The 121,896-nt window shown below is 42.0% G+C and overlaps 2 protein-coding genes across 5 annotated transcripts; one reads left to right on the top strand and one right to left on the bottom strand.

The window, feature by feature from the left end:
• Positions 1 to 803: 803 nt before the first annotated feature.
• Positions 804 to 75,842, top strand: ENPP2 (ectonucleotide pyrophosphatase/phosphodiesterase 2). Of its 4 annotated transcripts, XM_051609775.1 has the most exons (27): positions 14,698 to 14,793; positions 15,094 to 15,196; positions 21,003 to 21,158; positions 23,222 to 23,347; positions 25,339 to 25,399; positions 26,634 to 26,731; positions 27,611 to 27,690; positions 28,903 to 29,022; positions 37,997 to 38,052; positions 40,278 to 40,343; positions 44,268 to 44,340; positions 47,253 to 47,262; positions 48,989 to 49,146; positions 52,805 to 52,916; positions 54,258 to 54,383; positions 56,698 to 56,729; positions 57,539 to 57,666; positions 59,760 to 59,847; positions 59,998 to 60,085; positions 61,005 to 61,177; positions 61,450 to 61,498; positions 63,097 to 63,233; positions 63,729 to 63,864; positions 65,064 to 65,141; positions 67,691 to 67,823; positions 68,443 to 68,599; positions 75,225 to 75,842. In XM_051609775.1, the coding sequence occupies exons 1-27, from the start codon at positions 14,761 to 14,763 to the stop codon at positions 75,393 to 75,395; spliced, it is 2,748 nt and encodes a 915-aa protein (XP_051465735.1). In that variant the 5' UTR covers positions 14,698 to 14,760; the 3' UTR covers positions 75,396 to 75,842. The 4 variants fall into 4 exon arrangements, with proteins under 4 accessions (XP_051465734.1, XP_051465731.1, XP_051465735.1 ...); XM_051609774.1 differs by lacking the exons at positions 14,698 to 14,793; positions 47,253 to 47,262; positions 48,989 to 49,146 and adding exons at positions 804 to 843; positions 3,055 to 3,167; XM_051609771.1 differs by lacking the exons at positions 47,253 to 47,262; positions 48,989 to 49,146 and having other exon boundaries at positions 14,532 to 14,793.
• A 37,744-nt stretch (positions 75,843 to 113,586) lies between these two features.
• On the bottom strand, positions 113,587 to 119,734 carry CCN3 (cellular communication network factor 3). Its single transcript, XM_051610303.1, has 4 exons — positions 119,257 to 119,734; positions 118,692 to 118,943; positions 116,680 to 116,888; positions 113,587 to 114,692 (listed from the first exon to the last, which is right to left on the bottom strand). The coding sequence occupies exons 1-4, from the start codon at positions 119,732 to 119,734 to the stop codon at positions 114,396 to 114,398; spliced, it is 1,236 nt and encodes a 411-aa protein (XP_051466263.1). The 3' UTR covers positions 113,587 to 114,395.
• Between the last annotated feature and the right edge of the window lie 2,162 nt (positions 119,735 to 121,896).

The following is a 121,896-nucleotide window of genomic DNA, read 5'->3' as shown; positions in this document are numbered from 1 at the left end:
TCTGGATTTCATGTACGCTCTATATTGAGAGCTCCTGTTTAACACACAGTCAAGTAGGAAGCCTTCAAAATACTCATAAATCACATGAACAATAACAAAATAATTATAATAAGTAAATAAATGAATAGACCGTCCAATCCATTAAAATTCCAAGGGCTTTGCTTTTCTTATCTGCAGGCATAAATTTAAACCTATGTGCACTCCAGCAAAGCTGGCCTGTCTCGTAGGCTGTCTTGAGACATGGGACTGGAAGGTGGGGTGCTCTGGTTTTGTAATTAATTGCTAAAAGCATAAAAAAAGCACTCCAGTTAGCAGATTCTGGTAAAGGACTCTGAACGTGAAGAAAATAATCCTATCACTGCTCTAATAATTGATTAGAAAGAGGCCAGCAGCACCTTGTTATCTGCACATGACCTCTCCTCAGGCATTTGTGGCCAAAAAAAAAAAAAAAAATAATTAAAAGGAAAAAAGGACAGATTAAGCAAGTGCCTCAGACCACTGCATTTGAAAGCAGATCTTCAGGATAGGGACGCTTTCCATAGAGTCATTTCAGGGAAAGGTCACATGTGTGCATATAAAATCATTCCTGAAAGCAGTCTCTTTGTCCCTCAGCTATCTCCCAATGGAGCCATTGTCCTGCTGGGGCAGCTGGCACCCTGACTTCAGCTGTGTGGCTTTGGGATTCCAAGCCCAGGGTGGCCGGGCAGCCCCTTGGAGCCAGCCTGGGGCCAAGAGAGCCCACGACCTCTCCAGGCAAGTGCAACTGCTGGGACTTGCTGCCCTGGCCAGGGTGAAGTGAAGTTTCCACATCAAACCTCAGTTATGGAGAAAAAAGACCCGCTGGTACGGTAGGCTCATCTTCCTTCCCCTTCCCCCTCCCCTGTGTTTCTCTGGCTTGTTGAAGTAGTATTAAATAAATATAATTACAAGCAAAATCAGCCTATGAAGTAGTACGAACGTGTTTTTGCCAAATACAACTTGGGTTGGGATTTGGCAAGTTGGAAGTCCTTTCAGTGTGCATCTACAGCAATGCTGGAAGTGCTCTGATTCATAAGTAAAGTAGAAAGCATTACTTAATGCACAGAGAAGAAAATGCACTTTTAAAACAACAGTAGAGCCATAATTTGTTTTTCCTTCTGAAGTTGTTTTCTCTTAACCTTTTAAATCTAAGTTGCCTTTCAGCAATGTCAAATTGGCATCTAGCACAGACACAAGCAAAGTATTTTATCTTTTGTTTGTATTTACCTCCTATGATATTAAAATTATGCAAATACATAATTGTGAGTTTAAAATTCCCACATCATTTGGCTTTCGATTCACATTAATATTTCCAGTGTCTGGAGCTTCAATTGGCAAAATCCTGGGCTTAAAGGCAGTCTGTCTACATAAGATTCCTATTACAGGCATCTCTACCTAAGCCTTTTTCTCCAGAGGAAATATATGGATTTCTTTAATCAAGGCAGTAACACTTCAATGTCCTGTAATTTTTTTCATAACTCCCTGTGCCACAAATGTAAAGTGCTTATTAGAGAGACAGGTTGATAAGGAATTAATAAAATTGTGATGCCTCATAGTTCCCCTCTGTATTGTTGGGCTCATAATGGTTTTGATTATTCTGATTTTGAAGTATAGTTCATCGGGTCCCTCTTTTGAGTCTCCTTTGCTTCTGATTTGCTTAGATTTTAATTGTGATTTACTTCTAATTACTACTGATCTATGTAAGCTTCCTGTCAGCCTGTGCCAGTGCTGTGCAGGATGCTCCTTATTGCCACCACACAAATGCTGAGCTCTGCAAGGCAAAGTGGGATGCTGACTTGTTGGATTAAAAATAAAAAAAAAAAAAAGGAAATAAGGCATTTCTGTTGTGAAGCAGGTTTGAAAGACTGTGTTACTGGAGCAGTGTTGAAGCTCTGTCTGCAGGTTACACAAACATGTGGTGGGGGGGGAGGGCTGAGGGCTGGCAGAGAGCACTGGCTGTGCTGGATAGAGACAGGTAGTGGGGAGCTGCCTGTACTGAAAAGAAAGAAGAGGCTGACTCTGCCCCAACATTGGTTGCCCGCAGGTCACCTGCTGAGCTGTTCAAGGATGGCTACAGAATTACTTAGATTAAGAAAAGGCTTCTCATGAAGTCCATGGCTATAGAAATGTTTCCTCCCAGCAGGCTGGCCTGTATAGGATGATAGGAAAACAAAACAGTGCTCCATTTATGTAGTAAAATTATCTTGTCTTATTTCAGAGGATGTAATATGATGGTTAAACTATGAGTTTAAAGTCACTATGGCAGGGAGGTTCCCAATTATTCATAAGGAAAGCCAGTTGAGTTTGAATGCCAGATAGCTAAAAATATATTGATATCATTCTTGAAAGCTGTAGCTGTTGATAACAGTGCTGGCATAGTCGTCCGTACCCAAGGATGCCAAGTGTAATCCTTTGACATCAGTTGAACTGGAAGTGGAGGTAATGAGTTTTTCTGAGAGAGGAATGAAAGGTGGTGGCCTGAGCCTGCTCCTGGCAGCACTGGGCCCAGCACCACCTCATCCAAATTCCCATGTGCTGGTGTAAGGGCTCATTTGTGGCGATTCACCAAATTAGTGGGTCACAAAGAAATGGAGCAAAACCTGTTCTTGCTGATACATCAGTAACACAAACTGCTTATTGTGTGCTTGCAAAGATGGAGGCATCCTTGACCTCTGCTGCACCTTGCTGGACGTGGGCTTTTGAACCTCCCAGCACTGCTCTCCCCATGCTGCCCATGCCAACCCAGCTGGGTTGCACAATCCCTTGGGCTCATCACCAACTGAAATGACGACTATGTTTGCAGGGTGTTAGACCAAATGATCTCACAGGCACTCATTGTCTCAAAACCCATGAAACTGTGTGCACTCCACGCATTCAAGTACAGGAGGACAGGGTCACTGTCACTTCAGTAAACAAAGAAATGTAAATATAGAAGTAAATACATATGGGCCCTATCGGCACTGGAGAAATATTTTGCTGTTGTGTACTGTTTAAATTCCATGAGACATATTCATGGTATATGGTCTTTTGTTCTAGGAGGCTTCATATTTCAAAGTATCAAAGTGAGGAATTTCTAGAGAAGTTACACTTGCTAGTGCTGTACATGGAAAACTGGATTAGAAGAGATTTAAAACTCAAAATAGTAACAGGTATGCCGAGCTCCCATCTCCTCACCCTGTTTGAGCTAAACAGAGCTTTTCTCCTAATGCCGATGGATCTTCCTTACATGCATGACTGAGAGAGAAATTGTGTCCCCAGATGCCTCCTCTTCCAAAAAAAAATGTCCAGCCATCCTCTTTTGATTTCTGTGGGAGAGTTCATGCCATCCTTGCACCCTTTTTATTGTGGTGTACCTCAGAAATTTTATCCATCAGCTTTCTCCTTTGTTTATCTAATTTCACAATATCTTGTAGAGGTTTTTAAAGGGAAGCTGTGGTGGGATGAGCTGGGCTGGCTGCCAAACACCCACCCAGCTGCTCTCTCACTCCCCTTCAACAGGACAGAGGGAAAACACGAGATAGAAAAAGCTCATGGGTTGAGATAAAGACAGGGAGATCACTTACCAATGGCCACCATGGGTAAAATATATTTGACTTGGGGAAAAGATATTTAATTCATTGCCAGATAAAATAGTGAGAAGCCAAAACAAAAATTAAAACAACACTTTCCACCCTCCCTGCCCCCTTCACAGGCTGAACTTCACTCTTTCATTCCTGACTCCTCCACCTTCTTCCCACCAACCCAGACAGCATGGCGGGTAGTTGTGATCAGTCCATAACAGCCCCTCTCCCTGCCCCAGTGTCAGCCCTTCCATAAGCCACAGACCTTCAGGATAAGCCCACTCCACTAAGGTCTCTTCCACTGGCTGCTGGAGAATCTCTGCTCCAGCACCTGGAGCTCCTCCTCCCTTCCTTCTTCAGGATTATGGTGTTTGCAGGGCTGTTTCTCAGCACTTTTCCCTCACTCCTCACTACCTGCACACTGCTTTTTACCTATCCTTCAATATGTTTTCTGGCACAGAACAGCCCCGGTCTCTCCTCACAGAGGCAGCCCCACAGCCCCTCCCCAGCACCTGGGCACAGACACCCAATACAGAAGCCTTAAATCTTGACCTCATGCCTACAAATACAATGCACTATTTTACATATTTCTGGACTCTTAGTCTATGATCTTCTGTTTCAATGGAATTCCTAGGTATTTAAAGATTTCAACCTGGGAGTCATCTCTTGTTTTGTTCTCACTTGCCTCTTCATTATTTTTCCCTCCCATGTCATCTGGTGTAGAAATCTGCACATCTTGAGGAATATGGCCAGAGTTGTTCCTTCCGTTCTTCTCCTGAAACCCTCCCTCCCATGGCAGCTACCTCCCATCCCCATTACTGCAATTTCCCATTTTATTCTCTTCACAGCTCTTTTTTTCTCACTGCTTGTTGTTAAATAGCATGTTCAGCAGAGGTGCTTCCTCTCATCCTTGTGGTGCTCAAAGAACTTGGGATATATTATCTGGCCTGGGTAATACTGCTTTGTTCATACAGGCTTTTTGATCTAATGCCAAATTTCAAGCCTCTGGCTTTTTATTGGCCTGTGTCGAACTGCAGGTAGCTGTAGGGACAAGGCAGGGCCACACCTGCACTTAGCCAGGACTAATCCATGAGGAGATGTTCCCAAACAGGTTCATATACTTGTATTTACACAAAAAACATCCCACCAGGTCATTCTTTTGCCCAACATGGATAATTTGCAAGGGGTAAATGCATGGACTTGAAGAAAGGATTATTTCACTGCTGTGTCCATGCAAAAGTTGTCACAGTCGGTGTGGACGGGACATCCCTGAATATGTTCCACAGGGAATCACTCCAGGTTTTACAGACTGCCCTGTGCAAACCTGGGACAGGATCCGAACACTTCCCTCAGCACTTTGCAAACAGCATAACAAAGCAGAGGGAAGGAATACAACCTAGGGTACTCCATCCCACTTGAGTCTAGTGGTTCTCCAGAATTGCCCCAAACTGCCCTATTTAAGTAGAGTCCTTGAGAAGAGGAGATTTTGGTTCATCAGGAAGCACCAGTACTCTTGACATCCAGCTGTAAAAAGGGCAAAGATAGTACAATTATTTTAAAGATGGAAGTTACAACAGAATATCTACAGATATGGATAGCTGTAGAAGTTATTTACAGAGTATTTGTTCACCTATTGCTGGATATTTCCCCTTGCAGAAGAAGAACCTTTTCAGTCTTATTAGCTGTGTGTGCCTGGTGCCACTGGTGCACGCAATGGCTTGAAATTGTTTTCTGGCCATAGCAGGAGAACAGGGAATGGACCAAGAGCTGGTGGGGTTTACTGAAAATGGAATAGGGTGGGGATGATGAACCAGTGTTGTGGAAGCAGCAGAGGGTCTGGGGGATCAGTCCTGCACCAAATTCAGTGTCAGGGCTACTGAAACTGGGACAGAGAAACTCTGATTACAGTTGCAGGGACTGTAACAAATTGCCACCCCACTGGTTCCTCCAGTCCACAGTTTGGTATGTCAGTCTGCTGACTGGAATGGTGAGAAGAGGCAAAGGCAGCCTCATCCTCCAGCTGGGGTCTGGTACCTGCAGCAGGTGACCATGGTGGGATATGGAAAATGAGGACAATGGCTACTCTTTGTAGCCTCAGTGTTGTTGGATCTGTTGTGTCCTTCAAAGGCATTTGATTGCAGCACTTTGGGGAAGGGGCAGCTCTAGACAGGGAAAGCATGCTCAATTAAATAGCTCCAGCTGCTTTGCAGGCTTTCTGTGGGCACCCAAAAACATCTGTCCCTGCCCTGAGAAATTTCAACAAATGTAACTTCAGGCTGACTTTAGTCTTGGCTGCTGTGAAAAAGATTTACTCGGCGGCTGAGGGAGGGAGCCTTGTGTGAAGGCTGAGCAAAGCAGAGCTGCTTTTATTTTACAGCAGTAAGCAGTCATTACACAAAAAACTGTTTCTTTCTGAAAATCTTGTATTGCTAGATGAAAAAAAAAGATTAATTAAACAAAAGAAAACTCAGTAGAATTATTTGCTTTCAAATATTGAAGAAATTCATTAATATTTAAGTGACCAGAATTTCCCTACTGTCTATTTGTTTAATCAATTAAAAAAATATTATTCTTTCTTTCTTTTCAAAGTTTTATGCCAAAAAAGTATTTACATTTTTTAAAAAACCCTGATAATCCTTATGCAAACCCAGGCTAGCACAGAGCTGCATATTTTTATTTCCATCACTTTCCTTAGTTTTTTTATACTGCATTCCTGCAGAGCTTGAAATTAGTTCAGTTACTAATATATGATATGGGTTTAAAAAAAACCAAAACAAACAGCAATAGATCACATTGTTGTGTTGTTGAAATGTCACTTATACTTTTCTCACATGGAGAAAACAGGGAGTACTATTCCAACAGGATGTTTTCCTCTTTGTACTTACATTTGTCATCTTTGCACTCAGCTACGATCAGAAAAAAAAAAAAAAGCTGGCATTCAACTAAAGTGGTGGTGACACTGTTCCACTTAGGAAAATTTGTGATGCTTGGAAAGTGGCCCATCTGTCTGAAATGACCTAAAAAGTAATATGCAATTGTTTTAGGCTTTTGTGCTTTGCCATTAAAACAGGCAGCAGCAGATGCATGCTAAGAAATGCGGCGAGTTGAGCTTATGCTGTGGTGACACTGCAGCCCTGGGAGCAGCAAGTGGAGGGGGAAGAAAAGAGCTTGTTTGTGCTCTGCCCCCCACTTCCCTGGCCATGGGATGCTGCTTGTTCCCAGTACCCAGCTTGGGGTTCAGGAGCAGAAGCAGTTTGCAGCTCGCTGAACCTCTCAGACGTGGTTCTTCCAGAGCTAAGGACCAGGAAACTCATCCAACTGCAAAACCTTTGAAAGGAAGGGAATTTTTTGACCTGTTTTGACTCACACTGTGGACCTAGGAATGGTTGGTTGTTTGGGGTGAGAAGGGTGGAAGTCATGGCAAGGAGTAACCAGTCTACCTGGGCTGCTGGTAGATGCGTGATATGTGTAATCTACTTGCTGGTTGTATTTCTATTCTGAAGGAAAAGAGCAGAAAATCCAGTTATTTCCGAGGTATTCAAATACCTTGCCCATCCCAATGGCTGTAATGTGTCTTTCGACTTTGAGATACCCCCCCAAAAAGGGTTGCAGACAGGACTAAGTCTGTGACAGGGTCAGCAGTGTCCTCACTGCAAGCATTTTTCTTTGGGCAGAAGCTTGTGCAGTTTGTACTGCATCCTCCTCTGCTTAAGTGCTATGGGGCCACTCAGTGAATCAGATCAGGCAGTTTAGGCAGCTTGTAACAATTGCTATTTTTCTTTTGCAGAGGACATATGAAAAAGATGTCCTGATTTCTTCAGGATTATTTTAAAATGGAGGATTTCCCTCTCTTTATGTGGGACTGCTTGCATTCAGTTGTGCAGTCTTGCAGTCCCTATGCAACTAAAATAGCTCCACATTTGAATCAGGTTTGTGTTCATGTGAAGTAGGTTCAAGCCCAGAAAGGCCCTCAGCTTTTTTTTGTTATGTTGTTTTGTTTTGTTTTTAACTACAACACTGCTACAGCCTGTCCAATGTTGATGCAGTCCTTTACTGTGCCAAAAAAGCTTTCATAGGTACAGACACCTCTAGGTCACCATAGCAGCAGCCAGTTCTTCAGTCCTGAGATGCCTGCCTCCTTGCACATAGAAACAGGAGGAAAATGTGCCCCCCTGAAGGCACATCCCTGTTTGCTGTAAGGAAATCCCATTTCCAGCCTGATCCCAGAAGAACTATCAGTGCTGCAGAGCATGGATGTCCACAGCCTGAACTGCAGGCAAGCTGAGAACAATATTCCTAGTGACATATCTCTTTAAACTGCAATCAAATAGGGTTTTGCTATTTAGAAAATGCCAGGGTTTTTTAGATTAATGAGAAGAAAAATATTAATTAAAATACTTCTTTGTTTGATCCAAGTGCCAAAAACATTAAAACAAGATTTAAACCAACCAAAGAGAAACTCTTATTTGGCAAAGAAAACAAACTCAAAGTAAACAAAACAGTATTAATTATATCCACATTTCACTTGTAGGGAAGAGATTAGCACTTGGAAATTTTTTAATCATAACCAAGCCTTGAGCTTGAAAAGTGTGCCAAAAGAGAGTTTGGGCTCAGGGTAAATGTGATGAAGTAGGAGAGATATGTTGCAGAATTGCTGCAGAAGTCCCCACAGGAAATTTTATAAACCCAGGAAATGGAAAGCTAATATTCTACTGAGAAAGGTTCAAACATGGTAAAGGATATTCATCCATGCAAAGAAACTAGGAACGTTATTTGAAGTCTTAGAAAACCTGCTTTATTGTGTCTTTAAGTAGCTTTCACATCTTTGCTCTATTTTTTTGGTTTTGAGAGTGTTTTGTCTTGCCTTGTTTTCTCTTTTAGCTTTAACTAATTGTTTCTAAAGGGCTATGGTTTTCATGGGACAGGATAGGTTGCATCACTTGTAAAATTCAAATAAATTGACAGTGATTCTGTGTGACACACACAATGTAACATGCAAGGCCTTTGAGACCTCTAGACTACTGTCAGGGGTAGGTGGGTGATTTTCACACCACTGAAGTCTACAGCTCTTTCAAAAAGATGTTATAAAGTCATTGATGTGGACCTGTGATACCTGTCACCGTGTCAAACAGTGGAAAGCAAGGATGAGGACCTGAAGACATACTTGTCCTTGCATGGCAAGTATGGCTGCATTAACAACACATATGGGCTCTTTGGCTCCATGTTTCACTCTTTCATCCCCTCAATGAAGAAGTGATTTTTCATCTTGAAACAGTTTTCATTCTAAAGCGTGCTAGACTTTTAAGATATGATTATTTTAAGACATACAGTTCCGAACTCAGTGGATTTTAGCGAAGTACCAGTGCTGCTTCATAATATTAATAATATTGTCCAGAAACTGAACTGGGAAAATGATAGTTTCTTTGAAGATGATGAAGGGTTTACATGTTGGACTAGTGCTAATGCTGTTACTGTCGTATGTATTGGGAGTCTTTGCCCAGGTGCTGGGGAGGGGCTGTGGGGCTGCCTCTGTGAGGAGAGACCAGGGCTGTTCTATGCCAGACACAGCCGGTTCCAGCTGGTTCCAAACGGTTCCAGCCAGATCCAACAGACCCACCACGGGGCACAGCTGAGCCCCAGAGCCAAGGTGGTGGCACCTCAGAAGACATATTGAAGAATGGGTAAAAAGCAGTGTGCAGGTAGTGAGGAGTGAGGGAAAAGTGCTGAGAAACAGCCCTGCAGCAAACACCATGATCCCAAAGAAGGAAGGGAGGAGGAGCTCCAGGTGCTGGATCAGAGATTCTCCAGCAGCCAGTGGAAGACACCTTAGTGGAGTGGGCTTATCCTGAAGGTCTGGGAAAGGTGTAATACCCTGTGTTGGAGAAGCTAGTCTCTTAGCTGTAGTACTGCTGGGAGAAGAGAGGCAGGTATTCAGGCACACAAAGCTTTACTCAGATCAGTGAAAATGTTCTCCTTTTTCCAGCTAACCTAGCTGCTCTGACAAAAGTGATGACCTTGCTTATAAATCCTGCTTTGCTTGTATGTGGACACAAATGGTGATCACGTGTGTAGGATGTGCTTGTGCTGAGGCTCCTCCACAGCCCCCTGCCTAGAAGTGTTCAAGGCCAGGTTTGATGGGGTTTTGAGCAACCTGCTCTAGTGGAAGGTGTTCCTGCTCATGCTGGGGGTGGGGTGTGGAACTAAGTCATCTTTAAAGTTCCTTACAACCCAAACCATTCTATGATTTTATGATCATGACAACTTCAGGAGCTGCAGTGCTCTCACCAATTTGACACCCCTCATTTATCACCAAAGCTTCAGTATCTGACATGGAAAAGTTTATTCCTGTACTGCATGATGTCTTTTTTTTAACCAGGCTAACCACCTGGATTCCAGTCCTCATCTCAGTGAGTATACGGATGTTTTACATGTGTAAAGCAGACACTGGGACTCTGAGCCTCCCTTGGCTGGTAGTCCCTCTTCTCTCTCTGGGTAGGCAGAGCATGTAGGCTCCGTTTCAGACAAGTGAACCTGAAGGTGCACCTGATGCAACTGTATTTTGTGCAGGACATGGTTTGGTAGCCATCTTGGAGAGCACTTACAGGAGGGTGAGGTGAGAAGCAATGCGACGTGCTTTGCTTGTCGTTCTTCGTGAGGTTTAGGCTGGATCTGGGTGCTCACCTCCCAGCCCTGTGAACCCTGCAGGTGTTACGTGCTCAGCAACGTTTGTGGGCCTACAGGTGCCTGAGGCATTTGGTGCCTCAGGGGGTAGGGCTGCAGCAAACTGCAATTTTGAAGACTTTGTCCATGATTGTCCCTGAGGGTCTGGCAGCCCTTTGTAGATATTTCTGGCCAAGAAAGACATCCTCAGCACACTCCTCTCAGTGCACCAGCCACTGTACTTTGCATACCTTTCCTCTGAAGCTGTGATGAGCAGACAGATCATTGGTGCCTGTTCTTCAAGCCTCAGGGTGCTGTGGGTGGTGTATTGAGGCACTGTGGTGAGGAGAGTGTACTTTTCATGAGCACAGCCTGGTTTGTGGGTCTTTCCAGTCTCATGGAGTAGCAGTGGGCATGGTGATGCAGCTCCTCAGTAGTTGGTCCTGTGCTCCCTGCCAGGGAAATTGCCTCCTTGACAAAATGCAGCTTTTAAATGTGTAAGAATAAATGATACTTGTAGAAGCTGCTGCAACTCTCATAACACGTGCTAAAACCCAAGGAAGGGACAGTCTGACCCTTGTCTATACTAATAGCTCCTTATTCTCTATACCCTGCCTGCCCCTTTAATGCATCTGTGCAAACATTTGTGTCCTCTCTTAACCTTTATGATCAGTTCATAATTTTTTTTTTCCAAGCCAGCTTGCCAGCCATTTGAAATCTCTGACTTGCTGGAGTGTTTTGCCTCCATCAGGTAAAGAGGACTTCTCAGTGACCCTATTTTGCAGTCTTCAGTGTTACTCTTAGAAGCTGAGCAGATATAGGTCCCTCATCCTTCAGCAACTCTTGTTCATTTTTTCTTGCATACCCAGGCTGTGCAATCATGTTTCTGAGTTCTGGTATGTGGCTGTAGCCTGGATCCTGGGCTGAACTCTGCTGAGGGACTGCTCATCACAGTTCATTGCCCTCCTGCACTGGCTCTTACTCTTCTCTCCTCTCTTTTTATCATCAGACTGCTGACTCTGGCTGGCTTTGCTGTTCTTGCTCTCACACACTTACCTTCCCTTCCTTCTCTGTCTTTTTTATCAGTTACTGCTCTGGTTGAGTGCCAAAGATATTTGGTTTTGATCTAGAAAGTCCTATAAAAATATGACTTAAGGTCCATTATACACAGGAAGCAGCTCTTCTTCTTAGTTGTGCCTCTTTGGTTTTGCTAAAAAGTCTCAGTGTTTTTTCAGCAAGGTACCCACATCTTCCCATGTTCACTTTGGCTGCTGGAAGTTATTTGGTTTCACAGTACTTATATCTGAGAAGGCTTGATGTGGACACTTCTTGAATTTCTATAATTTATCAAAAGGTTTTGTTCTTTGAAATTGCTTTTTTATGTACCTGACTGATTTTTGTGGCCACAACTATATGTGAAAGCTGTGTTTTTTAGGGCAAGAGGTCTAGGACACCTTGGAGAAGTCCTTCAATTTTCTCACATTCATGCTGCTGTCACACATATGGAAGCTCTGACCCTGCCCCCCCTGATGTGGCTGCATCCAGCAGTGCAAAGCAGAGATGAGTACTAAAGACCTAATTTCTTCAGAGCCCACTCCATCCCCAACATCCGACTTAGTCAATATACTCGATGGCTCTGCATTTTCTTTTCTCATTTAAAAAAACTGCTCAAGAAAAAAACAGGTTTATATAAGACTGTAAATACAGCCCTTCTTACGTTAACTCCATACACTAGCGGAACAGAAATCCTTGTACCTGTGGAAAAGCTACAGCATGAACTTCTCATAGAAAGTGTCACCTAGTGGCTGGTTGGAAGTTTTGCATCAGGAGTTACAACAATCGAAATAATCATACAAGCCACAAGACCCAAAAGCCAATTCTTATGCACAATAACTGATGAAGAGATACTTAATATTCTGTTGATCTTGTTAAAAATCTTTTTTAATGTGTTTCATTTAAGCACTAGAACTTGCTCTAAACCACTGCAGTGGCCAGCAATACATTATTTTAGCTCTAGTCTTTCCTATTCTCATGAGTAAAATGGCAATTAATTGCTAAAAGGTTACTTGCTAGTGATCCCAGCAGTGGAATTTGGCTTGAACAAAATCATTAGAGTTTCTTTGTGCTAATAAGTTCCTTGTGCATCTGTGACATGGCTTCAGGCAGAACCCTTGTGACAAAAAGATGATGGTGCTTCTGAATATATGGTCAGTTCAGAGCTACTGGAAAATGTGTCTTACATAACACATATGAAAAAGATTAGCAGTTTCAGAGTCATCATCATCTATAGTTCTAAAAGATATTACAAAGGGAGTTAATTAATATAATGTACTTGTAGCATGGATCAGGAAACCCAAAATGAGTTCCGTTCATGTGAAACTGTGTAGTTTACAAGCTTCAGAGGTTACATTAATGGAAAAATGAATTATATCTTTTCAAATCAGTAGAAGTCAGCCATGATGCTGTATTTTTTGGTTTTGTTTCTTGCTTTATTTTTCTGGGTGGTCATTTTTAACTTTTGTAGGAACTTTCTGTCAGAAGAACCAAGCACCAGAGTGTTAGGAAGATACAGGAACAGCAAAGGCTCAGCATCTCTCAAAATGAGCCTGGGCACTCAAAATTGGCCATCAGATTTGAAAATTCAGTTGTGTTTTGCCTGGGTCACTTGGTGACTTGAGGGAACCAAGCTGAAGGACAGCTGCTGATTCCCATGTTTTGCTCATGAAATCATGAACTTCATCAGCTGGGATACACAGGGAACACTGTTGAACCATTTTATTAGTGACACCTTTGGTTTCCCTTCTGCTGCTGTCACATATTGCTGCACTTACTTAGTGCTTGGGAGTGAAGTTGTTTAACCACAGGATATACCAGAGGCTAAGTGGAATAGCTTTATAGGAGCAGCTAATAAACATTTTGGTGATTACTTTTTTTCTAGACCTCTATGCATAGGTTGTTGTTGTGGTTTGTTGTTGGTTTTTTTGTTAGAAAAATATTGCCTATTGTATCCCATTTCTGTTTCAGCTAAGCTAGTGATTAAGTGAACATTAGAACATGGGGTTTGTATTTTTGCAGTCCTGGTCTGTGCAAGGAGAGGAAAACAATGTCCTGGCATAGCTAAGATGTACATCTTTTCAGGCTAATTACATTTCCCCGAGGCTTACAGTGCAAAGATGCAGCTGCACAATAGAGCCACTTTTGGTTCAGAAATTGCATTAAAAAAGGATCAGCTCCTAGCAAAGGCTGGCCGGCTGATAAGGTGTGGGTTGCAAAGAGGAAGATTTTTAGCTCTGTCCTGTAAAGCTACACGGTGGGAAGGAGAGAGATTGCAGCAGGTAAAAGGTACCTCTAAACACAGCTCAAAATTATACATGTTTAATATATCGCAAGAAAACTGTACTGTGCTTCTGAATGCCAGTACAGAACATGGGACAGGTCCCAAGAGAAGCTCTCCCCGAGGACTCACAAACCTTGACTCTGTCCCTTTAAATGTAATTGTTAGTAAACACTTTAATGAAAGAAGCTTTCATCAGGGAAAAAAAAGTGGCAAAGTACACTGGTAAATAATTTGCCTTGGCAAATAAAATTGTATCTACTGATTTGAACCCTAATTCTGCTCAGTCTTACAATTCGATTTGTAAATAGAAGCGCTTATCCAAACAGCCGAGCTTTCTGTTATTGTTAATGAGAATGGAAAAATGTGGGGCAGAGGGAACATGTCAGTTCCTTTCTGGAAGTCTGCGGTTTCCAGCTATTCAGATAAAACTGCTTGCCTTTCCATCGATCCGAGCCTGCACCGCCACAGCAGCACAGGCATTAAACAACAACCCCCTGTTCTGAAGGGGTTTTTGGGAGAGGGGGGCGGGGGGAACTCCACTCTGCAACGCAGTTAGAAACTCCAGGAGCACCCTTGGAGAATGAGATGGGTGCTTGAGCTCCCAAAACCCACCCGGCCGTCGCAAGGTCATGAGCTGCGAGGCCCCCCGTGCACCGAGCCCGCTGCCCTGCCAGGCTGGGTGACATTTGATGGTGGCACCGGGGTATTTTCACTCCGCAGTCCTGAGTGAGGTTCCCTCCCGCTTCTTCTCCGAGCCAGATGGAGACGCATTTGGTTTCTCTTTTAACCATGTTACTTTTGCGAGGAGAATAAAATGAGCAGGAGCAGCGATTGGCCGCAGCAACATCAGAAAGCCCCGCTTTGCCAGAGGAAACCACATAAAAGCGTGTGTGTGTGTGTGTGTGTGTGTGTGTGTGTGTGTGTGTGTGTGTGTGTGTGTGTGTGTGTGTGTGTTTGGGGGAGGGCACAGAGAGGGATGATGCCTGGAGCTTCTTGCACTCAGAGCTGCGATTTGTGAGTGAAACATGATGAAATCACCCCCTGGACAAATCACACGAGACTGTCAACCTCACCAGGTGGGATTACTTGTAGCTAATAGCCCGAACTCCCAGAGCAACCAGAGCTCCGCACTCACTATAAAGAAAAGGCGACGGTGCTGCCCCGGCTTTTCAAGAATTCTCTAGTATGGCTCAGAAGGGCTGCGTCCACTCGCACCAGGTAGGGGAGGAGAGAAGCATGTTTGCTTTTAGAGGAGGAGCAGCCCGTCTCTCCTGAATAAGTTCCTACAAAAAGGAGCGTTTCAGCTTCAGAAAGAGATGTTTTATTCATAAACCCCTTCTGGTTTGTGTTACTCTCCAACGGTGACGCTGTCAGCTGCAGCTCCAGTGATGGGAACTGGAGAGCTGGGGAGCTTGAATGTACAGAGGACCATCTCTGCCCCTTTAATTGTAATGTTCCTACCTCAAAAGTCCTGGTTTTTTTGCGCAGTTTGCTTACTTTGCTGTTTTACTTTTGCAGGTTATATCTTTATTTGTTTTTGCCTTTGGAGTAAATGTCTGCATGGGATTTACAACAAATCGATTTAGGAGATCTGAAGAATGGGATGAGGGCCCAGTTTCAGGTACAGTAACGGACATAAATCATACATCACGATACCTTTATGTTATATTCTGTGGCTAAAAACCAGTCCTACTGTGAAACAGTAGTTTGCTTGTTCCTTTTCCCTCTAGGATATAGAGAAGAATAAATAACTCACTGAGCCCGAGTCAGTTGACCTTTGGGACTCACCTATAGGTCTCCTATTTACTTAAACTTTTGCTCTGTGTGCATGTGACTATGGAAAATCTAGCTTATTTTAGGACTGAGCACTGACAGTCTCTAAGAGACCAGTCTCATCAGCTCCTGCATAACATTTGCTATGTTTTGTGCTCCTCAGTTTCCTTCTAGAGCTAAGAGATACTCCCCGATGGGTTTAAGGGTACTGGTTTCATTTTGGTAGCGATTGAAGTGGTTTCTAGAAACTTGATTAATGGTTTCAAGAGGGGCTGGTGAGAAAAGCTTTTGGGATTTCTGCGGCTCCTGAGGTCATGCTGGTTTGTGAACAGTAGACGGCAGACATCTGACAGCAGAGAGGGCTGGGGAGAGGAGAGCAGGTGTTCCGGTCCTGCCTGGGCACAGACATGCTGCCCCCGAGTCCTCTGCTCTTCTTTCACCTCGTACTTTTATCGTTGGAGGAAAGCAAGAACATGTCACAGAAGGGACTGTTGTTTGTGTTCTGGGGCAGTACAGGGTTTTGTGAGCTCAAGCATAGCCCAACTAGAAAAATATATAACATTGAAAATTAGTGTGTATATATACACACACACACATATATATGTATTTATTTTAAGTAGACTTGACTTGTGTCTCTGTTCCTTCCTTTGGCAGGAGAAAGGAAACCTTTGGTCATTGACTTAGAGCTAGTTAATATAACTGAAGTGAAAGGGTTTAATTCGCAATGTCTGTAGTTGTAGCTTGAGAAATTTAATTACAAAACTGTCCACCATGGTCAGAGTTTGTTGTGTTCCTCTTAATGTATATGTGTCCTTCTCTCCCCCGTCTTTCACAAGAATTGGTGTCTAATCACAGCCACAATCAGGGCTGCTGATGACTGAGCAGAGGCATTTTCAATAATCAAAAAGATAGCAGCTGTGGCTTTTGATCTTTATATAACAGTAAAAAAATTACCTGGAAAAAAAAAATTCTATTTTTATATATCTACATTAACTGTAGAGTAGTTGCAAAGTGTGTAACAGTGATGTGAAGGATTTGCATTCATGTCCTCAACACCTGACTGCCAGTTGCTTTGCATTCTCTGGTGACTATGTAGGCTCCAGAGCAGAGCTGCTCAACTGATTTTTACTGAAGTCCCAAAGGTCTGATGTTGAGGACCCATTGCAGCTCATCAGTGCCAACCTTGCTGAGCCAACCAGCACTGTTCAACGCCACCAGGGCTGGGATCACTAGCTGAGGGCTGCTCCAAATAGCAGGAGGTTCAGCAGCATTCCAGGGAAGTGGGAAGAAATACAGGGTCTCTTGAAACAGGACGGGAGATCGGGAACTTTGGAGTCTACTGAGAATTTGCTTAGAGGTAGGATTGGACCAGCACCTGGAATTGAAGCAGATTGGTTGTTTCTATTGCAGTAACAACAAACAAACAAACAAAAAAGGATGTGATAGCAAATAATAGAATATTATAGTCACAGCTTTCTAAAGGAGAAAGTGAAAACTTACATGGGCAAGGTGCTTTTTTTAAAACTAAAATTTCTGTGATCAAAGAACCTGTTTAGGCTCTCCCAATTGTATGACTTTCAGTTGTACTTGATCAGAAGTCTAATGCAATGAAATATCCAGAATAAAAGATTAGTATAAATTCTTTTTCAACTTCACTCTGCCTTTGCTTATATATTTCTAAGTTTCTTGGGGTTTAGAGTTAATTATTTTGGATTGACAAAACACTCCTGTTACCAGTGATTATAGCATAGACCAATTTGTTACTTCTCTGAAGTTATGCCATGACTGAAAGCAAATTTCAATTTTCATGTAGCATAGAACTCTACAAGTCAAAAAAAACATGGGTTTGTTTCCTGGTCCCTTACAAATGCATGTCAGAGAAGTACCATAAAGCCTAATCCTCCCCTTTTTCTCTTTTTACAGTGTACAGATATGTAAGCCTTTATACATTTGAGATGTTTAATATTTTTACCTAACAAATTATTTAAGAGAATTTTTTTTTTACTTAAGATTTCTAAAAGACATCAGAGAAACAAGGTTCCCATTGTCTTACCACTTTGTCCTTGTAAGTTATTTGTATTATGAGCTTTCTAGACATCTTTGTAAGCACTTCCAGGGCAAATGGCCTCAGTAGTCTCTTGAAACCTGTTCCTCAGTTGTAATAGGATGATAGGTTAAATTTTGGAAGGAGAAACAGAGTTATTCCTATTCCTTCTCACTGGATTTTTAACTGTGTCATTGAAAATGGACTGAATTTTTCTTGTATTGGAACAGTTAGGATGTATTTTTTACTTTGACTTTTCATTGAAATGTTACTTATTGCAATGACATTCTGCAGAAATGAAATGCGAGTTCATAATTGAACATTATGTAGCAGAACTGGTGCTCTGGATGTTTTGTATAGGTATTTTGTTGATCCATGTAGGTTTGATCTGTAGGATCAAAAATGGCAAATTTTTACTAGTTGGTCCTTTCTGTAATGACTGTGAATGCACATCTGTAATGTCTAAGTCCTATGGATTAAATACTACTGTCAGTAAACAGAGTGGATTTTTAAAAGAACTTAATCAGAGCAAGTAGTTTGATGTGGCACTCTCCAAGATTGATATAATGCCTTTACAATGGAAATGTAAAAACCTCCATGAACTGAATTAGAAAGACACTGTTGCCCTATGTAGCTTTTCTCTGTAATTTATGACATGAGACAATCCTTAGATCATTGTTTTAAGCTTAGTTGGCCAAAATAAAAATAAAAAATGCATGGAAAAGGATATGAAGAGTTTTATGTATTACATAAGGAGGAGAGGATCTTCATGTTGAGGTTCCTTTGCTTGCTGCACAATCTAATTGCAGGAGCTGTGATGGGAGGCAAGGAATTTTGAGATGGATTTTGAAATGGTGTAAGTTTGTTCTGTACAGGGGTTTCTGTTACTTTGAAAATGCTCACCAGGGATGGAGCTTCTGATATATTTTCAAACTATTGTGCATGCACCAATACCCATGTCAAGGCATTGTGCACGACCTGAAAATCATAGTCTGGCTGCAAAGGCAAGGTCATGTGTGATGAACAAAGAAACGATCTTAATGTATTCAGAGAGCAGAAAAATGAAACCAAGTACTCTTTTATGTTGCTATATGGAAAGTGTCTTACACTGACTCAGGAGGTGTGACTTCAATTTGGGATAATTTTTCACATCAGTAATAATGCAGTTGTCAACAGATGTGAAAAATAACAGACAAGGTAGATGTGTGAAATTTTTCTTATGAGAAATGGAAACCCTACTTGCAGTTACAGAACATGGAGCTGGAGGGAATCTTGAACAGCTATGCAGAGTTTCTCTATAACCTCAGACCTGGTCAGTTATTACTGAATTGCTGCTGGCAGATCTTGATCTAACCTCTTCTTCAAAATCTCCAGGATCATAGATTGCACAGCCTCTGTGGGCAATTTATTCCAACGGTTTCCTGACAAATGAGCTGCTCTTTACGACAGAAAGACATTCTTGAGCTGCACTGGGCTTTGTCCCTTATGTAATCTGCAGTCAAATTTACACCTTTTCTTTCCTAAATGCCTTCTGACAGTGTGTTGTTTGACATTCTGAAATTATCTCGCTCCCATTCCTTTGAAATGAAGAGGGCAATGCCAGTGTAAGGGATATATAGTGTGTGCTGGTACTAACAACATTGATGTGCAGCTTACTGGATTTGTGGTTATCTATTACCTAGCTTCCAAAAAGGAAATCAGAGGTTAAATAACATGGAAATATTCTTTAGCAACAGATTTTTCAGAAGCATTTGGCAGGAAGCAGCTGTCATTAAGAATAAGGAACATGACTTCATAGAACTGAAGATCTAAGTATTAGCATGTTTTGAAATAATTCTCGTGTGATTAATTTCTGACATAGTTTTGTGGCCTTTTGTCAGCAAAGAAAATGCTGATGTGTGTGTTGCCAGCATAAATATACAACCTTTGGCTCCTTGGAACTCCGGATGGCCAAAATATTGATGGTTCACTAAAGGCATGCTAGTAGGGTATGTACCTATGGAATGAGACTTCACTCTGCATATGATGTTACTTGCTCTGCTCATTACTGACCTGACTGAAAAAAAACCAACAAAACAAAACACAAAAGCAGAGAAAGACATAGTTGTCTACTACTACCTTCTCCAGCAGTCATGTGAATGTGCCTTGCCACTGCCATGATCCATGACTGCAGCCATGGTAGGTTTGGTTTTCTTGCCCATTATATTGCTGCAGGGTTGACTGGCTGCCAGGTTTGTGGTTTATGCTGGTGTCCCACCAGTGCTAGTGCCACCCCAAGGGAGTTGGTGGAGCAGTAGTCCCAGGATGGGAGTTCATGAGACATCAGCTACTGCAGTGTCACCTCCAAACTTCCCCTTCATCTTTATTTCCATTCATTCTCATGCTGTTGGGATAATGCCATCTTGTTTAGGAAGAGATTTTCCCTAGTTTTATATGGAAACTAAACTTTCAGCTATTTAAAAGAGAAGGGGGAAAAATACGCAGGATCAGAGCAACTGTTTCTCAAAAGAGCCATTGCATCTGTCCTCTTAAAATCATACTACTAATCATGGTGTGGTTTGCTGAAACCAAAATGAAACCATGGTCTAAAAGAAGACAAACCTCAAGACAATTTCAAAGACTTAATTTTAATAGGTCTCTCAAGAAATAAAAGGCATTGTGAAATTTTTCTTGGAACACCTCAGTTTTTAAAGATTAACATATATTTAGTATTTTATTCCATAAAATACCATTAACCCTGGAGAGTAGCACAACATTTTTCTGCTCCTATGTAGTATTATCTTATAGAAAAAAAGTATAAAATTTATGAAGTGTATAAAATAGTAACCTTAGAGAAAAGATCAGTGAAGTACCTATCATCTTGGACAGTAAAGGCCCCTTACTAATAGATTATTGAAGTCTAATACATTATTCATGGTTTTCAGACTGGCAGTCCTGCATTATGTTATACACATCAAATATATTGATTACTTACAGACTTTTGTATTTTATTATTTTTTTATAATTAAAAGCTCTGTAGGAGCCCACCAAAAAGTCTTACTTTGTCTCTACAATAATTTGTAGAGCATCTTATAGGGTTCTTTCACACTTGACATTGATTTGGCACCTTCCACTATAGCAAACCAAGTCCTGCTGACTGCATGTGGGTTAATTACAGTCCTTTCCTATGCAAACTGCCCAGCCAGCCATGAAAATGTCACTTGGTTTCTGAAAACAAAGGTCTGCTTCTGAGGAATAGCTTCAGCTCCTGGAATGGGGCCTTGAAGACTTCAATACATTTCTGCTAATGATCTCTTGATTGTTACAGAGGTAAACCCAAGGCTGTTTCTATGCAGGACATTATCACAGCATGCTGCTTCTTCCTCCTTTGTTTTTTTCCCCTCACTTTTTTCCCCTCCCCCCTCTCCAAAAAAAGCAACCTTTTTGGAATTTGTTCTTTTTATTTTTCCTCTTTATCTCTTCAAGCAACCCTTCTACTCTCTCCGCTCCTTTCCTTTCCCCATAGCAGGCAGCCAAGGTTTTGCTCATCCAAGTGGCTCAGGGCTGAGCCACCCATCCATCCCACCACTTCTGGCCTCACGGATGTTGCCCTGTTTCTTGTTCCACACAGTCCTGTCAGATTCCCCCTGGATCAGTACCTCTGGCTCCTGCAAAAACAGATGCTTTGAACTTCAAGAGGCAGAGCCTCCTGGCTGCCGTTGTGACAACCTGTGCAAGAGCTACAACAGCTGCTGCTTCGACTTTGATGAGTTATGCTTAAAGACAGGTACGATGGGTCTCCTGTCCTGTGCTGCTTGTCCTTGGCTTGTGCCAGCAGTGGGAACCTGCCACGATGTACCAGCACTCCCTGCCATAACATGCATCTCCTCTGCTCCTCACCTTGCTAGGCAGGCTCAGCTCAGCTTAAAATGCAGCCCACGTTTCCTTTAAGGAGCACTAGGGATGTGCGCCTATTGCTCCTCACTGCTGGCTGGGCACCAGCCATGGTTTTCAGGGCAGGAAAAGCCGGGGTGCTCTTCATACTACATGAAAAGTAGATCTTCAGATACTCAAAAGCAAGTCAACATTCAGGCACCAGTCTGACTTCCAGGTTACAATGAAAAGAACTATAGTAAAGGCTGAAAGTGTCATTCTGTGTCAGCCATCCTTTTTTCTCCCAAGTGGCAATATTGGAGCAATTCATGCTTCCTTGTAGGCTGTGCAGTACAGTTACTCATGAAGGTTCCCCTGAAGCTGGGGGTGTTGAAGCTGTGCAGGTCCTCTCAGGGCAAGCTGCAGGTGACAGGCTGAGCTTGGTGTCCAGACTCTGATTTCCAGATGTCAGGTTGCATATAACACACTGGTAAAAATGTTTGACTTAGATTCACTGGACCCTGGAGAAGGGAAAAATAGCACTGGGTTCATATTCTTTCAGTTTTTTTCATGAGTAGTAGGCAAGGAAAACTTCAAAAAGGGCCATGAGTTATGTTTTACTTCCTAACATAGTGCATTTGAATTACAAATTGTATCCATCTCCTTGGCTGCTTGCACAATGGGCAGAGTTGACACAGGTGCCTTCTACTTTTGTCATTAAACATTTTCTTGCATTATCAAAGAATTACACTTATTAAGCAGCCAGAAGAGAAGTCTAATGATTAAAAATACAATTGCCCATGGATGTGCCATGCTTGAAAGTCCTGACTTCCTCAGTTCTGTTTATGGTTATATCATTTTAATAGCTTGGTACCAAAATATTGTGAGCTAATCCAGTATGAAAAACTACTTTGGTTCCAGGCCAGAAAATTCTGAATTATAGGCTGATGCTGTTTTGCCCCTGGTGTAAATTACTGCAGATAGAGTGACTCTTTTTGAAGACTTTCAGTACAATGCAAGATGTTTGCTGCCAAAGGGCAGATTTCTAGTTCCTCAGTGTCCTGTCCACAGGGCAACATGTCCACATGTGTATGGATAGTCCTTGCATAGCCCTTGGAACTTTTGTGTAAATTGTCATATAGTCCCTTAATAAATGCTGCTTTTATTGAGGCAATTATCGCATGTAAAATCTCTAAATATTATTTATACTGAAAATACCTAAATGGAGGAGAAAAGGGGGTAAAAGACATTGCTCTGATATGGTGTGTCTTTCTGATATTAGTGGTTGTGCCAGTACATGGAAACCATATGCTTACATCCTTAGGCCCTATTTCAAAGTCTAGCAAAGTACTGCCCTTGAGAGAGCACCCTACTTTAATCAGACCCGTAGATCCTAAATTATTCTCAAGATGAGAAGAGCATGAGTGTTTTACAGCAGCCGTGTCAGGCTTTTCCTTGAAGAGCAGCTCCTGTTCTTATGACTTTGCAGCTGGTGCTGAATCTCCCTCTATGGGTGAGGAACTGGTGGGAGTAAAGCATCAGTTTGTATTTAAATGTGCCCTGTTCAACTTTCTATTATTTCCCTTGGGTTGAACTGGGGACTCAAATATTTGGGAGGAAAAAAATTGATTACCTGAGAAACATCAGAATTCTTAGTTTGTGCTCCGGACCCTACTATTTATTTTTCTTTTCTCCTTTCCAGAATTTTTCTGGCATTCGGGTTGTACAAAGCCTGGAGTACAGTACCTGAGGGTAGCACTTGTATGTGGGTGGAAAATCCCTCCTGCACCTGCAGGACACGAGGGTCTTTTGTTTCTGGCTGACATGCCTACTTCAGAGATTCTGAAATCACTAAAATGGGGCCATAAACTTTTACATCCAACTTTAACAACTAGAGTGTTGTCCTTATGGCTTGAGTGAGTACTTTTTGTTTTGATTATAATCTCTCATTCTTGCTTAACCTTGTGAATATTTTAGCTCGGGGCTGGGAATGTACCAAAGACCGATGTGGAGAAACCAGGAATGATGACAATGCTTGTCACTGCTCTGAAGACTGCTTAAGTAGAGGAGATTGTTGTACTAATTACCAAGTCATTTGTAAAGGTACGACTTTGGTCTTTCTACCTCTTATCTTTCCGAACCTGATACCAGACAGCCCTGTGGGTGTAGAATTTTCTTCTAAAGAAGGAACCCTCTCCTTGCTTAGTTCTGATTTTTGGGAGGAGAGGGGAAGAATGTGGATTACACTTGCAATCTTTTGGGCACTAGCAGAGGTGAATACTTGTAATGTGTCGACAGTAGAAAGAGTTTACCTTATAGAGAAGGTGTGAGTGCATGAAGAAGCATTAAAAGCAAAACATAAAAGTGTTCAGATGCATGTCTGCATCACAGGGAAAGCAGGGATATCTGATGTTCTCCAAAAGAATGGAGCATTCCTAGATATGTTATCTCCACCTCAAAGACCTCACTCCACCCCCACCACAAAAGCTGCTGCTCAAACTACTTGGCCTAACACCTGTAGGATTTGTTTTTTTGTGGGAGAGGGTTTGTGAGAACGCAAGGGCTGTATTTCTCAGGTGGGTGGCACAGGCTTCAGATGACATGTTGGGTTCAGCATGACTGTGCCACCTTCTAGACACACTGTGGCAACAGTATGGCCTGCATTGATGTGGGTGGATAGGCTGTGAAAGCTTAATTTTCATCCTCTAACCCAATCTCTTGGAGCATGTCCTGCCTTGTATAATATGCCTCCCATTCAGAGCAGGTCTTTTGACCCTTGGTAAAGAGCTTTACAGGTTCTTATGTTGGTATCTCAGCTAGTTCTTCATTGTTTGCATTCATTAACTTTACTGATGGAAGGGTTACAGTTTGAAATTTTTTGTTCCACATCATTTTGGCCAACCTCATATATTCAGAAAATGTTAATAGTCTAGATCTATACTCTGACTTACTTTCTTCTTTACTTGAACTGGAAATTCAAATGAAGTAACTTCCAGCAAGTTCCCATAGATTGTTCTTCCACTTCCCAAACAAACCCAAGGCTGTGGCCACTTAAATACTAGTATAATTTTCATTTTGTGCCTTTTTTTGTAAGCTCCCTCATACAAGGGTCAAGACAGAGGAATTTACATGTCTCCAGCCTCAATGTACATAATCTTTGTTTAATTGGCTAATAATGAATGATCTCAACGACCCTGGCACTCTGATGGGAGTAAGTCTGATGTGAGAACAGTGTTTCCTCTTTGTTCATGCCTTTGCCTATCTGAGGATAGTGTGTTGGATTACTTTTTTTGCCTTGGAAATTGTCCCTTCACCTCCTGTCATGGTCAGCTGGAATTGCTGCAGAACAAATTTCCTGCAGATCTTTTCTATGGCGCTTTTTGTTTTGTCCTTTTAATTGAACTATAGTTCCTTTAATAGTGCCAGGTTCAGGAAGCAAGCCTCATTAGCTAATAACTTGTTTTTCAATTGACCTGTGAAAGTGCAAGTCATGAACCACTCTATAGTCAGGATTCAGCAGTGAAAACCTTAAGAAAATAGTCCATTAAATAAAGTAATTTTAAGTAATCTAGCTCTGAAAGCGTATTAATACTTTCTTTTTAGCGGTGTCTGAGTCTCACCTGATCAGCTTTCTAAACCAGCTGGAAACTATTTAGGGTTGTTTTTCTTCCCCAGAATGAATTTTGTCTTGTGTCTTTGGCCAGCTGAATCGGCTCATGGAGGGGGGGTGGGAATTCACAGCCAGAAGCTGCAGTACCTGCTTTTTGACAGATCAAAAATAAAAAAATCAAAATAGATGCCCGCTGGGCCTAAGGCGTTACCGCTGTCTCCTGTGGTCAAGAGGACACTTTTAACTCCAGTTTTAAGAGCTGCTCCTAAGAGTGGAAGTTTGAATGTTCTTCTTGGATAGAATGTAACTGGACCATGTGTTTGGCTTTGTGAAAAGACCTGCTCATTACTCAGAGGAACTATGGCAAGACAGTCCATTAACTGGAGCTAGGCTACTTTTTTTTTTTTGACATTTCCTGTGAAACCTGTAGCTGTGTCCACAGATTTTTTTTTTTGTTGCAACTCCAATGTGACTTTTCTGGTAGGAGAAACCCACTGGGTGGATGATGACTGTGAAGAGATAAAGACTCCTGAATGTCCAGCAGGGTAAGTGTTTTGCATGCAACTGCAAAGTCAAATGTAGCAGCAATGGCAGCAAGGCCAATGGCCCCTGGGCTCTGCCCAGGACCTCTGATCACCACTTTTCTGCACTGGCCCTGTCATGCAGACTGCATGGCTGTGGGCTGGATGCTTTCCTGAGCTTCACCATTTGTACAGTGATGCTGATAATGTTGTAATGCATTTCCCTTTGAGCAGCCAGATGAGTAGTAGCGTATGGTATGTGGGCTTGAATTCCTCTTGGTCTTTGATCACCTGCTGATGGGTTTGCCTGCTTTACTTCCCTGAATAGTGAAAGCAATCAAACTCCCTTGAAATCAGTAGAAAGGTTTAGGTCTTTCTGATTTCAGTAAAATTCAGGCTGAGCCAAAAGTGAACACTTCTGAGGCCTTTTTTTTAAATTGAATTTTGTACTTTTAGTGTTCTCTTCCTAAATGAAAGGATTTCTAAATCAATGGGATACAAGGTGGACTTAGGGAGGTATTTGAACACATGAATAACATTGAGAAAGGAAGTATTTTTTAAACCAGTTGGCTCACTATTATGCTTAAAGGTAATAATAATCTGCTTAGGTGCTGTGTTGCATTGCAGCTCAGTCTGTGCTATTAGAAGGGTAGTTTGGAGGAGACAGGAGCTCCTGCTTCTCCTGGTGACAGTGATGGCTGCTTACCCCCACAGCAGGAGACTAACATTAAAAGCCCAAGTGTTTGTCCAGGACACACCTCTGCCTGCTTGGCAGAGTAGCAGTAACAAATATAATAAAATAACATTAAATACTGTCATATTAGTATGTGAGAATGAGCTCTGTCTCACAGAACTCACTCAAAATGCCACATGGGGTTTTTTTGTGAGAAGATCAGCTGTCATGAGATGTGGTTTTAATCTATAGATTGTATGCTAGGCTGGGTACTCATGCATAATGTTTTTCTTCCATTTCCTATGAGCACTTGCCTTTTTGGGCTATGTGCTTTTAGCTGCTCAAGGAAGATGTCTTCTATGTCAGAGCTCAGTCCTTTCACTGACTGAGCGAACACTGGGTGTCACTAAGCATGAAGATTACAAGTTTGTGCTGATCTGTTAAGTAAGCAAAAAAATGCAGATCTATAGCATATGCAGTAACTGTACTTTAGATTGTCTGGAGCGTCAGTGAGCAAGTGGAAACTAAAAAAAATAATAAAATATTTTGAAATGCTGCCTTATACTGCTGCTGTTTTGTTTTTAGCTTTGTTCGTCCTCCTTTGATCATCTTCTCTGTTGATGGCTTCCGTGCATCATATATGAAGAAAGGGAACAAGGTCATGCCCAATATTGAAAAACTGAGTGAGTACATCTGTTTTCTTCCAGTAAGTGAAAGACAGTCTCTTGCAGCCCAGTGTTTTCGTTGTTCATTGAACAAAAGAAGTCAGTGTGGAACTGGTGGATAGAAAGGCTGCACCAAGAGCAGGGCCTCTCTGACTGTGAAAGGTCTAACGAAGATTTAGGCTTTTTCCATTAAAATGAAATGGCAGAAGTCCCCCTTGGTTTAGATGGTATCTCAACTGGTGGCTTGAAAGCAGCCTGGCTTAAGCAGTGCGCAGCAATCAGAGTGGGGAGAGAGCTGCTGCTTTGGGGAACACAGCTCAGAATTGGTAACCCCTTATCACAGCCCCAGTGATGATCAGCCCTGCACTTGCCTCTGGGGGGGGAGGCAGCCACCCGGGTTAGTGGAGCCCTGACTGCAAAGCCTCTCTGAGCTTCTCAGTCCAGCATGGTAATTTGTGTGTGTGCCCAGACCCTTGAAACGTGTTTGCTTGGTTTGTGTAGCCATCTGGGGAGCTGTGGCCAAAGCCCATTGTGAAACTACAGCTTTAGTATAAGTCGCTTGAAATTAGCCTACTTTTTTTCTCATCTTGTTTTACTTAGCAAGGTACTTCCAATGACTGTGAACTCAGGAAGGAGGTTAACTCTTACAGGAAGACAGTCTTTTATAATGTAGCTGGTTCTGTAGACCTCTGGCTGCTTAATTCTGTTGTTTGTTTTGAAGTACAAAGAGTGAGTGGATTTTTACTACTGTTTTGCAGAAGAATGTTCATTTAAATTGGTTAAAATTTAACCAGTTGCTGCAGCATTCTTAGTCACAGCAAATAACTTCCTCTACTTTTGTTTTTCATGTCTGAGAACTTCACTTCCTAATGTTTGCATTCGCTATTGATTTTTCAGGATCCTGTGGAACACATTCTCCTTACATGAGACCTGTCTACCCTACGAAAACCTTCCCCAACTTGTACACCCTTGCTACTGTAAGTCCCCGGGAAGGACTTTTTGATGATAAAATGTTGCATTGCAATAGAAACATGGGTTGTGGGAAAGAAGATTATTTTTTTAAATAAAACTGCTTCACTGTCCATTAATTTTGGCTTTTAGTTAAGTATTTTCTTCAGTATTTTGAAGTTCTGAGATAAAGTGTATTCTGAGATAATGTGTATCACACACTGTGTTACAGCTGTTTTCTGTGTTTTCTTATGCCTTCTGCTTCTACAGTTATTTGTACTGCTGTGTAATTACAGGTCACAGTTTTTTTCTAGGGGGGAAAAAAACACCCCAGAAATGCTACCCTGAATACAACCAGCAGTTGTTCCTTCATTGGAGTAGCTGAAGTCAGTGGGGCTGACTCAGCAGCCAACTTAAAATTTACAGCCACTGAGTGTGCCTGGGTGCTGTGTTGGCCCTGCAGTAAAATGAACCATCACTTCTGCACTCCAGTGGCATGGCTGGTTGGCCATGTTGTCCCCACCCTGGGAAGCAAATGCTCCTGTGTGACAGTGATCCTAAAGCTGGGCTAGGGGACTTCCTACCTGCAGCTGCATTTTTTCCTCCTTCCTTTTTTTCCAGTAGCCTCTGCACAAACCTTGAATGGGAAGAGAAAGGAGGGGATGGCAAAATGAACAGCTGGGGATGGGAGAGGACCAAGTGAGAGGAAGAACAGCAGAAACCTCTTAAGTTGCCTTTACTGCTGGACAAATTGTAATATAAAGCCATGGCTTTGAGTGACTTGCCTAGTTTGTTTCTTGGAAATAACTTTTACCTCACAGAGGATCTTAGTAAGATAAAACATTATAAAATGGAAATTCTAAGTGTTACTCTTGCAACTAAAGAACAAATTACTGTTTCCAGAAAGGGAATTCATGAAGAGGAACTGAAAGTTCAAATTGATCTTCATAAATTTTTGCTTACTTTCGTTGGCCTCAAACTAAATTTTAACCAGTGTGAAAATACTTTGAAGTATCAAGTAGCAGGAGTTTTTGTGCTTTCTAGCACATTTCAGTCATCTCCTACTCCTTTCATTGCTACAGCCAGTTTTAAATGTGCTTATCTTAAAGTTAGAACCTTTTCTGTTTTGCAGTTACAAAGATACCTATTTAAGCAAAAAAACAGTGGTATTTGCAGATAGTTATGAAGAACTAGATTTGTATGCATTAGGGTTTTACTAATTAATCTACTTCTGCACAAAGGGACTCTATCCTGAATCACATGGAATCGTTGGCAATTCGATGTATGACCCAGTGTTTGATGCCAGCTTCAGTCTTCGAGGGCGAGAGAAATTCAATCACAGATGGTGGGGAGGTCAACCAGTAAGTTTCAGATTCCCTTCTCCCTCCCCCCATGCCTCCCCCTCTCTCCTCCCTCCCCCTCCCCCTCCCCCTGTGCTGTGGAACACAGCCAATAATAATAATTAAAAAAATACATCTGTGAACAATTTGTACCTAATCTCCCCCCTGCCCCAGCTGGCCCTGTGTCTATCAATGTAATGTAATGTTTTGAGTTGGCTTTTGCTTTCAGAATAATAAAGCCATTGATTATGGAAAGGTGCTTGCATTGATAAGTATAAATTAGATATGGCTAGGAAAAAAGCCTCACTTCAGGCAGCACTTTAACACAAATGACTATATTATTGTCAAGGTGGCATAATGATTCCTTTTCATTATGGGTTTCTTGGGTTTTCATCCTACTAATGTTCTTGTGGCAGTTCTGGTATTAATGTCCTGTCAGCGTATCGTGGCACTTCATAATTATAATTTGTTAAGTCCACAAGCAATTGCTCTGACTTACTGCACAGACTGAAAAAGTTTGCAAATTAATTTCTGCCTCACACATAGCAGCAGTAGCTGAACTAGGTCCTCTCTCTTAGTGTTGGTTGCCCTAGCTCTAAATCCTTATTCTGGGCAAGGAAATGGCCTCCTTCAATATGTTCTGCTTTAATGCAGCTAAGAAGCCCCCCTTGCTTATGTTGTACTTTCCCCTTTTAGTGTGTGCTATGGTGGCTTGCTTTGCCAACAAAAAGGTGTCTATATTAAACTAGTAAGTTTTATATGCAAGCAGTCAAGGTGCACACACATTGCATTGCAGTGATTGCTTAGGGAACTATAGTTTAAAAGCTCCCTGACTGGTTAATCCCACACAAGACTGGGGTGATAGAGATGGGGACATGGGAAGGGGTTTGGGTACACCATAATCTGTCAGTACAGTTTGCTAAAGCAATCAGTGTCATCCCCTAAACCTCTTAAAAGAGAGATATCCCAAGAGGCTAAAGGAAGTTACTCAGATGGTTTTAGGGTTAGGAAGTATGTGTGTTACTTGTCTACATGTGGTTTTAGTCTGCAACAAATGCAAGACAAGATAATTTAGAGCTGCAGGCAGATGTGTGACAGGCAGATGTGTGGCTGTGGCTGAGCCAGAATGAGGTATGTGTGCTTTTGTGAAATTCGTCAGCATAACAATGAGTGTAGTCACTACCTGGGTTAGCTTTTAACATGGATTATGTGGAGAGAAGAAGATGAGGAACATGCCTAGCTATTTTCCTCTTACATGCAAGCAAAGAAGCAGGATCAAAATTAGGGACAATGAAGGGGCAGCAGTGGATAACCTCTTCATCTCAGCTACAGCCAGAGAGACACAGCTAAGAAACCATGTCTGCTGCAGTCAGGCATTGAGCTCAGACAATAATCGTGGCTCAACTGCTGTGTGACAACTTGTTAATCAGCTGTAATCTAGTTATGCCTTACAAATATCATTGTGCATCTTATCTTAATCACAACTAGGTAGGAGTTAAGGGGGAACGTACAAATGTCTCCATTTTTAAACTGTTACATTTGTATAGTACAATGTACGTCTACAAAGACTTCATCACCTGCTGTGCTGAGTGGGGAATATTGGCAATTCTCACACCCATCCATTAGAAACAACTGTGCTACTCCAGAGAGCGAAAGTTTTTGGGATTGTAAACAAGGGTCATGAAAAATGTCAGCTGAGAAGAGATCAAGAAAGTTACACAACCGTGGATGACCATACCCTGGATGGAATCTTCAGAGGGCTGGGGGGGAGTGTTTTATACACAACTATGGACACTAAAATAAACCAGCTGATCTGAAGAAGTCTTAAAAAGGAAAAACACAAAAATAGTGTAATAAACTGCAAATGTTTGGAGAGCTGGAAGCAAATGCATAAAGGAAGGGCTATAATTCAGTCCCCACACACTTAATGTGAGGGAAACACTTAAGTTCTGCAAACCTGATAGAGTTGCCATAGTGGCTGGGTAAGGAGGTGGTAGATCTCTTGCAGAAATATGTATAAATTATACTCTCTTTACAAGTAGAAGAATTGCACACTTGGTAAGAGAACTGAAGCTTCTGATAAGAGAAAAAAAATAATCTCCATTTATGTACAGATTAGATGTGGTCCCTTTCTGATGCATTTTATAATTTTATCTAATATTGCATTCCTATAGACTGTAAAAAATAGCTGGGTATTGAAAGACAAGATAATAAAATTAAGGGAGGAGGAAGGGAAGTCTGGTCTGTCGTATCACAGAAATTTTGTCTGTTATATCACGTGTTCATCTGGTCCTTTTTAGATTTTGAGTCTCAAACTGGAGTACTCAACTTTGGAGTGGTACTTGATTTGCACAGAATTGGGAATTAATATTGTTCTGCCCAGGAAGGCAGAAAAAGTGTCTGAGACTCCTAGCCTCTTATTATGGCTAAAACTGTTTAGAAGAGAATATAATTTAATGTTGATAATTCTGAAATATATTTTTGCTCCTGGAAACTGGTCTAATGTGGAGGTTTTTGAGGTTTTTTTGTTCAATTACTTGTTCTAATACTCAGCATCTTGCTGGGAAAAGGCCAGATTACCATGGACATCAGCAGGATTTGGCAGATGAGTAGCTTAATGTTTCTACACCAGGAATCATGAGGGATTAATTTTAAGAGCATTAGGAAAAGAAGAAAGGGGTAGAGGGTAGCTTGGAAGTGTTTTCAGGTGCCTTAGCTAGTTGTGGGACTTCTTGAAATCCAGTCTTCTGATTTTGTATACAACCTTGATTTATTACATAAGCTAAAAAACACCTTGTTTTCAAAACAAAAGTGTTTGACAGAAAACAGCCACAAAATCAGTCCTTGTGTTGCTACAGCATCTCACAGAAATGGTGAGCATCAGGGCCCATGCTCCCAAAGGGGGGCAACTAAGTTTACTTACATTTTTCATAGCACTGACACTCTGTTTTGATCCCAAGTAACTTCAAGCACTAAATTAGGGCCCAGATTCCTTTGGCTTCTGTTAAGCAGTAGTTTTCCATTTATTGATTTAATGTAGTGAGCTTAAGCTTACACTACACACAATACCTTGCTTTTTTTGGTGATCTCTTGTGATCCTTAGTAATAATCCATTGGCCTCACCAAGGTCAGAAGATGACAGGTATAAAACTCCTGGTCTGTGGTTAATGGGGAGAGAGGGGCTCCTTCAGAAGGTAACCCAGCTTGGATCAGAGTTTTGCACCAAAGATGCCTCTCTCTTCAAAAATACCTAAATTATGAGAGGATTGAAAGTTGTTTAGGGCACCATGTATGAAGCTTTACTTTCACTATTAACCTTTTAGAAACAAGTCCTCAAGAAGTGCCCAGCTTGAGATGCTGAGATAATCTTTAAAAAGAGCCATGACATTCCTAGATAAGTGACAGCATATTGTGAAGTTCTTTGCAGTCTACAGATGATGACTGTAGACACTGGGCATCATCAGCACACATCTTAACAGAATATTCCTCTTTTAGTCTAAATTTCACATTCTGTATCAACATTTTGCTTTTCTGTTTATTGGGATTTTGTTGATTTTTACTATCTAACAATTACAGAAATAACTTCTTGTTTCAATTTGCTTGCCTAGTAACCCTGAGCATTGAAAGGATAGTTACATCTGGGGAGTCCAGGCTCTGCAGAAAGTTGTCCTCTGCCTTTTTGTCTGGAACACATTTTGCAACCTCTTTGTTGATTGGTGGGGGAAGCAGGAGGTGGCATGTCTATAATTGTCTTTTTATCAGTGACTTTATTTTTTTCCTAGCTTGAGCCATGAACAAGTAACAGGACTATTTGAGTCTGTTTAATTATTCAATAGGCTTCTCATGCCAAAATCTCTGTCTGGGCAAGAAGGCAATGCTTAGTTGTGAAGGCTGTGAGATCACCTGTATCCTGTTAAAGAGTAAGGAGTGTGAAAGGTATATTTCATGTTTTACCTTGTTGTCAGGAAAAATTGCACATGGTGCAGAAGTGTAACATTTGACACCACCCTGGTGTTAAATCTGCATACTTGCACCAATCTTGTACCTGTTTCTTTACCTGAGAAATGCTGTGGTGTCCCCTCTCCCACCTTTACCTGGGTGTGGAAGGGATTTCCCATTCAAGCACTATCAGCTCTTTGCTGCAGTGCCTGTGATTATTCTGCTCCTGTCATTAATGTCCTTCCCTGGCTGGCAAGTGGGAGCATGTTTACACAACTTGGGCCATGGGCTGGACTTCAGAGTCATCCCTCCCATCAGCCCTGACCTCAGATGTGCTGCTGCCTGTCCTTTCAGAGTGCAACAAATATAGGGCAGCCTTTGCAAAGTACTGGGCTCTTATTTACTCATGGAAGATTAAAAGCAGGGAGGTGCTCCACTTTCTGTGCCGATTTTCAAAGACAATTCAACTGCTATCTTGAGCAACTCTGTATGTGCTATCTGTGTGCAAATGAGTCTAAGTCAGAAGAAGGGAGAACTTGGAACTTCCATGTTCTAGATGGCATTGCCACCTAACTATTGCTTAGCCTATTTTTATCCAGAAATAAGAGGAAAACTGTAGTAATTCAACACAGAGGACATTAAAATTACTGTAATTCTACTTAATGGATATGTTTCATACGCATCTAGAAAATAATGTATATTATTTCTTTTGCCAGTGCACTAGTGTTAAATCTATGGGTCCAGAGTTTAACAGGTCTTTCTGCACTGGGGAAGTTAGATATTGTCTAAATCCTATGGTGTGGTCTGAAGACAGAGTGGTCAATCTTCAGTTTTTATTTTATATTTAAATACTTATTTCTCTCCTCTCTACTTAAGCAAACTAATTCAGAAATACGGCCTTTATACAGCTTGTCCCATATGCAAACCAGGGTTGCCCAGCTAACATAGGTAAACAGTTGACTGTAAAATTCTAACATGTTAACAGTTAAAACCAATGTATTTACATATGGCAAATAAATTACATAAGCTCACAAATGGTACTGACCTTGCAACACCTAACACAGCATACTTAATGATAAGTGACCTGAACAGATGTGACCAGCCGTGGAGTGTATATAACACATTGCGTTTACATGCTCAGTACTGGAACATCTAGGATTAATTAACTTTAGGACTGCGACTCTAACCAACAGAGAGGAAATGGAACAATAACCCTTATTTCCTTCTTAATTTCAGTTGTTTTGGATGGCCTAGGTTTAGAGGGCATCAGCTACCTTTCTTTCTCTCCTACATTGACTGACAGTGTAGTCTCCTGTTAGCCTGTGAGAGGCATGACTTGAAGGACAGTGAATTTAATTTAAAGACAATGAGAGGTGTTCACTGGTGATTAGGCTGCAGCAACAGCTTGCTTTTCTGCTCAGTTACTATCCATAGCTGAGGGTAGTGAGGAAACTTACGTGCCCTTATCAGCTGCTCCAGTCTGTTGTCTAATTTTACCTAGCCACTAAACGAAGGGCACTTCTGACAGAGATGGTAGAGACTGCTACCACTAGATTCATCAGCAATAACTCACAATTCTGACAGACACTGGAAATTTGGTTTAAAGCTTGTTCAATGCACATAGAAATTCTTCCACCTAGATGACTGCTGCTTCTCTTCATAATGCATTTGCAGAGACATCTTTAAGTGTTATGACTAGCAGCTTTAGGTATGATGTTGAATGATGTTGAATTTTCTTATTTTGGTTTTAAATAGAGGCACTTTTTTTTCTTTCACCTAAAAAAGAGAGGAGGGGGAGGTCCAGTAGTATTCCATTTTAACCTTGAGTTGAACCAAGCTCTGCCTTGGCAAAGTCAGGATGAAGTCATTCAGACTCAGGTCTCAGATGTTGTGGTCAGATACAGGCCTTTTCATTTGCTGGTCTGTGACTTCAACACATCATTGTCTCAGCTGTTGAGCTTATTTCAAGTGCAGCAGACACAAGTCCTCTTCCAAAAAGTTAATGCCAATGTAAATGGCTGCATTCCTGAGGTGAAATACTTGGGAGCAGGGAAGGGTGTGTTTTTTCCCAGTCCGAGTGCTTTGGACTGCTCTGCCCTTACTGCTCACTTTGGAGTTCAAAGGTAGCAGCAATCTCCACTTGTGTGCATTACTCCCTTTTCAGAAAGGTGTTAATGCTGTTTTCATATGGCACTCATGAAGAACAATCTATTCTCAACAGGGATAAAAAATAGCTACTACCTTCTTGCAAGCATTCCGGGTATCTTGGCAACGTACACAGGGGCTACGTGTTCAACTGCCAAGATGACTACTGTTTTACTTGCTTAGCCAGAGGGAGGGTGTCTTTTGGCACATTTTTAAAATCCCTGCCTAAAACAGACTGGGTCACGGGTGTTTTCAGCAGTGCAAACAGTCAGGACAGCATAGGACAGCTTCAGCTGGGGGTGGAACTTGGCTGGGTTGATTTGGCCAACCAGACAGGCTGGACCGCTTGAATTTGTGGAGGCCAAAGCTCTAAAGAGTCAAACTAGAGTTAACAGATGGTAAAATCCAAATACTGAATTCCCTGGACTTGGTTTTTTGGTACCTTCCCAAAGATATCTGCAAAATAGTTTGAACTTTACAAGAACACAATCACTTTCAAAGAAAAATAAATCTGCTTCAGGTCTGCAGGGACAATGGTATTTTCCAAATACAGCAAGACCAAAGAGCATAACAGCAGTGGAGCTGAGACTCCTTATGCTGAATTTGTATTTAAGCTCTTTTATCTGCTATGATGGGGTTCTGCTCTTGGAATAAACCTGCAATGCAAAGAAAAGATGTATTTTCTTTTGAGTGTGGGCCCTTTTTCACCTGGGAAGCTCATTAACCACTAGTAAATATGGACTAGCTCCTGCCTCAGTTAGACACAAGGTCCAGGCTGAAGTTACATATTTATATGTATATGAACTAATATACTTTATAGGACATAAATGAGCTTGTGGGAGTATCCTTGCATTGCAGTCACACTTCTGAGTGCAGCAAACAGGCTCAATGGATTGTAGGCACAGTTCCTCATCTCTTCTGTTCACCTGTATCCTTCTGTCCCATCCTGTCAGGACTAATTTTTTGTGAGCATTTGAAAACAACATTTCTGTTATTCAACAATTCAAAAACTAATTTCAATTTAAATTCAAAGCAATTTTTTTTTCCTTTTTTGGAGAAGTTACTTTGCAGCCACATCATCTTGTGGTCATTGTCACCATGCAAACCCCAGTGCTCTTGGAAGGCTGGGGGAGGTGTCTGTGGAACTCTCTATTGAGTGGCAGCTTGAACGTAGTTTAGTATGAACCAACCATGAAATCAGGCTCTTGAGGAGAAGCACCTGAAAACAGAGAAGGGTGGGCTGCAAATCTGTGGCCATTCTGCTCCAGCTCTTGCTGCATTTATTTAGTAAACCACCATTTCTATAGGGGTACCATGGTTGTGTTCTTCCCTGGAAAAGAGGGTACACTCCCAAAAAGTTAGACTACAATGAAAACAAATGTTCTTTTATAGCTGTGATTTTAAAATCTCTGGATTGAGTCCAGAAAGATTTGGAAGAGTAATAGATGAGAGATAAGCCAAGGGGTGTGTTCAGGGCACTGAAAAAGCAAAGATGGCAATTTTCCCATGAATAACAAACAATGTTGAATTTTAATTACTGTTAACTATAGCCTCAATGTGCAAATGGTCTTTCATCAGACTGTGTGAAATTTATTTCAATCAAGACTGATGCACAAAGACATGACATTTAAATAATGCATGCCAAGATAACAGTTTATAAGTGCCTACTGGAGCAAGGTAGAGAAGACTTGAATTGATTTTTAAAAAGTTTATTTAAAGTAAACTAAAGATTTTGCAGATATTAAATAAGGGATCTGTGATTTGGCTTAATGGCTTGTGAAATGGATAAATAGCAGTATGCGTAAATGATTGGAAGAAATAATATAGCTGTATATATAATGCTGGCCTTTAAGGCATTACTACTATTGAAGTGAGTTTTGAGAAAATTTTGATAGTTCCTTGCAAGAGACATTTACTTCTATAGGGCTATGAGGTCACATTTTTGCTTTCCTTGATTGTGGACCTTTCTAACATTGGATCATTCTCATTCCTCTACCTTGTATAGATATTCATAGACTAGAAAAGGGGAAAGGAAGAGAGAACAAGAGGAGGAAATGGCCTTCATTAAAGAAAAATCAAACAAACTAAGGCTACTCTTCATCAAAAAGGAATAAATAGAGAGGAAACGTCATGAAAGTCCTACAGAAATGGGAAAAGAAAGGTTTAATAATCTGTTTTCCAAGTATGAAACCAGTACCCTAACCCCAGTGAAACTGGCAGGTTTAAACCAAACAAAAGAAAACCACACCCATGCAGTGGAACTTACTGCTACAAGCTAATTTTTTGCCTGAAAAATATATGGAGTTTGAAGGACTGCAAAAAAGATTTGAAAAATTCATGGGGATTGTTTCCATCATTTCCATCAATCAGCACTTTGAGTCAGCTCAATAAATTCTTAAACATCTGTAGAGGAAGGGGGTCCCCCTTTGCTTTCTTCATACCCCTGCTCACTGCCCATGCCCTTTTTTGTGTACTCTTCCTAACAAGTTTTCTGTTGATGACTACCAATGGTGGGATGTGGGGAAAGAGGGACATTTATGCAGACACTGTGTTCTTTTCTAACTGAGTGTCCTCCCAAATTTGAACACTAAAAGGCTCAGGTGAGTAATGGCTATTAAAAAAAAATTAAATGGAATAACTGCAGAAATTCCTGGCCTTGAATCTTCCTGCTTTGCATTAAAAGCAACACAAAGATTTAGGGATGAAAATTATGGCACAGTCTGATCCACTACTAGAGAATTTGCACAGGTTTGTCACTCCACATGTTCTAATTAGGGACACAGGCTGAAGACTGCAATTTTCACTTCCAGGCTCAGGGTAGAAAAATGTGTCTTGAAAATATTTTCTTTTGATTTCAGAGGGTCATTAAAGAACTGAACACATTCTAATCCTCTTATATTTTCCTCATTAGATTTGGATTACTGCAGCCAAGCAAGGAGTGAAAGCTGGCACGTTCTTCTGGTCTGTGTAAGTGCCCTCTGTTTTCTGGAGATTTGTAACTAATAATTCAGAATTAATTTGATGGAAGTGTTTATTGAGTAATTTTCCTAACTCCAAGCATTTGGAAGGTTGGAGATGATAACTATAACCCTGTCTTGTTTCAGTTGTGCAGTGTTTCTGATAACTAAAGCTACAGTTTGCTGTTTTAAGCTTATACACAGATTTTTAGCAGCTCTCTGAAGAAAAAATGTGTGACTATGTAAAAAAATATTTTATTTCATTTCATGGTGTGTTGTTTTGCTTCCTTAGTATTGCTAACAATGTTTCCTGGTCCTCTGAATGTTTGTGGAAGACTCTTTTATTGCCCTCTTAGGTCATCTGACATCAAAAACCTAACTGACTCAAAAGCCTAGCTGACCCATTCATTTTACAGTCCAGTCTGACCTTGGAGCAAGACATTGAATTTCACTTTCCTAAAAGACTGCCATAAGGATCTTTGCTGCTTATTATTTTGTTTAATGGTTCCAAATTATTTTCCCTTGTCCCAGCTAAGACATATTTTCCTAACTGAAAATGGATTAATTTTGTTAATTTCTGAGTTCTGAGGAATTCATGTGACTTAATCTATTCAATTTTAGTGGCAGGATTGCAGGAGCAAAGAATATAGGCAAACTGTCAAGACTGAAGTTCTAAGGGGGGTTGTGTATTTTTATTTAATTCCATTAGGAATAATGCTCTTTGCTACTCTAAATATCATAGAGCATATGGAGGGAATAATAAAATGTACCATGTACTAAGCTTATGATAGGTTTAGGCTTTCAAGATGGTTATCTGACAGACCTCCAGTCTGGTCCTCTACAAAACACAGAAACAAATGTGATTCCTAAGCCCTACAACTGCTTAGTCACTATAAACAGGCTGGTCAATGCCTGCTTGAAGATTAAAAAGTTTTGGATGGTAACTGAGGATATGCCATATGAATGGCAGCAGTAAGGAAGTGAAACAGCCACTGTATGTATGAATGAAATGTATATGTCTTAAAGCTGTATTATTTAATTTGGCTAGGTTTTTTTGGGAGAATTTTCAGGCAAACTGTTAGGAAAACAGGAGTGTCATAAACATCTTAGTCACAAATGACTTATTAGAAATATTGGATTTTTTCCACATTGCACAATTGATAAAAATTTCAAAACTGGGCAAGTTTTAAAATGCCAAGATTATTATTCTGCTTTATGATAATGCCTTGTTTGTAAATTTTAGCATGAATTCTTTTTCTAGTATTTGCTGTACAACTGAAGGTTCTCTGTGTAGTTGAAGACTTTGAGGACCACTGTTGTTTTACAAGATGTTAAAGACTAACTTATTTCAAAATGGCTGTTGGCATCTCTACTTCTCTGTCAGACATTTCCAAAGAGAGCTGAATTAAATTCAGCATGGTGAATCCAATTAGCACGGTGAATCCAAGACAGTTGTATTTGATTGCTGCCTTGGGATCCTGCTATTGATCTAATGGGATCTGGATTGACTGTGCTATTGTATTAAAATAGCTGCATTGTCAGCGACCTGGAAATCTTTCCTAAGATGAGATATTTGGAAGTTTAACAGCTGTTTATAAGGTTAGTCATTCTCATAGCATGAACTTGGCTTCAGCAGCCAAGTGGGAAGTCCCAGGATACAAACAGAGAAATAGGATAAGTCTGTTCTGCAGAGTGAGAAGCTGTCAGAGTTGTGCAAGCCACTGTGCTGAAGGCCTGGTGTTTCAGTTGGCTCTGCTTAGATTTACACCAGCCTAGCCCTTAGTTTGGTTACTATTTAGTCAATGGGAAGTTTTCCAGTGTCTTCAAGACTACCAGAGCAGGATGGATTTTTAAACCTGTACTGATGTGAGCAATTTAATGTTTTCTACTCACGCCAGTCATCCAATGGCAACACACAAAAAAAAAAACAACAAACAAAAAAAGTTCATCTGGATATTTACTGTTTAGAAAAGTTAGATCTACTGCCTTGAGTTCTGACTCCAGTTACAAACTTTAAATAATCTTTCTTTTGGATTATGTGGACATCCAGGAGATCTGAAGTGATTCTGTTTGCAAAGTAAGAATCAGTATCAAGCAAGAAAGAAGATACAGCATTATAAAAGCAAATGATGTTGTTATAATTGATATTGTGTTAAAATCAGTTCATGGCAAGGCTTTGTTGATGTTTTCTGTATTCTATGATAACAAGATATATTTGTGTGTTTTGTGGTCCAGTGTCATCCCCCACGAGCGCAGAATATTAACAATACTGCAGTGGCTAACGCTTCCAGACAATGAAAGGTAATTCACTTATTGTCATCTCCTGTGGGATAACTGCTAGTTTGTCTTTTCCCTAAAAGTAACTGGAAGAGCAAGGGGAAATTGAAGACTAAAAACTGTTTTTGTCTTTTAAATGCTGTCACTTGTTTAAGGATATGTTGTTGGTTTGTGTTTGTGTGTTTTTGGTTTTTTTTTTTTCCTCAGCTTTTAACCATCAGCATTTGATTCTTCTCAATGAATGTATGGTATGAATTTCTCTCTTATCAAGAAGCATTTGTTTGCAAGGATTAACTTGGATTATTCTTATCCTACTGAGTCTAATGTGGTTTAACAACCTTAACAGCAACATCCCAGACCCTGCGGACTGGGAAAATGTTAAGATTTTAATTATTAATATTTTTTAGTACGCAAGTTCCCACATGTTTACACAGGGGAGCTGTTTTGGTTATCTTTCCTAAAAAACTTAGAAAGAGTATATGTCCTCAGATGGTACTCTGTGTGCCTCCTTGCATGTAGAATCATAGAATCATTAAGGTTGGAAGGGACCTTAAACATCATCAAGTTCCAGTCCCCCTGCCATGAGCAGGGAACTCCACCACTAGATCAGGTTGCACAAAACCTCATCCAACCTGGCCTTAAAAACCTTCAGGGACGGGGCATCAACAACATCCCTGGGCAACCCATTCCAGTTCCTCACCACCCTTATAGTGAAGAATTTCTTCCTAAAATCTAACCTAAATCTCCCCTGTCTCAGTTTAAAACCATTACCCCTTGTCCTATCGCTATTTTCTCTGATGAAAAGCCCCTCCCCAGCTTTCCTGTAGGACCCCTTCAAGTACTGGAAGGTGCTCTAAGGTCTCCCTGGAGCCTTCTCTTCTCTAGGCTGAACAGTCCCAACTCTCTCAGCCTGTCCTCATAGCAGAGGTGCTCCAGGCCTTTGATCATCTTGGTGGCCCTTCTCTGGACCCTCTCCAACAGGTCTGTATCTTTCTTGTCCTGAGGGCACCAGAACTGTACAGAGTATTCCAGGTGGGGTCTCACCAGAGCAGAGTAGAGGGGCAGAATTCCCTCCCTGGCCCTGCTGGCCACACTTCTTTTGATGCAGCCCAGGACACAATTGGCTCAGCACACACTAGTGACTCATGTTGAGCTTCTCATCTTCTACCACCCCCGAGTCCTTCTCCTCAGGACTGCTCTCCAGCCATTCTTCCCCCAGCCTATATTTGTGCCTGGGGTTGCGCTGACCCAGGTCCAGGACCCTGCACTTGGCCTTGTTGAACTTCATGAGGTTGGCACTGGCCCACCTCTCCAGCCTGTCAAGGTCCCTCTGGATGGCATCCCTTCCCTCTAGGGTGTCAACCACACCACACAGCTTGATACCATCAGAAAACTTGCTGAGGATACACCCAATCTCACTTTCCATGTCTCCAGCAAAGATGTTCAGCAACACTGGTCCCAGTATTGACCCCTGAGGGACACCACTCGTCACCTGCCTCCATTTGGACATTGAGCCATTGACCACAATTTTCTGGGTGCAGCCATCCAGCCAATCTCTTATCCACCTAGTAGTCTATCTGTCGAATCCATGCCTTCTCAGTTTGGAGACCAGGATGTCATGTGGGACAGTGTCAAATGCTTTGCACAAACCCAGGTGGATAACATCAGCTGCTCTGCCACCATCCACCATCTCTGTAGCCTTGCTGTAGAAGGCCACCACCAGATTGGTCAGGCATGATTTGCCCTTAGTGAAGCCGTGTTGGCTGTCACCAATCACCTCTTTATTTTCCATGTGCCTTAGCAAACTTTCCAGGAGGATCTGCTCCATGACCTTGCCAGGCACAGAGGTGAGACTGACCAGCCTGTAGTCCCTGGGTCTTCCTTTTTGCACTTTACAAAAATAGGGGCTGTGTTCCCTTTTTTCCAATCAGTGGGAACCTCACCAGACTGCCATGACCTCTCAAATATGATGGACAGAGGCTTAGTAATTTCATCTGCCAGGTCCCTCAGGACCCATGGGTGAATCCCACCATGATGTCACCTTGGCCTTTCTTCCCCTTAATTTTAACCCATAAACTCTCCATTGGCTCCTCATCCATCCCCAGGGAGAGCTCCATGCACTCCAGCTGGTCTTTGACATAGAGGGCAACACCCCCACCCCGTCTCCCCTGTCTGTCCTTCCTAAAGAGTTTATAACCCTCCATTCCGATGCTCCAGTCATAGGAGCCATCCCACCAGATCTCGGTGATGCCAATGACAACATAGACCTGCAGGCTCACCCTCATCTCTAATTCCTCCTGTTTATTCCCCATGCTGTGTGCATTTGTATAAAGGCATTTAAGCTGGGTCTCCGGTAAGATTGCCTGACTAGCTGACCTGACCACCACCCCACCCCATGGTTCATCTCTAGTAAGCCTGGCTTTATCCCCCACCCCCTTCCAACCTAGTTTAAAGCCCTATCAATGAGTCCAGCTAATTCCTGCCCTAGTACCCTTTTTCCCCTGTGGGACAGGGTCTTCCCATCCATTGTCAGCAGGCCCGGTGTCCTGTAAACCAAACCATGATAAAAAAACTGAAGTCCTGCTGGTAGCACCAGTTTTGGAGCCAGGCATTGATCTGTGAGTTCTTCATGTTAACCCACTCATCATTCCCCAAGACTGGAGGGACAGAGGAGAACACAACTTGTGCACCTGAGCCCTTGAGCAGTCGTCCCAATGCCCTAAAATCTTTATTACTCTCAAACCTCTTTTCTCCACCTCATCACTACCTACCTGAAAGATCAAAAGAGGATACTAGTCAGATGGCCATATCAGACCAGGAAGTCTCCTGGCTATATCCCTTACTCTGGCTCCAGGGAGGTAGCATACTTCCCTGTGAGAAGGGTCTGGCCAGCACATGGGACCTTCATTTCCCCTCAGAATGGTATCACCTGTCACTATCACCTTCCTCTTGCTCTTCTTGGAAGCAATCCTAATCTGAGGAGCTGGTTGCTTTGGCAACTTCTTACCATCAGTCCTGTTGCATCGAGCTGGCTGCTTCGGCAGCTCCCTGGACAAGGCTTCTTCAGCATCATTGTTTGACTGGTCCCCTATCTCCAGAGCCCTGTATCTGTTCGGTAAGGGCACCTGGAAATGTGGGGAGGATTCAGTGAGAACTCTTCTGCTATTCCTAGCAGGGACCTGCTTCCATTCCCCCTCTGCTTCCATTCATCCTCTCCTAGTTCCCTTCCTTCCTTCTGGTCATCAGAGGGCTGGGGACCTTCTACCTTTTGTGAAGCTACCACCTGCTGCTGCCTTTTCCCTAAGGATGGCAGGGTGCAGCTCCACCAATCTATTTCCCTTTCACATTCCACTATGCTCCTTAACCTCTCCACTTCCTGCTTAAGCTCAGCAACCAGGCTGAGCAAATCATGTACCTGGTAGCAGCGCACACAGATGTTGTCTCTACTGTCATCCTGTGAGAGTGACAGTCTCAGACACTCCACGCAGCCCATCACCCGGACAGCTGCCTGCCCCTGAGGCAGATCAGCCTGGCTTCCAACACTGCTTTTGATCGAGGCTTTCGAATGAGTGGAGACCATCTTCCACTCTGCCCTGCCTGCTGAGCCCTCCCCAGTGCCTCTTCTCACTCGCCCAGGGGCCCGGCGGCTGAGCCGGGGCGGTTGCTGTGGAGGCAGAGCTGCCGCGGCCTCCGCTCGCCCTCCGCGCCGTCTGAGGGAGCCTCCAGGTACGGCCGCGCTTGAATGTATTCTCGTGTTCTTGGATTTAATTAAACTGTAGAACAATGAATTGCTTAATCATACCATGGAAACATATGACAGCAAATCGGTTCTTTTTCCACAAACCCAACTCTCATTGAAAGGTTGACTTGATTTGACTTGACCTAACAGGTCTGGTTTTGTTGTTGTTGAAGAAAAGCTGTTCTGAACAAGACCTTTCTTTCTTTCAGGCCTTATGTTTATGCTTTCTACTCTGAACAACCAGATGTTGCTGGCCACAGATACGGTCCTTTCAACTCAGAGGTTGGTATAGATTTTCTTCTGCAGAAAAAGCATGTGTCTCAAATGCATTTTTTGAGTAGTTGCCACTGCTCAGGAGTAACATTTTAAGCATTTCTTTTCATCCATTTCTGAATAGTTATTCCCCTCTGCCAGAGAAAGCAAAGTTACTGTCTTCAGGATTTATCAGTGAGATTCACTTTTGAGAGAAGGAACTGCCTGTGCCTTCCAGGAGGTTATTTCTTTGTCTGATACGATAATGCAAATGGAGAGATTTATCTGGCAAAGACAGGAATATATTTGGTTCCAATGGCACAGTTTAACATACCTCAAACTACTTATCCTTCTTAGAAACATTAAAAATATAAAATGCAGAAAATACTGAGGAAAAATGCAAAACAGAAAAAGCCTTCTTCAAAGCTGGCAGTCTGCAGTAGTCAAAGTAATGATTCCAGTCTGTTGTGAACTGTAGAAAGCTGCTATTTCCAGTTTCATATAGGCCCTGCAGGGGTTCAGAAAGCTTTGCCAGTGCTGTTCCCTCGGGACTGGACTGTGGAGTTTGGAAAAAGTTTTGAAGCACTGCAAAGTATTTAAATGCAAAACACTGCAGTAGTTTAACCCCTTGTTTGGGCTTTGGGAAGCTGTCTGGGACTGATGAGTACTGATTCCCTGCCAGCACTGTCCAGGTGAGAAGAGCTAAGGACTATGCATTTGTCTAGGATTTGTGGGAAGGGAAAGTGAATTCTGCACCCTACTATAGTTGGGTGGCTTTGATGATCATCTCCAATGATCTCTGGCATCTGGCAAAGGCCTCCTGATTTCAGTGCAAGTGTATGCCTACAGACTGCCACCATAAGACTTTATGAGTTCTTATATGTGCCTTTTAAAGAGTAAACAAATGTTTGCAAATCTTTGAAAACTGAGGAGCTTATTGGATACCTACCCTTTGGAAAGTAATAGAAATCTCCTCAGGCAGGGAGGTACGCAGCAGTAGTTTCTTTCTTATGTAATATACATCTAATAGCTGTTCTCTACTGGAGAAGAGGGCAAATAAAACCAATGTTAATCTTTTTTTATATATGCTTGAGTTATTTGGGCTGTTTAAGTAAGTTTGCAGTGGTTATGAACTTGTGGGTAGCATTCTTGTTGGAGCAGTTTAAGCCATGGTCCCAGAGCAGCAGGTGTGAAGAATTATTCCAAATCAGGACTGAAACACCATATTGGATAAAAAGAAGTAGTCCTTTTTCTGGATAAGATGTAGTTAAAATCTGCCAACACTTGCTGAATTGATAGGTGTTGATATATTTCTGTGTTGTCATTTGGCTCAGAACAGGAGAGATGTCTGGCTCAGTCAAGCAAAGTATTGGTAATGAGAGCTCTCTGATTCAATGATCTAGCACTCAATGATACTTTATAGTTCCTCTTTTGAAGTGTTACAAGTATTGTGTGCGGCTTATGACTAACAACTCTAATTTTGTTTATCTGTAGACAACCACTTCCTTCTGAACAGAGTTGTGGGGCTCTTTCCATGGACTTACAGGAAAATATAATGAAGATGATGACATTGGATTTGATCTTTATATTGTAGTCTTTAACAAACCAGTTTAGCATTCAATGTGATAATCTAATGTCAGGTTAATTATAAGTATCTAAAAAGTGAAGTGTAGTTGTATTATCATAATAAAAGCAAAAAGCCCTCAAAGGAGCTTTTGTCTGGGAGTTCCTCTGGGTGGTTATCTGAAGGTTGACATCTAATTGCAAGGGAAAGCTTAAGTTCTTAGTAAGTGTGAATTAATACCTTATGACAGTTTTACAAATAAATAGATTTATACCACTTGTGTTAAACACAAGAAGAGTATTAAACTGATTTTTAGCAAATTGAGAACAGACGAGTTAGCAGATGAGCATGTATGGCTTTGCAGTTCAAACAGTGGCCATAACTTTGTGCATGGAAATCTAAATAAATGAATACAGCTGTGTAAGTTTACAGATGCTGAGATTTTCTAGGGGCCTGGTTTCAAGATAGAAAAACTAGGAAGTATTTTATATTGTTTCTCTTGACACTGTGTTCAATATATTTTTAGGAGCTATGAAATTTACATAAGTTAGCTGGGAAGAAAGTCCTCAAAGGGATCCCTTTCAGCTGCTTCCTCAATACCAAGAACACATCCCTGTGAAAGCAATCTTTTGTTGCATGCAGTTAGACAGTTGAAGTACTTCTGACCGCTTCATTTTTCTTCATTCAGAGGCAGATCATCCAAACAATAATGTTTGAAAACAAGCTCTTAACAATTCTTTGTTAAATATCTGGGCTTCTTATTTCTTCTTTTTAACAGTGAAGATTCCATGCTGAGTTTTTCTTGCTGCATTTAGTAGCTTGAGGAATACACCTTGAAAATCCCCAGATCCTACAAATGTCCATTAGAGTAAAGTGGGTGTTTACCAGAGCTTCTTATACCAAATAGTGTTCTAAAAGCATTTTAAATGTGTTACTTTTAAGATCTAATGGCATCCGTGACTGATGATTTTCAGCTTCCAGATGTCAACACTCAGAGCTTGACAGGACATGCACAACTATGTGCAGAGTGTCTTAAAAGCTAGAAATAAAGGGACTTAGATGCATTTGAACTTTATTAGTGAATTGCTAGTCTAGTGTTGCTGATATGAAGGGAATACAGATTATGGCCAGTGTCCACTAGCGTAACTGTGCATGTCCTTTAACCTTATGAATTTCACTGTAAATGAGTCGGTTGTCTAAATTTTGGAGGGTTTTTTTCGGGGTGGGTTTGTTTTTTTTTGGTGGGAGATGATTACACTTCTTAGAAAGTGATGTACTGGGTTTCACTACATTTCTAGGAGTAGTTCTGAGAGTTATGAATATGTGCTTGCTCTTGATTTATTCTGCATTTTTTTTCTTTCCCTCTGTGCTTCTGCAGTTGAACTCTGGTAGGTTGGTCCCTCCAGGTCAAGAAGCAGAGCTTTGGCTGGCTAGTTACCCTTGTGATGTTACAGTCCCCTTCTGTAAGTGGGGAGGGATTTGTTTCCCTCCTCCATAACTCTGTTCTGACTCTTCTCAAGCAAGACTAAGATTTGGCTGGTTAATAAGAACTTGGCTTTTTTTTTTTTTCCCCCCCTCCTAGCTAACTTTTTTTTAAATAAAATATTTTAGAAATATACTACCATAAGAGCTCTAAAACACATCCAAGTGTGGCATTGCTAAGCCGTTTCTGCTGCTCCTCTAACATGCTGTCTTGAGACGGCCATTTTCAGTGTTCAGACCGGGGTCTCCTGCGCTCGCGTGTTCCTGGCATTGTGGAGCTCTGTCTGAGCCAATTCAGAGACAGTAAAATGAGAATCCTTCCTTTCCTTGCTGCTCCTCTCATCAGGACTGCACAAAGCTTGAAGCGTTTTAAAAACAGAAAACTCTGATGCTGCTTTATTAAAATGCCTTTCTGGAGAGAGACGAATGAGACTGGACTAGAATCTCCTTTCCAGCTGCTTGCCTTGGAAGCAATGAAACAGCATGGCAGATGGTAACATCCCCTTCCTCCCCTTCCCTGTTTACATAGCTCTGTAATGGAACAACTGCGAGAAGCTGCCTAAGTACATAGAAGTCAAATATCTCCATAAATCTCCAACTGTTCTCAGTCCACCCGGCATGCTCCGTTATACACAGTGGTTTTAGTTACTGTCTCCCAGTAGGCAAAATCTGTCACTGCTTCACATGCAATCCCAAGCAGTGCCAAGACCCTGCAACTTGTGCTAATGTCAGGGAGTGGTGCAACTTAAAATTATGGACAAGTTGATTAATGGGATAATAGTTTTTTTCAGTTATGTTTTAACATCTTTTTCCCTTCTGTAAGTCTGTCCCTGTGCATTGATGAAGGATAACGTTACCCAGTAAAATGCCACACTGAAAGAGCTAGGCAATTAAATTCTCAAGTTGCCCATAAAGCTGGTAATAAGGCAGGTGGCGGTGCAGCTTTCCAGTGCATTGTCACTATTATGCCCTCCCTAGCTGACTTGGAAGGATAGAAGCTCCAAGCTGAGTGTCACCACTGTAGCTTAATCCTGCAGTCCCCAGGTAATAGCTAGTGGGGTTCTGGTGATTTCAGTGGGGTGTGTGGCCTGACACATGATGGTGGCACATGCTAGTGATCCTGGTGAGGGTACCAGCTTTCACTGATTCTCAGCCAAAAATTGTATGTTGGAAACCTTGTAGAAAGCCATTTGAACTGTACAGGCTCTACTACTCATACCTGAACCATAGTCCAAGTGAGACGTTGCATTTCCACACGCAGCATACCCCAGACGCTCATTAAATTGTATACAATGAATTTTACTTAAAGTAAGTTAACTTAAATTTTGATTATATTAATGGATGCATTAAAAAGCCCAAATAACTATATATTTTCAAAACCAGAAGCCCCATCTAGCTTCTGAAACACCAAATGCATTTGCTTTCATGCTGCCCGCTCTTGTAACTGCTATTCTGCTTTCAGTAAAATTTGGTGCATTCCTCCTTAAAGAGAGACAGATCCTAAATTGTCCAAAAGCCTAAATTTTTCAAAAGGCCACAGTATGTATGTTTCAGAATTAGCTGGCACAGGTAGCTTTACTATCTGATGTGAGTCAAGACAGGCTTTTTTTCTGAGACATCTCTCCCCGCCAGTACAGGAGAGTAGTTATGGCTCCCCTCTTACTCCGCCTAAGAGACCTAAGAGAAAGCTTCCTCCTAAGAGGAGACAGGAAAGACCAGTTGCAGCTCCAAAGAAAAGAAGAAAAGTACATAGAGTGGATCAATATGCTGCGGAAGCTCGTCGGAAGAAAGTAAGTTTGCATATGTTCCAAAATTTATGATGGAAGTGCCACTTTTTAGGCACTACTCTAGCTTTAGTTTTTTTCAACTTGGGAGTTCAGTCCATGCTTCAGCTTGGGATTTTGCAGACAAAACTTCTATAAGTGTCCTGAAAGACCCAAAAGGAAGCAGCCAAACCAGACCAAGTCTTCTGGGAGCTATGTTTTTCTTGTTTCAGACTCTGTTTGCATTAGGGCAAGTCACCTTTATAATCGCTCTCTGTTTTTAAATCCAGCCATCAGCTGGAGGCAATGTCAGATAAATCTCTGGGAAGACTTTAGCAGTGTTGCTAACCCTTCTGAGCTATTACAAATTCTGCAATATATTGTAACCTTCTTAACTCCCTATCTCTCGGGAGCCTGCTGGTTTTTTGAGATTCTGTGTCTAGTCATCATAGTTGTAGAGAAGTCTTGAAAGTGTGACTCATAAAATCTAAAAGGGAGTGAACTTTTAAAAGTTGTTTAAAAAAATTTTAAAGCCAGTTGGTGATTTTGGAGAGTGGAGGATTCATGATTATGTATTTCTGAATGCTCCATTTGCAAAGAAATTACTCATAAGTCTCTTTTCACAAGGAAAAGGTCAAATAGAAATTGCTTTACAAGGAAAAGGTGGAAGTGGAGGGAAAGGATGTTCCTTAGTGTACTAAGGTGGTAACCACTAAGTGGTTATAGACCACTTCAATATTATTTTCATTTCAGGAATTAAACTATAAAAAAGCTCTTCAAATAACCTAAATATTTCTCCTTCAGGCTTTAAACAAAAGCCTTTACACTCCATTGGATCTTACAAGAGGCTATAAACAGTCCTCTTCATATCTTTTAAGTAAGGGTGCTTTTTAATTTTCTGCATGATTCAACTTAGAACAGTTGATTTTGAGACTGATTCTTTAAGTGAAAATACATGGCAGGCAGGGAAACACACAAAATGATCAGAGATAAGAAAACTAGAATTTTCCAGAGAACTTTTAATGCAGATTAATCCAAGAGGAGACTGGATAACTGCTATGGATGATATTACTATTATTAATTTGCCATTCCAGGTTATGCCATCTGGCATGAGGTATAGTAGACAGCCTTTACTGTTCCTACTGATGTGAGCATATGTGACTTTTTTCCCCTTTCTTTATCTGGATGAAAGATCGTCCAAACTTATCCCTAAAGAGTTGTTCCTGATAAGTCAACTGGTAAAATTTATCACTATTGTTTCAGAAAAAACCCATCCTAATATTACATGACAGCTCCCATCATATCTGCAAGTTAATCTTTCGGTGTTATTTGAGAGCAATGGAATATAGTACAGGCTGGATCCTACCAACTGTCCTGATTGAGCCAGGATAAAACCAATTTTATTTCTAGTAATTAAAAACAAGGGATACAGTGGAATTCTTTCTTCCTTCTAATGTAAAATTCAGGAGAGGATCCAATTATGGTCTGTATGTCTCGTTTCCCATACCCAGATCTTTTATAGTAGTATCAAGCCTTGATTGCTCCACCATCTTAGACATCCATATATCTTAAAAGATAAAATTTTGTACAGCCTTCTGTACAGTCTTGATATCAACATATTAGGTGAAGAAAGGTATATGCAAGAGCTTTATTGGTTTACTAGTAACTCTTGGGAAGTTGCATTTGGGAAAGAACACGACCTGCAATAGCAGTATGTCCACACAGAAAAACCTGGCCTGAAAATGCCACCTACAGCCAGCCTTAGGCTGCAGAGACCATTTGGGGAAAAACTTGAGCATTGTGTAAAATAACAAAGAAAGCCAAATTTAAAAACTGAAGAGAGTATATGCAATGAGATGAAGAATTACTGGTGAGAGCCTTTCTAAAAGCAGCTTTGAACATAGTGTCCAGTACTGCAAACTGCAAAGTTGAAGGGTTGTTTTTTTGTTGTTGTGGGGTTTTTTTCTGTGTGAATTTTTTATTTCCTTTAAAACTGGGATTCTTCATTTATATATTGATTTTCTTACAGTTTCAGAAATGTCTCTGCAGGTGTACAGATAAAATTGATAATGAGGCTAGCTAGACAAAATTACCATCACTCGAATCCTTGAAATCTCTGGGAGTGTTGTTGCCCCCCCACCCCCCCCCCCACCCCCTTTTTTTTTTTTTTTTTAAAGAAGCCTCAAGCCTGCTGACAAAAGTAAACATGAATGGGAAATCCATCTGGATTTCCAGCTTCCTTGAATAAGCTTTGGATTATGAGTAAAAGTTGTATTTCCATATATGATTGATATTGTACAAATAGAATTTCATAAAAATGGAATTCTAGTTTGTTGAAGAAATTCTTTGTATTCAAGAGTGGAAAAAGGCTGAAACAGCCAGTTTTCTTGTAGCCATTTCCCCCTTTTTTTCTAAACTCAAAATATTGCAAAGTTTTAACTAAACTGGCTATTTAGGATTCCTGGAATTAAAATATTTCTAAATTTCACCCTTTGCCTGAACCCCTTCCATATGTTGCAGGAAACATTATTGCTGTTCCCCACAGTGATTCCATCTCTCCTTAGCTGCTTCCCTGTGTGTTTAAAGTGCCACTTGGGAGATGACATTTCCTGTCTTATCTTACAGTCAATCACTCTTGTTTCACATTCATCCCTTAATGGCTCTGGCAGAGGGAGAATTTCTGAACCATCTCTTTCTGGGTCACACTAACATGGTGTTTATTTTTTCTTCTCAGAAAATTCTGCCAAAATTTAGGGGTTTTTCTCATCCAAAATTTGTTAGCATTCTGTTTGTTGCTGGGAGGATATTTTGTTGTGGATACTTGAACCAGCCAAATCAAACAGACAAACAAGGAGGAAGCTGGCATATAGTGACAAGAAATGTTTTATTCTCAAAATCAAAACAAGATCTGAGTCCTCTGCCTAAAATCTTACTTTAAAATGTTTCTCTTCTCTGTGTCGTCTGGTAAAAAATGCTCGTTTTCTTATAGCCAAATACACAATCGTGTGACCATTTCTTGGTGTTTTCTGCTTTGTTTCTTAAAGAAAAGGAAACTTAAATGAAGAAATAACAGTGTTGTATCCATGTCTTCAGGGCCTGCTGACAATTTTTCCAAAATTTGAGATGTCATTTGAGATGTTGGAAACTCTTGGCTTTGAAGCTGAAGAACACTCCCTCCGAGTCCCATGTGCTTCTCAAGTCACCTGCATGTTGTCATTCTAGTATCAGATCTACTTTGAAATTAATTTCACTAAGAGACTTGGTGTGAATACCAAGTCCAAAGCTTCATTTCATATTCATGACTAAACCATTCACATAAAATAGCCTTTTAAAAGTACTTCTGTTTATCTATAAGAAACAAACTGAACCCCAAACTCACATGTGTTTTTCTAGTATCTATACTTCATTTTACTAAATGCTCATGTGTCCATGGGAGGCCTAGGATCAGCCATAAAGATCATCTGCTGCCTTATGTCAGCATCTCAGCAGGCTTTCTGATGATGAAACATGGATATAGGAAGGGAAATGGTGTGATAATTGTAGGTGTAACAGCTCAGCCAAGGCTTTGTCTCTTGACCTGGATGGTTATCCTGTTGGAGCTTTGCCAAAGGACCTCCATTTGTAGAAGGAGAGAGAACATTGCAATGACAGAATTAACTGTTTTTCTTTCTGCGTATTTATGCAGATGATGGTGAATCCCCTGAGAGAGATTGACAAGACAGTAGGACAACTAATGGATGGACTGAAACAGCTGAAACTACATCGATGTGTCAATGTCATCTTTGTTGGTGATCATGGTAAAATAAACAATATTCTTTATCAGTATGTAAATGCTTGAGCGATGTAGCTGTACATACAACAGGTAGCTTACATGAAAGTTTCATTGAAGATATTTTAGTGCTGATTTTTTTTTCTGATAGTTTAAATCCCCACACCCAGCCAGTTGGTGAATATTGGCTGCTCAGCCCACCTGTTAATTGTCACTGGAGGCCATTTCTCTTTCATAACAGTAATCTGAGTATTTACATCTCCACTTATATTTTTTCAAAGTTTGGCATTTTTGGTATCACATCCATGTACAGCTCTTCTTGCATGTCTTGGAAGTCTAAAGTATTCTTTTTGGTAGTTTTTATGGAAGCAAACAATTTAGTAGCAATGTTCTCTTTTTCATGAGGAGCAGGACTTTAGAGCAAGACATTTTCATGGCAATTAATTGGTGAAGCTGTCTTATTAGGAGAAAGGTCAGAATACCTGTAAAGGACTGTGTCCAGCTTGGAAGGATTATGCCATCAAAATAATGGAGAAAAAAGGAAAGGGATAAAAGGATATTTCAGGGTCAGATGGAGAGCCATCCAAAAAGCAGAGATATTATTTGGTCTCATTCTTTCAGACATCAGAATAAATTTACAATAGATGAAATAGTAAATACTAGCGAAGACAAAAGCAAAGTTTTGTTAAAGGAAAATGGACCATGTTTGAGATAAACCTGTTTTTACATAACTTTTAAGCAATGCTACCAGAGGTTCTGTCCTGTATAGATCTTTGTTCATGAAAGTCTCAAGAACTGCTACATTAGCAATACAATGGAATATGTTGCCTTTCTGGCTATGGGGAGGGAAGGGTAAAGGAGCAGGAGGGGCTTCCAGGGGAGGCAGTTTTGTGCTGAGAACTGCTTGTGACTGACACATTCCTTCCCACCACAAACGGCTGAAGGAGAGAATTGTTTATCTGCGGCTGCCTTAGAAGGGACCACCATCAGACAATACCTTTTGTGTGTGACTTCTCTTTAAATCCTTTGTTTAAAAAAAATAATCCCCAAAGTGGTACACTAAACTAGAAACAGATTTCGATTTTTCCATGAGCTTAATTTGGAGATGTGTCAGTGCACACATGGTATATGTCATGGCTGTTTCTATGACGTTGGGACTGCTATTTCTTTCATGCAGGCAAGTGCTAAGATCACCCCTAGTTTGGCTCCTACCAGTGTCTGATGTTGGAATTAGATGACTGGGAATAACAAGAATAAGATTAGTCATCCAAAAGAAATAATTCACAGGCACTTTGGGGTCTCTTCCTGTGTTGTTTTGGAAAACATGTTTATTTTCAAGCTGGATTAATTTTGTACTTTCCTTCTGCAGGGATGGAAGACACTACTTGTGAAAGAACTGAATTTTTAAGCAACTATCTGACTAATGTGGAAGATATAATTTTGCTGCCTGGATCTTTAGGGCGAATTCGTCCTAGGTCCAGCAATAACCTAAAATGTAAGTTAATTTAATTGTACCCCTTATGTCCTGAGAACTACACTTCATGCCTTCCTTGGGCTCATGTTGTAGGAAGTGTTGAGTTTGCAGTGTGTTAGGAGAATATTCACAGGGAAGTCTAATAAAACCCAGCTGCTCACAGATCCTATAGTGGCAGAGCTGTGTCAATTTGACTGAACTGTTCTGGGCTGAACCCCACCCTTTTATGGCAAGAACTGGGAATTTTTAAAGCTAGTTTCATATGGCAGCATATGTGTCATGAGTTTGTTCACACACTTCTCCCCTCCCAATAAAAACATGGCTTGTGGGAGCTCAGCAAGGATTGGATATAAAAAGAATAGCCTGGTATCTTTTCTGACCTAATGGAAAAGAAGTGAATTGTCTGAATTCAGTAGCTTCTTCATACTTTTGGCACAGATGAGAAGCAGTGTGGGCTGCTAAATAGCAACAGACTTGGAATGTTGAAGGATATAAGGGAGCTGTAGAGCATGAATTAAGGGACAATGTTGACAGTAAAACCTGCTACTCTTTTTGTACTGTGCTGTTAGAAATTCACCCTGATTTCATGTTTGAGATCAGCTGATCTTTAGTGAGAGCACTTGGGGCTCAGGCAGGAGTCCTCTGGTGAAGCTAATCCTGTGATTTAAAGCATTCCAGGCCCAGCTGCCACTCTGCTGCTCTGCTGAGGGCTGTTGCCTCCAGGGCAGCAGCACCAGGATGGGGCTTGTGCCAGCACCATGGCTGCTCTGTTTCAGGGTACTGGGACAAACCTGGCTTTGCCCACAGTTTAAACTACTGTGCTGAGTGGGAAACTCAAAATAACCAGAAGTACCTATGTTTTTCACAATGCATGCTGCAAGGATGATAGCTTTTTGTAGAGTAGATCATCAGGTAGTTGAGATAGCCAACTGACCCTCATAACACTTGGGGTGTGTGTACCTTGGCTGTGGACAGATTGAAAAAAAAAAAAAATTATCTTTGAAGATTTCTAGATTAGCGGCATAAATCAGAAGGATTTGGTAAAACTTTGTTAGATACTGTTTTATGTATGCATTTATTTTACTTTAAACTGATTTACTTGGACATTTATGCTGTAGGAATATGGGAAGAGTAGAGATCTGTTGAAAGTAGTGCATGCATTGATGCGACTTCCTAGACTACCATAAAGACTGAATTCCTGCACTTCACAGTCTACTGAAAGCAGTTCCTCTGAGAAGATGTTTTTTTAAAGATCTTTCAATCCTTGAATTCCCAAATTGCTGTGAAAAATCAGTTTTATTTGGAGGATGACTGGCACTTTCTTCCAAAAGAACCAGCTAGTCTGACTGACCTCTGAGTCATACCCCTGGTGTTCCAGCAATACCATTTTCCTCTGCTGGCCTCTGATCACAGCTCCCTAGTTTGAATATTTGCAATTGTTTATAAATCAGCAGTTTGAAGAGAGAACAAAGAAGTATATTCTGAGGTTTGCCCCATTAAATGGCAAATTACCAGCTTTTTTATTCCTCGGTTTTCCAATGGATGATGCTGCCTCAAAGCCTGCAGGCACACATTGGTGCTGGGTAAGCCTGTAGCTTGTATTTTGAGATTCAGTAGAGCTCACTTCAAGCTCAGCAATATTGCATCTTCTGCAACAAAAATAATAATTATGAAAGAGATTGTAATGTCGTAAGATTTTCTCTTAGCCTGCTTTTTCTCTCAGGACTGAGAAATGCTTTCCTCCACTCCCTCCACCCCCTCCCTCCCAACTCTGCAAGAAGCCAGACATAATGTGGACAGCTGCAGGTTTTGGTCTTTCTATATTTTGTACGTCCTTTAAATAGTCCAAATTTTTATCCAGAACATTTGACTATGGCTTTTCATTTACTCTGTAGTGGCCTATGAAATATGTAAAACGTTAAAAAAGAAAAAAGTGCTATATATGTATCTTACTTTTCCTAAGGAAATGCCTTGTTACTTTCAGATGCAGGTTCAAATTTTTAAAGGAAAGTCTTCATGTCTGGGGATTGTTTTTTTATTTTAAAGGAAAATACTCAAAAGACTTGAAATGATATGTTTTCAGAAAATAGAATAAATATTAAGCTAAAGCCCAAATCATAAACTAGTGAGCAATATTACCTAAGCAACTAAATATCACTACATAAAGGGTATACAGTTAAACTTCAGCTCATATTCAGAATATCTTATCTGATCCATACAAGGTACTTTTAGAAAAGGTCAGCCAACTTCTATAAAACCACATTACCCTGTGGGTTTTTTTCTGCAAATTGTTAATATTTTATCTTTTTGTCTTTTTTTTTCTTTTGCTTAACAGATGACCCTAAAGTGATTGTTGCCAACCTCACAGTAAGTACTGTTAGTACTGGGAGGTACCTCTACCTACACTGCACTGCTCAATTCACATCTTAATTTGGGACATTATTCAGCATTCTCTCCTTACTCTTTAGGCAGGAAACCCAACCATAAACATGAATAAAGACGGTTAAATGGGGCTCTTCATGAGTACAAATTAATGTTTGTCATAAATTCCAGTGTTTGCTACTGTAGTAGCTTTTATAACCATTTTGGGCAGTGCAGGGCCAGAATCTTCCTGACAGTCTTGACTCCCTGAATTGAGTCTATTTATTCGTCCCTTCAGAAATGGAAAGTAATCTTTTAGGGTAAATATTTTACTAGCACTTCGAAGACGCTGAAAAAGTTCATTTGATAGCCTTCAACTATAACCTTGTTTTTAATGGGAAAAACGTGTTTAAAATAAAAGCTGATTAAAAAAAAAAAAAATACTATAACCAGATGGCTTTAAATATATCTGCAGGCAAGATGTATTTTGAGCATTCAGCTTTCCTCTGAAACTTAAGCTTTGGTCCATTTAGACCAAAATCCTCCATCTGTGAGCTAAGTAAGTGTGATGTTTTGCATGATACATTAAAAAATACTGTGATGAGAAGGAAGCTTTCCAAATACATCTTGAATGACTCCCTGGGCCCTGGAATTACAGAAACACTGCACAGAAAGGGCTGGACCACTTACTTTAGATCTACCCTTTGCTTTCAAGACATAATCAAGAGTGGCCTTAACATCTTGATTTCTGTAGTTTAAGGTGTTATGTGCATCTAAGCTGACAGCAGTGTCCTTTGTGACCATTTATTTTTCAGTGTAGGAAGCCAGACCAGCACTTCAAGCCCTACTTGAAGCAGCACCTTCCGAAACGCTTGCACTACGCTTACAACCGGAGGATTGAGGACGTCCACTTACTGGTGGATCGCAAATGGCACGTGGCAAGGTAAGCTCTGGCTTCTGCTTCCATCCTGATTTTCAGCCTTTCTTTCCTGAAGAAATGAGACACCTGGGATTGCCCTGTCTGTCAGCATCGTGCTCCTGCCCCATGGGAGCAAGGGGAGTTTTGAACTTCTGGTGAGGTTCAATTACATGTGCTGCAGCAGGATGTGGCTAGAACACAAAATGGTTTTGAAGTTTTGGAAAATCAGTAGCTGGATAGAGGGTAGAAACCAGTTTTATTCCCTCAAGCAGCCGAGTGTTTTTTGCCTGATTAGCGTAAGTATAGGAGCTGTTAGGGTTTTGGTTTTGTTTTTTTTTTTTTTTAAATTACATGCAAGCTTATTCCAACCAGGAAGCAGGGAGTCCTGGAGGAAGGGGAAGTCATATGTGATCAGAGGAATCCGAGGCTGAGTGGATGCAATAGGTGAATGGAAAGAAAATGGAGATATTGGATGAGTGGGTGAATATCTGAGAATATGTGGAAGGGTATGACAGGGCAGCCCTCAAAGTGCCAGCTGTGTATTTTGTTGCAAAACAAATCCACAGAAAAGCAGGATGTTTTAGCTCAGAGTAAACCTTGTTTTGGGTTGTTCCCCCTCATATTTCCCTGACCTTTCAGTTACAAAATATGGGCAATTTTTAGTATTATTAGTTAGCTACAATTTGAGCAAGGAAAACCAAGTTGGCATATGTATGTATAGAATAAAGAGAAGACGAGTAGCCTTTGTTTATTAATTGTGCGCCCCACTCTAGTTTTCTATAATTTTTTTTCTTGCTTTGATTTTTTGACATGTTACAGTAGGAGAATGACTGGGTCTTTTTGCATAAAGCTGACTCAGTCGTTCTTGGAAGATGACACAGCTTTTGACTCATGGTAGTGTGTTATAAGCTGTAAATGATGGTAGGGATTTTCGCCCATATAGCTGCCAGGCAAACACACGGTGTGTTGTAAATGCCTTTTAACATCTGTTCTTATCTTTCTGGGAATTATGCAAGGATCAGTCTGCTGAAGCAGTGAATGAGAAACCCCAGCTTTCTTGCATAACTCCACTAGCTGGCTGGCTGGTTGCCCCATATAATTTCTGTGGCTAAGGTTCATGTACGTGTCAAAGAATCACACTCAGACTTTTAGGCCTATAAAAGTTTTAGTTTTCAGAATTTTACTGGAACTGATGGGATGGCTCATGTCAATTTGTGTTTAGTAATTTGTTATTAACAACTTCAAACTGTCTTTGGCTTATTTATTCATTAGATTTTTGAAACCTCATTCACCAATAATACATTTTTAATGTAACTGTAATTCCTTGTATATTCACACAGAGAAAAATGGCTGTTATAGACCTGATTGCTGTAATTAGTAGTTTACAATGCCAAAATCAAACTTTGGCAGAGCATAATTTTATTACAGATGAAGAAATTAACCTGTAGGATGCTCTGGTCCACTGTGTGTATTGCTCTCATGTGGCCCTCATAAAACTGTAAAAAATTACACTTGAACAAGCTGGTAATTACAAGTCCTATGACACAGTACTTATTTTTCCACATGTATTGTAAAAAACCCAAAACCCTCAGGAACAAGCTGATAATTAGTGTTCCTGTGATAAAGCGCTTCATTTTCTCAGCTATGTATCTTCATTTCAGTCCTTCTCTTTTCCCTCCAATTTGTTTCTGCTCCCCATTTTTGTTTATTGGGTGAAAGGCAAACAGGTGAAAGCACTTGACAACATCCTATGACATTTACAGCATTCTAAGGTCACAGAAGTACTTTTTTACAAGCCTCTGTTGGCTTATTGAGGATTGGAAGAGTATGGTCCAAAATACCTCCAGTCTGTAGGAGACTGTGATATGAGAAAGTCTGAGAAGATAGGTAAATAGCTGCTAAGGTTGTTATCATTGAGTAAGAACTGGCTCTGAGGTTTGCATCCTCTTATAGTGAGAGCAGAAGGAGCATCCCTGGGGTTGGTGGATAAGCCTGCAGTCTCCACTACTACTGCACTACCTTGTAACCTTAGCCCTTCTATATCCCCAAAGTACCTTGTCACATAAGCTGGCACACCTACACCTTTGAGAAAATTTTCTAATACTTTTTCAATTTAGGAAAGCTGTGGATGTTTACAGAAAACCAACTGGGAAGTGTTTCTTCCATGGAGACCATGGCTATGATAATAAGATAAACAGCATGCAGGTATGAACAATGCAGCAACCTTTGTGGGAGGGTTGTTGAAGGCAAAAGAATACGTAAATATTCTCTAAAATGTAAGTATTAACTGAAAAAAAACCCCTGCCTTTTAATGTTCTTCTTTTGTATTCTTCTCCCTCTCCTTTTTTTTTTAAGACTGTCTTTATAGGTTATGGTCCTACGTTCAAATACAAGACCAAAGTGCCACCTTTTGAAAATATTGAACTTTACAATGTCATGTGTGGTAAGCTACCTGCTTTGGAAATTGCAAGAGAAACACACTATTTTAGCTATCAGGGCTTCATTTAGGGACCCATGAGCTCCTGCCTTGACTCCCTCACAGTGTTCCTTTCCCAGTCCTCCCTTCCCAAGCACTGGATTTTTGGCCTTCTTAGGGCCCTCAGTTTTCTCTACTCCAGAAGCTGGCCAGTAACAGAGATTGCCATAGTCTTGCTGCATGCAGCTTGGCAGAGATCAAATACACACCACGGCAGGACATGGTGTCCACACCTCAGAAGTCTAGGAGGAAGGTTTCCTTTCAGAGACTGCTTCTACACCTGCATGTGTTACAGAGCAGCTTGAGGGCATCACTTAGTTTTCTGTGGCATCTCCTAATATGATTATGCTTCCTAAACTCCTACTGTAGCCATGAAGCAGATCTGACGATGTATACAGATACCATTTTTCTTTAATATTGATTTTCCATGGGAAAAAAAAAACAACAAGCAACAAACAACTTGCTAGACAAAGGTATAATTTACTTATTTAACTCCTTTTTTCCATCATGAGATACCAAAAAGGTAATTATCCTTTATCTCTAAAGCAGCTGACTAATAATGCTGTGCTCCAGGTGGTTGCCTTAAGGTCAACATCCTGACTGTAGGTTTGCACTGGAAGCTGAAAGAGTAGTTATAATAAAACTAGTTTTGAGTGTCTTGATGCAAATTAACCTTCTCATCATAAAAGGCCACTGTACTATTCAGACAGTATTTGCAATTTTATGTTTTGGACAAAAGGTTAGTATTTTTGTTACATTAAAAGCATTCATTAACACGTTACGTGTGTAAACAGTATTGCAAATAAATGTCTTAGCTCAGTAGAGATGCTGCTGCATACACATTTGCAATCTAACTATCATTCATTTATCTTTGATGTTTTCATAGATCTGCTTGGATTAAAGCCTGCTCCCAATAATGGTACCCATGGAAGTTTAAATCACCTGCTGAGAGCCAATGTTTTTAAACCAACTGTGCCAGATGAAGTTGCTAAACCACTTTATCCTGTCGCTCTACCTTCTGCATCAGATTTTGATATAGGATGTACATGTGATGATAAGGTATGTGTTTAGAATCTGATGATGCTTACGCTGCTAGCTGTAGTTGCTTACTAAAGTTGTTGCCATTTTAGCTATTTTGAGTGTTTTATCTGTAAGAATTACCCAGATCATTCCTGTGCAATGTTTGTGCCCTTTTGGAACTTTGTAAAATCAAGAAACAAAACAAAAAATCATCACTGTTTTGTAAGACTAGTTTTTGCTAGATACCTAATAAAATGAAATGCCAGAATGATCCAGTGATTCTAATTCATTTTTTTTCTGTTCTTGAGAAGAACAAGTTGGATGAACTCAACAGGCGCTTTCATGTTAAGGGAACAGAAGGTAAGAACCTGGTGCTTCAGTTAATAAAAGCTATTTTGATTACTCAAAGTTATAGCAGTTCTAGCTCTTCCTTTCCATCACCATTAGCAGGTTTAATATCTGCTGGGGAAGTGGAGAGATGAGGAAAGGAGAGGGAGCATGAGGCAGTGCTCCACTCAAACACAAGCGATAAATGGTGTGAAAAACATAGACCACATCTGCACACTGCGTTTTACCAGTATTGTTCAGAATTAGGTTTCACCAGGTCAGTGGTAGAAAGGATGGTACAGCTGCTTTGACAGTTCCTGATTTGGTCGTTAATACCTGGTTTTTAGGGTGTGGATTATCCACTGAAAAAAAGTGCAGAACTGCTCTGCTGGTTCAGGGATGCTCAGCGCAATTCTCTCCCTCATCAGCGTTCAATTCAACATTATGCCCAGGAGAAAACATCCCCTGCTCTCCTGGCCACTAGATCTTGGACCCTGCCTGCTGTATGGGTCAAAAGCCTATCAGTGACCAGTGTTAGGCTGTTTTCCTTGGATCTATGTTTTGATTTCTAAAAGTGAGCCAAGCCTGTTTGCCAAATGGTTATCAAAGTCAATGAACTGTGAAGCACAATAAAAGATTAGCCAGGATATTAGTTTTTCTTCTGTCTCTTTTAATGATATTTTTTACTTTTAATGAGAAAGCTTGTCAAAGATATCTAGTGGCATGTGGCCATAACATACCACCAAGAAAGAAGAGAACTAAGTTTTGTAGAGTTGGAGATGTCTTTTGTAGCCAAGATTGGGAAGAGGGTTGGTTTTGATTTTTGTTTTCTTTGATATTATTGATAGAAAATAGCACATCCCTCTTCAGAACATCACCTGTATTAGCCAAGTGAAAAAAAAAAAAAGACTCTTTTAGTGAGTAAGCATTTTTGTCTCCTTTTTGCAAGGGACTTTACAAAAAAACACAGGAAGGAGAAAAAGGCTAGAGAAGAGTAGCAGGAATGATAAGATAGTGGTGGATTTAAAGCTACAAAAAAAAGGGCTTTTCACCTCATGTGACTGAAATGTGGACAGAGATCCTTGTGGAGTCTCCTGTGTTTGGAGAAACACCCTCTCTGCATGCTAAGACCCCAACAAACTTTCAAGTGCAGAAAGGACTTTTAACCTCAAAGTGAATTGTGAGCCTGGTACTGGGATCCCAACCAAAACCACTGAAGAACTGCTGCTCTCTCTGTTACAAGATTTCCTTATCAGTTATTCAGGGTCAGTATCCCATTAAGAATTGTGTAAAATCAGCATGTGCTAGAAAGCCAGCTCCTCTCCTCTCCTCTCCTCTCCTCTCCTCTCCTCTCCTCTCCTCTCCTCTCCTCTCCTCTCCTCTCCTCTCCTCTCCTCTCCTCTCCTCTCCTCTCCTCTCCTCTCCTCTCCTCTCCTCTCCTCTCCTCTCCTCTCCTCTCCTCTCCTCTCCTCTCCTCTCCTCTCCTCTCCTCTCCTCTCCTCTCCTCTCCTCTCCTCTCCTCTCCTCTCCTCTCCTCTCCTCTCCTCTCCTCTCCTCTCCTCTCCTCTCCTCTCTCTTCTTTTCTTTGGCTTTCAGTAGTAAATTTAAATGTCATTTCTTCTGATCTGTAGAGAAGCACCTCCTATATGGGCGCCCCGCAGTTCTGTACCGCACAAAATACAACATCTTGCATCACCATGACTTTGAAAGTGGCTACAGTGAAACATTCCTGATGCCTCTCTGGACATCCTACACTATTTCCAAGCAGGTCAGTGCCATCTTTGCTCCTGGAAAGTGCTTGAAAAATCCTGGGGAAATCTGTTTCGTACCTTTGCTCTTGAAGTCCTTAAATTTCCCTTCCCCAAGTAGAGTTTCCCACCAGAAATTATATCAAATACCATTGAATTCAGTGCCAAAATCCCATTTTTCCTTCAGGTGAAAAGAGTTTTAAGGCAGTATACTTCAGTTCCCTTTTTTCATTTTCTTTCTAAGTTTTGCTTGATGCGGGTTTATTTTATTATTATAATCAGTGACTTCATTTGAATTATTTCCTATGGTGACTTCTGTTATCTGAAGGAGAGGGTCTGTGGCAGGCACAGGAGCAGGACTTGGTTGGTCTGGTTGGTCTGGGTGGACTGGGTGGTTTGTTTTTACTTCACACAATGCCTTCCATCTAATCTGTTGACTATATGAAACTGTTTTCTTTTCCTATAAGTGGTGGAATTACCTTTCTTGTCATTTCTGTGCATGTTCCTCAATGCAGGCAGAGGTATCAGGTGTCCCAGAGCACCTGGCCAGCTGTGTGAGGCCCGACCTCCGCATTTCTCCAGGAAACAGCCAGAGTTGTGCAGCCTACAGAGGAGACAAACAGCTCTCCTATGGCTTCCTTTTCCCTCCCCGTAAGTTCACAGAGCTTTTTAATACCTAGAGGTTTTGCAATTTTCTTTTTCTGTTAGGGAAAACCTTAGGTATGAAAAAACCTTCCATCAGATATAAACAGACTAAGGGTTTCTTTGAGATTATTGGGAAAACACAGTTGAAGCACAGGAATGGTTAATTTCCCCTCCTTCAGGGTGATTTCTTCCCCCGTCTGCTGCCTTCTTCTCAGAGGAGCTGCTTCTGCACCAGTGTCACATGTGGGGCTAAGTGGGATGGATCCATTAATCTTGCTGCACTTGCTAAGGATCAAGGGCCCAGTACCACAAGCTGGCATTGTGGTTGCAATCCCTTAACTCCATGAGAGATGCTCCAACTGATTCCCAGTTTCATGCACCAAAAGTGAAGTGTTCCACTTTAGTTAATAAAAATACAAGTGAATGAAGAAATGCAGAGTAGGAGTTTAAGCTAGAAGACTTAAAAAGCTGGCCCTTGAAAGTCAGTGGATAGATACCAGCTTGTATGAACTAGGAATGTGGTCAGACTTCTCAATATTTAATTCAAACAGTGGAAAGATAAACATGTATTTATTTATAAATCCATATTAGACTTGACTCTCGCATACTGTAAACATTTCTACCATCCTACAGAAGCAGTGCTAGTAGAAAACCTGTATGAGTGTCCTGGATTTTCCTGTTGCAATTACATTGATTCAGTCTCGGAGCAATGATCTTCTGTGATTAGTAAATGTTCAAGGGACAGAACTGTCCCACAGCTGTGAGCTTCATTGCTCTGCCTTCCTTGCTCAGTGGCTGAAATATTTTATGGCGGATTTCTGATACGGAATTACTGGTACAGAGATTTGCTTAGAGCTCAAAAATAATCCCACACTCCTCTCCCTTGAAATTGTGTGCCTCTTTTGTTAAAGCCTGCAGAGCAGCTCTCTGACTTTGAGACTGCAAACAAAATATATGAGCTATAAAATATTTGGAAATAGTCAACATTGGAAGCAAACAGAAAATCGTTACCTTCCATGTCCCACTGTCACATTAAAGAAAAATTGTATCCATGTGCTGTGCAATTCTGAATACAGCATTCAAATTGCTGTTTAGATGACATTATTCCCTTTGGTTGGTCTCTGAAACCATTTTCCAAAATTTTTTTTTTCCTTGAATTTCTGATATTTCACCTTATTAATATTATTCTGGTTTATTGTTTTCAGAATTAAGTTCCTCTGCAGAAGCAAAATATGATGCTTTTCTAATAACAAACATAATTCCAATTTATCCTGCCTTCAAAAGTAAGTGTCCTTTCCATGGCTTTACATCTCTTTTCCAACATGTTATTGTTTTATATGTGTGTTGGGCTACAGAATGAATTGATGGGAGAAGTTTAGAGCATGAAGTTCAGTTACCTGTAGCCAGCAGTTAATATGTGTGGGCACCTGTACAGTTCTAGGTATAGACAAGCAAAATACCACAAGTAATGTTTAAGCATTAAGAAAATTTTACTTGTCTTTGTGCTGGACAAGATATGCTGTAGTTCAGCAACTTTGCTTCATGCCACAGTTACTCAGTTTGTGCAAGACTATTCAGATTTTCTTGTCTGTAGCACAAACTACTGCAGAACATACTTAAGCAGCATGTTTTTACTGCTCAACTGGAGCTGCCTGGGAGTGTGTACGTAGTATGTTGTATTTCAGGGACAAGTGGTTATTTCTTGTTTTCTATTCATGCCCTTAGAGGGAGACCAAATGTATTTACCTATAAATAAAAAAGAAGAGGAGACCAGTTTATGGAAAACGAGGAGTGACTTTAACCTGGCTGAAACTTTCAACACTGCAGGGATATAAATTAACATTTCTTTTGTCTGCACATCCCTTTTCTTTCTAGTTTTGCCAAGAGGTAGGAAAACCATCAGTCTATTCTGGTGGCATTTTTGGCTTGGCAGGAGCTGAGAAGCCTTGGAAGAATCTCAAGAACCTGTTCTTGTGAGATTTCCAATTCAGATTTTAGGCCAGAGAGGTTTGGATAAGCATCAAAGCCTATGGGAGGCTTTTTCTTTTTAACCAGAAAAGAGAGTTTTAACTGAAAAACCTCTGAGTAGGAACAAGTGGTAATGTTTGCTGGAAATTTGAGCAAAGGCATGTAACTGATTACAGAGTGCAAAATTATTGGGGATTTCCCACTCTCAAATCACTTCATAAAAATGTTCCCTATGCTAATGTTAGTCTAAGCAAATTAGCTGAGATGCTAACCAGAGGAGAACAACCCACCACCAGCAGCGCATTTTGTCTAGCGGCCTTCCTCTTCATCACAAGTGGGTGAAGAATTCCCTGAGAACAAATGGTAGAACTGATACAGTTCCTGGGGAGTTACAACCACTGCGTGTGTGCAGGTTGCAGTGCAGGGAGCCAAGTATAAGTTCATTATCCAGAGCTTTTTCCACAACAGGGGAAAATACAGTTTTATGCTATGCTGGCTTCAGTGGCAGTGTTGGCTGCAGAAGCCCCCTCCTCCACTTTGTGTTTTTAATTCACTGTCCCATCCCCCCAGGCAACAGTTCTGTATCCAGCTTGTCTCCAGTTAGCCTGGTTTAAGAAACTCTCACTTTGTTGGAGCTGCAAGGTGATGCCCCTGGGCTGGCCCCTCATTGCACTGCCATTGCTGTTTTTGTGCCTGCAGTGGGAACCCAACTGGGGAAGTGATTCAGCTGGAAAGCTCAGGGGGGTGGGGGCAAAACTTGCTTTTTTGTGTTATTTTTATTGTTAAGGCTGATGCATTGGAGGAGTGAGCAGCTGGAGGAGTCCTGCTGCCAAGTGGTTACCACAGCTGGAGGATCTTGCGAGACCTTGCTTGTGGGGCCCTCTGCATCAGCCAGAGCAGGGAGTTCATGTGGCACTGAGCAGTCTGGGGAACAAGGACGAGGCGTACTGGGGAACTTGCTGAGGCTGGTGTTGCCATCAGTTCTGGGGAGCCGTGGGCTTAACGGTCTGAGCTGGCAAGACAAAAGTTAAACTTTCAAGTTTGAGATGCTTTGTTTGCACACATTTCTGTCACTGTTAAAATAAAAAGGAAAAAGGAAAAAAGAAAAAGGGAAAGAATGATGTAACTGGAGACTCCTGTGTGTTTCCTGTCTGCAAGCATCTTAGCTTGTTCAGGTTGAGAAGGGTGTGATGGAAGAAAGTGTATCACACTCTTCCTGAAAGTTGCTGTAACAGGTTGCCATGCCATAATTTGGTAATCTTTGATGTCAGCTAGTTTAAAATTTGGACATTTTGTATCCACAGAGAATTTAACTGGAAAAATATGATCTTTAGACTGCCCTTTCATTTAAAATATTTGTGGTTTTTTTTAATCACTGTGCTGTTTCCTTTCTAGAATTAAAAAAATATAAAACACAGCACCATTCCCTGTAACTAGATAAGAAAGACAAGGGAAATGCTTCCAGGGACATAAAAAATGTGTGACTATTTGTTTCCACTGCTGGTGAAGGAACAGCAAGCTCTCTGTACAGTGTCTATGGCAATGCCAGCCTGGGAGTGGTACTGGGCACTTCCTTTATCACTGGTTGGGGAAAAAAATCAACAGACAACAAAGAAGTCTGAATAGGCTTTATTGACCAAACTGAATGAAGCTGCAGTAAATCTGTAATGTTTAGTCTTTTATTTCCCCTGCCATTGTGTGAATGTTGTCCATTGTTTTTTTTTATGTTCAGGAACAAAAAATTGTTTATAAACTTGACATATTTTTGCTTATCCTAATTTTGGTGTGTTTGTTTTTGTTTTGGTTTGTTTTGGTTTGGGGTTTGTTTGTTGTTTTGGTTTGGGTTTTTTTTTTTGCTCTACAGAGGTATGGAACTATTTCCAAAGGGTTTTGGTGAAGAGATATGCCACTGAAAGAAACGGAGTCAATGTTATAAGTGGACCAATCTTTGACTATGACTATGATGGTTTACATGACACACCTGACAAAATAAAACAGTAAGAGTTTGCTTTTAAACTGGTTTGCTGTTGCATGTCTTAATGATGGCTTCATCTTAAACAATTCATTATCTGCTCATTATGAAATTTTTGGGAGGAGATGAAATCTTCCAGGTCTTTCGCAAGTTATTGTTCATCAAGACTGAATGCCCCTGTAGGTAGGACGGTAGTAAAAATAAGAAAATAGCAATTCAGCAGGTAACTGTTCACCTTGATTTTGGAGTTGAGAGTGCATTCATCCTTGAGATGAAACTGAATGTTCCAGATAATCTGTATTCTCTAAAATTCTCCAGAACTGAGCTGACAACTGTATAACAGAGCAAGCCATGGCAGTGCTGTTGAGTTAGATACTCAAGCCTTTTGTTAATTCAAGTAATGCTTTCTCTGTATGCCCCTGAACTGAAGAAGCTTTTCAGCACTGGTGTGTGGTATTTCTGTAACAGAGTATTAAAATATGAACTAATTGAATGCTCATTTTTAGACAATGTCTAGGAATTTAGCACATTTCAACAATATACATGTGTCCTCTCATGTAAGGGAGGAAATACCATGCTGTTTCTGTAACCTTCTTCCAAACAGGTTTGTCCTTTGTAGATACATGTTTGCTTTATTCCCTCAGGTTTGTGGAAGGCAGTGCCATCCCTGTTCCTACTCATTACTATGCCATCATAACTAGCTGCTTAGATTTCACTCAGCCAGCTGACAAGTGTGATGGACCCCTCTCTGTTCTGTCCTACATCCTTCCCCACCGGCCTGACAATGACGAGAGCTGTAATGTAAGTTCTGCTGCACTGCTGTAGCCTCATGGTAAACATATCCCTGGAACATGTGAAACCCCATTGCAGTTAGATACTGGTCTAAATGATGTCTTGAATGAAAACACAGGGTAGGAATCTACTTAACTGTCATGTTCAACTTGTAAGTTGAATAATAAAGTGATATCTAAGAAAATATGGAAATATTACTGCATGCAAAATTGTCTGGAATTGATGACATGCAGTAGGTTGTCATTAAATAGCTTGTGTTTAGGCATAAACTGCCAGTGCAACCTCAGAGCAGGCTGGGGGGAAACTGTGTGTGGAGATGTATTGTGCTGGCAGCCAGTCTGCTGTTTTTCTTGAGGTCTGCTTCCATATGCAAGCACAATCTAGTTTGTCTGCTGTGCCAGTCTGCATCAGACAGCACACTTGCACCCAACACATGCAGAGTATTAAAACTATATGCTAAAACCTGCCCAGGGTAGAGTTCCAGCTCTTCCTGTTTCCAGAACATGTCTTGAGTCAAGCAAAAAGTTTGGATTCTCATTACCAGAGGTGACCAGGCATCCTTCTAGTTCCTTTCCTATCTTCTTTAGGATGCAAGATCCTATAGTGTAAGAATCTTGGTGAAGCACAAGGGCTTCAGTCTGGCCAGCACTGCAGAAAGTAACAGGCAAGCTCGGGGGCTGATCATGTGGTGGGAGAGCAGTTGAGTCCCCATAGGCTCTGGAGCTCTGCAAGGACAGAGTCCTCCCAGGCAGCCGCATTTAGACTTGTCCTTCCGCCTGAACTTGCTCTCCCGTTACACAGCTGTGCAGATTCCTGCACACAGACACTTCACTATAGGCTGCCAGGAGACCGTTTCCTGAATGAACGCATTAATGTTATGAATTTTGTATTGGCACAAAAGTTAAGATTCCTATTCCAGCTACAGGCAGAAATAGCCATTCCAAGTCTGTACACAATTCACCTGGAACACTGTCTCTTTCTCATTCATCAAACATCGCCTGCTTTCAGGTCCCTCTTTTTAAAACCACTCTTTTGAAGCAGTATCCCTCTCTCTTGAGCAGGTCTGGCTTCCCCCTGTTGAGATTCTTTGCAGCTTTGGGCAGAGTTGTCATCCACCAGAAGTCTTGGAAAGTCCTACGTATATTTCATTGTTTTTTCTCTAGACTGCTTTCCTTTGAATCAAGATCCAGCTGGTGATCTGGAAGTTGCTAATCAGGCAGTTATTAATGCCTCTGTCCTTGTATCTCTGCTCATATGGAATTTTATGGCAAAGTCAATGCTTTTCTTTCTATATTGTGTGTCATCATCCTGTTAAACTTTAGTGCTACTACAAGGTCATTAGCAGATACTGGTCTATGCTTTTTACATAGCAAAGAACCACTGAAAAATATTTTAAATATAGCTTTTAAATGAAAATACAGTCAGGCAAAATTTTGCCATTCAAATACAGTGTCAGTCTTACTTTTGCACATGATGTTCCATCTGATTTGTTCAAAGAAGTGATTGTGTAAAAGCTCACGTACTTCTTGGATGAAATGCATGGGATAGTATAAGAATTTTTCCTTAACTTCTCCATAGCTTTCTTTTAAGATCTGAAGAAATATTAGCTTTCCCTCCACTCTGCTCTTGTTGCACACACTTTCTGTCTTCACCCGGCTGTTGGAAAACACCACTACTCTTCTAATTTGAACTTGTTCCATTTCCAAACTGTGTTTATTCATGGTGAGGTTTTATCCATTTATTCTTGTGTCAACATTTTTCTATGGCTTAAATAGCCCTTCACTGGGCTTCTTTGGGATTTACTCTAGCATTGATTTATGGTGACTCTCAAGGCATATACTTCCCTCTATTCACAGGAGACCCAGGGTCTTTTTTTCTCTTGAAAAGAGAACGAGCATTTTAGCAGCCTTCCTATGCATCTCTTCCAGTCTGATTTATATTGTTTTCTGGAACATGAATGAGATAAAGTACTCCAGCGTGTATGGAAACATTACACAAAATCCTTTCCAAGATCAAAAGTGCAGGAACCCTACTAGAAACTTCTTCCAGGGCACCGTTCTCCCTTTCAGCAAAGCCTTTACATTTCTCATTTAATAAGTGAGTTCTTCACCCACCTATCTACATTCTGATCATGTTCAGCTTTCCAGCTACTAACCTGATCTCCAGAGAGATTATCACAGTCTAGGAGGTTCCTCCAATGCATTGATGATAACTTCTTGATACAAATGGTGGACAAACCAACTAGGAGAGGAGTGCTGCTGGATCTTGTACTCACCAACAAGGAGGGTCTGGTTGAAGAGGTGATAGTCAATGGCAGCCTTGGCTGCAGTGATCACAAGATGGTGGAGTGCAGGATCGTGTCTGGGAGTAACAGAATACCTAGCAGGACCAGAACCCTGGACTTCTGCAGGACTAACTTTGGCCTTTTCAATCAATTATTAAGACAATTCCCATGGGACAGGGTACTACATGGTAAAGGGGCTAAAGATAGCTGGTCAACATTCAAGAACCACTTCTCCCAAGCTCAGGATCAGAGCATCCCAGTGGGTAGGAAATCAAGTAAGGGAGCCAGGAGACCCACATGGTTAAACAAGGAACTGCTGGGCAAACTCAAGTGGAAAAAGAGAATCTATGGATCATGGAAGGAGGGGCTGGCCACTAGGGAGGAATACAGGACTGTTGTCAGAGAATGTAGGGATACAATTAGGAAATCTAAGGCCTCCTTGGAACTAAACCTTACAAGTGAGGTCAAATGCAACAGAAAGGGCTTCTTCAATTATATTGCAGATAGAATTAACACTAGAGGCAATATAGGCCCACTGCTGAATGAGGTGGGTGCCCTGGTGACAAAGGATATAAAGAAGGCAGAGGTACTGAATGCCTTCTTTGCCTCTGTCTTTACTGCTGCAGACTCTCCCCAGGAGCCCCAGATCCCTATAGCCCCAGAAGGAGTCAGGATAAAGGAGGAGTTTGCTTTAGTAGATGAGGATTGGGTTGGGGATCAGTTAAGCAATCTGGACATCCATAAATCGATGGGTCCAGATGGAATGCACCTGTGGGTGCTGAGGGAGCTGGCAGAGGTCATTGTTAGGCCACTCTCCATCATCTTGGTAAGTCGTGGGCAACAGGAGAGGTGCCTGAGGACTGGAGGATAGCAAATGTCACTCCAGTCTACAAAAAGGACAAGAAGGAGGACCCGGGTAACTATAGACTAGTCAGCATCACCTCCATCCCTGGAAAGGTGATGGAACAACTTATTCTTGGCACTATCTCTAGGCATAACAAGGATGAGGGAGTCAGAGCAGTCAACATGGTTTTACCAAGGAGAAATCATGTTTGACCAACCTTATAACCTTCTATGAGGAAGTAACTAGGTGGATAGATGATGGTAGAGCGGTAGATGTGGTTTGTCTTGATTTCAGGAAAGCATTTGACACTGTCTCCCACAGCATCCTTGTAGATAAACTGAGTAATTGTGGTCTTGATGATGAGGTAGTGAGGTGGATCATGAACTGGTTGAAAGGAAGAAGTCAGAGAGTTGTGGTCAATGGAACAGAATCTAGTTGGAGGTCTGTGACTAGTGGAGTCCCTCAGGGGTCAGTACTGGGGCCAGTGCTGTTCAATAGTTTCATCAACAGCCTGGATGAGGGAATAGAGTGCGCCCTCAGCAGGTTTGCTGATGACCCTAAACTGGAAGGAGTGGCTGACACACCAGAAGGCTGTGCTGCCATTCAGCGAGACCTGGACAGGCTGGAGAGTTGGGGAGGGAGAAACTTGATTAAATTTAACAAGGCCAAGTGTAGAGTCTTGCATCTGGGGAAGAACAACCCCATGTATCAGTACAGGTTGGGGGCTGACCTGCTGGAGAGCAGGGTAGGAGAAAGGGACCTGGGGGTCCTGGTGGACAGAAGGATGACCATGAGCCAGCAGTGTGCCCTTGTGGCCAAGAAGGCCAATGGCATCCTGGGGTGTATTAGAAAGGGTGTGGTTAGTAGGTCAAGAGAGGTTGTCCTGCCCCTCTATTCTGCCTTGGTGAGGCCCCATCTGGAATATTGTGTCCAGTTCTGGGCCCCTCAGTTCAAGAGGGACAGGGAACTGTTTGAAAGAGTCCAGCGCAGAGCCACAAAAATTATTAAGGGAGTGGAACATCTCCCTTATGAGGAAAAGCTGAGGGAGCTGGGTCTCTTTAGCTTGGAGAAGAGGAGACTGAGGGGTGACCTCATCAATGTTTACAAATACGTTAAGGGTGAGTGTCTGGAGGGTGAGTGTCTGGAAGACAGAGCCAGGCTTTTTTCAGTGATGTCCAGTGATAGGACAAGGGGCAATGGGTGCAAAGTGGAACATAAGAGGTTCCACATAAACATCAGAAAAACCTTCTTTCCTGTGAGAGTGACAGAGCACTGGGACAGGCTGCGCAGAGAGGCTGTGGAGTCTCCTTCACTGGAGACATTCAAAACCCACCTGGACACGTTCCTGTGTGATGTGCTCTCGGTGATCCTGCTCTGACAGGGGGGTTGGACTGGATGATCTTTTGAGGTCTCTTCCAACCCCTAAGATTCCATGATTCTGTGATTCTGTCCAGGATATCTGATATCCAGTGGATTTTAGGTTAGCCTGCTAATTGATTGCCTATCTCTATTTACCCACGTGTTTTCAACTATTATATTTTTCTTCTAAGACTACTGAGGTGCGACTGACCAGCATAAATGGAGAAAACTATATTTTCAGATGTGTACACTTGATTTGTTGTTCTGCAGTACTATAATACTGCATTAGCTGATCACTGTGTTTAAAATCCTTGCTGCTGGACTTGAGGTTTCATGGACTGGTTGTGGAACAGAAAAACTAAAACCTAGATCATTTGATTGATTTTCTGGGGTCATGCAAGTGCTGTGTTGCTAGACTTGGTTTAAAATCAAACTCACAGTCCTATGATTTATTTGTATTGCAGATCTTTTTGCAAATTCTTAGGAATCCTCTTGGTATTCAAATAGTGACTACGTAGCAATAGGACTTCCCTTTGAGCTCTGTAAAATGCAGATTTTCTGCTCAGAAGGAAGGCCTGAAGACAACAAAAATGTCACAATGACTGCATTTCCAGTAAAACCATGTTGAGGCCCATTTGCAGACTGGGAACCACATTGCCAGGCTGGATGCTGAGCAGGAGACTTCCTCCAGCCATGTGCTGCCAGCTGGCTTTCCTGGAGCATGGAACCACGGGGCATCTTCCCTTTTAATTTGCATATTTATTTTCATATTCCACACCTAGTTTTGGGCCTCAGGTTGCTAGTGATATGGAGAGGAAAGTTGGTTTGGGGCTGAAGAGCTTCAAAACAGACAAGTGTTCACTGGGTCATGGACATTTGCTTTAGAGCAGCCAGCTGTGATCTAGTCAGTACTTCATGTCCTCTCTGTGCAAACGATCACGTTCACCCTCTTGGCCTTTCCGGGGTGACCCACAGCCTGGTCTGTGGCATACCTACTGCATTGGGTAGGCTCTGGCATTGCTAAAACTTAGTCTTGAATGGTGAGAGTATCACTTTGAAGGAGAACCTGGCTGAGAGAGCCACAAAGAGGACTAAACCCAGAAACAGAGTTTTATCAGCAAGATTTCCAAGACACATGGCATCCAAATGTCCAGAGGTCCAACCCTCCTTTCTTAACGTGCTTCCCCAACAGTGGTGTAGATCTACCAGCTCAGGAGGCCAAAGGGGGAAATGCGCTGCTTACTCTGTTATTTTCCCACATCTGCTCCCCACTGTGCAGTCCCCAGGGCTGGCTGCAGTGCTCATGGGACTTGTCCCTGGGCTGGTTAATGCAGTCAAACAGCCAGTAACTGTGGTGTTTTGCAGGGCCGATTTTCTGATGTGTTAGTGAGTTGCATTAGTTTGTGGATGGCTCCAGCAACCACTGGAGCTGGTAGCAGTGCTGGGAAGCAGGAGCAGTCCTCTCAGAGAGATTATACCCAAGCAACCCAACCCAAATCACTCCAGCAGCATGACCTTCTTGATATTTTGTTTTCACAGTGGAAAATGCTTAGTGAAAGTTATTTTTTCTAACAGTGAATAATATGCCTGTTCTAGTAACAGGGTTTTACAGGTACCAGCATAAACTATAGTTCAAAACATACAATGAATCATAATGTTCTCCAAAAAGTGAAGTAGAAAGATTTAAATAATATTGTGTTAGATAAGGTGCTGGTCAGATGACAATAATTTGTAGGGGTGGGGTTCAAAGCTAAACAGCCTAGAGTTTGGGCTTTGATAATGCACAACTGGTTAATATGGAACTCCTGTGAGATAAAAAAATATGTACTGGCCAATGGATCTTCTAAAAGCAAATGGCTGTTCTTCTGAAACACCTGCAAAATGGGGCTAGGTTTTCCTAGATTAATATAGTAATGTTCTCAAGCCCATCCTAAAATAGGCTCCAGAAGAAAACTATAGGCACCATCTGGCATGTTAAGTTTCAAATCTGTTTTCTTGGAACTTGTTTACCTTAGTCAATCTTGAATCAGGCACAGAGATTCTTCAAATGGACCCAGCGTTTAGCAAAGCTGCATTTGCTTTTGAAGCTGATTTTTGACATGGCATGGTATAAAACTTTATTTCTTTCTTTATTTGCTACGTTTCAGAGCTTGGAGGATGAATCAAAGTGGGTTGAAGATCTTCTCAAGATGCACACTGCACGTGTGCGTGACATCGAGCAGCTCACAAGCTTGGACTTCTTCCGAAAGACCAGTCGCAGCTACACAGAAATACTATCCCTAAAGACATACCTGCATACGTTTGAAAGTGAAATTTAGCTTTCTAACCCAACTCAGTGCATCCTTTTATCAACTGGTGTATATTTTTATATTGTTTTTATATTTATTAATTTGCAACCAGGACATTAAAAAATATTAGTATTTTAATCCTGTATCAAATCTTAAATATTAAACCCTTTTGTCATTTGTTCTGTTTCTCTAATGTTTAACATAGGTATGTCTCTTCGTTTGTTTAGTAGTGCTTCTAGTACTGCAGCTTAAGTCCTTACATCAAGCTTGTAAGTGGTGCTGCAGGATTTGATACGTGCATCAAGGAAATACTAATTTCCCATGTCCTTTTACCACACTTGTAGTCCTGTACTGTGTATCAAAATACTGAACATGTAAAATTTCATTCATTTACTGTTAACTATGTGACAGACATATTTAAACCCTATAGACAAATAGCATCTTAACTATAATAAACCACACATTCAGTTTTTTTAATGTGTTTTGATTTCCTTTCACAGGGACATTCAGAGGGACTTGCGGGCAGCTGAGTGCTGCCAGATCTCTCTCATTCACCAGGCAGAGCCCTTGTCAAGAGTTTAGGTTTGCTGGTAAGAGGACTGCCAGGAGCCCAGGTGCCCTGCACTGGTACTTAGCAGGGAGACCATGAAGCAGACACACAAAAGTCATTACTGGTTAGGTTTTGCCATAGGGGCAGAGCTGGGAGAGGAGGTTGGTTGGGCTCGTAAGCTATGTGGGGTGCCCCACGCTTGACACTACTTGTCCCTGCTCTGGAGCCACAGGGAGAATTTGAGGTGGCAACATCCACTGTCACCAGTCAGGCTGTACCACATCCCTTCTCCACTGTTGGTGCTTTGGGCTGGTTCCTGGGAATACCTGTTCTATCATCTTTTGCTTAGGCTTTGAGGGAAGCAGAGGCAAGGCAGGTGTTGACAGAGGTGACATTGCTAAACAGCCAGCAGTGGGCCTTAAGGTGGGAGGAAAAGTCTGATTTTCATCATCTTGTTCTAATGGCCAGAATTTGCAGAGTTTTCCCCTGAGGTGAGGCTGAGACTGAATAATGCCAGACACCACTCCCAGAGGAAGCCCCTTGGCCTGATTATACTGTAACTTCTCATACTGTGAATCCCACACAGTGCACGTTTTACAGCTATCACCTACTCAGTCAGGTTGGGTGAAGTCTTTGCTGGCTTCTTCTGTGCAGTCACAGTCTCCTAATCCTGGCAAGCTCCTCTCGGTGACACTGATGGCACAATCCTAAGCCAATGGAAGAGACACTTACATGCAGGTATCAAGATAATGGCCTGATTTGGCTTGAACAGTTTTTATAGAATGTATGGAGCATTAGCCTAGTTAGATGATGTGAAAGATAAATTCTTGTTTAAGATGCCTTTTGAGGCTGAAGCCACGAGTGGCACTATTACGAAGCCATTGTTTAGGGTTGCATATTTCCCTCTCTACCAAATCGGTTTGTGTCTGTTTTCCAAGAGTTAAAAATGCTGTAGGGAAGTGGGAAGGGCTGGAAAGCATCTCAGCCATGTACTCAGACAAGTAGCCAGGTCTCTTCAGTAAAATTAATGGGACATGATTTAAGCAATTTACATCCCTGTAGTATCCCTCTAAGAGAAAGAAGTAAACAGTAATTAATCATGTTAACACTGATGATAAAGTTCTTGTGACCATTAGACAAAATTTTATTATTCTAAGTGCCAAATGCTCTTTAAATTGGAAGAGCACAAAACTTGAGTGCTTTAAAATCTCCTCAAAATGTTAGGATGGAAATTCTAACAACTGCACAATGCTCTAGGAAACATCCTATTCTTGCAACTTAAAAAATGTCTCTTGTGGTTGTCTGGTAGCACAGAAATATTTTTCTGTAAGCTTTTGGCAGAGCTTCCTGCCATGATAAGCTTTATGTTCTTCCATGTGCTACAAAGGGTATTTCCTTTGGATTTAAAACAGTTTACAGTTAAGACCTAAGTTATCCAACACTGACTTTAGCAATGATATAATGTTGTTGTTCATAAACTAAACCAAAGACCACCACTGTTGTGTTGTTTTGACATTCGTCTGTTGCTTTGTTTTTAAATGAAGTTAACAAATGAAGTAATTCTTTCATTTTATCCCCAACTAAGATGACATTTTTACCAAAGAAACACTTAAGCTCTGAAAGATACTCCTCTTGTGTTCAGAGAAGTTTGCTTCTGAAATACAGTTAGTGATGATTGTTGGGAGAAACAGTTTATCTCAGTTGCACTAAAGAATTGTGATTAGTGTGTAGGCAAACATGATTTTTTACTCAGTTGCTTACTATGAGAATAAATACTAGTGATTTACTTCTATTTCTCTTCAGCCCTCGGCCCTGTGCTCTTGTATGGTATTGCTGTTTTATTTTACCATGCTGGCAGAAGTAGCTGTGCTGGGGAGTGTTTGTGGTAACTCCTGTGAATTGCAGAGTTGTTTTTTTTCCTGTTGAAAGATGCCTTATCAACACAGAAGTTCCAGTGCGAAGCTAAAGCCTTGTAAATCCCTCTAAGCAACATGGGCTCTGCAGGAACAACATCCATTTTTAAGGAAACTTGCTATTTCCCTTTGGTTTTCATCAGGATGAATGTTAGCTTAGGGCAGTGTGTGGAAAGGAACCCCTCTGCTTTCCATTCCTGTGAGACTATTTTGAAAATAAGAAAACCCCGTTGCTTCTGTTACGTGTTTCCTTTTCTTGATATTGCTCTGGCTTTTGTAAGAGGTCCATTGAGGAGAACAAGTGCTGGCTTTTTCTGTCGAACAAACACCAATTTTGAGGGTTTGGGCAATTACTGTTTGCAATTGGTGATGTAAATTTGAGACCTGTTTAATGAGTTAGAGGTAGTTCAGTTGAGCAATTGTCAAGGCAACAAAAGCCATAGGTGCCCTGAACACCTAACAAAGTCCTTTTGCTCTGGGAAAAATCCTCCAGAGGTAGTTATGCAACTGGAATATCCCTGCCACAGGAAACTGTTACTTTTTTTAACCCCTTTTTCACAGCCACATACCAGAACAAAATACTTAATAGATAAGCACTGAAAACAGGTCAAGTAACCATGGTTATGAAGGCAAAATTAGAGCAAAAGTCACCATTCTATATTGGCAGGACTGACATACTTAACACTGACTTATTTTGTCCTGGTCAGCTAACAGCTTGATTAGATTGATACTTTTTGCTTGCTGCTACTTCCCTGTTCTTAATTTCCACCCTTTAGTCCCTTTATGGTGTTATGTGCAGCATTGAACAGTTTCTGCTCTCTTTTGAACACTGACAATGTTTTGGTAACAGCAGATCAGTCTGAATAGTGTTACAAAGCAGTTTCAGCTCCAGATGAACTATAAAATTTTAAAAATATCACGTCTGTGCCATCTTGTGAAGGTTTTCTAGGGATACTATGTGAGTAAATTTAAATCCCTTTTTTTAACTAGCCCAGTCTTGCTGTGTGCCTGGAGAGTGCTCCAAAACAACCCTGCCATAGTCTCAAGCTTCTCAGAGCTTTACATGCCATCAGCCAACTGATTGTGTGAAGATTTTAACAAATGAAAACTTCTTGTAGGAGAACACAGAAAACAAAAGCAGTGACAAGGACGTAAGAGAGGAAGTTCCCTACTTCAGCAGACATAAGAGGTTGAACAGGTTGAAGATCTAGGAGATGCTGTCAGAAGGGAACTGGAGCTGGAGATTTATTTGGCAGATCTATGAAGTCCCAGTATTCCCTGCATCCAGCCCTTTCTGATGGATCAGGCCTTCACATAAAACAGATTAAATAGCTCCCTACTTTCTGCACACATCCAGGAAGTAGAAAACTCAGGAAAGTTGAAGTTCTCCTCTGACAATATTGTTGGTTCCAGGAGGAACACTCGAACTCTGGAAGTGTCAGGGCTTTTACAGTGAGCACTGAATACAAGATCTGACCTGAAACAAAAAAATGTGTAGCAGCTGGAGCTGATGTTCCAGCAATCCCTTTTCCTTTCAACCTCTAACATCTTTAATTAACTTTAGATTTGCATTACAGAGATGTGCAGGTTACCTCAGCTGCTCTCTGCAGGAGACTGAGGAGATACTGCTCATAGTGCCAAAGAGCACAAGAAAAATTCTCCCCCTGCTGCACACCCCCCCCCACGCCCTTTTTTTTTTTAAGATTGCAAGCCCCCTCCCCACAGGAAAGCAAGTGCACTTACTCTGTCCTGTGAGAGACCCGAGAGAAAATGTGCCTTTGTCAGGGCAGGGGAGTGTGTGGCTGCTGCAGACCTGCCACCTCCCCCCTGCTCCAGTGTGGTGCTCTCCAAGCCCATTGTGCACTTAGGCGGTGGGGTTTATTCTGCTGTTTTGGCACAGAGATACAGATCAAACTTCACAGCCTTCCAGGGAAGTCGCTTTTATCACAGGCCTGTATGAAACTGTGGCATGGAGAGGCTGAATAATACATTGAAGGACATTGCATATGATAAGCCCAGTAAAGCTGCTCACAGCACTCTTGCCTGGGGTTTGATACGTGGTATATTTAAAATTATTTTGGTAGTTCTACCACTGGTGGGAGGGCACAGGGTATGATTTTGTAAAACAGCAGCCTCAGAATCACGTGGATGAGATAAAATTTGAATACAGGGATATAGAAACAAAACACCCTCCCTTTGGGAACAATAAATAATGCTGAATTTTGTTCTCAATCATTCCCGTCCATCAAAATGCTGTGATAGGCCTGGTTTCTTGCCAGAGACCTCCCCTGTCTCCAGAGGGGTGCAACACTATGTGTCTGTCCATCCTGTCCGTAGTTCTAGTCCAGCTCAGTTTTGTGACTCTACTTTCTGTTTCTCTTGCTGCAGTCTCAGACAACCGTTGCACTTGACCTGACATACACAGCCTAATCATGGTAATGTGTATACTTTGATCAGGACAGACATGCCAGAAAATGACTAGTACCTCGTTCACTGCACATGTTCCAACTGGGGCCATTTGATTCAAAATGTTTAAAGTTCAGCCCTTGTTCAAAATAGGAGAAAAAAAGGCATTTTAAACATTGTGGAAAAATACCTAATCTTTCTTTGCACTTGTTGTGTAAATATAAGATAAGAGCAGTATTCCCAAGGTTACTGCAAACAGCCCATCACTACAGAGTACAAGCTAACATTTACTAAATTGTATGTTGACATAAAAAGCAGCATTGCTGCAGTCAACCATGGGAAACAAAACCACAAGTTTCTTTGCGAGTCAAAAGTTTGGGATGTAACCTCTTCAGACCTGCCGACACAAAGAGAAATCCCTGCCCTGCCACAGTATCCACAGCATGTGCACAGCTGTTCTATCTTACCCACTGTTTTCTGGATCTGGTAGGGAATGGCAGATGGAGGTCACCCTGGATTCATCTGCAGATTTCACCATGGAGAGATCAGCAAAGTCAGTAATTGCAGATTAGCACAGCTGTAACTGATTGACCCTAAAACTGGAATTTACTAGAAAAGAGATGGGATTATTTGTCATCATAAATCCTCAACAGAAAAAGATTAAATCCTTTTCAGTGGATATTTTCCTGAGAGGTTTTCTGTTTCCGGACTGTGGGCAGAAAGTAGGGAGCTATTATATTTGTTGTACATGAAGAATTGAGCTATCAGAAAAGGCTGGATGCAGGGGAAACAAGGATTTCATAAACCCACTAAATAAATCTTCTTCAGCCCCAGTTCCATTCTGGCAGCATCTCCTGGACATGAAAACTGTTCAGCTTCTTCCATCTGTTGAAGTGGGAAACTTTCTCTTTTATCTCTTTATAATTGTTTTTTTTTTGGTTGGTTTTGTTTGGTTGATTAGTTGATTTTGGTTTGGATTTTGTTTGGCTGTTCGGGTTTTTTTGTTGTTTGTTTTCCCTGGCCTCCCTGTTTTCTTCTAGCTTTTATATGTTCATCCTCTCCAAATAACTCTAGTGTAAGACCAGCCAGTGCAATTTCTCTGCACATGCTTAGCTCTACAGGTCTTCTCCTGCAGAAAAGAAGGTGTGAAAGATCCTGATATATCCCCAATTTCTTTTCTAATACTGTTAAATCCCCAGGACCAGCTTTTGTGGGTGAAAATTCTTTTCAGAGAGTTTAAGGTGGTGACCTTTGCTTATGTGTGTGGCTTTATATAGAGGCATTTAATGTCATTGAAGGTAGAACTTCAAAGGTATGACATAACAGAAATTCTCCACACAGGCCATGATTAACTAAACTGCTACTAATAACCAAGAAATTTAATGATTAATAACGTCAGTATTGTCTCAACTGGGACTGAGAAGTTGAGGCCGCATCAGGAGTTAGGATATGTCTCATTGTTGACTTTGGTCAGAATTGTGGCAGACTATCTTCTCTGCTCATCTGCCTCTTTTCTTCTAACAAAGTCCCTAGGACATTTGTGGTGGCTGTTGTTTCACCTACTCTCATCCTGATTCACATTGTCATTTCTCCTTTTAGTCTTTCTGGTGTACCTAGCTTGCCCCTGGGATGTGTTTTTGGGGTGCATGAGCATGATATTCTGTGAACTTCAAGGTCAACATCAACTTCACCCTCTTCTTCCTCCATTGTACAACCACATGAACAGTTGTCCCTACCTACCTCACTTAATCAGTTGCTCATTTGCCTTGACTACTCTCGCCTCCTCGTGCCCAAGGGCCTTTGAATGAATTTGTGGTCTAGAGTCCACTCATTAGCCACATCTGTAGAGTCTAGTGAAAAAGACCATAAGAAGCAGGTCACAGCGGATGTGTTATCTTCTGGCAGGCTGTATCTAACCTGTGTGGTAGGCAGCTAAGTTAGGTGGTGACAGTCCTTTCCCATGTGAAAAAAAGAAATAAAAATTTAATCCCCAACTATAACTCATTACCAAATTAACACCTTTAATTTCAAAGATTCTCCTTACTGGTAACACCAGAAGAAACACTGCTGCCTCGGGGATCTAACACTTGACGTTTTCAGAATTATTATTTTATAGCAATAGAGAAAAAGAAGTTTGCAGGAATATAGTTCCTTTTGTTTCTCTGTTTTGTTGATAAAGCCATTTTATGTAGCATGCTCAGCTGGCCTAGCAGCCGTCCAGTCTAAGCTAAAGATGCAGCTCCATGGCTTTCATCTTCCATGCCTCATGATCCATTTCTAGCCTTTCTCAAAGGTTTCCATATGCACCCATGAAACCTGGGAGCCCTCCTGTGGTCAAAATCATGAGCTATTCTTCTGTCTGTTCCCCCAAATCTGGTGTAGTTCTTATCTAGTTTTAAACTTCAGCCTTGGATAATTAATTGAGAAAAGATTCAGTCAATTAAAAAACAAAAAGAGTAGGTTAGATGGTTTTTGGGTCTTTGAGGGGGTTAATACATTTCACTCCCCGTGGCCTTTACCCTGTGCTGTCCACATCTCTTTTCCAAGATTGGGGGATTGACAATCTGCCTCCATCTTTCTTCACATTTCTCCTCCCTGTTCTCTGTCCCTCTTTCACTGGTCTATCTAGCCTGGTTCTCACTAGCAGTCTGTCTAAGGATCTTCCAGTTGTGCATTAAATAATGTAATTAACATATATTCAATTTTTATTGTCATCCAAGTTGCAGAAGTACATGATTCAGAGGGCTTTGGTTTGCTTAATTTTCATGTTGCACTGAAGTTGGCAAAAAGGTTTTATGATTCCTCAGGGACTTAATCTGTGGTCTTTGTCCAGTCCCTCCCCCCCGAAAATTCTGTTTCTTGCATGGGCAATTGTTTGCTTTTGAGTGTTTCCTTGTAGATGAGAAGCAAAATTGTAAGTTATCTGCTGCAGGTTTATGAGGGAGTAGGAAAGGGTGAGGTGAAAATGGGGAAGGGTAAGAGGAGTAATGACCCCCTTGCTTTTGCCCATAATGATGATGATGCCTTTTGTTCTTCCCAGCTGGATAACTAAAGAGAGGGACAGGAATATGTAGGCAAACAGGTATTCCTGAAGGTCAGTACTTCAAGGCTTGTCATTTGTAACATGATACAGCACATACCACAAGGACTTGAAAGAGACTTGAAGGTTCTAGCCTGTAGAGCTCTTTCTTACAGCATTTGAAGATATGGAGGAGCACAAAAATCCCACTCAAAACCTCAGCATCAGGTATGGATTGAGTAGGTCTCACAAGGCTAGCCTAGGATGGGCCAGAGTTTGGAGCTTTGCTTATAGGTATTACCTAGCAGAGACAGAAGTATCCAAAACTCCAGAGTCTTAGAGTCTGCGCTTCTGAATTTCACCCAAAAGAGTGCACAAATATTTTCAGCAGTGAGACCTGACACCTGACAACTGGTCCAGGAAACCACTAGTTAGGAACTGCAACAAGCTGTCGCTCCCAGTGGAGTTCAGCAGTTGGCCCTACTGATCTAACTTCCAGTTAGATCAAGAACCAGAATGATAACAAATGACAAGCTTAAATGTGGGCGTGGTCAGATTATATTTTCTTATCCCGTTTGTGTCAACATCATTCTTATCTTAACAAGCTCACCTTCCTCACTGTCCACCCGCTCCTCAAAATGTTTTGTGTTGTTTTTTGTTGTTTTTTTTTGGTTGGTTGGTTGGTTTGATTTGGTTTTTGTTAAGCTGCCAGCACATCTCTTCTGAATAAGAAAAAAAACCTGTTGCAAGTGATTCCTGGAAAATAAGCTGGTTTAAGTTTTGCATTTATTTTATGGATTTAGATTTATGGAAGAATATGCCTACATTTTATGCCCCAGGTACCTTTGCTTAATTCCAGTTTTACAATAAGGATGTCGTAGAGAGGCTTATACTTTCCATCCTCATAATTAAACGTACACCAGCAAATAAAGCTTGCACAAAGATAATAATTCCCCACCAGCCACTTAGTCCATCCCCACATAATTTAGTGTTGGTTTTTGTCTAGGGATAAATTCCTGTGGGACTTTCTGGAATGTTTTAATAAGTCACCAACCCCAGCAGAAAGTTAAATTTTGTGTCATTGCAGAAAAGAATCATGTGATGTTTCTGGGCTTTGTGTGATGTTCCTGCAAGGGTTCTTGCTTCCTCAGTGCCTGCAGAATAGCTCCCCACTAACACACTCCAGTTGGAGTGACAGATTATTTCACTGAACAGTTTAAAAGCTAGAGATCTACTCATGTGGCTTATTTTTCTTGGAAATTGGTTGGGAAGCAACATGGAATATGACTAGCTAGAAAACACAAGTGGTAACTAGTGATGGAGGGGCTGAGTTGAGGACTATTTGCATCTGGAACAGCTGGAATTAGGAGAAATGATCCTTCACAGCCCTTGCGTGCTTCAGACACAGAAGTTAAGCAACTTCTTTTTGCTATTCTTGCTTCTGACTAGGTGTCACCGTCCCTGCTTCCGAGGAGGTTGGACTAGATGACCTTTGAAAGTCATTTCCAAACCAAAATTATTATTCCATGATTCTATGATTCTAACTATCTCTTGCTTAAGAGAACTCCAGTCCAAAGCATGAGGACTTTGCATATGCTGAGGTAGTTATTTTGCAGTGTTTTAAGGTAGCTGCCTAACTACTGATTTGCTGGAGTAAACACGTAACTTGAGTTTTAATGGTACTAGCAGTTTCTACTGACTCAAATAGAATTCACTTCTTGCTCATAAGGCCTTGACTTTGCTGGGCTCTCTGCTCAGCAAATTATTTCAGAATCTGCCTAAATCCATGTACATGTCAGCGTTTGATGCGACTGCTGGGAAAATACACTACTCTCTGGAGTTCCAAGTATTTGTGGCCTGGTTATGTGATTGTGTCATTTGTTTGATCTCATTTCAACAAACTTTGTCTCCATGGACCTATTTCAACCCATATAACCATTGGGTAAAGGTCTGAAAAGTCTGGGTCCAGCAGGTGTCATGAATACAAGTGATGGTTCCCCCAGTGCTCCCTTGGGAAAGGACCTTTGCAAATTGCCATCCATAAACTGGTGGATCACAGACCTGCTAGTTAGGAGAAAGCAGAAGATGCAAACAGTGGGGTTATGTTTTGGCATCTAGACATTTTTTATGTCCTGTATATGTTTGCTAAAACAACTAGCCATGTGGAGAGATGGGTCTGATAGGATGCAATTGCAGCCTTTTCCACCATACCAGGCACTATTCCTGGAAATTCCCTGTTAGATGACCTTATTCTTGCCCGTGCAGATGTTCCCTGCAGTGTGTTCTTGCTTCATTTCAAATAACTAAAAGGCTGGGGTTTAACCACTTCACTGGTGGGCTGTTCCCCTTCACAACAAGCCTCCTTGTTGGGAATTTTTTCCTGCATCCAACATTTTCTTCACAGTTTTGCGCTTTGCTTTATGAAGATCCTCTGACTGAAGATGCTGCTGAAGATCCTCTCACTTGAACCCTCCTAAGCCACTTTGAGATAATGCTATTTTTTCCTGGTCACTTTTTTTGCCTTTTCAGTGGGTGTATTTGCAAGGCTGAAAGAACAGGAGAAGCCGTTTTTGCAGCACTTCACTGCAAGTATCAGGCTCTGCAGGATCTCTGCTTCAAAATGTGCTTAACATTTGAATGAAAAAAACTCCTGTTATTATCTGATTCTTCTGTGATTTCTTTGAAACCCTTTATTTGCAATGTAAAGAGCAGTATTTCCCTCTGAAAGGTGCTTAATCTCTTTCTGCCTTTCACCCTGGTTTTACACTTATATTTAAATCACAGTTCTTCACTGTGAACTATTTTTTTGTCTTCCCTGCCCAGGTAGAGCATTGCCAAGCAATTTACTGACCACATTTCTTGAGGGACCCAAGGAGATTAGTTTTACTGTTGGCTCCTGCATGTGGTTAAAACCTGGGGTTCTCCTGGTAACTCAAGTTGTATAAATTAATAAATTTAAAAGTATAAAACAGTTACAAGAATTTCCTTTGCAACCAAAGGGAATTTCAGTGCTCCAGACCTTTCTAGAAAATATGTATATTTCATCCCACACAAAATATTTTATTATGAAAATAAGTGAAGTCTTGACTTTGGAGTAAAATAGATCAAATAATATTAAATAATAATTACTTCTTCTGGACTGGTCAGTTACTTAAAATTCTGAATTCTTGAAGGCTGTTAAATCATGAGGAAGAACTGGTGATATTGTTCCTCTGATACTGTTTATTTACAGGGACATATTCTATAATATTGGGCCACGAAGATGATCAGAGAGTTGAAGCACCTTTCCTATGAAGACAGACTGAGAAAGCTGGGGCTGTTCAGCCTGGAGAAGAAAAGGCTCTAGGGAGAACTTATAGTGGCCTTTCAGTACCTGAGGGTGTTGTCAGTTATTAATTGAAATAAGTAATATTTTGGGGGAAAAAGTCACATTTGGGAAAAATCACATAAAAGAGAACATAAGGGCCAAGCACAATAAAAACAGGGCCTAGGTCACAGTGAAACAGTAAGAATTAGACAAAACCAGATTCCAATTAGAGAAAAACACTCTCCAGGTAGTCAAGGCAGGCCTGCAGGACACCTGCTAGATAGATGAAAGGGTTGGAAAGGAGCACTCTCCACAGCTTATCTTGGTTAAAGCCTTGAGCACTGGGGAAAAAAACATATTGAGTAATTGAAAGTACTGTATTAATATATTAATGATCCATTAGCATACTAAAATTCACACCTGCAGGCTAGAGGGACCCCTACTAACAACAAGTCCCCCACTCTTTGGGCATGTGTGGTGAAATCCCTGAGCATTGCCACTTTAACTGGAAGCAAGGGACTGGTAACCAATCCTGTGTGCCAGTGATAGAACAGAGCTGGAGATCAAGTTCTTTCTCATGTTTTTGGGTATAAAGGTAGCACTGCAGCCTTAGGGTAGCCCTGATTAGCCTGAAATCAAATCATTTTGTTTTTCTAGCTGAAGCAGGATGCTTGCAAAGAACAGCACTTGTTAGTATCTCTATTCTTTCCTAACTCTTTCATAAAAAAGACCTGCCCCTTCACAGAGCAAACTCCTGAAAAAAATACTGGGGGATTGTACAGTGAATATGTTGTGCTGTGCATCTGCCTTGGCTTTAAACAGGCATCTGTTACCCAACTGTGGAGTCACTCAGTTATATCAAATCTGTGTCAATGTGTAATCCAGCAGGATACTTAAGGGTATCCCACACTTAAGTGGGTCAGCTTAAGTGTTCACTTAAGTGTACTACTTAAGCCCACATCTGTGTTCTTAAATCCCTTTGATTTTTGAGGGCACTTGAGCATATTTTTAAAGCTGTAAAGTGCTTTTCTATGTTGGGTTTTAGTGGGGGGGAGAAGTGCATTGGGGTGTTGGAGAAGAATATTTATGAAGTGTGAAACCTTTCACACCTTTAGGTTTGCCTGCTGTGTCTGCCTTCCCCCCTGCAAGGCAGAGTGATAATCTTATGTACATTTGCTAGAGCATTGTAAGGATTAGACACTGCACTTTCTAAGTGTAGAATGCTGTGTCCTACTGCTCTCCCAGTGTAGGTCCCAGACTTTGACTAAAGTCTGCTCAAGGATAATTCCTGTTACTGTGGTCATAGGAGACTTGATATTAAAATATGTTTGGTCTACACCATGAGTTATAGGACCAAACTCTTCCACACAGTGATACCGATTGTGATTCTGATTCACGTTCCCTTTGGAAAGAAATCACAGTTTCTGATTTTCCAAGTCTGTTTAACCAGGTCTTGGCAAATGACTCAATCTTTACTCCAGTTCTAAACATGTACTAAAAATAACACAGATTGATTTTCAAAAAATGGTAATGTATGGTTGAAAAGAACCTTTATCTTTGTAAACAAGTATTGTGTCTCTTGTCTACAAATTATATGCATAAATTTACTATAAATTTTCCTTTGTTTTTCTGTATAACTTCTGCATGCTGGAATAGTAATTTCTCGCTCCATTAGCTTGAGTTTATTCAAAAATGCATAGGTTTGGGGAGCTTCTTGTCTGTATATTTTGTTGTTCTTTAAGTATGCTGAACTGGGGTAAATTCTTATATTAATTTGTTATGCAAATAGCATATAAAAAGAAATGAGAAAATAATGACATATCTCTAACAGTGCCTGCAAAATAGCAGTGATTAAAAGGCTGATCAGTGTGTAGTGAGCTTAGTTTTTCATGGTCTAGCAGGTAGTGAGCTTTAGTAGAAACAAACAAAGAAAGCAATCTCAGTCTGTTGCTGAGATATTTGGTATTATAAATTATTGAACAATGTGAAAAATGCCTTTAGTTTTGGTTGGATAAATTGTCTTGACCTGTGGTTGTCCGGGAAGTTGAGAAAAGTGTTTCTGCAAAGTTTGAGGGGAGGAGGGAAAAACAAAACAGATGTTGGCATTTTGACTACCATCTTGGTATGGACTGTTGACTACTCTGTAGTGTTTGTGCTGGTGCTGGTTTAGCACACAAGTTTCAAAACATAATAAAGAAACTTTTTAACTCTTCTAAAAACACACACTTAACTTGCAAATGCCTTTCAAAATCTGTTTTTTTCTCTGAATTTTTAAAAGAGTACATGGATCTCAGCTGATTACTTCTCTATATAGAGGAAATTTTAAATGTTAAACCATGCAAGATTTGCAAGCACTTAGCACTCAAAATAGTTCTTAAATAATCTTTAAGTGTTTAATTAAAATCTGTTTACAATAAGGTAAAAGATTAAATAAATAGGTGACAGATACTAAAATTACAAAGCATTAAGTAGCACCCAGGTCAAAGATACAAATATCAAGTTAGCATCTTCTCATATATAAATAAACCTGTTTTACATATACAGGTCTTTCTAATTTTTACCTCTTGTGTAAATCTGTTCAAATATATCAGTAAATCTAATGTGTTAAATAAACAATAACCTGAAAACATGAAAAATCAAGCAACAGCCCATGCTTTTTGTGTTTGTTTTTTTTCTCATAGTGGGGAGGCTCAAATCAAGTCCATTTCTGCACACACACACACCCCTCCCTGCAGCCCCCCAGGTTAAAAGGTTAATTCAGACCAGAAGTTTTTCTAAACATTTTAGTAAAACATGTCTCCCAGATACAATTTTCTTAAACAATGCAGGGAATAATTTAAGGTTGTAAATTTTAATTGAGTAACAATCCTTGAAATAACTGCTAGAGTGAGAGATAATTGTATGCCTAAATAGGACTTCAATCTGGGAGCATGTCTGAGTAGTTTCCAAAGAGGTGCCCAACTGTTTGACTCCCACATCTTGTCTTTCTCTGGGAAATGCTGTAAGAGGGTGAGATGAGAGAGCTCACAGAATAGACTGGTCATCAGATAATCTAAGAAAGGAAGAAAATTCCAAGAGGTGAAGGAAGCCCCTGCTGTGGACCCCACCAGCAGCATCACTCCTGGAAGCAGCAGCAGAAGTGGTTGCCAATATAAGCTTGGTGAGCTTTTTCTCCAGTCTCTATCTCTGTGTAGGAATATATAGAAATAGGGTTGTATTTCCAGTCCCCCTTGCTTCCAGGGCTTATGGTGCCCCTCTCATAGTTTGCCCCACTGCCTTCCTAAGGTCCCTGCTGGGGTGGCAGAGCAGGGAGCAGCCCTGGCTCTCTGACCAACTGGGCACCAAGGCAGGGAGGAGGCAGATCAAGCCATGCCCACCTACGTGTTTGCATTTGATTTCTAGGGGTAATTGCATCAGTTTGGGAATCCCACCTCAAGCAAAGGAAAAATGAAACTTGTAAGAAAGTCTCAGCTGGCACTGCCCGAGAGCATTTCATGGTGGAGAGCCAGGGCAGAGGCTCCAGCCAGCCTTATCCTTGGCCGCAGCCTCAGCCTGGCATTGCAGTGTCACAGAAGCAGGGAATTATTTACGTTGGAAGAGACTTTCAAGATCATTGAGTTCAACATAATGGTCATTTCCCAGTAGTTCTTTCCTCTCTGGGCTGTCCCTTAAATACGGCAGAAACAGGCAGTAAAGCCCTGTTTTGCAGAATATGTCTGTGTTTGCATTTCTTCCCTTTCTAGCCAGCAACTATCTTAATACTTCTTTGGTTTTTAATCTCTTTTTTTTGTTGTTGTTGTTCCAGAGAGTGAGCACACCCAGACACCGGAGGAGCTGGTGAACTCCACAGCCAAGCTTTACTGGAAGAGAAATTACAGCAGGAAAGCTTCAAGGACATTTGGGATTAAATTAAGAAGGTTTGTAAATAGATCTTGCTCCTGTTCACTGTGTCCTTAGACAGGTCCTTTCCTAAAAGCCTGGGTTTAGTCCTGGCACCGCGTACCAGCTTCTCCAATTGCATCCATTCCTTCCGGTCCCCTCCAGGCCTCCGGAAGCAGCGCCTTGCTGCATGTCCCACTTTCTGCTCCATAAAAGGGCTTCTTCCCCTTTGCCAAAGGAGGGACGTTCCCACTGCTCACAGAGTCCTCCTGCCTGGCGGTTTTCTCCCTTTCCCAGGATTTTCGGGGAAGACGCCATCTCCCCTTCCCCATGGACAGCTCTTCCTGACCCGCAGCACTGCAGCCAGGGCGAGGCAAACTGGTAGTTTTTCTCTCTGTTGCTCAGCCAAATCCTTTCAAAAGAAAGTAACGTATTCACACACAACCAGCTGTGAGCAAAACACATACCATCTGTCATAGCAATTTAAAACCACTGTTCTCATGGCCTGACTTCTTGGAAGTCATTGTAAATGCCATGGATCAAGTTAGAGGAGTCTGGGCTTTGCAGTCACTTTACGTGTGCCTCTTGTAGGGCAGATGAGCATGTTTCCAGGGAGCACTAGGACTGACGTCAATAATCTTTCAAGGGTGGGGTGTCAGACTCTATTAAGGCTAAATGAACTGGCAGAAAGTCTATATAAACGCAGGAGGTTGTCTGCCTGTGTAAGGTCCCAGGCCTTGCCAAATCAGAGACACGGTTAATAAAGGACTCTTTGTGCTGGCCGCAGTCATGCTGTCCACCTCTTACCCCATCCACTGCTACTGGCTGTGGGGGCCAGGCACTGGCATGAAACTCAGAGGCCTGGATTCAGTGGTTAACACATGTGGCCTTGGTTAGATCATACTTAGGTTGATTTTAGGGTTCCTGAGCTAGTCAGAGAGCAGCTTTGTACCTAAGCGCACAGTCTGTGCTGCTGTGGGTATGGTGCAGAAAGATGGACAAGTCTTCAGCATGGGAGAGGGATCTCCCACAGAACATCTCTAAAAGCTGAGTAGTGTGGCCTGCACTGTATGCCTCATTTGGAATCTGTGGCAGGACAGAGCTATGCACACAGCCAGAATGGGTCTGTCTTCACACCTCCCCTGCCAAGCACTGTCCACTGGATCTTGCTGCCTGTCCCAGTGCCACTTGGAGTAGGTTTTTTCATATGTAATGTGCACCATATTGTATTTCTACTGTTGCATTCCTTTTCCCCTGTTCTTCAGCTCCAAATCTAAACCTCCTTATAGAGGTCTAAGTAGACAGTGACAATTTTATGACCTTTATCAGCAACAACTAATGTCTGACAATGTCTCTTTCTCTTGTGCCTGTTGCCAACAACTGTGTTTATTACCTCCCCTTCACTCCCAGTTCTTCACTATCTCAGCCCCATCACAGCTTTTTGCTGTTTTGCCTGTGCTCAGTGCCAGGCGGTTAAGCCTGGAATTCCTTCAGTCGCCCTTGGTCACCTCCTCTGAAAATTGGTCAAACTTTAACCTTCTTACTGACCTGTATGTTTCTTGATAGTCTGCCAAACTGAAAATCACTGTTTAAAAACTTAACTCTTGGGGTAGATACTTGACTGAAAGTGATGTGGGTTTGCCACTTTGTTCAGGTGTACTCTTCATAACCTTGCTGTTAACCTTTTTACCAGGGTGTGCAGTGACAGGACAAGCGGTAATGGCTTTAAACTGGAAAAAGGTAGATTTAGATTAGACATTACGAATAAATTCTTTACTGTTAGGATGGTGAGACACTGGCACACATTGCCCAGGAAGATTGTGGATGCCCCATCCCTGGAGATGTTCAAGGCCAGGCTGGATGGGGCTTTGAGCAACCTGGTATAGTGGGAGGTGTCCCTGCCCATGCAGGGGGGTTGGATCTGGATAATCTTCTAGGTCCCTTCCAAGAACTTTGTCCTGCAGATGGAAAAACAAAGAAATAAACCCCTAAAACTATGATTTATTGTTCTTCCAATTTTACCATCTAACAGAGAATATTTTTTACTCTTAGGCCTTTTTCCTCTGATACAATTCAGAGAAAAAGTCCCTTCCCACTGTCATGGGGAATGGCCACACACCCTTTTGTATCCTGTTGCTTCCTGTTCTTGTCATCTACCTTTGCTGATGTCTGATACACAGTTGTTATCAGCAGTTCCTTCCTTATCCATTATGATATATGTTTTTTTTGTTTGTTTAATGTTTTGTTGCTGGGAGAATGGTGTAGTGGGGTTGTTTGTGGAGTTTTTTACAAAAGCTGATTTAATTTCCTCTCTAAACCAGCTTGTGTGCATTTTTTGTTGTTTTGCTTTAGTTTTTAGCTCCACTTGACCTCTTTTGTGCAATGTGAGAATGTGCCTTTTGGGGCACTTAGTAAATTGTGTTTAAATAGTTCCCAATTATCACTCACATTTTTCCTTTTTAAATTCTTTCTCTGAAATAATTTGTCTCATAATTGTTTTCAGCTTTGTGTATTGCATGTAAATTGCATGTAAATAATGTGAACCAGCCTCTTGATTACTTCCTTTGTAGCTGTTGAGACAACAGCACTAGATCCAGTTGGGTGCTGTATTTCTCTTGTAAAAATTTCTATAGGTGTTGTTGCATGTCTATTCCTGTAAAAACTGTGTGCTTTCTAATCCTTCACATTGTATTTTCCTACTTGTCCTTGGGGATTGCTGTTCTTCCTTTTCAAGCTGAAGAGTTTTCTTGAAGCTCTCTACCATGATCAAGTGGGTAAGAAATATTCCTCCTCCTGCTTTATTTAACTGCTGGCAAGAAACACTGTGAGAAGGATGGATAATCTGTCATAAAAGCCAAATTAATGTTACTCCTTGCCTTTATGTGTCAAAGTGAAAGAGGAATTGTGAATTTGTGACTCGCTGCTTTTTGTAAGAGTCACAAATGCACAATTTTTCGACCGTTTTGAGCAGCCCTTTGCTGCAGGGGGGCATTGCCTGCCATGAGAGTCACCAAAGTTATTATTATCATTATTCTTTAATCCACTAACCTTGTTTGATTTGGGGGCTACATCTTCTTCCCACCCCCATTTTAAGCATCTGTCAGAGAAAGGAACCACAGACAGTGAAGTCTGGAATGACACACCCCACATGAGGCAGGAAAAGGGTCACAGATTGGTAGTGGGGACACCTGTACAGGTTGTGAGGACCCACGTTCAGTTGACTTGTCCACTTGAGAAGTTCTATACCTCCTCTGTATAGATGCCTCTCTCTGGGCACATACACCAGCCCTTGTGGTATGGGTAGACCTTTCCAGGTGTCCCCTGGGCTCCTGCTGATGCTGGTGCCCATTGCAGGTAATCCTCCAGGATTCCTGCAGTGAGAGGAAGCAACAGTCATTCCCCAGCTTAGCAGTTGTGGTTACTTGGGTTTCAGACATAGTGAATATTTCAGCAAAATAAATTGGCATGTTTTTAAAGGAAAAAATGAGGTCTCGTTCTAGAGCTGTATGTGGTTGTCCCTGAACTAGAGGGGAATTTAAATTGGGTCTCCTGTGCCCATGTGGGGCTTATATCCCTGGATGTTCCTGAAGGCTAACAAACATAACATTTATCCAACCATAAACTATTTATTTACTTGTTCTTTTTGCCAAGTGATTCAATTGTTTCTTCTGTGTTTTTAAGCTTCTCTCCTCAGCCATACTTCATTGCCAAGCATCCAGGATTTTAATTTAATGGTCTTAATTTGGTCCATAAAAACCCGCCTGTTTCATGGGAGAAAAATTTTACGCCAAAAGGGCCACTAATGAAAGATGATAATAGTCTTGCACAATGAAAGGAGGTATGGTACAGGGAAAACAAAAAGCCCTTTTACAACATTAAATGGTTGTTCCCTTCTGTTTTGCTTAAGGCTCTGTTAATTTTAAGCTCAATGATGTCTCTAATTCCACACTCTCTAATTTTTCCTCCTTCAGGAAGGCATTGATCAGTATCATTGCCTGGGTCACCATGTTGGATCTCAAGCACTGCTACTGTTTACTCCTTCCCCAGAATGTAACTTTGGTTTATTTACCCATCATTACTAATCCCTGAGGTTTGGCTATTTTTTCCAAAGTGTATGATGAAAGTAATTTTCAGTCTGCTTGGAGTAAGAAGTCCACAATATCTTTAAAAGCCCAGCTGCTGAAGCAATCCATCCTACATTTGCAAAGATGATTTTGTATGGTTTTAGCATCATTACAACAGCAAGGACAATTGTAATAGTTGCAAGTTGATCTGCCTCAGAGATTGCTCTTGGTTTCAGGTTTCTGGGCATAGATGCCTACAACAAGTAAAAATATATAAATAATATTTTGAGTACATGCTAGGAAAACCTTCAGCACTTGATAACACAAATAGCAGCAGCAGTAGCTTCTTAGAGAGTGGGTTAAATAAGCAACAGCTAATGTGAACCCTGGTAAAGTTAACTATGAACAAAAAGGTCTGTGTGCTAGGAAAATCTCAGTTATGATTGTCTCTGTTTCAGAAAAAGCCTTTGGTTCCCAGTCAACAAATGTCTCTGCATCCTGATAAGGCTGGTGCAGATAGACAAAATCTGCTATAAGCTGTGATTTCCTCTTTTCCACTTACTCTAGTTTCAGGCTGGGGTGAGCTGAACCAATGTAAACTGTGGTTTCAAGTACATTTTCCTGTGTAATTAAGACGATGGGTTAAACACAGCTGCTGCAGGGGCTGAATCTTGGCTTTTGAGTCCCTGACCGACCACCAAGCCACCCTGGCAGTAGCAGGAGTTGCTGAACTCTTCTGCCCAGCCAGGGGAGGCAGGACACCAGTGCCATTTCTGGAGAAGACATAGAGGGATGGGTCCTTGGTGGTGCCCAAGGTCCTTCCCTGCTGCCTTGGGCTGCCAAGGCCCAAGGAGAGATGCAAGGTGAGGATGAATGCCAGACATTGCGGGCAGCCTAGGGGCAACCTGTCCTGGAGCTGCTGCCCATGGCTTTGCTTGGTGGGCCCAGCCTAAGGGATGTCAGCTCCCTGAGGTGCTCGTTCAGCTGCAGCCATCTCTCCTGGACACATGGGTTGAGGGGTATGTACGTGATTCATCGCACAGGAGGAGATAAGACCTGCAAAGCCTTACTCCAGCAAGGCCCCCACAGTGCACACAGGAAGGTGTTATAACTTCAGTAGGTTTTCTTGGCTGCTTTGCATGGGTGATGTGCCTCAGTCTGCCAGAAGCAGTTATTAATGAAATGAAGCAAGGTGATTTTGTTGAAAAGAAATATCTTATGGTTCCAAAACAACTTCTTAAAAATGTTTATTGATGTAAATATTGGCTATTTTTGTAACTATATGGAAAGAAAACTGGTATCCAGATGTCAAAACATTGCTTGGACTAGGCACTTCTTGACTTTAACATGGCTGCACATTACAGTTTATACCAATTATCCTTATTTGTTGTAATATCAGACTGTTTTTTTTCCAATTTACTATAACTTGTTTTCATAAAAGAAATGACAAGAAGGTAATGTATTCTTTTGATTCCATCCTCCTTGGGATTCTTTCCTTTTTATTAGAACAAAATCTGCTGAAGCATATTGCTATTTCTCAGCAATTAGGTTTTTTAGACTTTGTTTTTTAGTACATTTAGCCAAAGCCCTCCTCTCTAAACCTCAAAATATTCAAACAAAATGTTGATTTTTGGAAGCAGCAGTTGATTTGAAGCCAATAGGAAAATTCATGGATGGGAAGAATAATAGTTTTATCATGGGGAAAAAAGCCTTTCACTTTTAGGTCACTGGTTCAGATCCTGTACAGGACAGACTGAGTCTCAGCTCTGAGTTAATTAAATGAAGAGTCATGATGCCTCATATATCTGGCCCAAGTGCCTGGCCCATATAGCATGTCATAGCCTGCCGTACATCAGAACGTATGATGACATGTTCTGTCCTGGTCACTAGTCACAAAAGTCACTGCTTACCATTACACTTCACAGGACTGTGGGTATAAGGGCTGTAGCTTAATGAAGACAACATTGCACCCCATCTTCAGCCTCCTGCTCTTTCACAAACTTCATGTGTGACCCTCAGCACATCTGCTGAGGTTACAGCAAGCTGTTACAAGGCTTGCCCTACAGCTTGCCCAAGACTGATGAGGAAAACCATTACAGGTGTTCAAGCTTCTTCATCACTGAAGAGAGAGAGCAAAACACCTCAGGAGCTTAGTTCAAACAATGTGTGGAGGGGGGAGCAGCCTTGAGCCAGCCCTTGAAAAGCAGAGCACCATTCTGGGTTTAACACTGGATGAGGCCTGTCTCCTGTAAGGTTGGTCTTTCTGTCCATTCAAACCTAGCGTGCTGATGGTGAACAGAGGTGACCTCAAGAAGTTGCCTTAGTTTTTTAGGCTGATGTCAGGGTGACTATCTTTAGTAGGAGTTTGCATCTCTCTGTTTGTATCACTTTAGGTTGAGGAAGGTCTCCAGCCTCAGCTCCCTCTCCTCCTCAGCTGACTACACTGATAGGGACAAGGTAAGTCCCAAAAAGGCATTTTGAAAAGAAGAGGTTTTGTTAGCTCCCTAGTGGAGTGAAAACTTTCTTCTTCCAAAATTGATTTTGTTTTCAAGATTAAAACTAATTCAAGAGGAAGCTACAGTGGAAATTTGTGGCAGGCCTCAGAGACACTGGTGCCTCTAATGGGGGAGAAAGTGTGGAAAGACCCCGCTGTGCACTAAGTCAGCTGCTGCCATGGGTTGTAGTAAAAACCCTTCTGTTTTTCCCAGTGGAAGTATCTGCATTTGCAAACCATTTCTTAATCTGACTCTCTCTAAATAGTTCCTTTTTCAGCAGCTGAACCTCCAGATGTGCAGTGACTGGAAGATGCCACTGCTATTTAATGGGAGTATGATGTTCTAATGCACTAAAAGTGCAGCTTCAGTTATGCCCATTAAATGCACTAGAATGTGAGGAGTTTGCATCAGAATGTGGGTAGTGAAATCAGACGTAGTAGAAGGATGAAAATAACAGTGGGATCATTTGCTTTACATTGTCAGGAATAATATCAGTACCTTTTACTTGATTTAGGGAATAGAAACCTACACTTTCTTCTGGAAAACAGAGAGAACATTTGCACACAAAACCTGCCCTGAAACAAGGAGGTAAAGTCACAGGGCAAGAAGGTAGTTTGTAAGTCTCCTTTTCCTGAAAAATCACAATGGGCATAGTTGGAGATGGAAGGAGTTACTGATCAGGGAGCTGGGAAAAGTAAATAAGGAGATGAATGCAGAAGGATAGAGACGAACTAAATATGCACCACTCAGTGCCCTAACAAATGGCAAACATAGTTTATGTAGCTCTGTGAGTCATAAGACATCCGAGGATACATCATCTGAGTGAGCAGTGCTATGCAGTTGAGAAATGTGTTTAGGGGAAACCCAAATAAAGCTGGATTTCTTGGTCTGTGGGTTTCTTCTCTTTTCTTTTGCTGTTTGTTTTTGGATTTTCACAGGCTTTTCAAATTCCTCAGGAAGCTTCCAGAATGATACGAGATTAGGTCTGGTCTTCTTGTCATACTTCCTTCAGGAAGGATCTAAGGTATCATCAGAAAAACAGACCTTGGTTTATTTCTGACCCATAAGCTCCCAGATGCCACAACTAGTCTTTGAAAAACATGAAGAAAAAAAAAAGCATAAAAGCAGGTATGCCCTGTCAGGGAGCAGAGAGCTGGCCATCTCTTCTCAGAGAGCTGCAGAGCTGCAGAAGAACACACAGCAATTGTCTCCCTGGAAGCTGAGCTGCCTTGCCTTCTGCTCTGAGTGGAGGTGTGCCAGCCCAACAGCAGGAGCATCAGGGGCTGGTGGGCAGTGGAACACATGCTGTGCCTTGTCCTCGCCCAGCTCCACTCTGTTGGGGCAGCTTCCCATGGGCTGGCCCTGAGCGTGGGAAGCCTGGCTGGTGTATCCAGTGGCTTGGTAGGTTTTGCACTTTTCCTTTTCCTTTTCCTTTTCCTTTTTCTTTTCCTTTTTCTTTTTTCCCAGGGGGACTTAGGTTTCCTTCATGAGATGTCACATGAATTTCTCAGTCATGGAGGCTGAGCACCATCACCATTGGAGCAGCACACTGTGGTGGGGTGCCATGAACACTGGCAAGCATCAGTGTCAGCATTATGTTTCTGTAAATTGAGTATAGATGCATGATCTTCCATGTATAAAAAATCAATGGCTCTTCTACAAAAAAGCCATGTGCTGTGGATATTTGTTTCCCAGGGTACAGCTTTGCCCAGCTCTACTTTCATTTTTTTTCCTGATAAAAGGTCTGGGATAAAGAAAAATAAAGCAAGTTTCTGTTACAACCAAACAAAATAGAGTTGGTTTACTGGCTCAAGTCCACTCCTGAAGTAGCTTTGTCTTTTTCCTCCACTAATGTTGCACAAGAGCTAAATTTGTGTCCCCAGGCTTGGCCTGGGAGAACTGCTGCTGTTTCCATGCGACAAACAGCCTTTTAGGGGTAGTAAACAACATCTTCCTCTCCACAATCGCTGGTGAAGATTTTTTAATCTTACTCTTCTTTTACTCCCTCCCTGTGCTGTGTCAGCCTAAGTGAGAGATGCCTTTTGCAGCAGTGGGGTGCAGGCATAGGGTCAAGAGAACAGGATGTAATTAGCACTCCTTCCCTTGGTTTTTGGCCCTGCCACTGATTTGCTGTGCAATTTGGAGTAACTGACGCAACCTTTCTGTATCCAGATGATAATGTGCCATTTGCTTCCCAAGGAGCCACAAACACTGTTCAAAAGCCTTACCAAGTCCAAATCAGAAAGTGCCAAAGATGAATTTTGCATTAAAATGTCTTCTGAACCTTTAAATGCACTTGCAGGGCTTCACCTTAGGAATGGTCAGGGACCTTTAAGGAGGCTCTCTTATACCTTATGCCAGCTTGAAATTCTTCCTTCATGCTTTCTTGGATTTTGCATATTGTAACAAGCCTGTTGCTACCTTGGAACTTTGCAACTCCACAGGACTTTTTTACCTCCCCATAAGAGAGTGATGACTGAACATTAATTTTCCTTTTCAAAGGAAAGCCTGTAAGCACATTAGTTGTGAATAATATGGAACTTACAATACCTTCACTGCTCCGAGAGGTCATAGCCACACTATTTGCAGTATCTGAGTAAGCTTGTTTAGAGACAACTTGGGCTTCTCTACCTTGTGGTATCCACTGACACCAGAAATGAAAAGGCTGATCCTTAAGGTCCTCTGGGTTTCTGAGCATGGCTCTGTGCAGTGCTGTGTGATCCTCAGCAAGGATGGCATTTAGAGATAGTTAAGGCATTTCTGTACAGCACCTCTCTGTGTTCTGTAGATAAACCCTCTGTGTATGTGTCTGTGTGTGTGTACATGTATATTACAGCAGATTAAACAAGTGTTTGCTATTCAGAGATCAATGTGTATTTAGAGTTTGGATGGACCTAAAAACATAAACCAAGAATTCAAGAATGCCCAAAACATATAAGAAAACTGTATTTGGGCAAGACTCAAAGTAGTCATTTGTGGCTAGAGATCCCTGGTTTGCAGTGCTCCACCTCCCCTATGTTGAGGAGTACAACCAGGCCTTAAAATACAGACCCACAAGACTCAGGGACTTTGAGAAAGTAGCTCAGGCCTGTAAATAGTTAAATAATGTGGCAAACAAGAAGGAGCCCAATTAAACTGTTTTATTACATGTAGGAGAACCATTGGTTGTGAAATTTACTGGTAGCCAAGTTTTCGTCCCTGCCCTACCACATATAATTATGCCTTAATTGTAGCTACTGGCTGTGACACAAAGCTCATGCATATAAACAAGTCCCAGGATGTGCTGCAAAAAATACACTGTATGGGAGGCATTAGCAAGAAGACAATCAGGAGCTGAAATTGCTTTCCCACATGGAAAGCTGCGGGTGGTATAAAGAGCTCTGTATCCATATGGTTAGTTATGTGTAATGTCTTTGTAATGACATTAGTACCCCAGCATTGCTTTTTCTGGCACATTTCTAGCCTTGAGTCACTTTGACCGATAGTTACCAAACTGTGGTTTGCAGACCACTGGTGGTCCAGAGGTTAAGGTAAGTGGTCCACAGCTGGGCTGCAGAACCCAACTAAACAGCTCTCAGTTGTGTTTTCAATTAAAAGTTTGATGATATAGGGTACATGGTGGTCCACAAGAGGGTCTAAGCACTAATGGTGGTCCTGTCACCCTCAAAGCTTGGAAACACTGGCTGAAACAATCATGCAGATCAACAGTCTGTGTTACATTGCTTGAAATTCTATGTTACAGCATGCCCTCTCCTCGTGTGTTAGGAGCTGCTCATACTTTCTTATATTTTACTGTAGTCACATATCAGAGGTATTTGTCCAAAAATTTGCTGTATTTGGGGAGGAAAATGAAAGAGGATTTTTTTCATGTTTCATTCACTGAAGTGGGAGTTGGGCAGATGTGGGGGTAGAGCTGAATAGCAGAGAAACTTCAGAGGGACAGTCACTGCAGTCTATTCCTAGAGATTAAGCTGAAAAGAGTAAATAAGGAGATGGACTTTATTCTCTTTGGGAAGTTCTCTTAGTTCTTTTATTGCTTCCTTAGGTTCAAAACTGGGAAATTCTCTGAAAAGGAAAGTACCTAAGTTCAGGCTGGATATTTAGGCTGAGGCAAAAGAAAGTATCTGTTCATAGGTTTGATTGATCTTTTTAAGTGCTGGCTAGAGGCTTACAGCTTTTAAAGAAAGCTGAATACAGATTTGTTAGCTAGCAAGTAGGAGCAGCCCGTAGCTGTATAATGGCCAGTTCCCCTCCCATGCCTGGAAGAAAGGTCCAGGAGTATCATGGGAGCATCCTGGAGAAGACACCTTTGGCCATGCTTTAGCCATCAGAGCTGGGTTTAGACAGGACAGGCTGCCTCATTGCTTGCCCCTTTACGTTGGATTTCCGAAGGCTACTGCAGCAGGCAGTGTTGATTTCCCTGTGTATTCCAAGGGATGGTGACTTTCAGCCTCATGGAGCAATGACACTTCAGAAGGCTACACCCCATCCATGGCAACTGGATTGGCTAAGGACAGGGGTATGTCAGAAATCCTACTCCTTCCTGAAGGTTATCCTTTCCAGCTCATTTGTGATACTCAGCCTAGAAACCTTTGCAAAGTCTGAGACCAGCACAGCTCACCTCCACCCAGGTGGAGACTGCCATAGTGTAACTTCAGAGATGCTGCAGGAGATGGCCTGACTGCACCACATGCCTCATGCCATACATCTGCTGATAAAGAAAGGAGGGGAAAGGAGTATATCCATGCTTGCTTTTGGTGGTTGCAATAGTTGTTCATCATTCAAAACCATGTCTCCTCTCAAACAGCAGCCTCTTAGTCACCAGCTCTAGACTATCCTGGGCTGGGCAAGCTGCATTGCTCTTGGGGACACTCCAGGGAAGAATTCAGGATGCACTGGTGGGAGGGAGAACACAAACATGACCTTTTAGTTCAGGGCACAGAGTGTTTAGCTGGGAATGAAGTGGCCTGTCTTCTCTGCTCTGCTCCCAGAGCTGTTTTCATATCTTAACCCAAGCCTGGTAAGATTACAGAGAGGCTCCTGGGAGCAGGGACAAGACCTATGGTTCCTTCTGCCCACAGACTTCTCACTTCCTCTTGCCTTCTCTGTATTGCTGAGCCATGTGGTACTTATCCCCTGCTGAATGTGGGTGAGGGTGAGTTCCCACCAGGTCCATGTATCCCATTTCCCAGGCAAATATTTCACTGCTAAGATGTAATACATGGGAAAGCAGCATCACTGCTGCTGTCACCTCAAAGAAAGCAGAATTGCAAATGTGTGTATAGGTGGGTGATACTGCTGGTTGGCGCTCCCAGAGCAAAGCTGATACCTCAGCCTGAACCTCTGTACTGATTTAAGAGGAGTAAAATACCAATTTTGGCATCCCAGGTAAGTTCATGTGTCAGTGAAGTGCCCAGCTGCTTCCTCTGGCAAAACTGTGCATAGCCAGGACTGAGAAGTGTCTCTCTCTGTAAAGCAATCCAACTCAATCTCAAGCCCTTTACCACTGCAATAAAACAGATGGTTCATGGTTCAAATGAGTTTAACAAGCACTGTCTTACATATAAGTTGTTCTTGGTGCTTTTTTTTCCTTCCTACTGGAGTATGCTGCTATCTTTCTCCATTAGGAGCCCTTCTTAAATTTCCAGCCTAAACTACTTCATTGCTGCTCTGTACCCATGTATTGTTGGATGAGATCTCCTAGTTTACATTATTAGCTCTTTTCTCTCTCCATTTCTGGTCTGTTTTTTCTGTGTTTATAGACAGTAATCACAGCTTTTCTCCACGTGTGTTTGCTTCAGGCTAACCCAGACTCTTCTAACAATCTCTTGTAAGGCAGGCCTTTCCCTCCTCTGTTTTCTTCTCAGCTACTCTAGCTTAAATTTACCTTTACTGCTATTTTTTTTTTTTTTTTGGGGGGAGGGGGCAGGCAGGGAAAAAGCGTATCAACAACTGTTCCTCACAAAACATTCTACATTCTTTACCAGTTCCAGGTAAATCCTGGAACATCAGGTATATTCTGTACTCACAGAAATATCTCTCCCTGTATATGCCATGGCATGTTCCTGGCTGCCTCTCTGGGGCAGCTTGGATGCATATTTTTCATTCTTCTCTAATGTTCCCAAATCACAATCCCTTGTTTTCTATCAAATATTCTTCTTAGTTCCCAAAACGCACAGCTTTGCATTATATACTATGAACTACTGTTTCTGCTTCTCCAGCCCCCACGTTCACCCAAGTGCCCCCCTTGGCACTGCTCTGCTGTTCCTGTGGGCTGACCAGGGCTTGACACCTCCTGGCTGGCACAGCCAGGTTTGCTGCATCTCCCCACACTGCTCTGAGCCAGATGCACTGAGCATCTGCACCTCACTCCAGTAAAAAGAGGGGCATGTCCTAACACTATTAGCATCTAGAGATGGTAGAGCAAGGTAATATGAAATTACTTAGTAGGGACTCTCCATGTAGACCAGTATCTTATTTTAATTTTGCCCCAAACAGATTGCTCTTTGGTTAGCCAAGGAGATGAAGAGTTGGCCAAAACACAGTGGTTTTCTTCCTGGATCTGAATGGCTTTGCAATTTCCACACTCCCAGAGGTCAGGCAGCTTCAGGTTTTGGTTCAGCACAAGTGCTATCCCAGTTACAAGAGCTTCAGGTGTTTATGTGGCAGTTAATTCCACATTTGATCTATTATTGTTATTATAACTTATCATGACCTACATTACATCAGAACTGTAAGTACAAGCATCATCATGCTACAGGTAGTTAGGTTTGTTTCCAGGTGGGGATATAAATATTTGAAAAATACCTGGAGAAAATTTATGGGGAGATTTTTCATCCGTCTCCCAATCCACGAGTCTTACAACTTTTGTTTCAGGAAATCACCTGCTTTGTATGTGGTGCCTGATACTGTTACGTGACAGAGGTGGCTGAAACAGTAAAACTCAGAACAGAAACAATAAAACTGGAAACTGAAACAGTAAAACTCAGAGCCAAAATAGTTCAAAGTTTAGAAGTCTTTACGGCATAGTCGTGTTAGGGCCAATTTTCTTCTGGTGACAATTTCATTGCAGTCTGTGAGATGCTACAGATCTTTATTTTGGCTAAATCTGACAGTTATATTTTAACAGAACACAGGATTTTTTGTTTTGATTTGTTTTGTTTTTTAATGTGGTTATCTTTATCTCTACCACAATTAAAAGACTAACTTGTTCTGTGAAAACAGCAGATTTTTTTTTTTTTGTACATTTGGCTTTTATTCAGAGTTCTTGAGACCTACAGGAAGCAGATCAAACCAGAACTGCTCTGTAGAGTTCATCTGCTGCAGTGATAGGGCTGTGCTCAGGCTGCCTCACTACTCACAACACTGTGTGGGCATCACAAACCAAGTCTTACATTGCCTTTTGATGCTGGTCAGACTGAGCCTTTTGAGGATGGGCCTGGGCTATATTGTGTTGATGGTGATTTTATAACCCTGTTTCTTATTTATGTATGCAATATGATTGTGAGATTTGGGAGGTGGTTCGCAGGGCTGCCTGGAAAAATAAAGTGTAGTAAAACACATATTGACACAATTCACTTGTAATGATTTTCTGCATGTAAATATCAAACAACTACAAAAACATGAAATCAAACAGTGGAAAACAGACCTGCAAATGGTATATAACAGAGAGAGCCCTGAAGGTTGGAGGGCTGGTCCTCACTACTTGCATCTCAACTGCCAAAGTCATTTATGGGAACCATCCCCTGTGCAAAGCTCCTCTGTGCATACAGGACAAATTGTGAAGATTCCTGTGGCCCTTGGGATGCTTTCTGGTGGGTGATGACCCAAATACTTTATTATTAGTACATTTCTATCACTTACAGCTTCCCAGTCACCTATTCTTTCCTTACGCTGTCCTGTTGTATTCCTAGAAGTGAAACACAGAAGCATCTAAAAATGACCTTGTAAAAGCAAAGGCCCTGGGCAGGCCCTGTGAAAAGCTGATCTCAAAAAAATCAAGAGGATAAAAAGAAGCTATGAGGGATCATAGAAGCTAAGATGTAAGCGACAGTACACAGGACTGAAAGCACTTGCTGTGACACAAGCTGTTTAATTACAATCCACATAACCACTGCCTATTTCAATTATTTAAATAATTGCAAGTAATTTTGGCTAATTAAATACAATAAAACTGTCTGAAGTTATTTAATTAATTCATTTTTCCAAAGGGAAAAACTCAAGTCTTAAGTCAGACTTCCACAAAAGAACATATGTCCCAAAGCTGTAGAAACTAGAAGTGCTTTGGCCCACGTATGGTCCATGTATGAGTCCTGTGGTGTGGACAATGAGGAGAACATTGTAAATCAGTCCCTCACTTCCTTTAACATCTCTCTGCTGAGGTTAGTAAGAAGTGAAGATACAAAATGTGGATCTGGCAGAGAGAAAATGCTCAGAGGAATCAGAAGGGTGTTCCTATGACCACTCAGAGCTGCTGTGGTATTATGGGAAATGACTGTGCCTGAAGGTCTGAGACCTTGCCAAGTGACACTATAGATCTGCTCTAGGGTCTGGGAATTTCTTCCAAGGTAGACCATGAGGCACCATCTGTAAACTGCACAGCTCACAGGGGGCATAAAAGGTGCCTTGTCTGGGGCTGGTTTTGCTGTGGACTGTGTCACCTAACTGCTGGGCTGAAGATATCTTTTCAGTGGTGACAGATTAAAAAGGTCACACAGTTGTTCCACGTTGTAGCTGTCACATGATACAGACCCAGCTCTCTGCAGCTCACCACATTGTTCCTACAGCTGCAGCTTCAGCAACTCGTGGTCACTAGTAGTCCAGATGCTCAGTGGGGAGTGAAGGGAGCACAGCCCCTTGTCCAACCCTGAGCTGTGCAACATGACCTTAGGGTCCCAGGACAGGGATGCTGTGCAGTCACCCCTCACCAAGCTGCTTGGCATGCAGGAACACTGACCTCCTGCAATCAAGATGTGTCACATCTTCCAGAAATCACTTATCCCACCATCATAGAGCAAGGCTGGTCTGAAAGCTACCCTTCCCTTCCCTGCCAGGAATTCTAGGAAGTAAAAACTATGTGATGGTGAACATCTAGAAACTAGCACTTTTGACAGTGGTTACCCCCCCTTGAGCTGGCGGGTGTGCAAGCAGCCCTGCTTGGGGCTTTGCAGCGCCATCCTGCACTGGTACAATCCCCGACTTTTTACACCGTGGAAACTGAGGCAAACAAAGGCTAAGTAAGGAGACCAGTGCTACACAGCAAGCCTGTGGCAGAGCTGGGAACCAAGCGCAGACTTTCTGACTCCCAGTCCTGGGCCTTAGCTACCCACTGAGCTCTGACGTGGGACAGAGTGGATCTCACCAGAGACATCAGATAACCACAGTTTAATTTGGTTTCTCTGTGCTCTGTACCCTGGGGAGATAGCAGACCTCTGGCCACGAAAAGTCAAGTTAATGAGAGATTTACTGTTAATTCCTCCTTATGAGGTCCATCTTGTTATGTTTGGAGTTGCCATAGGTTTCTGTTTGTTTTCTCTGTTTTCTTTTCTTTTTTTTTTTTTTCTTTCTTTCTTTGCATGTGGGGCTTGTGTATTTTATTAAGCCCTTGGCTAGTGTCTTGCACATGTTTAAGAATTTATAAGGGTTTCTTTTGAGGTTATTCATTATAGCTTTCAAAGGTGGCCTATTCTGCAGGCTTGTTATTGAATGCCAATCTTTGATAGACTGGTGTCTCACACAGGGGAAAAGACCATTTCTCATACGCTCATTATTAGTGTTCCCAAAGGGTTCCCCTGCTGCTTTTCATAGCTCTACACTCAAATTGACCTTGGACTTTTAATGCTCCGTGGCTTGTTGAAGTGCAGTCACTAGAGAAAGAGAACAAGAGAGAAACCTGCTTTTATTTTCTTCACTTCAAAAAGAAAAGTCACTCAAGAGATATCTTGCTAGTACCTCATATTTTTTGATCTGCCACTGATCTGCTGGAGATGATGGGGAAGGGAGTTGACCTCTCTCTGCTTTTTTCACAGCCTTGTCTGCTGGTGCTGTGGACAGTGGAAGGTTTTTGGTGACCTTAGTGATTGCTCTAATACTTTTTATGTTCTTAGGTTTTGGTAGTTATGTCCTTTAAAATTCTATTTCAGAAAAACAGCATTGTCTGGGGAATAGATTTGGAGTGTGTAGAATATTCTATTAGAAAGACAAAACAGTTCCTTTTGATTCCCTCTATGTATGTTTTGATTCCATGTGTACTGTAACACACTTGAAATGTGTTCGATGGTTTATTTAAACTCTGGAGAAACTATTTCTATTATTTCACTCCATATATAGAAGGAAGAGCATAATTTCTATCAGCAGATTTCATTCTGCTGGGAAAAGCTGACTTTTATTCCAACTGCAATTAATAAGATTTTAAAATAATAAACCTAACTTCAAGAGGTATTAACTGATAACAGCCACGAAAACGTTAATATTTTGCGGATGTCCCTGTGTTTTTCACAAAAAAGGAGTTCTAAGAATGGGTGCCTAATAATTTTTCAGCTGCCTCCCCCTTGTGGTAAATCTGAAAACCTCTTTTAATGGAAATACTGAAAAGCTGGGTAAAGCTCAGCACTTGGTTTCAGCAGATTCTTTTTTTGCTTGTTTGGGGTTGGTTTTTTGTTGGTTTGGGGTTGGTTGTTTTTTTTTGAGAATCATAGAATCATAGAATCCTAGGGGTTGGAAGGGACCTCCACCCTTGAGGGTGGAGGGGTCGAGGGGGGCTTTAAAATACTGAAAAAATGTGAATTAAGGCAAGAACACCCCAGCTCTTTTCTTACCAGGAACCAAAAGCCCCAACCAGCTTAAATGAAAGAGTACAGATACCTCAAAGATCTTGGTGAAGCAGCTGCCACTGGCTTGAGGCTTTCTCCATCTCTCAAAACTGTGCTCTTGCTCTTCCCTCTGGGCAGTCCTGAAGATTGGAGCAGAAACCTCTCATCTCTTCTTTTTTTGTGTGTCAGGTTCCTGGGATTCAGGACAGGGACTCACTCCCCAACCTGGTCTTCTGGTCCCTCTCCTGGTCTTCCTTGTCCTTCTTCAGAGTCATGGTTCTACAGCTGTACATGGACTGCAACTACTGATCCCCAGGTTTTGTGTTTTTTCACATTGATACAGAAACGAAAATGTCCAGTACAGCTTGTAAGAGGAAAGACTCAGCAACCACACTAACTAATGGTCAGTGCAAGTGAGAGAGAAGCATTCCCTTCACAAGCACCCTAAAGAAGAGAGATGGAAAGCCATGTTCTACCGGGCAATGTGTAACCCAAAACATGGTGGTTTGCAATCAAACAAAATAAGACTAAGCACATCGGTCTCATACACAGCGAGCAGTATCTTCACGATGGAGCAAACAGTCACCACTCCTGGGAGCACCGTTTTCCTTAAGCTCGTTGTCCTTCTAGTCTGCAGACCCCTCCTGTTCTCTATAAAGAAAGCATATTGCTTAATTTTCTCTGCAACATATTCCTCATAACTGCAGAATGGACTTGAAAGGGTAAAGCTAAGAGGGGGAGGACAGCCTTTGTGGTTAAGGCTGTAGGTGGTGACTTAAAGAGAAATGGGTTCATTTCCTGGTCTTACCACAAATTGTGTGTGGTGGGGAGGAAGCTGCTCATACATTCTGAGATTTTACTGCCTTGTGTGCTGACCAGGGAAAAGGGCCTCTTCTTGCCTCCAGCCTTTGTATTTTTCCCACTCGAGTGGAAAGTCTTTGGGATGAGAAACTTTCTTCTGCATTGTATATCTACACTAAGCATAAAAGGTCCCCGGTGGGGCAGGGGCCTGCCATAATGCTAATTCATAGTTTGGATAAATTTTAAAAACAGAGAGCTATCCAGGCTTCTGTCCTCCGTCGCTGTTAATGTTCCCATAACCAGTAACTGTTGTCATAAGTAGCACTGGCTGGCCTCATCCTTCTGGGTGCATCCCTAATTCCAGGAGCATGCCCGAAGTTCACCCTTGACAAGACAAAGTGGCCTGCAGCCACCAGGTGTCCCCCTCCTCCGTGGTTTGGAGGAGAACTGGGCCACCACACCGAAACCCATGTTTATTGTAAATTCGAAGTGAAATGCTGCTTGTAATTCTGGCCCCAAGTGATGAGCTCTTTCATCTTCCCTCAAAGCAATGCAGTGGTGGCAAAGGCAGCCCTTAGCATGGCCCTTAGCACAGTCCTGGAATGAGAATGACAGGGTTCAATGCACAATCACAAACTCATATCCTTCAAAGTCAGGACATTAGCTGCAGAGTGCTAAAGTTATATCTTTTAAAAATGTTGAAAGCCTGATTCTTTTCCCCAAGGAGGTGCCCTTTGTTTCTGAAGCAGACAGCCTAACACGTTGCAGTCTGAAGAAACAGTTTTTGCCAAGTGTTGAGAATACAACTTTTCAAGCATTTCAGTGACTGTACTTGTTTACAAAGGTGGTTTGGAGGATTTAATTCTCCCTGAATCCATGCAAGGATTTCTGCGATTTGCTTCTTTTTTGCATAAAACCCATCTTTCTATTAAAATGCAGTTCATTAATTAAAAACAGAGGGGGGGGGAAAGGCAAAACAACCCAAACTAGCAATCCTTCCACAGGAGCTAACGTGCTTGTTTTTCTGTCCTGATTGTCAGAGCAGTCCTGAGTTATGAGCAGGGTCAGGTCTCTGTTTGGCCTGATGGATAAGTTCTTTCCTTCTGAATTCCTCTGTAGCAGGCAATATGAGGTGCTGAGCCTGGGTTTTAGATGGGCTAGACCCAGTAGTACAGAAGAGCAAATCTCACTCCTTTAACACATCTGTTCCTCTTTAGAATATATTTTACTGTATTCTTTAAAATATCCTTTACCTTCAGCAAAGTTAAATTTGGATATACTTCAAAAAGCTCTAATGAGCTTCAAGCAAACGTTTTGACAACCACAACAGATGGAGCATGTGCTAGGAGGGCTGCAAGACTCCCGGAGAAAAGGAGAAGGCAGGATGCACGGGGTGCACAGGGTGCAAGGGGAAGGCCTCTAGCAATGGGATAGCCATGTTTCATCTGTCACTTGAGGGCACTGTTGAAGTGAATAACAAGGAGTGGGCCTTGAGAACTGGGATTAAAATAGCATTTAGTGGGGGAAAGCATGGAAAATACAGTGAAAATGGTGGAAAACAGACTCAGCACATGCTGATAGAATGAGAAGATAAAGAAGATGAGTGGCAACTTGAGAGACCAGAGATACAGGTTTCCCTCTATGAACTGAAATGTAATATTTTGGGGGCAATGTTTTATTCTAACATCAATAATAACAACAACCAGGTTAACATCCATGAATACTGAAATGTTTGGGGTCAGTGGTGCACTTTTATTTGTTATTTTAATGTGATAATTTGCATGTCCACACCAGATTTATTTTTTTTTTCTCTGTTTGTTAATCTACAAATCATTCCATTAAATCAATTGATCAGCAGTGGCTATTCCCTGCTGTTTCTCTGAGTGGAGAGGCTTAGTGGGAGAGAGATTGTTATGAATGTCTAGAACTTGACTTAAATCATGACAATGTAGAGTGCATTCAGATCAGGATTAGGGGCAAGGGCAACAAGGCTGATTTTGCTGTGGGAGTCTGCTACAGACCTCCCAACCTGGACAGTGAAGTGGTTAAACTGTTCTATAAATACCTGGGTGAAATCTTGCAGCTGTTTGCCCTTGTTCTTGTGGGAGACTTCAACTTGCTGCTGTCTGCTAGAACTACAACACAGCAGAGAGGGAACAGCCCCAGAGGTTTCTGGAATGTGTTGAAGATAACTTCCTGACACAGGTGGTGAGTGAACCAACCAGGCAAGGTGCCCTGCTAGACCTGCTCTTTGTGAACAAGGAAAGGCTGGTAGGAGATGTGATGGTTGGAGGCTGTTTAGGGCACAGTGACCACGAATTTTTAGAGATGTCTATTCTTAGAGATGCCAGGAGGGAGGGCAGCTAAACTGCCACCCTAGACTTCTGAAGGGCAAACTTTTTTCAGTAGCCTGATTGCCAGAATTCCTTGGGAATCTGTTCTGAAGGGTAGAGGAGTCCAGGATGGCTGGACACTCTTCAAGGAGAAAGTCTGGAAGGCACAGGAGCAGACCATCCCCACATGCTCTAAGGTGAGCAGGCAGCACAGAAGACCAGCCTGGCTGAACAAGGAGCTTTGGCTGGTGCTCAGGAAGAAAAAGAGATTCTATGGCCTTTCGAGGGAGGGGCAGCCCACTCCTGATCACTACAGAAATGCTGCGAGGCTCTGCAGGGAGGGAATTAGAAGGTCCAAAGCCCAGCTAGAAATTAATCTGGCCTCCATGGTAAAGGGCAACAAGAAAAGCTTCTATAAATGCATTAACAACAAAAGAAAGATCAGGAAGACCCTTCCATCCCCTATCAGATGCAGGAGGAAACATGAATGATGAGGAAAAGGCTGAGGTGCTTTATGATTTCTTTGCCTCAGTCTTTGGTAACAGAACCAATCATGTTGAGGGAATCCAACTTCCTAAGCTAGGGTACAGTGACCAGGAGCAGAATGATCCCCCCACAGTCTAGGAGGAGATAGTCAGTGACCTGTTACACCACATAGATGTGCACAAATCTATGGGGCCAAATGGGATACACCCAAGAGTGCTGAAAGAGCTGGTGGAGGTGCTCACCAAGCCAGTTTCCATCATTTATCAGCAGTCCTAAGAGGGATCTGGACAGGCTGGATTGATGGGCCGAGGCCAATTGTATGAGTTTCAATAACACCAAATGCCAGGTCCTGCACTTTGGCCACAACAACCCCAGCAGTGCTACAGGCTGGGGGAGGAGTGGCTGAAGAGCTGCCCAGCAGAGAGGAACCTGGGGGTCCTGATCAACAGCCAGCTGAACATGAGCCAGCAGTGTGCTCAGCTGGCCAAGAAGGCCAACACCATCCTGACTTGTATCAGGAATAGTGTGACCAGTAGGACTAAGGGGGTGATCCTGCCCCTCTACTTGGCCTTGGTGAGGCTGAAGCTCAAGCACTGTGTGCAGTTTTGGGCACCACAGGATAGGAAGGACATTGAGGGGCTGGAGAGGGTGCAGAGAAGGGCAATGAGGCTGATTAGGGGTCTAGAAAACTGGTTTTATGAGGACAGGATGAGGGAGCTGGGGCTGTTCAGCCTGGAGAAGAGGCTGAGGGAAGAGCTCATTCCTCTCTACAACTACCTGAAAGGAGGTTGCAGGGAGGTGGGTGTTGGCCTCTTCTCCCTGGTGACCAGCAATAGGACAAGAGGAAATGGGGTCAAGTTGTGTCAGGGGGGGCTCAGATTGGATATTTGGAAAAATTTCTTCAGAGAAAGAGTGGTGAGGCATTGGAACAGGCTGCCCAGGGAAGTGGTGGAGGCACTGTCTCTGGAGGTGTTCAAAATACGGGCAGACGTGGTGTTTCAGGAGATGGTTTAGTGGTTAGGGGTTATAGGGTGGATGGGGAGCACACAGAGATTAAGGGTGAAAGTAATTTTAAATAATCCTTCTTCCCTCTCTTCTTGATTCTAACCTATTCCTTAACCACTCCTCAGCCACCTAGAGCAGTCCTGGCTTGGTGCTCTCCACCTCTTGGCATTTTCTAGCACCTCAAGGTTGATGGGGTGTAAAACCAGGAAGAGCTTTACAAATTCTCTACATTAAGAATTAACCAGTGCAAGGGCAGTGAGCGTGCAGGTGTGCACGAGCACGTGCCTGATGAGGGGCAAGAACAGTCTTGTTCCAGCCTTTTGAGCAGCATAAGGCAGACAGGGATGCTTTGGTAACAGCAGCAGTGATCACAGAGAAATGCATTGTTGGCACAGTGAGTGGGGAAAACCATGCAAGAGTCCAAGTGAGGACACAAGATCTAGCTAACCTTAACTGAACAAGTGCAGATTGTAGCACCAGGGCCTCATACTTTCAAGGTGACTTAAATGTACCAAAAATCAATCAATCAATCAATCAATCAATCAGCCGTTGATGCTTGCTCGCGTTTACTTTAGGCTTAATTGGCATCAAGATCTCTGTATGTTGACACAAAATTTAGGCATCTTAACCTGGAGCTGAATTCCACCCTTCGAGTATCTCAGGAATTGCCAAACTGGATGTTGCTAGCTCCTCCAGAGAGGGAAGACACTAGCCTAAATATGTTGAGATTCAACCTTTTGCGTTTTTTTCACAAGAGAGTTGTTTGCTTCCACATGGTTATAGAAGAATGGTTGTGGTGTAAGTACTGCTCTGGTATCTCTAACACAAGACACACACTGAGCTAATCTTGATCCCACAGTCCAGGCAGTGAACAACAAAAAAGGGCTAGACATGGTGTTTCTTAAGATGGTTTAGTGGCTACAGGTTGTAGGGTGGCTGGTTGGACTTGATGATCTCGAAGGTCTTTTCCAACCTTGATGATTCTATGATTTGCATAATTGTCCTTATGACCTGTTTGTACAATCCTGTTACACATGTAACATTGCTTGTAGCTGTCAAAAGTTGGCAGTTCAAGAAAAACAACTTTAGGATAAATAATTTTTATCATATAGAGTTTATTTACTTATTAAAGTTATATTACAATATATACACTTTCTATTTACATAGACACCTTTTTAAGAAATGAAGCACCGTGTGATAGTATTTTAGAGGAATTTACAGAAATTTTATTTTTGCATCCAAATAGTTATATCTACAGACACACACTGGTTAGAACCAAGTTCTTCTAATACACTGACTTCAGTGGGTTTTGGGTAAGACTGTGAAGTTACCAAGGAGAAATTAAGTTGCTGTCAGCTATCAGTCTGCTATGGTTCAGGATAAGAGGTCTCAGCTACGTCATTTCATGGGCTATGTGCAAACTTAATCCTCAAAGTCAGAGGTACAGAGAGAAGGTATTTCATAAGACACAGGAATGCAACACTTTAATCAGTAAAATTGTTACTATCATCAGCAACAGAGCTTCACTAGAATTGAAAAAGAATGCTGCTTCAGTGATTATATGCATTATACAAAGTGAAATTAAGAACCTGGAAGCTTATGTGACACGATATCATGCATTCACCAAGGAATCCACTTACTGTTAAAGAGCTTGTGGCACGATCCCCTTAACTCAAGGAGAAAAACCAGCTGTTCGCCTTGTAATCTTGATGCCATCGTTAAGAAAAAGACAGAAGGCTCTGTCCAAGGTACAAAAATTTCCTTCAAGTGAGTGAAAGACATTTGGAGGGGGAAAATGTAAAATGAGGTATTTAATAAACTACAGGAAAAAAACAAAGCGCCCAGACTGTTTTGAAAAACATCTTAGATATTTTACATATGCAATAGTTACATTCACCTGATTGTGGGTCATGGTTTTTATAAACTATTTATACCTTTTTGCACTACCTAATTTATGCTTCTCATATTTTTGCCTCACTAGACGTTACATCTAAAGGCTGGAAGAAAGCATTGTTACTCTGAGGACAGTTAGCATGACAGACACAGGTGCTGATCAACATCACTGGCTTTTTTAGGACTTTGCCCTGAGGACACAGGAACTCCACTTGAATGGTTTTGGTGTTGTGGGGGGTGCAGCACCGGCCATCGCTGCAGAGGCCACAGTAACGAGGCTTGTATGTCTGCACACTGGTGCAGTTCCTGTGCTCAAGGTGAACAGCTTTCAGGGACTTCTTTGTTCGGATGCATTTCTTCCCTTTCTAAGAGAAATATGAAGAGGCATTAGATATGTCAGTGCATAAGCCAAAGAGCAGTTCAAAATTGAAATGCGACGATACAGGTCTACTCTGAAAATTGAAATCTGTTATTTGCTTGTCCAACAGCAAAAAGATTCTGCACCTACTTTAGTGTTTACTTACAGGTAACCCTGCAAGATCTGCTCTTTGAGACTAGTGTGTTATTGGCCAGTAATAAATGACAAATAATTAAAAATCATCTGAGACCAGACAAAATAAAATTCAGCATGAAAACTCTGGTCTGTTGAAAAACTTCTCAGCCTAGTGCAGTTTCATCAGAGAATCAGGAAGCCAAGTGAGCAATTTACAGGACTAGATTCAGGGGGAAAACAGAGGGTTAAAATGAACCTCAAAAGTCATTGTGAATTCTTGTGACCCAAGGCAGAACCAGCTTTATCCATGTTATTCTTAACAGGTCGTTGTGTCTAACTTGTCCTTGGAAGTCTTCAGTGATAGAGATTCCACATTTGCTCCAGACAATCCTAACAGTTCACTATTCTTACTGCTTGGAAGGTTTCCACCTATGTCTTAATTTTTATGCAGTCAAAACTCACCATTTCTTGTATCCCCATGGACTCAGAAAAGGCTGAAATACCTGAACACAGTTATGAGAGATCATCTCCATTCTCTTGCATTCAGAAAAAGTTTTATTCAATCAGTTCTTCCTAGCAGAACATTTTTTCCTAGACCTCTGATCATACTTGTTGGTTGCTCCAACTTTTTCCCACAGGTTTTCTATCCTTTTTGAAACAGTGTTTAACACTGCACAAGAGCATTTAGCAAAGGCCTTAACAATGTTTTACACCACTCAGAGCACTGCACAGACTGATGCTCCTCTTACCTAGCTACATGTTTATCCCCGACAGTAACACTTGTGTAATGTGCAGAAGCACCAGAACAGTCAGCTCCCTTACACACATATTATTGCACCTGAAGTGTCAGAGTTGGATTTGCTTTTGGAAAAAGCATCCTAGGGATTAAGATAAGGTTTAATTTACCCAAACAGATTTTGCATGATTTCACACATTTCACTGCAGTTGCCGAGATGCTCAACAGACCAGAAATCTGGCAGACCCTTATGTATGACTGGAGCAACTCTGAAGCATACATACAGGTAGTATAATTGCATTTGCGAGAGGAGTTAGACTGCGTGAGCTGTCAAAATAGTCTGCGCATGCAATACATCTATCTGTTTGGGATGGCTCAAGTTACCAAAGAATCATTGAATAGTCTGGGTTGGAAAGAACCTCGAAAAGACTTCTAGTTCAAGTCCTCTGCAATGAGGAGCAACATCTTCAACTAGATGAGGCTTGTCAGAGCCCAGTTCAACCTGACCTTGAAAACTTGCAGAGAGGGAGCATCTAGCACCTCTCTGGGCAACCTGTTCCAGTGTTTCACCACTCGCATTGTAAAAAACTTACTTCTTATATCTAGTCTGAATCTACCTTTTAGTTTAAAAAACGCTACCCCTTGTCCTATCACTACACTCTCAACCAAAAGTTCTGTCTCCATCTTTCTTAACAAGCCCCCTTTAAGTACTGGAAGGCCGCAATAAGGTCTCCCTGGAGCCTTCTCTTCTCCATGCTAAACAACCCCAACTATCTGGGCCTGTTCCAGCCCTCTGATCATTTTTGCAGCCCTCCTCTGGACCCACTCCAACAGGTCCATGGCTTTCCTGTACTGAGGACTCCAGAGCTGGACGTAGGACTCTAGGTGGGGTCTCGCTGAGCGGAGGGGCAGAATCACCTCCCTCGACCTGCTGGAGGTGCAGCACAAAACTGCCAAGCAAACACAGCAAGTCTAACGCTTTCCAAACACACTGGGCTTGCTGCACGTATGCTAAAAGGTGTATTTATGTGCACTTGCATCTGGAGCATTCTAGACTGCAATACTGCAACCTTGGACTTCCAGCTGAAGAGACCCTGCTCCCCCACCTCTCTCTGCAGCATACCTTCTCAGGTGCTTCTGTGTTTTCACAAGGTCTTATCATGCAAAGCCGTGTCTGCTTCACCATCTCACACTGTTGATTTCTGTTGGTAACACGGGTGGAAAAGCCCATTCCACAGCTTTTGGAACAAGCACTCCATTCTGTTGTCTGCTCGATACAATTGGCACTTGAATCTGACACATCAATCCCAAGTGTGGCCTCTTGTCTGTAGGCTGGAGACAAAACCCCACAGAACTTTACTACAAGAAAAAATCACGTGAAAACCCCGTATCTAGTTGAGCTCTACCACATCCAGGAAGAAACACGTGAGATAAAAAATGGTCCCAAATCCATGCTTTTGACAGGATTTAGGAATTTTATAAAGCTGCCTCATTTGGAGCCCTGGATAGAAATGTCCTGCATCTAAAAATAACAGAAAGGTGCATATCAGTGTAATCAGCAAAGCATTGAGATTCAGTTCACTCAAGTCCACAGCAGGAAGAATTATTGCCAATTCCTTAAACCAGTTTAGAACTCTTAATAACTCTTTATTGCTCACTCCTTCCAATGAAAATACAACACAATCTGTTCTAGACCTATGTCTTAAAAAGGTGTGTATTACATATGATTTGAGAGAGGATGAATGATTTCTCTAAACTAATAAACAGCACAGAAATCCTTTACTCCAGGAGTCATAAAGTCACCTGATCTTGTCAATTATTGACAGATTAAAGCCAGGGTGATGGTGGGGAGGGAGGAAGTAATTTCCAGGAGTTACCACAGCTACTCAAAGCCATAGCCAACACTGTTCATTGTCATGCCCTCACCCCAGTGTTAAGCTGTATTATGTAAATACTGGTAACTGTTAATAGTTTGGTTCAGCAGTTAACACAGGAGTAAACAGAATGAGGCAACACCACTGAGCTGTCAGCCACAGCTCTTGCATTTAAGCTTCTCTGCAACATTTTCACCTTTTGCATTGTAAAACTGAAAAAAGTGGCCCCCCAAGAGGCACAGCCAGTGCTTAAAAGAATTGTAGATAATCCATCTGAGGGCAATTTACAGATTAGCCTGTCACTGTCAAACAAATCAAAGAAAAGGAAAAATAGAAGAAAGCTGGCAAGCTTCTTGTTTATGCCTTATGTGCCTTACAGCAGACACTTCATAGCACTCCGACAAATGATTAGAGCTTTTCTTCCTGGATCCTTCATTACTTGTTTTTCAAATGGATTAGCTGAGGTTTCAGCATAACTAACTGCTTAAGACCACAAAGAGCAGTGACTGGAAGAGAATGCAGTGTCCTCAACTCTCAGTAAAAGTAGCTTATGAAAATTCATGTTGAACTAATAGTCTAATTTAAAGGTGATGGACATAATTCAGTAAGAAAATGGGGGAGGGGGGAACATTATATAGCTTTATTTTTTTCAATTACCAAAGCAGTCGATGAGTTCTGCATTCTGGAATGGGATTTATTATTTTTTTTTCATATCCACTCACTGTGTTTATAACCAACCACTGCTTCTCCATGTACTTTGTAATGCTTTTCAGGCCAACAATAATGATGAGAGCTCTAGCACAGACAGGCAGGAATTTGTTGGCATTTTAGCTACCATGCTGACCACTTATAATAGCTGGAGAATTTAAGGGGAAAAAACTCTCATGTAGACTAAGCTGTTAGATGCAACATATTCTTGCAGAGCAACTAGCAAGACTGCAGCTTTGATCGGGGGGTGGAAATAATGTCTGGAGGATTATGAGCTTGCCCCTGTTTCGTTCCAGTCACTGAACTGCCCTGTACCAGATAAACAGCAATTTCAGAACTGGAAACTAACTCAAATTAACTACCTTTTAAAACTGCTATGCACATTCTCCTGCCTATCGAGCTCTGCCTTTATTCATGACCAATGGCATACTTAGTAGAGACTCTCTAGGGTTAATAGCAACGAGCAGAAAAGACAAAGCAACGTGTCTTAGGTTTGGCAACCCCACGGATACCACCTCCTCCTCACAATGACTGTGACAATTAGTTTCCTCACCGGCCATAGCAAAACCTCCCAGAATTACTTCATCCTTAGGGTCACAGATCCACTTCTCACAGCACTCTCCAGGGACTTCGACTTTCCTGGGGAAAGGGCAGTCGGGGCCGGGCAGCAGCAGGTCCAGGTTGCAGCGGGGCAAGCAGCCGATCTGCCCGTCGCGGCAGGTGCACTGGTACTTGCAGCTGGGCTGGAAGGTTTCCCCGTTGCGATAAATCATCCCATCAAAGACGCAGTTGTCTCCCTCCAGCACTGGTGAGAAAAGCCGATGAGTGGCTCGGAGGCAGAGGGCACCCGGGCGCCCTCCCCGCGCCTCCCACAGCGCGGGGCCGGCTTTCCCGCCCGCTCCCGCCGCGGGACACGCTTCACGCCCCCGGCAGCTGCGGGAAGCTCGGCGCCCCGCGGGGCGGGCGGAGCAGCAGCTTCGCCTGAGGAGCGGGACAGTGACGCTGCGGCGGTGACCGCGGCAGGCCCGGCCACAGGAGGGTCCCCCGGCCGCCCCCGGGAGGGCTGCCGCAGGCGGGGGCCGCCCTGCCCGCCCCGCCGCCCCCCGCCACGCACATACCCATGCAGATGCCGGCGGCCCCGCCGTCGTCCCCGGGGCCGCGGTCGCAGTAGAGGCCGCTGCTCTCGTCGCAGGGCAGGAGCGGGGAGCAGCTCTCGCCGCGCTGCCGGGCGCACACCGGGCAGCAGGAGCAGCCGTCCAGCACCAGCGGCACCCCCGGCGCGCAGCGCGGCGGCTGGGCTGGGCAGCGCCCGCCGCAGGGCTGGGGACACGCCGGCTCCCGGCCGCTCACCTGCGGGGAGAAAGCGGTCAGGGGATGGGGCGGCCCGGCCGCCAGCTCCCCTGGCTCGCCGGCCCCGCCGGGCGCCCCGCACTCGCCTCGCACAGCCGCAGGAGGAGGAGGAGGAGCAGGACGGGCAAGCCCTGCCCGCCGCCCGTCGCCATGGTCTCGGCCGCCGCCTCCCCTCCACGCCGCCCGGTTCTGCCGGCAGAGCCATTGCGGACGCTTATATAGAGCCCGTTGGGGACCCCCCTCCATCAGCCACCCCCCCGCCCCCGCGGCGGGCCGGAGGCGGGGAGCTGGAGCCCGGCCGGACGCTCCGCTCCCCCCGCTCCTCCCGCCACCTGCCCCGCCGAGCCGCTGCCCGCGCCCCGGCGAGCCCGCACAAGCGGGCGCCCTTTCCGCGGAGGCGTTACACGAGAGGGGTCCGGAGCCCCGAGGGCAGAGCCGGCCTCTTCCCGGGACTCGAACCGACTCTCCCGGCTCCCCCGGGCAGGGGCTGCCGCCCCCAGCCCGGCCCTACAGCCCCCCTAAACCGCCTTGTTGGCCTGCAGGCATCTCCCACCCCAGCCGTCCTGCCAGTTCCAGGTTGCAGGGAGGCACGATGCCCCCTCACTGCTGTTGAGGGGCTCTGCCTCGTGGGGCACGGTACCATGGGTGGTGGCAGAGGGGTGCGGGTGTGTCCGCTGTAGGAAACCGAGGTACAGCAAGCTCCTTCAGGTTCTGTGCGCCACGAAGCTCCTGTGACCAGTTGAAAAGGTAACAAGATTCCCCAGTGCTCCTATGGCATGTTCAACCGTGGGAGATGCAGAGCTGACATGTCAGGCCTCAGGAATGCTTTGGAGAGTTACTCCAATGCTCTGTGCTGTGCAGTTGTTTCAATGTGTGCAGGAGGACAGACTTAGGCCAAGCATAAGAGAAACTAAATCTGTTAACAGGCTTTACTTGTCAGGAATTGCCTTCTGCCCAAGGCAGGCCTTCTTGGGTCTTGCTAAGATACAGATACTCTCTATTCCCAGTTGTCTGGAACAGATAATATGCACTGAATTCTGTTGTGGCTTGTTAAAGAGAAAATATTTGAAAAGTAAACAAAAGTTGTAGACAGACTTGTGAAAACAAGATGCCTTTTAAGCTTAAAACATGACACAAGTGGTACTCATGAATTTACAAGGCTGCTGTAGCTCTGTGCCAAAGCAATACTCAGCACAAAACCAGAAATCACCAGATACAAATTTTGTTTTGGACAAAAGTCACCGTTCCTTTCTTGATGCTGAGTGTCAACAGCAGGGTTTCTGGAGAAGCTTGTCATTCTAGGGAAGACAGACTGGTGCAGAAACACATAGTCTCTGGTCATATATTGGCCCTTCATTTTCTCATTCACAAACAGCAGGACCAGCCAAGGGGAGCCTTAGGTTGTTCAAACCTTATTAGCAGTTTGGCCATGGGTTTGAGGTTATTTCAGTCATCCACTGCCTTACAAGCTATTTCACCATATCTCCTTATTTTGTTTGGGTTGTTGTTCTTTTTTTTTTTTTTTTCCCTCTTGCTTCTGATTTAGGCAGTCAGTACGAAGCCACTTTTTACAGTACCTTGCTTGTGAGCAGAATGACCAAGGCTCTTGGCCAAGCATCAAGATTTGCTGAAGAGAAGCAAGGCTGATCCTCTAGTTTTCCCAGAAGTAGGACTGTAAGCCAGAAGGTCACATACAAGGTCTGTTTTTGCTTGTCCTTCTGTATGTGAATTTGATGAGGTTTTCAGTGCCAATAATCATTCACAGCCACTGAAAATTACCTTGCATTTCAATTAGATTCCTTCACATCACTCTTAAATATTTTCTGGTCTCTAAGAAATGTTTCACAACATAAAACTGAAGAGAGAATGAAAAAAATGAAAAGAATACTTTCCAGCATACTTAATTTGGAAAAAAAAACCAACACCAAACCAGTTTTACATGCATTTAATAAATTTATTAAGTCCCTGTTTGTTTCTAAAATGCTAGTTATGAAAATCAGGAGATGATGCAGTTTAGTACAGTAGAGTCAAATACCTTTTCCCAGACATTTCAGTCCCTCCAAAGCATGCACAGTTTGGAATTAATTTGAACTACCAGTTCTAGGATGCTGCTTCATTTTTCTAACAGTGAATCTTTTTGTCCATACTTGTTCTACAGATTTTTTAAGGGTGACTTACTTTTCTTATCATATGAAAGTACCATTTGTTACTCCTCATAGAGCAAAATAATGATCAAGGGTTTCTTTCTGGCTCAGATGGCAATGAATGGCATTTATTCATTATATAAAATTAGTAGGTACAAATAAATATTTTAGTTTCTTTGGGTTTGCTTTTTTTAAAGAACTGTATTCAAGTGAGTTAATATTTGGGACATCACTTTGGCTCTAGTTGTGGCAAAGAGTAATCCC

The sequence above is a fragment of the Apus apus genome, chromosome 2 (assembly GCF_020740795.1).
Source record: "Apus apus isolate bApuApu2 chromosome 2, bApuApu2.pri.cur, whole genome shotgun sequence".
Taxonomy (NCBI): domain Eukaryota; kingdom Metazoa; phylum Chordata; class Aves; order Apodiformes; family Apodidae; genus Apus; species Apus apus.
The sequence above is the reverse complement of the archived record's forward strand: the minus strand, read 5'-3'. Positions and strand labels throughout refer to the sequence as shown.

What these genes read in the sequence shown, in the direction of transcription:
- ENPP2 (XM_051609775.1), top strand. Translation starts at nt 14,761, where the DNA reads ATGGCTCAGAAGGGCTGCGTCCACTCGCACCAG. An exon ending in TTACCAAGTCATTTGTAAAG is followed by an intron (nt 23,348 to 25,338) that starts GTACGACTTTGG and finishes CTTTTCTGGTAG; the next exon opens with GAGAAACCCACTGGGTGGAT. An exon ending in ACAATGACGAGAGCTGTAAT is followed by an intron (nt 68,600 to 75,224) that starts GTAAGTTCTGCT and finishes GCTACGTTTCAG; the next exon opens with AGCTTGGAGGATGAATCAAA.
- CCN3 (XM_051610303.1), bottom strand. Translation starts at nt 119,734, where the DNA reads ATGGAGGGGGGTCCCCAACGGGCTCTATATAAGCGTCCGCAATGGCTC. An exon ending in GGCCGCCGGCATCTGCATGG is followed by an intron (nt 118,944 to 119,256) that starts GTATGTGCGTGG and finishes TTTTCTCACCAG; the next exon opens with TGCTGGAGGGAGACAACTGC. An exon ending in ACACAGAAGCACCTGAGAAG is followed by an intron (nt 114,693 to 116,679) that starts GTATGCTGCAGA and finishes TATTTCTCTTAG; the next exon opens with AAAGGGAAGAAATGCATCCG.